General features: G+C 43.0%; 5 protein-coding genes and 1 non-coding gene across 10 annotated transcripts in view; 3 read left to right on the top strand and 3 right to left on the bottom strand.

Annotated features, from left to right (window-relative positions):
- The window catches only part of KDM3B (lysine demethylase 3B), a 61,404-nt gene extending 10,164 nt beyond the window's left edge, over nucleotides 1-51,240 (bottom strand). The window contains exons 1-15 of one of the 2 annotated variants that reach the window (XM_059061228.2): nucleotides 50,963-51,240; nucleotides 37,574-37,741; nucleotides 34,673-34,786; nucleotides 32,102-32,207; nucleotides 30,412-30,536; nucleotides 28,241-28,315; nucleotides 24,949-25,548; nucleotides 19,791-21,024; nucleotides 18,696-18,897; nucleotides 14,720-14,934; nucleotides 13,790-13,942; nucleotides 5,523-5,630; nucleotides 4,217-4,344; nucleotides 2,852-3,131; nucleotides 1,852-2,108 (exon numbers count right to left, since the gene is read on the bottom strand). In XM_059061228.2, the coding sequence (XP_058917211.1) occupies nucleotides 1,852-2,108; nucleotides 2,852-3,131; nucleotides 4,217-4,344; nucleotides 5,523-5,630; nucleotides 13,790-13,942; nucleotides 14,720-14,934; nucleotides 18,696-18,897; nucleotides 19,791-21,024; nucleotides 24,949-25,548; nucleotides 28,241-28,315; nucleotides 30,412-30,536; nucleotides 32,102-32,207; nucleotides 34,673-34,786; nucleotides 37,574-37,741; nucleotides 50,963-51,148 (3,951 nt within the window). In that variant the 5' untranslated portion in view covers nucleotides 51,149-51,240. The remainder of the gene's footprint in view (nucleotides 1-1,851; nucleotides 2,109-2,851; nucleotides 3,132-4,216; nucleotides 4,345-5,522; nucleotides 5,631-13,789; nucleotides 13,943-14,719; nucleotides 14,935-18,695; nucleotides 18,898-19,790; nucleotides 21,025-24,948; nucleotides 25,549-28,240; nucleotides 28,316-30,411; nucleotides 30,537-32,101; nucleotides 32,208-34,672; nucleotides 34,787-37,573; nucleotides 37,742-50,962) is intronic. The other variant, XM_059061230.2, reaches the window with a different exon arrangement.
- A 2,956-nt stretch (nucleotides 51,241-54,196) lies between these two features.
- FAM53C (family with sequence similarity 53 member C) lies at nucleotides 54,197-64,737 on the bottom strand. Of its 2 annotated transcripts, none has more exons than XM_067031722.1 (5): nucleotides 64,524-64,737; nucleotides 60,613-60,842; nucleotides 60,167-60,224; nucleotides 58,062-58,846; nucleotides 54,197-57,147 (listed from the first exon to the last, which is right to left on the bottom strand). In XM_067031722.1, exons 2-5 carry the CDS (start codon nucleotides 60,688-60,690, stop codon nucleotides 56,890-56,892), a joined length of 1,179 nt encoding a protein of 392 aa, XP_066887823.1. In that variant the 5' UTR covers nucleotides 60,691-60,842; nucleotides 64,524-64,737; the 3' UTR covers nucleotides 54,197-56,889. The 2 variants fall into 2 exon arrangements, with proteins under 2 accessions (XP_066887823.1, XP_058917289.1); XM_059061306.2 differs by lacking the exon at nucleotides 64,524-64,737 and adding an exon at nucleotides 64,070-64,270.
- On the bottom strand, nucleotides 64,066-69,132 carry LOC131755108 (uncharacterized). Its single transcript, XM_067033306.1, has 9 exons — nucleotides 69,058-69,132; nucleotides 68,483-68,526; nucleotides 67,556-67,651; nucleotides 67,353-67,457; nucleotides 66,583-66,726; nucleotides 66,329-66,437; nucleotides 65,368-65,479; nucleotides 64,524-64,736; nucleotides 64,066-64,169 (listed from the first exon to the last, which is right to left on the bottom strand). Exons 1-9 carry the CDS (start codon nucleotides 69,130-69,132, stop codon nucleotides 64,066-64,068), a joined length of 1,002 nt encoding a protein of 333 aa, XP_066889407.1.
- Nucleotides 69,133-69,633: 501 nt separating this feature from the next.
- CDC25C (cell division cycle 25C) lies at nucleotides 69,634-92,637 on the top strand. Its single transcript, XM_059061281.2, has 14 exons — nucleotides 69,634-69,840; nucleotides 70,550-70,644; nucleotides 71,352-71,397; nucleotides 73,163-73,196; nucleotides 73,312-73,401; nucleotides 74,354-74,422; nucleotides 76,960-77,118; nucleotides 86,801-86,953; nucleotides 88,154-88,255; nucleotides 89,259-89,321; nucleotides 90,593-90,691; nucleotides 91,228-91,361; nucleotides 91,747-91,858; nucleotides 92,059-92,637. The coding sequence occupies exons 1-14, from the start codon at nucleotides 69,644-69,646 to the stop codon at nucleotides 92,206-92,208; spliced, it is 1,503 nt and encodes a 500-aa protein (XP_058917264.1). The 5' UTR covers nucleotides 69,634-69,643; the 3' UTR covers nucleotides 92,209-92,637.
- A 5,215-nt stretch (nucleotides 92,638-97,852) lies between these two features.
- Nucleotides 97,853-115,549, top strand: GFRA3 (GDNF family receptor alpha 3). 3 transcript variants are annotated; one of them, XM_067031721.1, is made up of 8 exons: nucleotides 97,853-98,428; nucleotides 104,499-104,786; nucleotides 109,871-109,963; nucleotides 111,270-111,582; nucleotides 113,049-113,152; nucleotides 113,319-113,453; nucleotides 114,165-114,317; nucleotides 115,483-115,549. In XM_067031721.1, the coding sequence occupies exons 1-8, from the start codon at nucleotides 98,356-98,358 to the stop codon at nucleotides 115,539-115,541; spliced, it is 1,218 nt and encodes a 405-aa protein (XP_066887822.1). In that variant the 5' UTR covers nucleotides 97,853-98,355; the 3' UTR covers nucleotides 115,542-115,549. The 3 variants fall into 3 exon arrangements, with proteins under 3 accessions (XP_066887822.1, XP_058917288.1, XP_066887821.1); XM_059061305.2 differs by lacking the exon at nucleotides 115,483-115,549 and adding an exon at nucleotides 113,863-113,951 and having other exon boundaries at nucleotides 114,165-114,992; XM_067031720.1 differs by lacking the exon at nucleotides 115,483-115,549 and having other exon boundaries at nucleotides 114,165-114,992.
- Nucleotides 115,550-128,078: 12,529 nt separating this feature from the next.
- Nucleotides 128,079-128,154, top strand: TRNAC-GCA (transfer RNA cysteine (anticodon GCA)). The gene has a single exon. It is a non-coding gene; the product is annotated as a tRNA-Cys (tRNA).
- The last annotated feature ends 14,509 nt before the right edge of the window (nucleotides 128,155-142,663 follow it).

Raw genomic sequence — 142,663 nt, 5'->3', positions numbered from 1 at the left:
ACTATATACATATTTTAATATCACTGAAAGGACAATCATGAAACAATGGTCACCTACAGAAAGGGAGGCAACAGTGGGAAGGAGACTTTTCATTGTATTTTTAAAATTTAAATTTTGTATGTTTTGAATTTAGTAGTTCAGTAAATGCTTACTAAATACTTATGTATCAAACATTGTGGCACTAGGGATATAGTAGTGAATAAAACAGACAAAAATGGGAAATTCCCTGGCAGTCTAGTGGTTAGGACTCTGCTTCCACTGCTGGGGACCTGGGTTCAATCCCTGGTTGGGGAACTAAGATCCTGAAAGCTGTGCAGCACAAAAAACCCAAAAAACCAAAAAACCAAAAAACAGACAAAAATGCCTTTAAGTGGAGGTGAAGCAGAAAATAAATAAAACACAGCAAGTCAGATGGTAGTAAGTGTTATGGAAAAAGTAAGTGCAGGGCTTCCCTGGTGGCTCACCGGTTAAGAATCTGCCTGCCAATGCAGGGAACATGGGTTCAAGCCCTGGTCTGGGAAGATCCCACATGCCACGGAGCAACTAAGCCCATGTGCCATACTACTAAGCCTGCGCCCTAGAGCCCGCGAGCCACAACTACTGAAGCCCACGCACCTAGAGCCCGTGCTCCGCAACAAGAGAAGTCACTGCAATGAGAAGCCCGCGCACCGCAAGGAAGGATAGTCCCCACTCGCCGCAACTAGAGAAAGCCCGCGTGCAGCAACGAAGACCCAATGCAGCCAAAAATTAATTAATTAATTAATTTTTTAAAAAAAGTGCATAGGAAACAGATATGAGTGGAGGATGGGAGTAGAATGGACTTTTAAAAAGGGTGATCTAAGAAGGCTTACTGAAGAGGTGACATTTCAGGAGGGAGGAGAGGAAGTTGATTAAGAAGCAGGCCATGTTGTGACATGGAAAAGAGTTCTCGGTGGAGAAAAAGACAAGTGCAAAGGCTCTGAAGAGAGAGCATGCCTGGCCATGTTCAAGAAACAGCAAGAAGGTGGGTGTGGCCAGAGCAGAGTGAATGAGAGCAACAGTGGTAGTTGAAGTCAGGGAAGTGAGGTGAAGATAGGGCTGGAACGTTATAGTCCACTGAAAGGACTCTGCTTTTATTATGAAATTGGAAGCCCTTGAAAGATTTTAGGCAGAGGTGATATAATGTGACATATCTTAAAAGAACCACTCTAGCTGCTCTGTGTAGAAAGGGAAGAAATACAGAGGACCTGTAAGGAGTTTACTATAAAAATTCAGGCAAGAGAGGATGTTGACTCAGACTAGAGAGGAAGCAGTGGAGCTGATGAGAAATGGGTGAACTTGAATACATTCTGATGATCAAACTGAAAGGTTATGCTAACAGATTAGATACGAAATGTGAGAGGGGAGTCCCAAAAGACTCCAAGATTTTTCGCCAAGCAATTGGAAGCCACTGACCAAGAGAAGCAAAAAATAAAGGAGACGCAGGCTCACAGGCAGAAGAACAGGAGTGTGGTTTTAGAGGTGTTAGGTTTGAGGCGTCTATTAGATACCCAAGAGAGTACAATATGAATGTACTGCCTACATTTAAAAAAAATTTAATGTCTGTTATTGTCAAGAAAATAAAGTGATTTCTGCTGATGACTGAAAAACTTCATCTCAATTTCTACTGACTTCCTAACATGGCACAAAAGGTTTACTACTTAAAAGGATCTCAAACATTCCCAAAACTTAATATAAAGAAAGATCTTGTCAGCTGGACTGATAATGTGGAGGACACAAGTCAGTCATATACCCTCTAACCCAGTTATCAGATCTCTGATGGTTCTTTCGTGGAAAAGCAGCAAAGGCTAGAGTTGTAGAGAGGACACTTACTGCTGAGGATGTAGAGAAGACCGGGGGGAAGGGTATGCCTGTGTCCAAGGGGGTTTGAGGAAGCTTTCCGGGCCCGGAGTGGAGGAGGTCTCGAAGGCTAGAGCCTTCAGTTTTGTTGTTGGAGGCAGTGGGACCCAGTAACAGACTGTTAAAAAGCTTTGGAGTCAACGGAGAGACCTTTGCAGTAGAGTTGAATGAGTCCAGCCCAAAGGGTGAATGAGACTCTTTATTGAGCACCGACCTCAGGGACCCTGCTTCTGTAAGAACATAACCAGGAATAGCATTAGGCACAAGGAATACCCAGCAGGCAACTGACTCCTAAAAATCAGCCAAGTGGTAAAGAGGAAAGACTTTCCCCTCCCCTGCCCCCCAAACTACGTACAGTTTGTCTGGGCCAAGCCTGATGAGCTATGACTATGGCAGGTCTCATGGCCAAGGAGAAGCTCTCCTACTTCTTCCTTTCTTTTCCAGATCTGGATTTCAAACTTCCTTTTGTTCCCATCCATCTTTCGTCTCCCTCCATTTCTAAGACAGTGTTTCTTTAAGTGGGTCTCCAGAATACTAGTATTAGAATCACCTGGAGTGCTTGTTAAAAATGGAGATTCTTGGTCTTACTCCAAGAGACTTTCACTTAATAGTTCTGGTTGGGCACAGGAATCTGCATTTTTAACAATTCCCCAGGTGATTTTGTGCCCACTGAAAAACAAGTCTAGTCCTCCTGGCTAGTAATACTGGCTATCAGGGCCATTTGGGAAGCTTGTTAAAAATTTTATATCGATTCTGACTAAAGAAGTTTGGGGTAGAACCCAGGCATGTGCCTTTTTTAAAAAGCTCCACTTCTAGAAAGAAGTGGAAAGAGATTCCCTCATTTTACATGATCAGCCAGAGAAAGCAAGTGGCATGTTTCAAAAATGTGGATGGTAATGTGTGAGTTTGAAGAATCCCAGAATAACTCAAGTGTTCCACCCACAGGCAGGGCAGAGGCTTGTGTTAATCTCACCTTTTGTTTCTTCCTTAGCCTTCTGAGTTGCTAAATCCGCCAACCAGTGCAGGGCAGAGGAAGGTGGGCCTGCGTCAGGGCAAGGGGGCCTGATGGCTTTTAGCTCACTATTGCTATTTGACGCCGAACTGTCTGCTTTCAGAGGCTCGTCAGATCTGATGTCAGTACTGTCGGCTTTGGCAACATGGTCAGTCTCTGGTTGTGTTACCGATGCAGTTCCTCCTCCACCTGAGAAGGTGGTTTCATTTCCAGAAGAGGCACTAGGGTTTATGCTAGGAAGCTATAGCACAGAACGCCAACATGGTTAAAGTGTTGTCCTTGTGTAGAAAAAATACAATGCAAATAGTAATGACAGCTGACACTAAACAGGTCTGGGAAAGTAACTGTCCCATAAACTGCTATTTCACTCATTCATTAATTTAACATATATTGTTGAGTCCTACAATGTGACAGAAACTATGCTAGGTTCTGTGGAAAGAGCAGTGAACAAGACTTGAAAATAAAACAGCATTTTTGTTTGGCATGCCTGAGACTCAAATTCTGCACTGGCAAATTGGTGATTAGAACTTGACCGCATAGAGCTGTTCTGAGGATTAAATGAGATAGTAATGAGATATGCAAAGAGCTCAGCATAGTGTCTGGCACACATAAATGCTCAATAAAATGGTTATTATTCTATTATTGAATTTTCCAGATGATTTGCTCTAATATGTCAATTCTACTGAAAAGATATTTTGAGATCTCTCAGCATTAATCCCTGTACGTCTTATTGATAATGTGTAGCATTCCTGGAAAGTCCTCCGAATGTAAGAGGTGTGTGTGTGTGGTTTTTTTCTTTTTTAAAAATAGCTTCTTATTCAAAATAGTCACCATCACACCAGAATGACCTCCACCTCTGACAGAGCAATGAGAAAATTACTGCCTCTCTGTGACGGCTTAGGACTGCTTTCAGGGTAGGATGATCCCAGATCAGCAGGCTAATATTCATATTTCTTACCTCAGTACCTAACATGACAAGGCAGGGACCATGCACACAGATAGGACTGTATTCCTAGTGACCCTTTCTGTACTCTTCACCTACACAAGGAACCTGAGGTACAAATCTTGACAAGATGCAAAGAATCTCTTTGTGCTATTTATCAAACAAGCCTGAATTGGTTTTAAAGACAGATGAAGAGAAACTCATACCAGTCAGGGGGAATTTAAATCCCTTGAGTAACTTCTGGGTCTCTCTCTAGACAAGCCTCCCCATCCCAATTCCCTAGGAATCTGACAGTAGCCTGGGACAACAGAGGTGCAAATGAGGCACTTGCTGGTACAAAGAACTTGAGTTTCTCTCAGTTGTACCTATACACACCACTTTACCTGTGACATCCCATTAGTGACAGCAGGTCTCAACACAGATTTGTTCTGCCGGCTAATACAAGGGCAGTTTGCTTTAATTCCCCACTTGCCCCGGGCAGCATGTACCATGTCTCCAATATTATAAAGAGCTGGAAAAAAAATAACAATTAACCTTAGAATAATTGTATGTGCCAGGTATTGTGCTAAAGACCTTATTTACATTATCTCTCTCAAGCTTTACCACATTTCAATGACGTAGCAGCTTGTACCCTCAATTTTTGATGATGAAATTGAGACTCAGAGAAGTTAGGTTATTTGCTTAAGCACATAAAGTTGGTAAATGAAAGTACCGAGACTTTAACCCAGGTCTATCTAGCACTAAAGTTCTGTGCGCACTGAACCACTAAGCTACACTCCCTCCCTCCTCTAGTAAACGTTAACAAGGTGTTCTTTAGCAGAAACTCTAGGGGTAGATTCCCTATTGTTCAAGCGTATGTAAACATTTTGAATTGTATACTTGAGATTTACTGTAAGTTATACCTAAAAAAAAAAATAGACCAATGTAAACTTTACACAAACATTTAATCAATGCTTAGATCAGCAGGGAGCAGGCATCTGACCACAGCACTCAGGGGGCTCTTCTGCTCAGATGCACTGGGTTATAAAGATCCAGGGGGTGGCTCCCCAAAGTGGGGAAGAATATAGGCAGAGGATTCACCAACTTCAGTGTGTGTATGTTAATGGAAGTGTGGAAGCTGGAAACAGACTATCTGGAGGAATCAATGAAGTAAGCTGCCACATGACCATTCATTTCTACTGTTAAGCTGCCTTCTTCATGGATTCAAGAGCTTTGATTAGCTTCAGCTGGATTTTTATAAATCTAGAACCAAAGGTCTTTCTGGAAGCCAGGGGACTGGCTTTTTCTTTCTTTCTTTTTTTTGCTGGGCCACACGGCTTGTGAGATCTTAGTTCCCCGACCAGGGATTGAACCTGGGCCCTCGGCAGTGAGGGCACAGCGTCCTAACCACTGGCCAACCAGGGAATTCCCGGACTGACTTTTTCTATTCTGGTCCAGCCAACCATAGGAATGTAAAATGACATCTGAAAAGCAACCAACCCCTCCACCCAGAAAGGTGAGGCAAAGTGGGTGCAGTGGCTGCTTACAATCTAACATTTCTGAAGATTCAAATTCTCAGGGAAATGTAGTGAGGCTTAAAAAGAGTCAAGCTGAGATAAACCATTTTACCAAACATTATGGTGTGTAAATTATAGCTCAATTAAAAACATCTTTTTTCCCCCACCAAATCTAAAAAAGGAATTCCTTTACCTGTGCCAGGGATGATCTGTGTGGGCATGAGATTCTCTGGTTCATGGGACTGCCCCTTTGCACACTTCAACCAGGAGAAAACCTCTTCATCACCTATCTCTTCTGTCTCTGAAACAGAAATGAAATGACTTTACTTATTTTATGAGGGTCACAAGATGTATCTCTCTTAGTAAGTCAGGGTTTCAGACTTTATAGGCCAATCAATGTTTTCATGGGTCAAAGAAGATAACAGCTAACTTTTAAAAATACTGCTACACTGAGGTATAATTTACATAAAATTAATTCAACAATTTAAAGTGTACACTTCAATGAATTTAGACAAATGTATATAGTTGTAGAAACAGTACTACATTCAGGATTTAGAAATTTTCTATCCCTTCCTAAAGTTCCCTTCAGCCCTTTACAGTCAATACCCTTTCCTCAACCCCTGGCCACCAACGACCAACTTTCTAACACTAAAATTTTGTTTCTTCTAGAATTTCTTATCACTGGAAACATATAGTATGTCATTTGTCATTTGTGTTGGGCTTCTTTAATTTAGCAGTGATTTTGAGATTCATCCATATTGTTGCATTTATCAGTAATTCACATCTCTTTATGTCTGAGTGCTGTTCCATAGTATGGATGTACCTTATTGTGTTTACCCACTTATCAGCTGGTAAATAGTTGGATTGTTTCCCATTATTGGCTATTATGAATAAAGTGCTACAAACATTCAAGTACAAGCCTTTGTGTGAACATATTTTCATTTCTCTTGGAGATACCTAGAAGTGGAATGCTAGTTTATGTCTAAATTTATAAAGAAATGGCTATACTGTTTTCCAAAGTGATGGTACCAAATTGCATTACTATCAGCAATGTTTAATAAGTTTTAGTTGCTCCATATCCTTGACAGCACTTTTGTACTCTCAGTTTTAAAAATTTTAGCCATCCTAGTGGGGTTGGTGGTTTCTCATTATGGTTTTAATTTGCATTTCCCTAGTAAGTAATGATAGTTTTTTCCCATGTGTTTTTTTTCCATTGATCTATCTTCTTTGATGAAGTATCTGTTCAAATATTTTGCCCATTTAAAAACTGGGTTTTGGTGGGGAATTCCCTGGTGGCGCAGTGGTTAAGAATCCACCTGCCAACGCAGGGGACACGAGTTTGAGCCCTGGTCCGGGAAGATCCCACATGCCGCAGAGCAACTAAGCCCATGCACCACAACTACTGAGACTGCGTTCCACAGCTACTGAAGCCCATGTACCTAGAGCCTGTGCTCTAGGCAACAAGAGAAGCCACTGTAATGAGAAGCCCGCGCACCGCAATGAAGAGTAGCCCCTGCTCTCCGCAGCTAGAGAAAGCCTGAGAGCAGCAACAAAGACCCAGTGCAGCCAAAAATAAATAAATTTTAAAAGTAAAAAAAAAGAAAAAACACAACTGGGTTTTTTGTCTTCTTGTTATTGAGTTTTAAGAGGTCTTTATTATAGATGCAAGTTCTTTTTTTTTTAACATCTTTATTGGAGTATAACTGTTTTACAATAGTGTGTTAGTTTCTCCTTTACAACAAAATGAATCAGTTATACATATACACATGTTCCCAAATCTCTTTCCTCTTGCGTCACCCTCCCTCCCACCCTCCCTATCCCACCCCTCTAGGTGGTCACAAAGCACAGAGCTGATCTTCCTGTGCTATGCAGCATAGATGCAAGTTCTTTAGCAAATATGTGATCAGCAAATCTTTTCTCCCACTATGTGGCTTGCCTTTTCATTTACTTAATGTCTTTTGAAGAGCAGTTTTCAAATTTGATATTAATTTTTCTTTTGTTTTTCGTGTCTTATCTAAGAAATATTTATCTAACCCAAGGACACAAAGGTCTTCTATTTTTTTTCTAGAGGTTTTAGAGTTTTAACTTTTATATTTAGGTCTATGATTTACTAGAGTTAATTTTTTGTATATAATGTGAATAAAAACAGTTCGATTATTTGAATATGTATATACAGTTATTTCAGTACCATTTGTGAAAGGACTACCTTTTCCCATTCAATTACCTTGGCACTTTTGCAGCTAATCAGTTGAATGTATATGAGTGGGTTTACTTCTAGACTCTGTTCTGTTGTACTAACCATAGTGTCTTGATTACTGTAGCTTTATACAAAGTCTTAAAATGAAGTAGTATAAATCCTCCAACTTCATTCTTCTTTTTCAAAATTTTGGTTATTCTAGGTCATTTGTATTTCATATAAATTTTAGAAACAACTTGTCAATTTTTACAGAAAGGCCTTTTGGGATTTTCATTGGAATTGCACTTAATTATAGATCAATTTGGAAGAACTGACATCTTAATATTCAATCTTCTATCCGTGAATACAGTACATCTCTCCATTTATTTATTTAGCATTTAATTTCTCTTAGCAGTATGTTGTAGTCTTCAGTACATGTGTCTTTTACATATTTGCTGAATCTATCCCTAATTGTTCACTGACATCATACAGAAATAGAACTGAATTTTGTTATGTTGACTTTGTATCCTGCAATCTTGCTAAACTCATTTATTAGTTCTGGTAGCTTTATTGTAGATTTCTTGGATTTTCTATATAGATGATCATGTCATCTGAGAATAAAAACCCTTTTACTTCTTTCCAAGCTATGTGCCTTTTAAAAATATTATTATTGGGCTTCCCTGGTGGCGCAGTGGTTGAGAGTCCGCCTGCTGATGCAGGGGATACGGGTTCGTGCCCGGGTCCGGGAAGATCCCACATGCCGCGGAGCGGCTAGGCCCGTGAGCCATGGCCGCTGAGCCTGCGCATCCGGAGCCTGTGCTCTGCAACGGGAGAGGCCACAACAGTGAGAGGCCCGCTTACCGCAAAAAAATAAATAAATAAATAATTATTATTATACTTTTCCTTGTCTTTTATTTCTTCATGCTGACTAGTAACTCCAGTTCAATGTTGAATAGAAGTTGTGAAGAGTGGACATCCTTGCTTTGTACCTGATCTTAGGGGGAAAAATGCAGTCTTTCACATTATATAAGATGTCCTTATCTATACCTAGTTCAGTGTTTCAACTTTTCTTTATCATGCCCCCAAAACACCTTCTTAAGCTTTTTTTTGGTAATTGTGCTATCCACTCCAAGAAATCTGAATATAAGATATACTGTATATTGGTTTATTTGTACCATTTTTGGTTTCATTTTTCCTCCTTTTGAATTATTTTTTATAATATAATTTTGTTTCCATTTTTGGCTTAGTGGCTATATCTCTTAATTTTTTTGGTTTGTTTTAGAGTTTGTAGTATGTTTAACTTATCACAGTCTATCTTCAAATGCTGTAACACTTCACAGTGTTAAGACCCTTACAAAATAATACTTCCATTTTCCCCCTCCTTTCCTTTGTGCTGTTATTACATATTTTAGGTTTTTTTTTTTTAGATGTTGGGGGTAGGAGTTTATTAATTAATTAATTTATTTTTGCTGTGTTGGGTCTTCGTTTCTGTGCGAGGGCTTTCTCTAGTTGTGGCAAGCGGGGGCCACTCTTCATCGCAGTGCGTGGGCCTCTCACTATCGTGGCCTCTCTTGTTGCAGAGCACAGGCTCCAGACACGCAGGCTCAGTACTTGTGGCTCACGGGCCCAGACGCTCCGTGGCATGTGGGATCCTCCCAGACCAGGGCTCGAACCCGTGTCCCCTGCATTAGCAGGCAGATTCTCAACCACTGCGCCACCAGGGAAGCCCCCATACATATTTTAGTTTTACTTAAATTATATACCTCACAATACACTGTTACTACTTTTGCTTTAAACAATTATCTTTTTAAAAGATTAAGAATACGAAAAAGTCTTTTATATGTACCTGAATATTTACCACGTAGGATATTCTTCACTCCTTTGTGTAAATCCAAGTTTCCACATTGTATCATTTTCTTCTGCCTGAGTAACTACCTCTAACTTTGTAGCATGGATCTGCTGGAGATGAATTCTATCACTTTTTCCATGTCTGAAAAACTATTTCACTCTTGAAAGACATTTTCACTGGTATGAATTCTAGGTTAATAGGCTTGTTTTCAGCACCTTAAAATACCATTCCATTGTCTCTGACGTACAGATTTCTGACAAGTTAGCTATCATTCTTATCTTTGTTACATAATGGGCCTTTTTTAATCTGGTGCTTTTCAGCTTTTCTCTTTATCATTGTTTTTCGGTAAGTGATTATGATGTGCTTTGGTGCGGTTTTCTTTTAATTTATTTATTTTTGTCTGCGTTGGGTCTTTGTTACCATGCACAGGCTTTCTCTAGTTGTGGTGAGCGGGGGCTACTCTTCATTGCGGTGTGCAGGCTTCTCATTACGGTGGCTTTGCTTGTTGCAGAGCACGGGCTCTAGGTGCACGGGCTTCAGTAGTTGTGGCACATGCACATGGGCTTAGTAGTTGTAGCTCGCGGGCTCTAGAGCACAGGCTTGAAAGCTGTGGCGCGCGGGCATAGTTGCTCCATGGCATGTGGGATCTTCCTGGACCAGGGCTCAAACCCGTGTTCTCTGCATTGGCAGGCGGATTCTTAACCACTGCACCACCAGGGAAGCCCCTGGTGTGGTTTTCTTTTCTTTTTTTTTTTTTTTTTGAAGAAATTTATCTATCTATCTATCTGTCTGTCTGTCTATTTATTTTTGGCTGCGTTGGGTCCTTGTTGCTGCGTGGGGCTTTCTCTAGTTGTGGCAAATGGGGGCTACTCTTCGTTGTGGCGTGCGGGCTTCTCATCATGGTGGCTTCTCATTGTGGTGGCTTCTCTTGTTGTGGAGCACGGGCTCTAGGCGTGCGGGCTTCAGTAGTTGTGGCATGCGGGCTCAGTAGTTGTGGCTCGTGGGCTCTAGAGCACAGGCTCAGTAGTTGTGGTGCATGGGCTTAGTTGCTCTGTGGCATGTGGGATCTTCCCGGACCAGGGCTCAAACCCATTTCCCCTGCATTACCAGGCGATTCTTAACCACTGCGCCACCAGGGAAGCCCTGGTTTGGTTTTCTTAACGTATTTTCTGTTTGAGGGAGGATTATTGTTGGATTTGTGGTGTTATAGCTTTTTCATCAAATTTGGAAAATTTTTGTCTTTATTTGTTCAAATATTTTTTCTGTCTCTGCCCTCCTGCCTTTTCTCTTTCTGGAACTCCATTTATAAGTTTTGAAGACTGCTCAATATATCCTGTAGTTAAACAAGACACTCTTCAACTTATAAATTTCTTTCTTCTCTCTGTGCTTAGTGTTTTTTTTTTGGCGGTACGCGGGCCTCTCACTGCTGTGGCCTCTCCCGTTAAGGGGCACAGGCTCCGGAGGCGCAGGCCCAGCGGCCATGGCTCACGGGCCCAGCTGCTCCGTGGCATGTGGGATCTTCCTGGACCAAGGCACGAACCCATGTCCCCTGCAACGGCAGGCGGACTCTCAACCACTGTGCCACCAGCGAAGCCCTGTGCTTAGTTTTTATAGTTTCTATTGCTGTCTTCAAGCTCACTGTTTCTTCTACAGTATCTAATCTGCCACCTAGTGTAATTTTGGGGGGGAGATATTTTTCATCTCCAGAAGTTTCATTTAGGTCTTTTACATGTCTTCTGTTTTTCTCATTGTTTTCCTTTATGTCCCAACATATTTAAAAGTTTTATAATAGCTGTTTTAGGTCCTTGTACAATAATTCCATCACTACTGTCATTTCTGGATTTGTTCTACAGATAGTTTTCTTTTTCTTTTTTCCAGATTATTGGTCATATTATTCTGCTTTTCTGTATACCTGATCATTCTTCACTGAATGCAAAGCTTTGTGAGTTTTATGTTCAGAGTACTGGATTTTGTTGTAATCCTTTAAAGAATGTTTGGTTTTAGTGTGGCATATAACTAAGTAACTTGTAGATGAATTTGATCCTTCCAAGGCTTGCTTTACACTTCATTATGGCAGCTCCAGAGCAGCCTGTATTCTGGGACAACATTAGTCTTACTACTAAGGGTGTGACTCTTTTGAACTCTATCCAGTGTCTCTCCATTCTGGCTGGTGGGAATACACACTGTCAGTTCTGTATACTACTCAGCTGATTGCCTTGAGGAAAGTTTCATCTTATGCATGTGCAGATCACTATAAGACAAAACAAATTTAGACGATTTCTCCGCAGATCTCTGGTGTTCTCTCTGTGTAGCTGTAACCTCTTTAGCACACTACCTTACTCTTCGCAGATTCTGCTCTCTGTCTCAACTCATGAGATTGCCAAACTCTATTTTAGTTGCCTTTCCCTGTGGTACAGGATGGAAACTGCCTCCAAACAGTAAACTGGGGCAACTGTAAGATTCACTTTGTTTCTCCCCTTTTCTTAGGGAACACAGACTCAAACTGCCTATTGTCTAATATCTGAAATTGTGGTTTCATATATTTTGTCTGGTTTTCTTGTTGTTTATGGCAGGAGGGCAATTTGTGCAGAAGTTTATCTTTCATGGGCAAAAATGGAAGATCTTAGCTCCATTAACATGTAGAACCTAGTAGATGTCAGGCCCTGTGTTAACCACTTTACATACGTCATCTCATTTAATCCTCAAAACAATGCTGTGAGGGACATACTCATATTATCTTTGTTTTATAGACAAGGAAACTGAGGTTCTGAGGGGTTAAGTAGCTAGCCCAAGATACCACAGTTGGTATAATAACGTGTGCAAGTAGGATTCAGATCCCAGTAGCCTAAGCTCTAAAACCACTGTTACAATGTTTACACTGTATCTTACAAGAGGGAAGAATGAGGAAGTCAAGGGCCAAGGAGGATTCTGGGTGGGCAATAAGGTAAAGCAAAAACAAAGTGAAGCAAAGGATTTGAACAGACATTTTTCCAAAGAAGATAAACATAGGGCCAATAAGCATATGAAAAGATGCTCAACATCAGTAGTCATCTGGGAAATGCAAGTCAAAACCACACAATGAGGGACTTCCCTGGTGGTGCAGTGGTTAAGAATCCGCCTGCCAATGCAGGGGACATGGGTTCGAGCCCTGGTCCGGGAAGATCCCACATGCCATGGAGCAACTAAGCCTGTGCGCTGCAATTACTGAGCCTGTGCTCCAGAGCCCGCGAGCCATAACTACTGAAGCCCTTGCTCCACAACTACTGAAGCCTGCACACCTAGAGCCCATGCTCCGCAACAAGAGAAGCAACCACAATGAGAAGCCCGCGCACCACAACAAAGAGTAGCCCCCACTCGCCGCAACAAGAGAAAGGCCGTGTGAAGCAATGAAGACCCAATGCAGCCATAAATAAATAAATAAATAAATATATAAATACATTTATTAAAAACACACACACACAATGATATACTACTTCATAGCCACTATGATGGCTATAATTAAAGACATTTAATAACAAGTGTTGACAAGGATGTGGAAAAACTGGAATCCTCGTACATTGCTGGTGGAATTATAAAATGGTGCAGCTACTTTGGAATACAGTTTGGCAGTTTCTGAAAGGGTTAAAAATAGAACTGCCATATGCCCCATCAGTTCCACTACTAGGTATATCCTCAAAAAAAATGAAAACATGTTCACACAAAAACTTGTACACAAATGTTCCTAGTGGCATTATTCATAACAGCCCAAAGTAGAAACAACCTAAATGTCCATTGACTGATGAATGGATGAAGAAAATGCAGTATATCATACAATGGAGTATTACCTGGTAATACAAAGGAATGAATTAGGTGCTATAACATGGATGCAACTTTGAAACAGTATGCTAAGTGAAAGAGGCCAGTCACAGAAGGCCAAATATTGTATGATTCCATTTATATGACATGTACAGAATAGGCAAATCTATATAGACAGTAAGTAGATTAGTGGTTACCAAGGCCTAAGGAGGGGTAGGAATGGGGAGTGACTGCTAATGGGTGTGAAGTTTCTTTTGGAAGCAGTGAAAATGAAATTACTATATAACCTTGAGAATATACTATCCTATGGTGATGACTATATAACCTTGAGAATATACTAAAAACCTTTGAACTGTACACTTTAAAAGGGTGAATTTTACAGCATATGAATTATATCTCAAAAAAAGATGTTATTAAAAAAAACAAAACCAGGGAAGATGAAGATTTACTCTTCTTGGCTTGTTTTAACCTTCCCAGTTAGGCTGGAGTATTGGCAATTTTAAGACCTCACAATATGACAAAACATAAATGAAGCTAAACAGCTAAAGAGGAGGCGCAAACCCATTTCCGCTTCAATTTCCAAGACCACACCTCCACTGACATTTAACCTTTAGAACTACACAGGACAATATTTGCTCACCACTGCGTGGTCGGCTTTTCCTGAGCCTGTAACAGTCAAGGCAGACCCCAAATCCGCATTTGCGACAAACCCAGTGGATGTTGAAGAGAGTTGTTTCACATACATCACACATCTCCCGTACACCACGCACTGCTCGCTTCCATGCCACTTTCTCTGGTGGAAAAAGGAAGAGGAATACTGTTGGCACTGACCATCCTGAGCAACAGCAAAAGATCCCAGACCCACTGATTTCTACTCAAGTGTTTTGTCTAGCAATTAAACTCAAAGGTTCATGAAGTCTGTATTTCTATAATTGTAAGAGAAACAAAACACATGGAATTTCTAATATTTCTGAACAAGTGTCAATGAGAATGAATGCCACATGTTTTCATTTAGGATAATATAAAATTTTCAATTTGGGGAATTTTGAAACAAGAGGATCCTTCTCTTAAAGTGTAGGGCATAATTTCATAGTACAATATTCCTTGGTCTAGAAATAGGGTACAGTATCTCATAGACATGGAAATATCATAAATGTCTGAATAATGTGGGTTTCTAGGTATGAAACACAACAACCAGTAGCAATTCATCTATTCACAAACCATCAAGTATCACTTACTAACACAAATTAGTTCAAAGCAAACTAAAAATATTCAGCGTGAATCAAACCCAAACAGGGATAAAAATGCAAATTATGGCAACTGTGCTACAACAATGAAAGACAAACAGGGAAGGAATTTTTAGTTTGTTAACGGCCAAAGACTAAAAGAATGAGGACTGCTGGATACAGGTGTGGCTTCAGCTATTTAGTTTACTACAAAGAGAAGTTTTATCGGTCTTAATTCATCCATAGAAAATGCCACCTGCCACTCCTTCCACACCTCCCTTTAAGCAAAAGAAAATGAGTTTCCAACTAGAACTGACTGGAAGACAAGCAAGAAGGTGCCTTACGGTGTGGCTCCACCATCATCATGGCCTCCTTCTCAGACATCACAAGCTGGCAGAACTGGTCTCCAACGTTGGCAAGAATGTATTTTGAGGTTTCTAGGTCTATTCCTTCTGCTAGGGAGGAAGAGGGAATCCACAGGTTCATGGCATCAGGGTCACTTTGCTGGGGACTCAGAAACCCCTCCACTCGGAGTACCCCCTTTCGAGTGAAGATCAACCTGAGACAGGAAGGTACACAGTCAAATACATAGTAAATAGCAGCAACCATGCAAACCAACACATACTTAAAATCCTAGGACCTAAGAGAAATTAAATGAGACATAACAGGAATCAGACTAAGAAATTTCACTGTATTAGACCAACACAGTATGCACTAATAGGAAGGCTTGTTAACACCTAGTAGGTCCCCAGAAATGTCCACCAGTTTCTCCAACCACCTGTTCCACACCAGCACCCACACCACTGAATGTGACCAGAGAAAAATACAGAGCTATGCTCACTGTCACACTTGAAATTCATGTCTACTCATGTGAACCCTTAATATTGCCTAGTAGCCACAATACAGTTTCCTAGTGTGCTCCCTCTCCTAGATGCCTGTTTAATATCTTCTCCTTTCTTTACAAACCTCCGGTATTACTTTCCCCACAAGGACCCTGCTAAGTATTTCACTGAAAAAATTCTGTGAGGAGCCAGAAGAGAATTCCCACAAGCTTCCACCACCACACTACCACACATGGCTGTCACTGGCCCCATGTACTCCATTTCATCCTCTGCTACTATGGATGAACTAGGTACCAGTGAAGACCAACCTCTCCACCTACGTTCTACATCCTATCCTCTTGCATAGGCATCCCTCCACTAATTCTCTCTTCTACATCATCTATTTTCCTCTCTACTGAATCACTCTTGTCAGTATTTGAACATGCTATCTCAAAAATCCCCTTGATCCCACACCCACCTCCTCCATTTATCAGTTTGTAAGAGCAGTTTCTTAAAAAAGTTGTCTATACCTTTTATTTTCTCTTAATCCACGTCATTCAGGCTTTCTCCCACCAATCTACCAAAATTGGTTTGTTTTTTTTTTGCCATGCCATGCGGCATGTGGGATCTTAGTTCCCTAATCAGGGATCGAACCGGTGCCCCCTGCAGTACAAGTGTGGAGTCTTAACCACTGGACTGCCAGGGAAGTCCCCAAACTGTTTTTGACAAGGTCATTCCCCCTTGTTAAATCCAATGGTCATTTTCAGTCCTTAACTGACCCCACCCAATCACCAACATTTGCCAGAGTTCATAATTCCTTCCCAGGAACACTTTCTTCAGTTGTCTTCCAGGATACCTCACTGGCTGTTCTTTCTCAGCCTCCTTTACTAGTTCCTCCTCATCTTTCCCATCTCTAAATGCTGGAGAGCTTCAGAACTCAGTCCTTGGACTACTTCTCTTCTCTGCCTAGACTTTGACTCCTTAAGTGATCTCAGTTAGACTCATAGCTTTAAATACCCAGTGACATCCACATTTTTATCTCCAGCTTGGACTTCTTCCCTCAACTCCAGAGTTGTATATCCAGCTGCTCTTTCTTTCTTTTCTTTCTTCTTTTTTTTTGGGGGGGGGGTGCACCATGCAGCTTGTGGGATCTTATTTCCCTGACCAGGGATTGAACCCAGGCCCTTGGTAATGAGAAGGCAGAGTCCTAACCATGGGACCACCAGGGAATTCCCCAGCTGCCCTTTCAACATCTCTACTTGGAAATCGAATAGGAATCTCTAATTTAACATACCTAAATTAAAACTCCCGCACTTCCTTGGTGGCACAGTGGCTAAGAATCCTCCTGCCAATGCAGGGGACATAGGTTCGATCCCTGGTCCAGGCAGACCTCACATGCTGTGGAGCAACTAAGCCCATGAGCCACAACCACTGAGCCCACGCACCACAACTACTGAAGCTGCGTGCTGCACCTACTGAAGCCTGTGCACCTAGAGCCCATGCTCCACAACAAAAGAAGCCACCACAATGAGAAGCCCGCACACCGCAACAAAGACCCAACACAACCCAAAATAAATAAATAAAAATAAAAAATAAATTAATAAATTAACTAATTAAAACTCCCCATTTTCCCCCTCAAACCCACTTTTCCCTAAGAAATCACCTTACCAGTAAATGGCAATTCCATTCTTCCAGGTTTCAGGCCAGAAGCTGTAAAATCATCTTTGACTCCTTTCTTTCATATCCCACATGCAATCCATCAGAAAAGCATGTGGCTCTACCTTCAAAATATATCCTTAATTTAACCACTTCTCATCACCTCTATTAATACCTCCCTACACTAAACCACCGTCATTTCTCACCTGGATAATTCCAATATTCTAATTTCTCCCTGCTTTTGCGTCAATATAGTCTACTCTCAAGAAGGTAGTCACAGTGATCCTTTAAGACATTCATCAGTGTTACTCATCAGCTCAAAATCTCCAACAACTGCTTCTTCAGCATAAAAGCCAGGGCCTTTAAGAGTAGCCCTTTACAATCTGGACCTATCATTAACTCTTTGACTTCACTCTTTTACCCCCCTTGCTTACGCTCTTTTACCCACCCTAGCTCCATGAACACACTAGAAATATTCCAGCCTCAAGACAGTTGCTGTTGCTGTGCCCTCTATCTCGAATACTTGTCTCCCAGAAAAACACGTGGCTCACTCCTCTCACCTCCTTCAGGTCCTTACTCAAAACTCACTTTCTCAAGTCATCCTTTTTATTTTTTGGCCTTGCCATGTGGCATGTGGGATCTTAGTTCCCCAACCAGGGATTGAACCTGTGCTCCCTGCAGTGGAAGCGTGGAGTCCTAACCACTGGACCGCCAGGGAATTCCCCCATCACGCCATCCTATTTAACTGTAGCCTCCTCCAATAAAGATATAAAAATAAATAAATAAATAAAAATAAACTGTAGCCTCTCTAGCCTCCCCACACTTCAATCCTCTTTCCTTCCTTTTTCTTCCTCACAGTTATTACAGACTGACATAGTATATATTTAACCTTTTTTTTCTTATTTACTCTCTGCATCCCCAACAAGCCTCCTGAGGGCAGGAATTTGATGCTTTTATGTACTGTTTAATCCTCAATGCCCACAACAATGGCTGGCACACATTAAGTGCTCAATAAATATTTGCTGAATAAGTGAATCCATGCCACATAGATAAACCACCTGGATTTCTTTTTTTTTTTTTTTTTGCGGTACGTGGGCCTCTCACTGTTGTGGGCTCTTCCATTGTGGAGCACAGGCGCCGGACGCGCAGGCTCAGCGGCCATGACTCACGGGCCTAGCTGCTCCGCGGCATGTGGGATCTTCCCGGACCGGGGCACGAACCCGTGTCCCCTGCATTGGCAGGCGGACTCTCAATCACTGCGCCACCAGGGAAGCCCACCTGGATTTCTTTATTTAAAAAACTAAGGACACTTGAATGATTGCTTAGAAGAAATTCCTCTTCTAAGTTTATCAAGCAGAAGAAAAGTGACTAAATAGCTGTTGTTTGGTAAAAGCAAGGGATATTCCTAGGATTTTCAACAGTTATCTCTATTTCACATTATCTCCTAATCTTACTTCCCCTTCTCCCTAGCAGACTCAAGTTACTCTAGCACTGAAGAGGAGTAAGTGGTCAGGCAGATCTATGACACAAGATGGCATCCTTCTGCTCACACCACTAGTTTCAAATGGAACCCAAGTTAGGAATAACTCAACACAGGTCAGGGGGCAACAGGTAAGATTGTTCAATTTCAATTCTCTAAGGACAAAGTCACATATCATTTCACAATCCAAACAACTAAGTGGCCCCTAATGGAATGGCAGAACCTTAGCACAGACTCTGAGAGCAATGTAATTTAGGAAAACAATAAAAAGATGATGAGATATGTTTACCGATTCAGAGAAAGAGTGGAAATTAAGTGTCACTAACATAACAGGGAAGGAGGTGAAGAGAGGAGTCTGGGTACCTCCGGAAGTGAAAGAAGCGGCAAGCCACAGTGGAATCATCTTGCTCTTGTTCCTTAAACTTCCGATACCGCTCCAGGCGGCACTCACGACATTTGTGCAGATGAGGGGCTACATTGATGCACGACCCATCCTGCAGGAAGGGCTCTCCGGACTGCTTCAGCTTCTTCACTTTGCTCACATCTTTCAGCACTGACTGGCCAACTGTGGCACGGGAGGGGGAGAAATGGTGGGTCATGAAAGGTTTAAATGAGACTCAATAACATAATCCTCCTGGGGACAGTCACTTGTCCTGACCTGAGTCACTCGTCCTTGCACTGAATGGGCATGAGCCCATCAGGTCCATCCTTGACAGAAAAGGAGCACAGGGAACAAAGGCTTCAACTAGGAGCTAAAGACCATGGGAAATTTGTGGGAAGTACCCCATGACAACAAAACAACTCTGAGCATGAGTGAGGAAAACTCAAGACGGCAGAAGCCTCTTGCCACTAGCCCCTCAGGATATGACTGTTCTACTAATCAAGAACTCCTGGGGCTCCCATGGGATACCAAATCCTAACGAGAATGGTGATTTTTACCATCAGACTTTCTCTTAGACACTTGCCTTTATACAATTTTGGACCATAACCTCACTCCACAGGAGTTAACGGCTTTTGGAAGAGGTGTTAAAACCATATATATGTGACAGAGAGGAGCAAACTGAGGAGTGGTTCTCTTTGCTTCATCAACTCTACTAAACGCTGCCACGAGAGAATGAAGACTAGTACTGAGTAACTCGCCTAAGTAAATAAAAGAGGAAGGGCCAAAGGCAAGAGAAATACACAAGAAGAGTTCCTGAACCGAAAATAACAGACTATCAAGACTTTTTGGGATTATCATTACACAGGACAGATACCCCTCTTACAGTACTGGTACAGATCAATCCTGCCCTTAACCAGAAGGTCTGATGGGGGGCCCCTACTGCACCCTTTTGACTATGTAATTCTATGAGATTATAGAACTTTCCATCAAAGAGAGGGCCTCTGCTGCCCAAGAGCACAACAAGCATTTAAAGCTAGTGCCAGAGCCAAGCCCACGTATAAGCCCAGCAGGATCACCTTTCAAGGGGGCAGTCCGAGGCCGGCCCTTGGGGGCCTGCTTCCCTTTGCCTTTTCCCAGCAACAGCTCAGCACTGCGCTCCCCGTTGGGGCCCAGCTTCCCCATCAGGTGCTCCGGAATCCCCTTCAGGCCAGTCTTGGCTTGCAGCTGCTCCTCAGAGTCGCTCAAATCTGACAGGTCGCTATTGGTACTGGAGTCCGAGTCTTGTCTGCAAGCCAAGCTTCGCTCATCCAGTGAGAACCTTTTCACAGCTTCAAAAGGAGCTTTGTTCTCCTGTGAAAAATCTGCTGGGGAGGACAGAAAGCTGCCTGAGTGCCTGCCAAAGACGTTACTAAAGGTTTTAAGGAGAGGATTGTCCTGCTGCCCAGGCCCCACAGTTGGTCTCTCCTCTGTGGGGCTAGAGGAGAGAGTAGGCATCTCAATGGGCTGGGTGAGGCTGCTGGTGGGTGAACTGGACCGGCCATTCCCCATGGCAGAGAGGCTTGGCCCCCCAGTGGTAAGAGCTGAGCCCAGAACACCAGACACCAGTTTGGAGGAGTCAGTTGTGATGAAGAGGGTTTTCTTCTTTGCTAAAGATGCTGAATCTGTAGAGGAGTGAGACTCGGGCCAGCTGGGTGCTGCCTTGGAGGTGACGGTAGCAGAGGAAGAGCTACCTGATGCCTGAGATGCAAAGCTGCTGAAAGGGCTATGTTCAACTTTCTCCACAAATGCCAAGAAAGGGTTAGGAGGCTCTTCTCGGGACAGTTTAGGGGGCTGTAAAAATAGATTTTCATGACTGTCTGGGGTGCGGGCATTTAGGAGGCTCCGTGGGAAGGCTGGCGTGAGGGTGGGCATGGACTCTGCAGGCACTTTCCGATCCACAGAGCTTCCAGCCTTAGAGCCTGATTTAGTGTCTGCTCCAAGAGCGGATCTTCCTTTACATAGGCTCTCAAGGCTTTGTTTGAATGAGTCTCGACTGGAGGAATCATCAGCCAAACTCTCTGAAACGGTAGTGAAGTAGTTACTGGTGGGTAAAGTTTGGGACATGCACTGAAAAAACAAGTTTTTGGAGAGATCAGAGTCTTTCTGAGACTCTGGTGCAGAGCTACAGCCAAAAGAAAAGCCCAAAGGTTTGTTCTCTGTGGCTAGAACCCCATTGGACTGGCTCCTTCCACTTCCAAAAGTCAAAGCTTGTGATGAACTCGGGAGAGATGCTCCAAATCCAGAAGAGGCCAGAACAGAATTTCTTGAATTCTGAAAAGAGAGAAGATAGCCTGAGTTAGTGACGCTGGCTTCTCTTGACAACCTTACGATACCTTCTTGGACCTAGGCCAACATTTCCTGTGGGTCAATCAACTTTTTTCTCCTACAATTCCAGGAAAACTGTTCTTATACCTGTATTTCACCAGGGAAGAAAACTGCCACAGACAGCACAGAGGGGACCTTTAGCAAGGTAAGCTAGAGATGGCAGGATGAATGATATCCTGCTATTCCCTTGGTTGTTAGCCAACTGGTTGTCAGAGCACTTGGAGGCTGTGTAGGCTTCTAAGTATCTATTTAGAAATGAAGACTCCGCCAGGAACTGAAGAAAAGGGCTCCCCAATGGACATCAGTTTTTACTCTAAAATATAGTGAAATATTACTAGTGACCCTGTAATATTAATCTATCTCAAAGACCTTAGGGGCTATGGTTAAAGTTTCGGTTTATTTAAGCCATTGAAAACTGCCCACCTTACAAAAGCAACTTCAGCCCTATGACAAGCCCACTGTACATTAAGGAAAAGTATTTTCTTTATTAGTCTGAAACTTACCAAGACGGACCCTTTTGGAATTTGGGCCATTTATTTATGGGTCCAAGTCAACCTAAAAGTTGAATTATCTGTTTCAATTAAAGTTAGACCTAAAGGTGCTAAATTAAGGAAGGCACACCAGTTACTGAAACCTTCTGTTATCATTAGAACCTAACACGTCTCCAAAGTGGAAAACTGTAGACACTGATACACCCACGAAATAAAAGCATTCAGCATAACAAATTGGAGAATGAAAAAACACTTTTTTTAATACCTTAAAAATGCTAAATTCTGCATTTGAATAAAGAAGGATGTATACATAAAGAAGGGTTAGAATCACTTTCATATGGTATATTACACACCCATATATGTGCTTAATACAGAGAAATATCCATAGGTAGGTACGAGCACTTATGTAATACTTGGAAATAAAAATTATTCCGTGACTGCTTAATGGATATGGAGTTTCTTTTGGGGGAGAAGAAAATTTCTTTAACTAGATAGTGGTGATGGTTGCATAACACTGTGAATGTATAATGCCACAGTACTGTATACTTCAAATGGTGTGAGTGGTAAATTTTATGTTATGTGTTACTTTACCATAATTTTAAAAAATTTATGCCAGATAAATGAAAGGGTATTGTTAAAAAAGGGAGGGGGGGCTTCCCTGGTGGCACAGTTTAAGAATCCGCCTGCCAATGCAGGGGACATGGGTTTAAGCCCTGGTCCGGGAAGATCCCACATGCCGCAGAGCAACTAAGCCCGTGCGCCACAACTACTGAGCCTGTGCTCTGCAGCCTGTGAGCCACAACTACTGAGCCTGAATACCTAGAGCCCATGCACCGCAACCAAGAGTAGCCCCTGCTCACCACAACTGAAGAAAGCCCGCGAGCAGCAATGAAGACCCAACGCAGCCAAAAATAAAATAAAATAAATAAATTTATAAAAAAGGCGGGGGGAGTTTCAATTTATTTAAGGTTTTCTTTGCAAGAGGAGTCTACATTAGGACTTTCTTTGGGGTGGCAAGGAGGCATGAGAACCAGGCAGACCACCTGTGGCTTGCCTCCAGCTGACATCTGCTACAGAGACTGCTTCAGTGCATTTAACAGTCAAAAACTTAGTTCATTCTTCTTTTCCTTCCCACTAACCAGCAACCAGACTTAAAACTCCTCCAAATAAAAAGAAGAGAATAGACAGACACAGCACGGATGTTATGCTGTTGTTTCACTGCCAGAATTTGGCAAGGAGCCTTGACACCTGCATGACTGCAAGAAATATGCATAAGGATCTCAGGTTTCACTACTAAAGTTACTCTTTTTAAAAACATAAATAAATTTATTTATTTATTTTTGGCTGTGTTGGGTCTTCATTTCTGTGTGAGGGCTTTCTCCAGTTGCAGTGAGCAGGGGCCACTCTTCATCGCGGCGCGTGGGCCTCTCACTATCTCGGCCTCTCTTGTTGCGGAGCACAGGCTCCAGATGCGCAGGCTCAGTAGTTGTGGTTCACGGGCCCAGTTGCTCCGTGGCATGTGGGATCTTCCCAGACCACGGCTCAAACCCGTGTCCCTTGCATTGGCAGGCAGATTCTCAACCACTGTGCCACCAGGGAAGCCCTAAAGTTACTCTTTAAAAATAAATACACACATGAATGAAAAATAATTTGGATGGTCTTTCATTTTCTTCAAATGATTAAATTTCAAATCCTCTTCTTATAAGAAAGTGATGACAAACTGATTTCAACACACTTTTTAGGGCAAGAAGTTTCCTGGGGGGCTGTGTCCCTATTTCATGATGGAAACATCCATTTCTGTACTTTGAAATCATATTCCAAGAGAATACCTAGGCTAACACATTTGCAAAGTTACAGATACAGTCACAGAAATTTCTCAAACCTGTCTGGAAAACGCCCTTTGATCCACATTTCATTTATTCAGCTTTGCTACTCCAAGAACAACAGCATTCAGTGGATCTCTTCTTGCAGAGTGTAGTATTTGGTCTATTTTGTAATCCCCATTTACATCTACTCTGCCTTTGACATGGATTTGATTTTAATCAATTTGGGCAATATGATGACTTACACATACTGGAAATCCACATAAGATCCCCACCTAGCTCTCTTGGGAATGCTGGTAAACTAACAGAGAACAAACCATGAAGAGTGCGAAATTTGCATTTACAGGCCTTCTCTTCTACCTGGGCACTTCACCTCCCTGCACACTAGAGATTAACAAACTGCATTTGCTAGGGAGGGGAAGAAGTCAGATGAAATGTATATGCCATGTTTTATATGGCACTGTTATACACTGTTATAAAATGATTCCATTTTAGGATGTGAGCTCCGTCAAACAGGATTTCAATTCTTTGTTTATAATTCTTTGTTTCAATTTCTTTGTTTATAATATACAGTACTTAGCACACAGTAGTTTCCTATACATAATTTAAAAAATCATTTAGTATTTTATTTGTATTTCATATTCCAGCTTGAATTAACAGCCAGTTTGAAAAAAATATGACTAGCATCATAAATCATACTTTGGTGACCAAAATAAGAACCAAAAGACTATAAGAACTGATTTTGACACTGTTTCAAATTTGACTGGGGAGCCAACTTGATGTTAACTTGTATTTAACAAAAGTTCCTTTTCAGCAACAATACATGCATGTAAGAAAAAGAACATAGTAAACTGGATACTACTGTGATTAATTCCATCAAAATTTCCAGTTAAGGCTTACCAGATTAATTTAGGGGAAAAAAAACCCAACCTTCTATGGTCATATCAAATCATAGAAAGCAGCCCAGCCTCAAAGGAAAATATATGAAATGATGAAATAATTCCATCAAAATTTCCAGGTAAGACTTAAAAGATTAACTTAGAGGAAAGAAAAAACCAACCTTCCATGGTCATATCAAATCAAAGAAAGCAGCCCAGCCTCAAAGGAAAATATATAAAATGATGAACTGAAAACAGGGGTTGGTAATGGTAGCTTTCACATAGCCTTAATTACAGTGTTCACTGTTGCCAACACTATAATTCATTAACCTTGCCTCTCATAGGCCTGGTTGAGGCTCAACCACTACATGAACTAAATAGATAACTGAATTAAAAGGATTCCCCATTAGATCTATTTTAACAACTCATTAAATTGGGTTGTATAATCAGTTTTTGATTAGCCCAATTGTTCAGGTGACTTTTAAGAGCTGATAAAGTTTTAAAGATATATGCATTTGCCCAACGAGCAGTAAAGGACTATCCACAGAATACAATTTAAGCACATCTCAGAAATACTCCTTCCCTGTGGCATTTGAGATGCTTTTTTAATGTGTTAAGAACAAAGTAGGGTGAAAGAGTGAACCCAAATCTTGCAATTCTGCCCCTGAAACAACTCACCTCTCCTGGGGCCTGCGACCAGCTGCCTTTCTGTTTTTCCGGCCCAGTCCCTGCTGCAAGGCCAGTGTCTGAGATCCTCACCGTGGTTGGGGTGGAGCTGGCGGTAGTGACCACAGCTGCTGAAGCCACCATACCCTGGCCAACTTGTTCCAGTGTTTTTCCTGCCTCTTTATTTTCGGCTCCACCCACCTCTGGGGCCAAAGGTGTCTGACCTGTGGCTGTAGAATATGGAGTGAAAGGTACAGGTGTGTCCCCACCTATGGGCTCATCCTGCACCACCAGAGTCCTGCCGTTTTCTTTGGTGTAAGTGGCAAAGCGAATGTTGCGGTTAATCTGGGGGACAAATGTAGTCGGTGGCTGCTTGGCTCTCTGATCCAGCCCTGGCTCTCCACTGGCATTCCCTCCTTTCCAGGGCCCTCGGCTTGCCTCACCTCCATCGCTCCCATTACTGTCTACTTCACCCCTGTCTCCTTTTAATTTCTTTGATGCAGGGTCACACCCAGAGTCCGAAGCACTTTTCCTCCTCCGGCCATCTTTCCCCTCTATGCTCTCTCTCTTCTTCTTTCCTTTGGAAGATTTTACTGCTTTTAACGTACCCCCCTACAAAACAAAATTCAAAAAAGATTTATTACAAGGGACCTTCCATCCTGTGAAAACCATAAACCATTAGCTCTTTCCCATCTCTAGAAGCAGACAATCAAAGCAGGTACAGATTGCCAAATTCCAATGCCAGCTCTAAGACATCCCCTTTTGTTAAAAAGCTCCAATCTTCCTGTGATTCAATTTATGCACACATATTCAAGATAATGGTTACTAAGAAGTTAACTCACTTGGTAAACCTTCCCTTAAATAAAATGCACTACTTCCTCAACTGGACTTTTTTTAGGATTTTAAAAATTTGCAGAATTTCTTTTACAAAATAGACTGCTAGAGCTAGGCTGCTAGAGCTAGAGCTCTTTTACAAAATAGACTGCTAGAGCTAGTTATAAAATAAATGCTTTATTTTATATTTATCTCCTTGTTTGACAGAAACTGGCATTTCAAGTATTGAAAAATAAAATCTCTTCTATCCAGAAGTCACTAAAAACTGGTGACAACTTAACAACAGGAAAACCTACATTTATGAGTCTGTGACCAGAGCAAAAGTGAGCCCAACAGACACAAGTCTGAATTGCTCTTATGGACACTATAAAGACACAAACAATCTCCAGAGCTTATTTCAAAACATTAGACAGGGGAAAGCTAAAAAGGCAGGCTACCATAACCAAACAACCAAATCTCTTAGCTCTTCCAGTAATTTTAGCCTATCACATGAAATTTTATTTGTGCCTTATTTGAGAGGTCAGACAACCTTAAAAGACACAGAATTAAAAGGGGGCAATTCCTATCTCTGAATAAAAACTCTTTCCCTGAGAAGGACAAGAGGACAGGGGCTTGGGACACAGCTAACATTCTCTCAATCAACATATCTGGAACAGTCTTAGATTGGTATCCCATCATGAAGCAGGTTTTCATTTTAGCTTCATTTAGTTACTTTCAGATAGTTTTATTCAGATAACATGTTGGGGTGGCAATAAGCTAGAGTCATAGTTATTTGGCCATTATTATTTACCAACTTGATTATTCTTGTCTTACTGCCCTTGAATACTTATAGATTCTTTGTGCAGACCTATCTTTGTTGTAATCATTATTATAGCTGTTATAACTGAAATTTTTTCAAATTTTACATTTCTTCTTGCCAGCTCTAGTTTTTTTTTCTTCCTGCCTTCTTTTCTGTCTTTTCTCCCTTAATTTCCTTCTACAAATCTTAAACAAAGCTCAAGATTTATTTGTTTCTCCCATGCTTTTGGTAATATTAATATAAGTTTCTAAATCTTTCATTCAAGAACTGTTTCTGTTTGTTAAGAATTGCTTTCATTTGATCATTTTAAAATCTTTTTACCCTTTCTTCAACCTCCATCATCACCCAGTTTTCAGTGCTGTGAAGTATGGAAGTACAATAAGTGAAATCTCTCCTTTCTTTCTTGCTCACTTTTCAAGGAGATGAGGTAACCATGGATGTCTAAGAAGGGTTACTGTAAAACTTGGCAGAACTGTCAATAATTGTACTTTGCTAGCTTAGAAGATAGTCATATCATGGCAAAGCTGAAAAGGGAAGAATCAATATCTGTTGCTGAAAACCACAGATCTCACCTTTAACTCATTCGGCCAACTTACAGAGCCTGGCTCAGAGCAATCTCCCTGATCAACAATTTACATGTATGCCCTACTTACGGTGAGCTAATCACATGTGAGTAGAAAGACTAGGACACTGAGACCAGTACTCTCTAGCTATATCTGGGCAGCTAAACAGTACCTGACATATAATAGGTGCTTAAAGAATGAATGAAATAAGGAAGGAAATAAAAGAGGGACCCAACATAGCATCAAAATAACAAGTGTTTTTCAGCCACGTAAACACAGTCAAGAGACTTATCCTATTTGTAATAATATAATATGTAGTAAAGAACTATTAAATTTAACCCTGATTCTTCTTTTCCTACCCTAATATTATTTTATCAAGCCAAAAATGACTGGATAAAGATGAGGAAGAACTGTATACTCAGCAGGAGTAGCCAAGAGAGCAATACTACACAGGTGCTAAAAGACTATGAGGAATATATGGACAGATGGCTGTCCAAGTCAATGTCCTACTGAAGGAAATTCATACAGGATTCCTTGATTGGTTCAGGCACTGATAGATAATGTATCTTTTTATGGGTTATGATAATTCTGAATGAACCAAGAGTTGGCCTGATTCACAGTAATTATGGAGTAATCCACTGTGTGCTGAGCACTGAACTACACACCAGTTTGATTTGACTCTTCTTGGGATATGGAATTTCAGATTTCCTTGGAGCTCACTACCACCTAATGGAAAGAAAAAGAGGATGTAGCTTCTCCTCCATTTCTTATTACTGGGTAGGTCATGAATATTTCTACTGCTTATTACAGCTTTGTCTACTGTATCTATCAAATATACCTGTCCTGAAAAAATATAAGAAAAAAATAGGCCATGGATTTTTAAACAGCTAGGCAACATAGCCATGATGAAAAAGGTTTGCTCCGACTAGGTCTCTTTCTTGAGATTATCCTCCCTTAACTGGACAAGACCGTGGAGAGAGCAAGAAATGTACAATGGTCAGAGATGAAACCCAAAGGGCATCCATGGATAACACACACATAAGGACGTCTATGTAACAAGATAACACAAGCTCATGAGTCTGCTCAGAGACTCAGTTCATTACTGTACCTCGCTCTGAGGCGTTGAATTATCCACCAGCATCACATGGATCAGTCTGGGATCTACGGACTTGATCTCACCACTCTATAGTAGGAGCGGGACAGAAGAAAATATGAAAAAAGGAAGAAAAAGATTTAATGCCTTGTCCACCAAAGACATAATTATGTATTTTTCTAATCTATGTAATTATCTCTATTTGTTTCTATTCCCCTGCTAGAATGAAAGCTCCATGAACAGGGATCTCTACTATTTCATTCACTGCCAGAATAACAACAACTGAAACAAGGTCTAGAATATGGTAATCACTCAAATATTTGTTAAACGAATGAATGAAAAAATTGCATTCAATGCCCAAGTATCCCTTTTAGGGATATTAATTTCAAATTCTGCATCTCTAAAACCTTCCTACTCTGAAATTAAAAAAAACAAAAACCCTTCAGAACCAGTAATCATTATAAGCAGCACTCTACTATTAAAAAACAAAAGGTTTTGGGAGGGGCCAATTTGACAGACATCATCAGATTTAATGTGCATATTCTTTGACCTAGCAATTACACACTTAGGAATTTATTCCAATAAATAATGTGAAACAGTGTACAATGATATATGCCCAAGGATATTCACTGCATCATTATTCATATTAGTGAAAATAATATAAATGATTTAAATATCCATCAATTTTAAATTAAGTTAGTTATGATACATCCATTCAGTGAATAGTATGCATCTATTTTAAAAGGACAAAGTATTGATAGATTTCTATATATATTTACACACAAAGATGTTGACAATTTAAAATTAAGTAAAAAAGGTAAATCAAAGAACTATATGTATATGATCCCATTTGTTAATAAAGTATGATTTATATAGTTATTTCCTAAATAGACAATATATAAATATCATACACACACACAGAGAAGATATTTGGAAGCATACGGAACATACACCAAACTGTTAATGGTGATTACCATTGTGGGGAGTAACATTTGCCTAGGGAAAGGGATGGCTTTCAATATCTAGTTTATATATATGTGTCATTTGAAATTTATAAATGAGGATTGAATAATTTAATAAATAAAATTCAATAAAGAAATAACTAAAATCATTTATGTTTACACTACACGTGACTGCCGAGGGCAAGTCTGAAACCAATCCAAAGATATCATAAATACATACATGTTTGCCTCAAAATACTCTGCTATTGTTTTTGTTTTTGGCTGTACTGTACAGCATGTGGGATCTCAGTTCCCCAACCAGGGATCAAACCTGCACCCCCTGCAGTGGAAGCAGTCTTAACCACTGCACCATCAGGGAAGTCCCCAAATATTCTTGTTGTTTTGATAGACAATTCTCCAGGTAGCTCTAGATGCTATGTTTTTTTCTATTTATTGCTTCAGAAACAATTTATTTTTTCAGCATCTAAGGGGGAGTGGCATAAGTATTATAGAAGCAAATGTTAACTGATTAGATTTTTAAATACGAAACCTTCTGAATATGATAAAATAATGATAATATCACTTCACATTTGTATACCCTTTCATAGATTTCAAAGCACTTCCAAAGACATTATCTTAGTTCCCAAAACATATGCTGTGAGGTCAGGGGGTGGTTACCTAATTAACTCTAATTTACAAAAGAGAACACTGAGGTCAAGATCTTAAGTTGAACAGCCTTTCTCAAGGTGATAGAATCAGTAAGTGATAAAACCGGGGGACTTCCCCGGTGGCGCAGTGGTTAAGAATCCTCCTACCAATGTCTGGATTGGCACGTGCTCGATCCCTGGTCCAGGAAGATCCCACGTGCCACGGACCCAGTAAGCCCGTGTGCCACAACTACTGAGTCTGCGCTCTAGAGCCTGCGAGCCACAACTGCTGAGCCTGAGTGCCACAATACTGAAGCCTGCACGCCTACAGCCCGTGCCCCGCAACGAGAGAAGCCACGGAAATGAGAAGCTCACATACTGCAACGAAGAGTAGCCCCCGCTCACTGCAACTAGAGAAAGCCCGTGTGCAGCAACAAAGACCCAACGCAGCCAAAAATAAATTAAAAAAAAAAAAAAACAGTGACAAAGCCAGAGATGGAACCCAAGTCTTCTTACATGTAATGAAGTGCTCCCTTTTCCTACACCACCCTGGGTAAGGGGGTGGATGAACCTCAGACAAAATATCACAGAGCCTCACCTCAGTTACAGACACCTCCATAAGACGGGTGATGGAGTCTTGATGGCTTACAACACCACAGAGCCAACTTTCTTCTCCCTCTGGCTGGTATACTTTGACCCTGTGACCTTGAACACTGTAGGGACCTAAAGGAGAGATCAGTCAGAATTAAATATTTTTGGCTAAGCTGTATTTCATGATTGTTTCTAAAATCAGAAAGAAAATTATATAGTGTAAATACTTGGCCCTTTTAATCCTCTTGTATGGAGTTGAATAAATGAGCAATTTCAGATTTACCATACACAGCAATTTAAAAACAAAACATAGTTTTTCCCAGAGACTTTTGTAAATTCTGTTTATTTGGAGATTTCTTAGAATGTCCCAGGCCTCTGATTCTACCTTATCTCAATTTTCCAATTCTAGAAAGTAATACAGGGAAGAGAAAGGAAACTTACGAATCAAAAACTATAGGTAATGTGAAAATCTACTCAGATCTATCTGACATATACATTAAAAAAGTGGGAGGCGAGTAAGTTGAATGTACTATTTTGTTATGTTACCATAGGAATGATATATAACCATTTACACTTTGCTGTCTGACTTTCATTACAGTAGGTGGAGAGTTCAATTTATGAGGTCTCCAGCCTCTGCACTAATAATAGTCTGAACAAATATAGCACCTGTCTGCCTAGGAACACAGAGTTTCAAAGATATTACTTTATCAGCAGGTAATGTTACCCTGCAATTTCAGCTGGCCCTCCAAGGACAGTTTCTCTCTCCTACATATCTTATACATTTGAGACTATATAGCTAAATCACTGCTTATTTTAAATTATCTTTCAGAGCTACAATTAAGCTTAATTTTTCTGTACATACTCATAAACATCTCTACCTCTCATTCTGTCCACTTGATTTTTTTTCCCTCTGCTATTTTTCCTCACATTCTTTCCTTGATTATTAAACATCATTTTACCCTCTCTGATACTTTCCTTTCCCAAAGAGGCAAGTTTTCTTACCTTTACCTATTTAGATTTAGTTTGACAAAAGAGAACCAAGGATCCTATTTCACTGAAAAGCATGATTATCACAAGGGTCAGAAAGGACATAGAGTAGATGTACAACATAAAGGGAAGGATAAATGAGGCAACAGTCTACCTTTTGTGTAGAATCTTGGGCAAAATCTGTATGTGAACTGAAAAAGCTAATAAAAGCTAGTAATTCATTTTGTTTTCATTCTTAAAAATTTACATGCTGTTAATGTGAATGAGTCTGTAGACACCTTCCTTTATGAACATACCTTACATTCTAAGTTGTTATTTTTTTGTTGTTGTTAACAGTCTTTAGAGCATACCTTATAGACAGTATGCTCAACAAAGGCAGAGGCTTTCTACTTCATGGTTGTATCCTCAGTACCTTAACACTGTGTCTAGTACAGGTTAGTACTTAATAAATATTTAAGAAATGAAAAAAAGAAAGACAAAATTGCATATTACAAAATAATACAAAAAGGAAACAGTGGTCTGAGTGAGAGCCTATTTTTCCAATCTATTCTAGAGATCCAGCTAACTGGAGTTACTCTTGACACGACCCACAAAAAGAAGACAAGCACAAATGTTGAGAGTTGCATGGTGTCCCCCCCCCATTCTATCACTTTCAACACTGACCATACACCTGATTCAGAATTCAGGGACAGAGGACCACCTGTTCTTACCTCGGCTAAATATCTCTTGCAGCTTTTGGTCACTGATCAAAGCATTAACTGTTTCTCTCAGAGCAGCATGTTCCAAAAGAATCTGGTTTTGGCTATCTGTTCCCATCTGATAAAGATAAAAGAAGAAAAAATGGAATATTGAAGTAAGTTCCAATAATATCTAACCAGAAGAGAAAAATTATACCCTTGAGGAGCTCTACATCAGCACTTGCCAGAGAATGTTCCATAGAAACCTAGTCTCACAAGATGCTCTACAAAAGTTAAGGATGCTACGGGAATTCCCTGGTGGTCCAGTGGTTAGGACTCCAAGCTCTCACTGCCAAGGGCCCAGGTTTGATCCCCAGTTAGGAAACAAAAATCCCACAAGCCAAGTGGAGTGCCCCCCCCCCCCAAAAAAAAAAAGTTAAGGATGCTAGGATCATTTAGGTTTAGGAAATATTATACCCCCATTGAACAAGGTGGCAGGGGTTAGGGACACCAACTGCTTCCCCACCCCATGCAGTCAAAAATCTGCATATAACTTTTTTTAAAAAAAATTTTCCCGACGTTTATTGGTTCTACCAGTTTGTGGTTTGCCTTTGTGTTTTCTTTTCTTTTAAAATTTATTTATTTATTTATTTATTTTTGGTTGCATTGGGTCTTTGTTGCTGCACGCGGGCTTTCTCTAGTTGTGGCGAGCGGGGGCTACTTTTTGTTGCTGTGCATGGGCTTCTCATTGCAGTGGCTTCTCTTGTTGCAGAGCACTGGCTCAAGGCGCGCGGGCTTCAGTAGTTGTGGCTCGCAGGCTCTAGAGCGCAGGCTCAGTACTTGTGGAGCACAGGCTTAGACGCGCTGCGGCATGTGGGATCTTCCCAGATCAGGGATCGAACCCGTGTCCCCTGCACTGGCAGGTGGATTCTTAACCACTGCGCCACCAGGTAAGTCCTGTATTTATTGATACCCTAAGTTTATGATGTCTGTTTACAAGATGAATCATCTGTCAGTACACTACATCAAGACTGCCTTATATAATACAAAACACTGTTATAAGTATTAGTAACATAAGATATCAAAAATGAAAGGATAATGTGAAAAAAATTTGTATTAATTTACAGGTACTGTATTTACTGAAAAAAAATCCACATATAAGTGGACCTGTGTCGTTCAAATCCGTGTTGTTCAAGGGTCAACTGCATACTATATCTTTCTACATATGGCAGTATATTAAAGGCTCTGAGAAGACGTGTAGGAAAAAAACATGTTTAGGTCAGCGTTTCTCAAACTTATTTGACCACAAAACATTTTATTCCATGTAAATCTTTTTGTTTATTTTGATACTTATCTGACATTCACTGAGTGCCTATTCATATAAGCACTAGGATTATGAGATGAATAAAGTAAGATTGATGAGAGGGAGTGAGGCCTAATGAGGGAGGAAGACATATCAACAACAAAAAAATCATTAATATTACACAGAACACAGTTCAGGAAATACTGCTCTTGGCTGCCTCAATAAGACAGCAAAACTCTTCTAAGTCTCCTAATTTTTAACCTTCAGACAATGCTTACAAGTGAGAAATAAATATTACCCTCTATAAATTCTGAAACTCTAACTCAGACACTAGTTTGTTTAAACTACTAATTTATCCCTTTTTTTGTAACTAAAAATATACCTAAGCTCTTCAATATTTAACATTGCTTGGAACCAGCCCAAATTCCCAGCTTCCCTGCCACAGACGTAAGTATAGGACCTCTTAGACTCAAGTTATAGAAGCAGCCACCTCTGGGAAGCCACCTCTTCTGAGGAAACCCTTAGAATTGTGGTCTTAAGTCTTAAGTTGTTTTAGGGTGGGGTGGGGGTGTGTAGAGGAGGAAAGAAGCCTCAGCTACCAAATACACTTTTCAAGGGAGCAAAGAAACTTTAAAAGGTACATGGAATTACTGGGAGGAAGAACTTGATTCAATGTTAAAAGAAAAGGGAACAATATAATTAATTGACTTATACTGACACCTGTGCAGACTGATGATAGCCAGACCAATACATTTGACCTCTGAGATAATTATGGGGTGTTCTGTGGGCCCCTCAACTCAGCCTTTCCAAGATTAAACTGATGTTTTATCCTCCCTAAAATGTTGCTTTTTCTATTATTCCATCTCTCTGAAAGCATACACCATCAACTGTGGCATCCATGGAATTGTTTTACTCCATTGTTCTCATCTGGGCTGATTTTGCCCCCTCTGGAACAACTGGCAGTATTGGGAAACATTTCTGCCTATCACAACTCAGTGCTGGCATCTAGTAGGTGGAGGCCAGGGATGCTGTTAGACATCAAACAATACACAGCATAGCCCACTATGAAAAAGAATACAGACCAAAAATGTCAATATCGTTGAGGTTGAGACACCTTGGTCGAGACTGTTGAGGAATAATATTAAAATTTTAATCTAAGATTCCCACCATTCTCTGTAATTTTATAATGATATTAAAAATATTATCTGAAATAAAAAAGGGGGGAAAGCACCCTATTTATAATAAACAGAGAAATTAGCAAGGAGAGAAATAAATTTAGGACTAGATCAAGTGTTAAGTACCTGGAACAAATGCAACCCATTAGCATCTGACAGGAAACGAAGCTCTCGATCCAGAAGGTATTCAACTGGAACCACAGAACCCAAACCGAGTTTATCTACTAGGGGAGTGAAAGTCTGTGAAGTACAATGACAAGAAATTGATTAGAACTTGGAAAAGAAAATAAATAACAATTCAACTGAATATCTAACTGCAGAGAAAATATCCATTATTAATATATCTTTCACTCCAGTAAATATAGATAAGCTAAAGCATAAGTCTTCAGAGACATTCCCAACCTAGCATCTGCCCCTCAAATAATCATACGAAGCAAACCAGAGCATAAAGTCAGTTCAATACTCTTATTTACAGCTAAAAAGGACAAGAAGAACGGGAAATTCCTCATTCTCTCTAGCGATCTGACTAATCTTGTCAGGGTCCAAGAGGGCTAAATTATAGTAAGTTCCCAGAATGAAGAGTCACACCATTATCATCTCTGGAACTCCTGAAACCTTCATGAGATTTCTAAAATGATCAGTGGTATAAATATGCATGGGCAAATTCACATTACTGTTTCGTAAATAAACTGCCTACTAAAGTCAGGGACCCAGATCCATTTGAGCTTCTTCTAAAAGTTCAACTGGAAAGTGGTCTTAAAAACAAATAAAAAAAGACAGTTCAGTAAGTGATGATATGTATAATCAATAGGTTAAAAAGTTTTGTTTTAAATATTATTTAATTTGGTTAATAACAGGAGAATTAGAATTTTTAAAAAATCTAACTATTTATGCCTACAATTTGCTAAAAGAACATATAGAAACAAATGGATACTTTCAGAATTAAATTTTATAGCACTATTTTGTCTGACTTCAGAAAACAAAACTTAATAATTAAAAAAAAAAAAAAAAAAAAAAAAAAAACTTTAGGGAATTCCCTGGCCGTCCAGTGGTTAAGACTCCGTACTTTCACTGCTGTGGGCCTAGGTTCAATCCCTGGTTGGGGAACTAAGATCCCACAAGCTGTGCTACACGGCCAAACAAAGAAACTTTAAACATAACCAACAAAAGCAAAAATAAACAAGTGGGACTACATCAAACTTAAAAGTTTCTACAAGGCAAAAGAAATGATCAACAAAATTAAAATGCAACATAAGGAATGGGAGAAAATATGTGCAAATCATATATTTGATAAAAGGTTAATATTCAAAATATATTAAAAAAACTCATACAACTCAAGAGCCAAAAACCCCCACAAATATCCCCAGCTGACAGCCAGCAAGGAGACTGGAACTGAATTCTGCCATAAAAATGGGAGGTTAGAAGAGGACCACCTACTATAGATGGTGTTTTAGCAACGCAAACACCAATTTTTGCCTTGTAAGATTCTGAGATAAGAAGTAGGACACAAAGTGTCTGTACTTCTAACTTTCCCAACTAATAAATGGGTGTTAATTAAAAATGCTAAAAACAAAACAACCCCTCCCACAAATAATCTGATTTAAAAATGGGCAAATCACCTGAATAGACATTTTTCCAAAGATAGATGAATGGCCAACAGGTACATGAAAAGGGGCTCAACTGCAATAATCATCAGGGAAATGCAAATCAAAACCACGATGAGTAATCACCTCACACCTATCAGAATGGCTATCATCAAAGACAAAGATGACAAGTGCTGGCAAGGATGTAGAGAGAGGGAACTCTTGTGCACCATCAGTGGGAATGTAAATTGGTACAGCCACTATGGAAAACAGTATGGAGGTTCCCCCCAAAACTAAAAATAGAACTACCATATGATTCAACAACCCCACTTCTGGGTATCCAAAGGAAATGAAATCATATCTTGAAGAGATATCTGCAATCCCATGTTCACTGCAGCAGTATTTACAACAGCGACGACATGGCAACAACCTAAGTGTCCAGTGATGGATGAATGGATAAAGAAAATGTGGTGTATACACACACACACACACACATACACACGAATATTATACACAATGAAATATTATTGAGCCACAAAAAAGGAGGAAATCCTGCTATTTACAATAACAGCTGAATCTCCAGGGCAGTATGCTAAGTGAAATAAGTCAGAGAAAGACAAATATGGTCTGATTTCAATTACATGTGGAATCTAAAACAACTGAAATCAGACACAGAGAATATACTGGTGGTTGCCAGGGGTGGGGGAAGTGGGGGAAATGGATGAAGGTAGTCAAAGGATATAAACTGCAATAATAAGATGAATTAGCTGTGGGGAGCTAATGTACAGCACGGTGACTATAGTTAATAATGCTGTACTGTATACTTGGAAGTTGCTAAGAGAGCAAATCTTAAAAGTTCTTACCACATATGTGTTGTGAGAAGCAAATTAGATAATATGTAGGAAAGTACTCTATAAAACAGTGAGATTATTATACCTTATTGAGATTATTAAAGTGTTCTGCAAAGTTAAAAAAAAAAGTTCTTACCACATACACAAAAACCTATGTGAGACAATGGATGTGTTAATTAACTTTATTGTGACAATCATTTCACTATATATAAAAAAATCATATTGTACACAAACTTACACAATGTTATATATGTCAATTCTATCTCAAAAAAGCTGGAAAAAAATAAAATAGTTTCTATGGAAGAAAAAGACTTTAAGCATTACAAACATTGTTTCATTACATAACTATGAGAAAAGAAAGGTAAAAAATTATTTAGAAACAAAGTATCAAATATTATCTAATATAAAAAGTATGGGAACACACAGGAGAAAAGATCTCTCCCAATTTTTGCTTTGGTAACTTCAGAATCAAAGTGTGTTAAGAATAAAGCACTGGGAGTTTTGGGAATTCTAAAGAGTGCAGCTATTGGGTAAATACCATATAGAATAGGAATAAAGGGCAAATATGTTCCTAGCCAATAAAAGTCACTCACCAGGGCCGGCCATTGTGCAATTGAGACTCGAGTGCCTTGAACAAGGACTGGGTCCTTCCGGGGTGCCCATACTAGAGACCCTTCCAGCAAAAGTACAATAACTTCTTCAGCATGAACTTTAACCCAGGAGTGTTGCTTCCAGCTACAGCCATCAAATTCTACAAAGATCTGGAAAAAGAGATAAAAAGCCATCTTGAGGTCACATTTGGAAAAATCCCACACTATAATATAAAAACAAACACAAACCTCCTGTTTTGAAAAACTGACTAGGTAAAATTCTACTAACTTGTTTTTAAATTCTTTTAATGGATTTCAATAAAAACCAATCTTACTTCAGAGCCAGGAAGTTGGTCTCATCCTCACTCTGAAAAGAGCATACAGATTTAAGGGGGCGTGAGTTATCTACAGTTGGTAATTTCTAGCCGTGATCCTACTGAGATTTACAACTCTTAGTTTCCAATTCACATCTAAGCACACTAGCTGGGGGCTTACTATGTATAAGACATTATGCTAGGTTCAGGAATACAGAGGGGAATCTAGCACACTTCCTGGTCTCAAAGAGCTCACAGTCTAATAGGTAGGAAGAGAAATTTTTTATACTTCTACTGAAAATGACTGTGAACTTTAAAAATTAATTTTGAATAGGTTATATACACATGGTACAAAATTCAAAAGGATAAACAATTAAAAAAAAACCCTCCCAGTCCCAAGTGTGGATTTTTAAAGTACCACTGACTGCCAGGAGTGATCTCATATCTGCTAGCAGAGGCACACCATTGTCACAACAATGCTTTGCTTCCTCCCAGAAAAGATACTCCACCTTTTCAGATATACTTAAGTATAATCTGTAAAGAGTTTCTGAAAGCAATTCATATTAAATGAAACTATATTTTTCTAATAAAAAGTATGCTTAGGTTTAACTTTTCCATATAAATTCTGACATCAGAGCATGTTCTACACAGCAATAAAAGACATATGCATATAGGTATCAATATTTAGAACAGATATGTCTAGTGCCTAAAATATAGCTGGTTACAAAATAAAGGCTAGAGTATTTATACCCCACTTCATTTTCAAAGAATTTTAGTTGGCTTTTGGGAAACATATACAATAAGATGATAAAATATAAATTTAAAAACCAGGGCTAAGCAAACTACAACAGGAAGTCACTATCAAAGTATAAAAAGAGGGAAAACTTAAGCAGGCAATAGGGATCTATACAGCTGTATGACCGAGTGACATATGATGAATGATTGATTGAGTGATTGACTGACTTGGCTCTGAGCTTCCTAAAGGCCAATCTGAAAATGGAGAGGTCAGTGGCATATTCATCACTGACAAAAAGTAAAACACAAACCAGTTTCTCAGGGAAGCAACACTTTTCCAACTACTTGGCTCTAAAGAAATTTCTCACATGACACTTCCTAAGGCAGCAATGAGTGAGGTAGGACAACATCAGAATCCCCACAGCAGTCATTCCCAACTAGGAATCACAGAGTTACCAGGAATATCTTAAGTACTCAAGGTATTAAGCATTTCCTGTAGACTAAATACTAGAGGTCTGGTACATGTGTCACCATTATTTTTCAAATATATGTAGATCATATAAGGAATAAAGTTCAAATCCATTAAAATTGTTACTGAAGTCACAACAACTTTTGTCAGTATATTAGTTCCCATCCAGTCAAGCTAAAAATTAGAGTTACAACTATATGAAAATTTATAATACTTATACTTGAAAAGTGTGAAACCACTCAGTAGCCTAGCATTAGGCTTAATCTCTTCACAGGTAATAAATACTTGTGAGTTGAAGTGCACTGCTGGAAAAGCTATTCCAGAAATTAAATTCATTATACAAAGCTCCAGTTTTATTATTTATATTATACCAATATTTTATTATTTATAATATACCAAGTAACCTTCACTTCTACTTAAAAAAAAAATGATGGGAAAATAAGGCTCCGAAAGGGGAAGCATGATTTTACTGCAATACCTTTAACATGTGAACGGGAAAGAACATTAAACTGCAATACATTTAACGTATGAATGGGCTCACTCATATATTCACATATGTTCTAGGGGAATCAAACACAACTTTAAGTAACTTGCTGATAACTGGAAAAAGATGTATTCGAACTCACATTTAAGTGCAGACTCGGGCACCAGGAAAGGTAGTAACGGACAGAGCTTGGGGATTATGTTCCCGGAGGCTTGGATTTCAGTCTTAGCCCCACCCTCTACTAATCACAAAATTTGAGCAAATCACTCTCCCCTCCTCAAGTCTTGGTTTCCTCCCTTGTGATAAGACACACCTGTCTTACCCTCAGACTGGCTGTGAAGATCAAATAAAGTAATGGATTCAAAAGCACTTTGGTCAACTGCAAAGCACTACTTGGGCAATAACATGCCATAAGATAAACAGAAATAAAATAAAGTATAGGGGGTGTTCAGAGGCAGGAGAAATCACTTCAGGTGTGCAAAGAGACTGATACAGGCTGAGGTTAGAAAAAAAAAAAAGTCCCAGTCAAGTTCTAGGATGGCCAGGAGCTATAGCACACTGGGGAAGGAGTGGGAAATGAGACTAAAAAGACTAAGAGTCAATGTGGAAGACCCCAAATACTGGGATAAAATTTGGGTTCATCCAGCTGCCAATGGGAGATGTGCATATGTGTGTGTGGGTGTGTATATGTGCAATTGCCATTAAAAGGTTTCTGATTGAGGTCAAAATTGAACAAAACAGTTGGTTTTAGGACAACTCAGCTACTCAGTGGATGTAGATGGTTTAGATTTGGGGGTGGGGTCGAGAACAGGGGGTGTTCTTACATGACCTAGAGTGGGAGCAGTGAGACTAGGAAGGAAGTTACTAGTGCTCGTGATAATCGATGAGTCCTATCATCAAGCATGATGACTGGCTGGATATAAGGGTAAGGGAAAATTCAAAAATGACTTGGATTTTGAACCCGAGACTAGGAGAACAGTGGTCCCATTACTGTTCAGTGGTGCCATAACTGATGTCTGGAGGAGGCAATGGCTGAAGGACAGACAAGACCTTGCAAGCCATGAAAAGGAGCAGAGACTGTTGAAGCCCCAGGCAGAGTCTGACCCTGAGTGACACAGTACTCTACTGGGCATCACTTAGAAATCCGGAGGTTGAGGCTCCATGGTGCCTGACAGCTAGGTGCCATGCTATAGTTCTAATCTGCCAACCACTTTAAAAATCAACATACGAGTCACAAAATTCTAAGTCATACCAACACACAAATATAGGAACACACTAAAATAAATCACTGTACTAAAGCTGTAACGATTTTAATTCTTTGTAGACAAGAACTTGAACATTTAAAAAGTTAATATTCAGGAATCCTATCATCACACATCTGAAAACACCATGGAAAAGCTGAAGTATTTGAAAGTCATATTTCACCTAATTTAAGGGCAATTATTTCCTAACTTGCCTGGGCAAAGGAATAAAGTGTTGAACTTGACAACACAGTGCTATATATTCTAGGATCAAGCAACAACTCTAGGCTAATAATACGAATATGTTTTGAGAGCAATATGGAATACGGATATATGTAAACATGTTCTACCAGCATCAAGGCTTGTTTCTGGCCCTAGCACTGTGCTTCACCTCCTGGCTAGAGATGGAAGGAGTTAGAAACATATAAGGTGAAGAATCATTTCAGGTCAAAGCACACAGAACATGAACTCTTAAAATGGTAGTGGCCAGGTCACAGGACAGAAAGAAGGGATATAAAACTAACAAAAATCAATGGTGGTGGTTGGAGAGTTAGAGGTGGCCAAGGCAGGTTGATAATCTGGACAGAACAGAACTAAAACACTTTGAGTTGATTTTTTTTAAGTCTTTTAAAAATTTCTACTATTAGAGTAAAAGCAGCAAATAGTACTATACATTGTACAGCTAGAACCCAAGGACTAGATGTGTAAAATATTTCCTTAGTTAAGAAGAGTTAGTGGTAAAACTCCTGCTTTTATTTCAAAATCTCTTTTATGGTCTATATGTGATGTACATTAGAGTGACATTAAAATGAAATAAAAATTTTTTAAAAAATCAAATAAGTTAACCTAAGTTTGAAAAAAATCAAATGATAGTAATCTGCGTAATATAGACCTCCATGTCTATCACATAATCATGTAATAATCAGTTTGGATTCTGTTTCTCCCTAAGGCCATTCTTACTACAATTAATAAAATTATTCATTTATTCACTCACTCAACAAAAATAGACAGAACGCCTCAAAAATATATGTGTGTGCGCGCGTGTACGGCACTTGCCGGGGCTAAGAGTATCAAGGTGAATAAGGCAGCACTCGGTAGGAGGGAATCAAACCCTAGATGAGCCAACAGAGAGGTACAGAATTTATTACAGAGTTATGTAATAAGGGCAATAATAAAGACTGAACATGCTAGAGGAGGCATCCGCCATGGTAAACTAGAAAGGTTTCACAGAAGAGGTAGTAGTATACAAGCTGTATCTCAAAAGACAAACTATATTCTGGCACAGAAGGGAGAGAAAGACTTTCCAACAGGTGCAAAGGCAGAGAAACTAAGAGCAGACTGAGTGTTCTAGAGAAGGATTAGGATAGGAGAGGTAATAGTATTTTAGCCTTACCAGTATATGTTCCTTCTTTTTTCTTTTTTTTTTGGTGGTACACAGGCCTCTCCCGTTGCAGAGCACAGGCTCCGGACGCACAGGCTCAGTGGCCATGGCTCACGGGCCCAGCCGCTCCGCGGCATGTGGGATCTTCCCAGACCGGGGCTCAAACCCGTGTCCCCTGCATCGGCAGGCAGATTCTCAACCACTGTGCCAGTAGGGAAGCCCTTCTTTTTTGTTTTTAAACATATTATTTATATAATAACTTTTTTTTTAAAGGAAAGAATTAACTTTGGGATCAGGTTGGAAGGGAACTCATAGAGGCAAGAAACTGGAGGCAGGGAGACCAATTATAAAGTGATAAAAACCCAGGTAAAAGAGGTAAAAGGCCTAAACCAAAAAGACTGTATAAATGAAAAACATATTTGAGAAATTAGAGATAAAAGTAACAGGATATGGTGATGATTGTGAGAGGGTAAGGAAAATGGAAGACTAACTTCCACGGTTCCCAAATTTTCTTTTCCAGTTTTTCTAACTACATTCTAAACAAAATATGAACTCTGTTACAAATGATATTACAAAACTGGGATATCTTGACAGCCACAGTGGGGAATGATGCATGTCTAGAACACTGCTGTTTTCAAGCAAAAAATAATTTTCTCTCTATGGTTCCTTTGATCAAGAGAGAGATTTCTAGCAATTACTCCCATTTTTCCCCCTACTTTCTAACAACCTCAATAAATTAAATGTTAAGTACTTGAATACCACAGGAATAACCTGAATAAAATCTCAAGCATATAGATATATATGCTCTTAGGGGTAGAGGAATCACAAAGATCTGGATTTGCATCCCAATATCCTTTATCTGTGTAACTGGGAGCAGGTTACTTTAGCCTCTTTGAGCCTTACTTCCTTTGCCTATTAATATGGACAGTAAGTACCTCAAAGAATTATGGCAGGATTAAACAAAATAACGTAAAATGCCTAGCAGATCTTGGGCTCCTGATAAACATGCATTCCGTAAGCAAACTCATACTACTGGTCAGAATATAAACTGGTATGACTTAGAAAAAAAAAATTGTCATATATCAAGAATCTTAAATATGTGTATACTCTGTGTTTCCATAATACCACTCCTGGCAATAATCCTAGGAAATCACCCTAAAAACAGAAAAGGCTTTATTCACAAAAATGGTCATCAATGAATTATTAATAAAGCCTAAAATCTGAAACAATTTCAATATCCAATGAAAGAAGAACAGTTAAATAAATTATCCGGGTTAAATAAATTATAAGATTTTCTTAGAGGGAATTTATTGTTTCCCTTTCAGGTACGAAAGCACCTGAAGCACATGTTATCTGTGGAAAATACAGAAAAGCACAAAGAAAATTAAAATCACCTATAATACAAAAGTTTTTGGTAATACAGGAAAATAATTGCCACATTAAGTGAAAAGCAAAACTCAAAACTGAAAATACAGTATGAATTCAACTTTTAGCAATTCTAAAAAAAGATTAGAATATGTATCAAAACATAGCAGTTTTTAATGGGTTATGACACTGTAGAGGCTATTTTTTTACTTATATTTTTATTAAAATAATTTCTACATTTTGTATACTAGGTGTGTATTACTTGAGAATCAGAAAAACAAAACATCTAATGCTTCTAATCCAGCAACTCAGATGTAAATCACAAAAACCAATGGACAATGTACTTTGGATCGGGGTCCCAAATATAAATCCAAACATGTAAAGAAAAAAATTGGTAGTCAATATCAGTAAAAATATATAAAAGAAAAAACCTTAAAGATCAAGTATAAATACCTTATAACAGGGGGCCACAGAGTAGAAAATCCATAATAAATCAGAAGTGAAAGTTAACCTAATACTGGCTTCTAAATATGCTATTTCTTTTTTTTTTTTTTTTTTGCGCTATGCGGGCCTCTCACTGTTGTGGCCTCTCCCATTGCGAAGCACAGGCTTCGGACGCGCAGGCTCAGCGGCCATGGCTCACGGGCCCAGCCGCTCCGCGGCATGTGGGATCTTCCCGGACCAGGGCACGAACCTGTGTCCCCTGCATCGGCAGGTGGACTCCCAACCACTGCGCCACCAGGGAAGCCAAAAATATGCTATTTCTTAATATAAGGTGTTCAGAGAAGGATTGTAAAATAATAGTAAAAAATGCATGTGTTCCCTGTTCTTGATGAACTTAGAATCTAGTACGGGAGATAAGCTATATACCTTGTTATGTATCTATATCAAGAAAAACTGTGATAAATATTCCCAAAGAGGTATCCACGAAGTGATAAAGGAGAAAAGCAAAAAACACTCTGGGGATTTAGAAAGGCTTTATAGAGGTGAAAGAACCTAGAATGGACAGGCTTTCTTTCCTCTTTATAGGATTTCAATGGATGACAAAATCAAAAGCAAAGTGTAAAGGGGGAATAAAACAATGGAAGCCAGAAAGTACTAGGAAAGCAGAGGATCACCAAATCAGGACGGCTCGCTGTAAATATTCTTTTGGCAACACCCTACTTTCCTTGTCTGATTCTGTGCATGACAAGGATCTGTCTTATCTGTAATTTGGTCTCTTGAGGAGACCAGGAGGGGGTTCTGTGCAGATCTCTGGATAGGTTTATCTCCCACTGTAGATTAATAACCTTACATGTGGATTTACAAATCAGTCTCCAGAGTTTGGTTAATGGGAATCAGTCCCCTAGAGCCTAATTACCCGTGAAGTCACACAAAAATACCCCAGAACTCCTGCCTTTGTAAAACTGAGAGAGATAGCAGTATGAGTCACTACTAAACAGTCAGGCAGGTTTTACCCAACTACAGAACAAGGGTTAAAAGATACTTTGGCAGTAGGGATAGTGGGGTGGGGAGGGCTTAAAAACCACCAACCTGTCAAAGGCAGCAGAAAACTGAGAAGCAGCAACAGGTGTTGTGTCCCCCAGGCCTTGTGGAAGCAAAGCCTACAGGAACCCATTCCAGCTGTTGTTGAGAAAATCACTAACATAAAACACTATGTTACTTACAGGAGCAACTAAGCCCATGCGCCACAACTACTGAGCCTGCGCTCTAGAGCCTGCGCTCTAGAGCCTGCGAGCCACAACTACTGAGCCTGTGCGCTGCAACTACTGAAGCCCTTGCGCCTAGAGCCTGTGCTCCCCAACAAGAGATGCCACCGCAACGAGAAGCCCGCGCACCACAAGAAGAGTAGCCCCCGCTCGCTGCAGCCAGAGAAAGCCCGCGCGCAGCAACGAATACCCAACGCAGCCATAAATAAATAAACAAATGAATGAATAAATGAACTAGGCAAGTGATTACTAAAGGAGGGAATGAGCCCTTGGCAGGTGGGGAGTTAGTGAAGCAACTCTTAAGAAACGAATGCATAGGGCTTCCCTGGTGGCGCAGTGGTTGAGAGTCCGCCTGCCGATGCAGGGGACACGGGTTCGTGCCCCCGGGTCGGGAAGCTCCCACATGCCGCGGAGCGGCTGGGCCCATGAGCCATGGTCGCTGAGCCTGCGCGTCCGGAGCCTGTGCTCCACAAAGGGAGAGGCTACAACAGTGAGAGGCCCGCGTACCGCAAAAAAAAAAAAAAAGAAACAAATGCATAAATTAACAAGAAAAATCTGATTGTGTAATAAAGGGAGAGGCTGCTGGACAAAATGACCAGTGTACAGTGTGATCACTGGTGGACATATTGTATAGTCTTGAAACAAAGAGAATGTAAAGACAATAAACGGTATTAAAAATTACATGCACACATAAAATAAGACAAACTTTAGAAAACAACTATATGAAGCACTTGAGTGCCTAAAAACCTCAACAGTGGCTCAATGTTTCAAAAATAGACCTCCTGGCTTCCCTGGTGGCGCAGCGGTTGAGAGTCTGCCTGCCGATGCAGGGGACATGAGTTCGTGCCCCGGTCTGGGAAGATCCCACATGCCGCGGAGCGGCTGGGCCCATGAGCCATGGCTGCTAAGCCTGCACGTCCGAAGCCTGTGCTCCGCAGCGGGAGAGGCCACAGCGGTGGGAGGCCCGCGTACCGCAAAAAAAAAAAAAAAAAAAAAAAAAAAAAAAAGACCTCCTGCTATAAGAGGAGAGTGCAGGTGAAAAGTGTGAGTAGAGGGCCTCACACTTAAATGTTACATATTCTTTTGTACAATCTCATTTTTATTTAAGGTTCTCTAAACTGCACACTGATCCACAAAACGTATTCTATTGACTTTAATAAACAGCATATGATACTATATTATTCATATTTTTATTTAATTTTGGAATTATAAGCAAGAAAAGGACACTTAAGGATAATCATTAAAAGCCATAATCTCCTATTTCAATTAGGGCTTAAATTCTGTGTTTGAACACAGGTTGAGAATAAATTATATTGGATTGTACACTGGAAACCTGACTATAATTATTACATTATATAGAAACAAAGTAGAGAGGTATTTTAAAGTCCACCTAATCCGAAACAAAGAGGAAACATTGGAGGAGGGGGTTAAAAAAAAAAAAAAAAAAGGCAGGTAGGCTTCCACTCCTCTTGGAAGACTTCCAGATGGAAGAAACACGGTACTAGCCTGTATACTGCCACAATTATTACATTATCTCAAATCAAAGAAAAGGAGTATTTTAGAGACTACCTTTCCCCCAGATAAAGATAAAAGATTAAGGGATTAAAAAAAATTAAGGCAAATATGCTTTTACTCCTGTTGCAAGTTCTGGACAGCTGAGATAGGTAAGATACACATTCAAAACAAATCAGTGCTACTAAAAGCATCATTTAATTCTATCATACAGAAAGAAAAGGATGGTTTATTTAATAAAATTGGTGCTGCCCCAATTGGTTACTACTCAGTAGGAAAAGTTAGATTGTCCATCACATATGCCACTTACAAAAATATTTCAGATGGACCAAAGATCTAAAGGTAAAAATAAATGAAACATTAGAAAGAAAAGCTGAAAAATATTTATATAGGCTCAAGGTGGTGGCAGGAGGTCCTCTTCCCAAGCAATTAAACCCTTCTTAGAAGCCATTAAGAAAGGTCTAAGAGATCTGATGATACAAACATTTTATTTTTCTGTGCAGCAAAGCAACCCATAAACAGTTAAAAGACAAATGAGAGAAAATACACACTTGACAGGTAAAGGGGTTAATGTGCCAAATATGCACAGAACTTGTACAGAATAAGAAAACTTCCGTTTTTTCAAATACGCAAAAGATTGGCATAAATAACTCACAAAAAATGTAAGAGGCCAATAAACATAGAAAAAGATCAGTAGTCATGAAATGCGAGATACTATTTTTCGCCCATCAGATTGCCAAAAACAACAAAGACCAATGACACCGGTGATGGCAAGGATGAAGGGAAACAAGCATTGCCTGAATGCTGGTGGGGGTATGAAAAGCTAAAATCTCATAGGAAAACAACCTGGCATTACCTAACAAAATAAAAATATATACATGTACTCCTTAACCCAACAATCCTGGATAGCTAAACTACAGAAATAAAACCATGATTACACAAAGATATATGTACAAGTATATTAACTGCAGCATTGTTTGTAAGTGCCCCAAATTTTAAAATACCTTGAATGCCCATCGTAAAGGGTACGTCCATTCTATGGAATATAATGTAGTTATCTAAAAGGATGAGTAAGAGCTACAGGTCTTACTCTTACTGATGCCCATGGTCTAATGTTAAATGGAAAAAAGAAAAAAAGCAGGCTACATATATTGTGGAGTATGATACCATTTGCTGAAAAAAAAAGCAACCTTTTGTATAGAGATAAATGTTTTCATATTTTTTGTACCAGTATCAAGAAAGGCGCACAAGGCTTCTTTGATAAGTGGAAGCTGGTAAAGGATGGAGATTGTTGGCTTTCCCGTGTTTATGCTTGGCTGTTTGACATTCTGCAAAACGCAAGTTTTGCTTTTATAACAAACAAAGAAAAATCACTCTTTTTGGTTTGTGTGTTTATTTACCATACGTATATATGTGAAGGTCCCAAGGTCTCTGCCACTTACATGGACCAATAATGAACCAGAAACACAAGGAGGACACAGAGTTAGAAAAGAAGTTAGAGGTAAAGGCATAAAAATCCATTAAACTAATTTTGCAACTAGACTTTTTTTTTTTTTTTTTCCACATAACAGGCCTATTTTGAAATACAAATAAAGCTACTATTCCATGAGGGAGAAAAAAAGCTGTTTACCTACTTAATCTAAAAATCTCAGTAGTTATTTGTCAGCATAGCTTTGGTGAGGACGATGCCCACCTAACAAACCCTTTTCAACAAAACTCTTGGATCAACAAGACCCTGACTTATGGCTTTGGAACTGTTTTCCAAAAAGAAAGGGTTCATTAAATGGATCAGGACTACATTTTGAAAGATTTCTGGATCAAAAAGTATTTAGAAAGAGGATATTAACACAGCCTAAAATTGCAAAGTATTTTCAATCACTTTAAAAACTCATTCATTCAACCCTCAATTACTCATCCTTAACAGGGGGCGCCCTGCCATGCATTACTCAAAACTAAGCATGCCTGAAAACATCTTAAACATAACTGAATGAAAATCTGCCCAATCACAGGCCAGCTGCTTGTAAACTCCACCCTTGAGTACAGGAAGAACACTTTTGATTGGAAGACAGTTGTGTTTACTACGGGTGTGTGGTGCAAATTGGAAAGGCCCACATGCCTAGGGTCCAAAGGAAATCTCTTTAATGAAAAAGGAAAACAAACGGCCAGTTCTGATCCTATATTAATTATTGTCATTAACAGAACCTCATCATCACAACAGCAATTCTTGAGCAATTTTGCAAGATGGTAAAAAATTTTAAAGGCTCTGAGTTTTGTTGTGGCTGTTTTCTCACCTATGTCCCTTGATTATACACACAAGACAAGCGTAAGAGTATGCTTAAAACGAAAACTGCCTTTGTTTTTAATATGCATAAAGCTCTATGCAAGACCTCAACACAGTTGTAATATACACTTTGCTTTAATTTCCAAGAATCACTGCAACTTTTTACTTGGTTTGAGAAACCAATTCCAAGGGCAGTGGTAGAACTACTCAGTATTTAGCTTAGTAGGTGTCCAGCATCTCAGTGAGCTTCAAAAACCTCTGCCCTTAGGGAGCCCAGCAAACAACAAAGTGAATGGGTAGCCATTTCAGGTGCAGAGCTCATTAGCAATTCATCTGATGGAGGAAACAACTAGAACATAAAACTTTTGACTGAAACGCTAGGACAGACTAAGCTTTTGGTCAAAATATGCATATAATGGTGGATCTTATTTTTGCATTTAAGGGGGTAGAATAAATTACTGGATCTGAGAGGGACACCTCTCTCCCATTCAAGCCTAAAAAGCAATCTTCTAAAGAAAGTGCAAAGGAATTTAAATCCAAATCCCCTTTCTTAATCATCATCCTCACCCCACTATATTCCTGTTATCTCTACAAATTCGCCCCACTGAAGCCTCATAAATGTCCAAGCAGCCTTTTTCCTATAGAGCATGGAGAAAGATCAAAGTGAACGAACTCAAGTAGCAGAAGCCTAAGCCAGCCACAAACAAAACAACCCATAAAGCTTGCGCATCAGGAAGAAGAAAAAAAAAGCCTACCACCACTGATCAATAGGTAGAAAAAAGAGTATCAGAAACCTGTAATATTAATATCAAATCTTAGGAGTTCCCGTTTACAGCGAAAATATCTGCAGAAACAAGTTCATCAAGAAAATTTTCCTTCTGCCTGAACATCTATCACAATCCAAAAGAATCCCCCTATTTTTCACAGCCTTATCTGAACAGAGAAACTAGGGCCGTTATCAGAATGAGGAACTAAAGAGGTTTGCCAAAGCTCAAAGGCAGTATTTTGCCGCCACATTAACAAAAATAACACATCATGATCCCGAATGCTAGTTAAGTTCTATTACTGAACAACTGTAATCACAACATACACCAAGACAAGTATTCAAAAGCGGCCGAGCCCCAACACAAAGTTTCAAAACAAAACCTCTCCCAAGGTTTGGGGGAGTAGCCCAGCTACGAGCAAAAAAGCACCACCCAACAGCCCCATTCGGCTGCCAAGACAGATCTCAAACTTATCAAAAACAGCTACAACGGCAGCTCCTGTCACCCAGAAGCGCAGAGAGAGGAGCCTTAAGAGAATCCTGAGAGCTGGCCTTTCTGGAGACCGCCAGGCCGAGCCCGGCTCAGACAAGGAGGAAGTAACAGCCAGCTAAAACAGCCCCGAGCAGCTCCAACTGCAGCCTCTCGGTCTCCTACAAGTGCCCACATTCCCGCCCCACTCGGGGCTCCGGGAAGAAGGGAACAGGGCGCAGGTCTCCCGGGAGAGGCTGAGGACTACAGGTCCGCGTCTTCAAGGAGGCAACGGCAGCACCAGCCGAACTCTGAGGGCCCCGGGAGCCCAGGGTGCGAGAGCCTGCTGCGAAGGCGTGTTTGGCGAGGGCGAGGGGGGGGGGGGGGACGCTGAGAAAGGGGTCGCTCAGGAGGCGGGGCCTCCCAGGCGGAGGCAGTAGCTCCTAGTGCCCCGGCCGCCCCCGGGGTAAACCGGGGCGCGAACCCCGACGCGGAAGCCATGCTGGCCAGAGCTCGGGGTGCTGAGATGCCGGCGGGGGGCGCTGAGGAGATCTGGGGGCGCGGAACTGGGTCACCCCCACCCCACCGCCCCCTCACAAAGGCCCCCGGGGAGGCCGCCCGCAGGCCGTGCAACCCCGGCCTCGAGTGCCCGCCTCGGCCGCCACTCACCGCTAAGTCCTGGGGCACCGCCCCGCTCATGGCCCGCACCGTGCCGGCCCGCCAGGCCCGAGTGCGCAGCGCAGGCCCCGGATCTCCGCCCGCCGCCGCGGGGACCGAGGCCGAGGACGAGGCCGCGGTGTCCGCGAACAGAAGCAGCAGCCGCTTGCCCACCGGGGAGGCCGCCGCGTCCGCCATCGCCAGGGCCGGCCAGACCCGCGCTCCCGCCCGCCGCCTCCCACCACCTCCGCCGCCGAGCTCCCGATCCGCCCGCAAGGCCTCCCTCCGCACCACCCGCGGCCGCGGCTCCCCCCCCCCCCCAAACAGCCACCACCAACCACCGGCGCTGCGCAGCGCCCCCCGTGGCCGGGAGCGGAGCCGCAACCCGGGCCCCGCACAGCGCCCCCCGCGCTCCGGAGCGGGACGGCAGCTCCGGGCCCCTCTCAGCGCTCCGCCCCAACCTCCCCGGGGCCTGCAGTGCCCCCTGCGGCAGGGAGGGGAATTGCAGTTTCGGCCGGGGTGGGAAAGTGGGCGAGTCCTTCAGTCCCCCGTGGCACCATCCTGGTGCCATATTTCCTTCAAGGGGCCCCTTTATCTGAGAAGGCTTTGGCTTACCCTCCTCGAACACCAAAGACTTTTAGTGGGCTGGGGGCCTGAGGGGCAAATTACCTAGAGAGTTGATATTTTGAGCTAAAAAGTTAGTGCCCCAATACCCCATTGATTTCCGAACCTGAAAATAGGCACTACCCCTCCTGTCATTATCTTTTAGGAAACTTTCTTCCCATTGGTCCATGGGACACAATTATCTTTCTTCTCACTGGTCCATAACATGGTACCATCCCATTCTATATTACTAATACTTCATAGGTTCCTTTCCAATTGACCAATGTGTTACACACCCATTGTATGTAAAAATGCCACCCTTTACATTGGCTGAAGGCCAGCATGCTTCCAACATCTCAGTATTTTGACATAACCCCATGGAGCTTCTTCCCCTTCCAAATCAGCCAACGTGTTTCTCAATTCAACTTTCAGGGAAGTTATAATGAATAGAAAAAAGAGACCAGAAGTATATACATCTTACCATGGAAGTAGTGGGGCTGGGGACAAAGAAAACCTCACCACTCCTATCTGAATTCACAGGCGTGGAAGATTGATACTCCTGTTACAAAAGGGGCTGTAGAGAAGGGGAGATAACAGAGATTTTTTTGCCTAGATTTTTATTCACATTGGGCAATGAGAAACCTAAGTCATTAACGTTGGTCATGTTAGAGACTAGCACAAGTTCCATGGCCTTATGGATGCAGAGTATATGTGGAAACAGATATAAACCAGAAAAAGGTCCAGTATTAATGCATGATTACTACCGTAAAAGTGCCCATTTTTTCCACTCATCTGACCTACAGACAGTTAAGAGCAGTAGAGTTCTTTCAAGACTTATGTGCCTACCCAGAAATCTGTCCATAGCCTTCTTTACCCTTTACCTACTTGTCTTCTAGCAAAAGTTGGGGGCAATAGAGAGGTATCAATTATTGACTTCAGTCAAAGTACAACATCCAGTGAAGTCACTCTACAACTAACCCTGTGGAGCACCAAAGAAACATTTCCTTGGACTTTTTTTCTATTCATTATAACTTCCATTTCCCATAGCCAACCTGAGGCCTGACTCAATGTTTTTCTGCACCAAGAGACACCTCTTAAAGCACACAGCCCAAAAATTGTAGTTGGTAGGAGGGAAACGGGTGAACCATACATGACCTAGCTGCCTTGCAGCTTTTCCATTAAAATTCACTGCTGGGATTTTCTCCCATATGGAGCTCTAATTACTGTCCCACTGTCCAAAGCTGGCTTCTCACAGCACTGACACAGAAATGTGCCTAAGCCCAGGGATGGGAAGGCAAAGGTAAAAAAATTAATTCAACAAATATGGCAGATACTTTTCATATGCCGGTAACTTTTCAAAATGTTGGGACACAACACTGAATAAAACAAAACCTTTGCCCTCATGAAGTTTATATTCTTTCCTATACTTCAGGAATGGAAAATAAAATCACACTTGCCTTCACAGAAAATAAACAGTAGAAAAACCCAACAAAAATACTGAACAGCAAGGAAAAAAAGCAGAGGGAAGTAATTTTAGATGTTCAGGCTTTACCCCTGCTCAAACAGTAGGTGAAACAAAACAGCAGTTCTGAAGAACGAAACTATAATTCTGAGATTCTTTAATCACATGCTGTTGCCATACCCCCTCAAAGCCCTTCTTCCTTTGTTTCCAGGGCAGGTGACAACTCCCACTCTTTTTAGAGTGTTTTTTTCATCCTCTCAAAGTTCCTGCTCCAGGTAATCAAGCCAATCCTGTCCTCTTGCACACTTCATTGGTATTCACTGAAGAGTGCCACCAATTTGAAGCAGGAAACTGGGTTGGAGGCTAAGCAACTTGACTCTTCTTGCCGCTTGGCAAGTCAGCACCACAAGTGGTAAAGAAAGGCTATGCCTTAGGGACAAGAGGCTCCTGCCTGGCTCTCTAAGCAACTATATTTCACCCACACACATTGGAAGAATGCTCACGTAGGGAGAAGAAAGGGTGGAAAAGAAATGTCTAAAGAGAGAGAGAGAGAGCCATACAGCTTCTTTCAGCAAATGAACATTCCACATTGAAGCACTAGGGAAAATACCACCTTCTAGAGCAAAAGAGAAGCTCTGCTGCTTCCAAAATCAGTATTTTCAGGATGGAGAAATTGCCTAGGTCTTTGAAATCTGAATTCTGATGACTTTATCTCCATCTCTCCAGGAAAGAACATGTGAAAACTCTGAAAAGACATTCCTGGTCAAGGCTCCTATTGTGCCTTCTCCCCACTTCCCAAAGCCTACAAACCAATCTAGACAAGTTTCTAACTGCACCATCAAGCATTTCTCAGGGAGCAAGAATGTATTAATCCTTGACTTCACCCTGGAAGTGAGTGACAGGAGAGAAGAGGAGATGGGTATAAGTACCAGGGAAACAAGAGATCAAATCAGACTGCCAGAAATAACCAAGGCCTTAACAGAAGCTGGGCATAGGATATAACTACTGTGGCCGCAAAGGGCCCAGCGACCAAATACTGCCCTCGAGGGGCAAAGGCCCAGCCATGTCATAGAAGAAGGGGCTGGAACAGTTAGGCGGCCTTCTCCCCGCTTCCTCCTTGCCTTTCTTTGTGAAGAGAGGAAGAAGACACTGTAGTACACAAGGTTGCTTGGGAAAATGGATTATTCTAATAAAACTTTATTTTTTCAAACACAGCCACAGAGGCAGGACCTCATGTTTAACATACACAGACTTATGGATTTTTTTAAAATATAAAACAAAGTTTACGAAAAATTTTTTTTCCACTTTTTGTATTTGTAATCCCATTAGCACAGGGACTTTGGCAGCAGGTGGGAGTGAAGGGCAGCTGCAGCTGCCACTGGGCAGTCACCGGGCACAGGAGGAGAGCACCAGCCTGGGAGTGGCTTCACTCACACACGCAGGAATACTCACCTACTGGTCAGCCACACCACACACACGACACAGATGCAGATGTCTACCCAGGGTCAACCACAGCCTGGTAGAGGTGTGCTCCACTCTGGGTAAGCCCAATATGTGAAAATCCAAAAAGTCAAAACAGCTAAAGTAGAGGGAGGTTGCTTGCTTTACAAAAGAAGCAATCACAGGCTGTTTTTAAATGGTCAGCAGTCCAAATGCATTGGAAAACAGCATTTGGTTTACACAGAACTGTTGGAACAGATCTACTGTGTAAAGCAAAATAAACCACTTCTCGAAAAGGCTTGTCCCAGGGCCACAGTTACTGAGATTGGGAAGCAAGATGATAGCTCCAGCTAGTTTAACTTTCCAGATCTTAAAGTAATGGAATTCAAATATGGCATCTACAGACCTTCTCCCCTAAGGATGGTGCCCTAGAGCTTTGGGGAACTCAGGGTGGAGGCAGAATTATTGCCCTCACTTCTTCAGCTTTGGGCCTGCAGAGACCCCATTGGCATTACCAGTGGCCTATTGTAAGCTGGAACAGCCCATCTGTAGCAGAGAGCCCAGGGATGAGGATGTCCCAGGAGGAAAAGAAGCTGGCACCAGGGAAATTATGGCCTAAAGAGGGAGAAGAGCCAGGGGAGGGATGAAACCAAGGATGGGCAACTCCTGCACTCATGGTTTCCTTGGATTCTCCAGAAAGCCTCTCTCAAGCCCCTACAGACCTAGTAGCTCACTGGCAACATGTGGTAACTAGCAGAAGTGAAGGAGCCCTAGAAGGGTAGAACCTCTGAGGGCTGGAGGCTGAAAAAGAAACACCCACCTCCTCTGGAGTGAAGGCAAGGAGGCTAGGGCCTCATTGATGCTCCTATCCAACATGTGGCAGACCCAGAAAATGACAGGTTCAATTCCATGAGGAAGAAAACACATAGACTTTGGTTTTCTTCCCTAACATGAGCAACTGCTTCCTTCAAAACCCTGGGAAAATGCCCTTCTTCCAATAAACAGGAAGGGCAGGTCCAATTTGGTACTGCAGGGTCTAAGTAAAGCTGGACAAAGCCTCACAAGCTATTCTGGCAGCAGCTTCAGTAGGCATCTCCACTGGAGCCAGCCCTACAGGGCTTCTGCAGTCCTTAAACCCACCATCGTGGCCACTGAGACCCACTGCCCAAGCTCAAGTTGTGGGTATGAAACAAAAAAAGAAATTCAATCCAACAACAAACTCCCAGCTGCTTCTCACAGTCTTTGCTTTACACATCCTCAGCCAATCCCTCCGTGAGCCTCAACCTCCCTGAGGTGTCTTAGGGCCAATTAGAGACAAATAAACATTTCTTAGCAGGAGTGGAAGACAAGCAAACTAGTATATGCTGACATCCCCTTCCTCTTTCTCAAACAGGTCAGAAAAGAGGCTGGGCCTGGATCTTTTAACAACAGGTTTCTCTAAAGTTAGTGCTGGGGTGCCTGCTGGGGACTGAACACTACTTCTGCTGTACGTCAGTCTCAATATAGGGCCTTCCTTCCTTGTTCTTGACCCTCGAAGGGCAGAGGGTAAGGGGGAAAAGGTCCCATCAGTAGGGAGGGAAAGAAAGAGATGGAGCCCTTCAGCCCTGCCTCAGTTGCCCAAATATGCCTGCATCTACTTAGAGAGTAAGAGAGGCAGGTTGTATACAGCCTAGGCAATCTGATGAGAAAAAAGGCCAGCTCAGAATCAGTGTGGAGAGCCCTCTCCAGCCAATACTAGATCTATCTAGGGGAGGTGTGGGCCTGAGGGAAAGACCATTAGCTGAGGTCATAGCACTTAAAAGCCCCTGCTGTACCCCCAAACAGAATCCTCTGCAGAGCCACTGGTACTAATGGATTATGAGCCTGGTTCCAGAGATCCTTAGAACCTTGACTCCTTGAACAAGCCTGCTGTCCCGTAAAAACCCAAGATCCATGGTGCTCTGCTGTTAAGGAGCAACTGTCTTCCTTCCCTAAGGCTACCCAAACACACCTTTCCTCGAGCACTCTCATACACGCACACACTCTCACACAATTTCTCAGAGGAGGCTGAATGAACCCCCCACCCTGGCCAAATTCTAAGACACAAGTGCCCTTTGAAGCAAAGGGGCTAGTGAAATTCCCCGAGCTGGGGTCAGGAGACCCCTTCCTTCCCTGCCCATTGCTTTCTCGGTGGCAGGGATACTCACACTCAGGGCCGCCATGGTAAGGGCCTGCTCTGGGGCTGTCCCTCCCGCCACCAGCTCCGTTTATCTTGTCCCGGCCAGTCTCTCGGCATGGTCGAGCTTCCTGGAGTGAGAAGAATTCCGGCTGCCCTGAGTCGGAGCCCTCCACTCACCCCCATTCCCAGGCTGGGCCCCCGGCCTTGGGACCTCGACACTTGTTAGTAGCCATAAGAGAGTCAGTCTGTGTGGCCCCAGGAAGTAGCCTCTCAGTTTTAGTTCTCCTCAATCAGATTCAAGTCCAGGTCCCCAAAGTCCTGCTGGCACAATGTCCGCTTGCTGAGCGCCTGCCGGCCCCACCGCACGGACCCCTCCTCCTCCTCTTCGCTTTCACTCAGCACCTGGGAGGAATCCCCAGTGGGGCTGCAGGAAGCAGAGAGGTGTGAGGGGCTACAGGCCATGAACCACGGTGGAGAGATACTGCTGCCTTCCCGGGCTGTTTCTTGGAGACAGAGACCTCCTGAGTATGGTTTCTGTCAAACAAACAAAAAAAATTAAGGCAAAGAAAGATGCTAATTTCCCAGAGAACCCTGGCCCAAGTTGGATTTCAAAGTACCCCTCTTAGTTATCCTTAAAGGCAAGAGTCCTATCTGTTAGGGTGAGGTCGTGAACTCTGATAACATTTTGAAAATTCAGTTATGTGCACATTTCTTTGAGGAAAGTGCCCATAGTTTCTATCAGATTCAAGATTAGAAGCATGTTTATAAACTTCATGTGGACAGGAATACTGTCTGCTTGTCTCACTCCTGTATTGCCAGTGCCTAGTCAGAGCCTGGCATAGTAGGTATCCAACACTGTTTGCTGACTGGTTGAATGAATGACTCTATGAATAAATGAATAAGTCCTTGGAAAGTTTTATGACCAGTGGTCTGGAAGGAAGAATATGAAAAAAGTGGGCAACTGCCTACAACAACTGCACTCACACTGGGAAGTCAAAAAACATTTGTTGAGCAGATGAATGATGCAGCAGCCTGTTCTGCTTAAGCCCTTACAGACCCACATGAAGCAGTAAAGGGCAAGTGACAAAACCAGCCTTGCATGAGGAGGGGTGGGGCACTGATGATGGGGCTTTTGTGGCTCATGCATTCTCAGAGAGGAGGAAAAGTGCCTCTAGCAGGACAATCTGGGATCTCTGTTGGAAGGTTTAACATGGGTCTCACCCCAAGTTTCTCTGGAACCCCCAGGACTGAGAAATTTCACAGGACATGGGACTTTCAATGGTAAAACCAGAATAATCCTGGGCAAATCGGGATGGGTAAAGCTCAGACAGAAAGGAGCTCCAAGGGAGGCCCTGCCAGGAGGGCCTGGAGCTAGAGGACAACTCACAGGTGAAAATGGAACAGTGCCCCTACTCCCATCCAAGCTTCCCTAGTCCTACTGGTCCCACCTGATTCATCTTGTCAAAGTCCAAGGAAGGCCGCAGCCGCCGAGGGTCCTCCTCGTGGCGCCGCTTGACCCCAGCTTTGCGGGCATCAAGATCACAAGGCTGTGAGCGGCTTCGGGGTAGATTGCGCAGGCCTCGAGGTCGCCAGGGCAGCTCTGGGGAGGATGCGGGGGAGCTCCGGGCAGAGGGCAAGAAGCGGCTTGCCTGTGGGCCCAGGCTGGGTGACAGGGAGAAGCGACGCTGGGGTGGGCAAGGTGACAGGGACTCAGCATCACTTTCCCAGGAGCCACTCTGGGGGGAGGTGGCAGAGGGACGAGAAGAATCTTGGGCCAGGGCCAGGCTGAAGAAAGGGGGACTGTAGGGTCTGTGGGGTGGGGCACATTGAGAAGAGGCACTGGGAGCTTGGAGGAACCTGAGGCTGGAGACCCGCTTCGGGGGGCTCTGGTGAGGCACCTGCGGCCCACCCCCTCCACCACTGCCCCGGTGCTTGATGGGAGTCCACAGCTTGGAGGGGGCGGGCCGCCACACCGGCTGCCAGCGAGACAGGTCCACGGGCACTGAGAGTGAGCGGCAGTGCCTCTTAGATGGAGGGGCAGGGGGCACAGGAAGCTTTTCTGGGTCTGGGGGCTCAGGGCTTAGGACTTGGGAGAGGGGCTGCTCCTGTGGGGAACTGCCTGGGCTGGGTGGTCTCAGGTGCAGGCTCAAGCCTGAGGGGTGGTAGCTGAGATTGAGGCTGTCCTGGAACTCAGCACAGGAACAGTGGGGCAGGCCCCTCCAGGAAGCACCTTCTGGAAGGCATTCATAATAAAAATAATATTAATGATAGCTAATATATTTTTAAGAGCTTACTATGTGCCATACAATATGATGAGCACTTTATGTGAGGTTTCCCGAAAACTTCATGAGTTAGGTACTATTACTACCCCATTTCACAAATGAGAGAAGTCTAGTAACTTGCCAAAAGTCATGCAGGAATCAAATGACCAAAGCAGGGTTCAAAACCAGATTTGTCTGATGCTAAAGCTGCCTTTTAACCAGCATACTATATTAACTCCAGTATGAGGAACCCACCTGAAACTTAAAATATAGTCTCATATACGGCCTGCTGCTCCCCCTCAAAGCTGGAATGAGTCAAAAGAAGAAAACGTGTGTGCGCCATGCTCATCCCTCACTCTACTCCACTGAGCTCTACTTTGCTCCCGCACCCCTCAGCCCGGAGTTGTGAAAAGCAGGCCTATGCTCTCCGTCCTTAGCTTTTCCCTTTCCTATGTGTCAAAGCACCAAGACAGCAGGTAGGTGATCAAGCAGGTAAGAGATCATTTGTATTTCTAGGGAGGGCAAGTAGGGTGGGGAAGGCCTTTGACAATGGAACCCATGCTTGGGAAAAACCCGTGTTCTTTTGGGTCTGGCCACCCACAAGGAACATATAGGGAAAGATCTTCTAGCCATATTATGGTTACTTTAAAAAAAAAAAAATGCCAAATATACTGAATGCAACCTTTTGTGTTAAAAGCGTGGGAATAAAAAATTTACATTTATATTTGCTTCTATCTGTATAAAGCAACTCCGGTTGGATAGACAAGAAACTAATAACAGTAGTTACTTTTAGGGAGGTGATGGGAGCTGGGTGCAGAGGAGAGGAAGGGGGACTTTTTTCAGTGTAACGTTTTTGCTGTTTAAAAATTTGGGGGGCTTCCCTGGTGGCGCAGTGGTTGAGAGTCTGCCTGCCAATGCAGGGGACACAGGTTCGTGCCCCGGTCCGGGAAGATCCCACATGCCGTGGAGCGGCTGGGCCCGTGAGCCATGGCCGCTGAGCCTGAGCGTTTGGAGCCTGCGCTCCGCAAAAAAAAAAAAAATTGGAAATGTGAATGTATTGCCTATACAAAAAATTAGATTATAAAAGTTCCTACAAGACTAGAATAAGAGCAAACTAAACAGGTAACTTCCATGCTGGTGCAGTAAAATGGAGACAAGTGCCAATCTCAGAAGGTGACCCTGGCAAGAAAACTGTGGAGGAAGGCTAGCTAGTTCTGGTTACTGAAAACCGATGAAAGAAATGTGTGGATAGAGGCATGGGCATACACACAAATATACACATCATGTCTTACCAGACACAAGCTGGAAAGGATTCCCACAGTTGGAGATGTCTACATGATCAGGCAAAGGCTAAGAGACAGAGAATACCATCATGATTCAGGATCAGGACAGAGTTCCAGGAAGCCCTCTTCAGCTCACCCCTGCAATTCATGGGCTATAGGGATGTTAGGAACTCCTAAGTGTTTTCTTCTTGTCCTCTCAAAGTTAGTGAGTAAAATAATCCACATCTTCCAGTATCCCAAACCCTTTTCCACCCAAATTTTGGCATCCTTTTTCTAACAGTGAAAAAAAATCCCTGCCCCCTTCCTTTTGGGCTGGGATTTGAGACTTTAGTGGACTCTTGCAGTACAAGTACCATGACTCACACAGCACAGGACAAGGGTGAAGTAGTAACAACAAACAGCCTCCGAAAAAATGGGGAGGGGGTCGTAAAGAAGCAGGAAGACTGGTCTTTTACCAGACTGATGCTGAAGCGTGTGCATTTCAGCTCATCCAGAGTCTGCTTCTGTAGCTGCTCAGTGATCAGGGTTATCATGATTCTCCCCAGAATTTGACTTGCACACTTTGGAGCAAATGATGGATGTCTTCCCTGTTGTTCTTCCAGACCTCACTCGAGAGCCGTCTTCTGCCACTGCAGCACCATTCTAGCACCATTGGGACTTCCCTCTCCAGTCATGCCTGCTGAGTCTGCCAATTACAGAGGGACCAGCCCCAAGTGATATTAGAGATGTATCTAGTCCAGAGATGGAAAATACATGGCACACATACCACAGCACCCCTATGTCAGGCCTCTGACAGACATCATTAATTGATCACAGCTCTTTCCTGCTAAGCCTAAACGTAGCCTCAGAAACATTCTCAACCTGACACTCCGGATAACCAGTAAAATGAAATGGAGTTGGCAAGCAAGTTGAAACCTATTTGCCACTCCTAACTTGGTTCATGCTCTGCTCTGCCTACCCAGAATACTAGCACCACTTAGAAAATAGCTCAAATGAGAGAGATGCCCAAATTGTTATTTCCATCCTGATTAGTCCAATATTTTATCTTCCAGTCATAAGCAAAGAGAGGTACTTTTTTCCTAAACTACAGAAAGAGTAATAGGGAACAGAGTGGTACAGTGGTTGTAGGAATGACTTTCTGCTTCAAACCAATCAGAATAAACAAGGTATTATGTTCTCCATTAGCCTGAACAGCTGGTATTATATCATTGTTCTCCAACAGATACTGTACATATTCTCTTATAAGAGGATAAGGAAATGCTACCAAGGTAATTCCATTTACATTTCAACTCTATAGAGTTTAAAAACAACTCTGACTCCATTTGACTAAGTTTTTAGCCAGATTTGACTTAAAGACCATGAATACAATTAATCAAGACTCTTTCTCATGGTCAATTATAGTAGAAGCAAACTAATTCTATCAGAGGACAGGCTTCAAGCCCACAAAATTGCCTGAGGGGCCTCGCTCAAGGGAGGAGGGGAAGTTAACCTAACATTTCCATACTGTTCTGCCTATTCCCAGAAATGACCAGCAGGCAGACACCACACGGACAGTGGAAGTAGCATTTGCTAGCAGAGAGAATAAACTATCAAGAAATCAAATCTGGATCCGATTTGGTGTGACGGTCTTGGCAAATCATCAAACTTTTCTTTGCCTCAGTTTACCCATATGAAAAATGGGCAGAATAATCTTAATATGTCACTGGGGGCTTCCCTGGTGGCGCAGTGGTTAAGAATCTACCTGCAGGAGACACGGCTTCGAGTCCTGGTCCGGGAAGATCCCACATGCCGCGGAGCAACTAAGCCCATTGCACCACAACTACTGAGCCTGCGCTCTAGAGTCCACGAGCCACAACTACTGAAGCCCGCGCACCTAGCCAGAGCTCCGCAACAAGAGAAGCCACTGCAATGAGAAGCCTGTGCACAGCAACGAAGAGTAGCCCCCACTCGCTGCAACTAGAGAAAAGCCCGCGCACAGCAACAAAGACCCAACGCAGCCAAAAATAAATAATAAATAAATTTATTTAAAAATATATATGTCACTGGGACAATATAACACAAATATCAAAATGTAAAAAGTATACCATCTGACCTGTACAAATCAGGAGTTCACAAAGATTGCCATTTCTCACCCTTCCTATTTGTTGCTCTACAAAGCCTCAGAATGGCACAAGTGATATAAGGATGAAGGAGGCAATTGCGTTGATCTATTTGGCTGGATATCAACCTCCCTCACCTCCGTACCAAGAGAAGCCCAAAAGGCTTGACCTTGAGGGCAGATAACTTTCTACCTTGGAAAAAAAAAAAAGGGGGAATCCTCTCTACCTGATTCCCACCTCAGAGGGAGGCAGACGACAAGGAAAAGCAAAGAAATACACCTAGGCGTATTTGGAGTTTAGGGAAAAACGTTGTAGAAGTCAAATCATCACTATAGTTAAATAACATTTTCATGCATAATCATCATTACCACCTTGAACAAAGTTCCAGCTTCCTGACTGCTCCCTTCAGCTGCTTCCCCTGTTCTTGTAGGAGAAGCTAAAGCTTATATCACTTCTGCTCTTGGTTTCTTAACTCTGCCCTCAAAGATCAACCAGAGAGGGAACCTAACTGTAGGCTTTTACCCCCAGAGACCCCAGGCCTCAGGCTGACCAGCTATGAAGAGCAGGGAGTGAAGCAAACTCTTTCAAGCTTTTCATGAGGCATCTGGCCAAACAGCAAACTTCCAGCCCTCTCTGGGATCAAGTGAAGAGAGTGATTTTGTGTTTTTCTGCATTTTAATTGTTGGGATGTGGCCACACACGGCGGTAATTGGAACAATGCAGCTACCACCACGCAACTGATACTCTCAGTCTGAATTTCCTAAAACAGGCCAGGCTGAGAGGGGGAACAGAACGGAAGCCATAAGGAATCAAACCAGGACACAAAAGAAGGCAAACCAGCTCCGCGAGGGGCCTCCTCTTTCTCAAGCAGGCAGAGGAAAAAGTATAAGAAGCCCTCTCTTGCCGCCTTCCTTCCCCTTCCATTTTGTGTATCTGAGGAGCAGAGACAGCCCTGAACGTTCACTAAGCAAGTTAAAACTTCTCAGCTTAACAACTGGCACGGGGGCTCAGTCCTACACAGAGCAGCAGGCCGCTAGGCCCTCCCCCAAACCCCACCAGGCCCAACTCTCAATCCAGGTTTTCTCTCCACCATCAGCACCACCCCCCTGGCAAATAAAGGCTGGACCCCCACCCCACTGGGTGGCAGTAACCCCTGACATCACGGTTTCAGGGATGCTGAGGCTATGCTGAAACCTCCATAACCTAGGATCAAGTCAGGCCAAGGGAGAGGAGAGTCACAAACCCCTGGGGACCTTCCCCCCAGGTCCCAGTCCCACAGCTCTAAGGGAGACTGAAGGAAAACATGAGGGAGGCATGGAGGTACACGAACAGGTATGTGGGGACCTGACTGCTCTTCCTCCATATGGCACTGAGGGGATAGGGGTGACAAATGGGGAGCACCCCTCCCCCCACCCCAATGAAGAAGCAAAAGGCTAGCCCCCCCCCCCAATCTTCAACCTCTCCCTTGGTTGCCCTGCCTGTCCCCGCGGGGTGGGGCATGGGGCGTCCGCTGGCCCCTGGGGGGCGGGGGGCGCCGGGGCACGCTTGGGGGGGCTGTCGCTTGTCTCTTCCCAATCAGCTTCCATCAACTGGCCGCGAGAAGCGAACTCAGGACGCAGGGTATGGAGAGGGTCTGGGACTTAGCGCTCCGCCACCCCCTCCCCCACCAGGTCCCGTGCTCTCCCCGCGGAGGCGGCCAGCGAGGCCGTGCCTCGAGGGTGGACGGGCTGGGGGAGGGGAAAGAGGGAAGGAGGGAGGGACGGTCTAGGTGCCCGCCCCGAGGCCCCAGCGCCACCTGCCCTCCGCCACCTACCGCTGCTCCTCCAGCTCCCAGGGCCGCGGCCAGAGCAGCTCTGAGCGCTCGGTTAGCCCTACGGTGCCCTTAAAAGGCGCCGGCCCGAACCAACGGGCCCCTGAGGAGAGTGAAGAGATCAGTCCGGTTCGCAAAACGCCCCTGAACCGTCCGCGGAGGCTCGAGACCCCCGTCGTTTCTCTCGCAAAGTCTTTCTTGGAGAGCGCCGTCGGGAAGACGTCCGGCTCTTTGATTTAACGATAAGGGTGGTTTCCTCCCTAGCGAGTCACCCCCTGCAAAATATTGCAGAAGGTGGACTGGCCCAGTTGGAGGCAAATCTCAAAACCCCCGGGGGAGGCCGTGTCCGTCGAAGGTAAACAAAGACATCGCCCCTGCCCTCTGTTACTACATCGGCCCCTGTACAGCCTCCAACTCGGTTCCGGCGCGTAACAGAATTAGCCAGGATTCCTCTCACCTGCTCTCCTACCCTCTAAGGCCGCCACTCTGAAGGACTCCCCCTTCCCCCAGCAGAGGACCCGTCCTCGGCGTGAAGGTTTCTGGGAAGTGTAGTCCAAGCGCCGATTAGGGCCTGCTCTGAGTCCCGGGAGACCCTCTTCCAGCTGCCGGATGGGCTCAAACGTTATAAACCCAGGATTTACAACGGTTGCGGGGCCGTTCCCACTTGGTTCTGTAATTAGCCGTCACCCAAAACACCGTAAATCTGACGAGGGCCCAGGGCGGTTCACTCCTTCTCCTCCCTCTACGCCCCCCCACCCCAGCAGGATGAGGTAATGGGATTGTGATTATGACATCATAGGCGGTTCAGTTGCTTGCGTGGGGGAGGGGGGAGTTCGGTGGTTACAGCTGGACCACTTTCCTTAAGACAAAAAGGGAGGGAGGAAACAAGCAGCTGGGGAAAAGATGTTGATGGCGCTATACTTCCTCTTCAGGAAGAGGAAACCACCTTTTATTAAATCTCCACCACTACCACCGCCTCCCACCTCAGCCAAAGTTTAAGTCCTTTTTGAAGAGACTGAATGTAGCAGTTAGCACGTGAAGAGGTTGTGGAACAGCTAGGTGGTTTCTGGCTCATACGTAAATTTGAGTCTCAGCCAGCAAAGAAGGTTTAGAGAGAGGATAAAATACGGGAAAAGGAGAGGTTTTAAACAATGCCTTCGTGTTATGATCTCTTTGTAGGACAGACTTTTAGATCTTTTTTAATCGATTGTTAAGTAGAAGTAGTGCAAGTAATCTTCACTATTACATTCAGCAACGAGTCCCCTGAAAGACATGTTTTCCCTAAATATTTTGTGTCCCACTCAACTCTGGGACAGATAAGTAATTGTGATCAGCTAGAAGGTAGAGCCAGTGGTGGGGATCTTCCTCACAGAGCCAGGGAAGGGAGGAGGCAGGAGCCACCAAACCTGCAAACTGGAAAAGAAGAGTAGAGGGAAAGTGAGGTAGTATCAAGAAAATGGCGGGGGATGGGAGATACACTGCACATTTGTTTGCCCTGCACATTTCCCCTTGGCAAAAGAAGGGACAAGGGGCCATGAAGTGTAGGAGACATGGTTTCCAATAATTGCTGCTATGGAGCACTTATGTGCCAGGCACCATGCTGCACACTATAAATATGTATTCTCATTTTTGTTTACAATAATCAAATGAGACAAAATCTCCTTATTTGATGGATTAAACAGCAGGAGAGGTTAAGTAACTGCCCGTGTGCTGGACAAAAGCAGTATTAAAAAGCAATCTGACTCACAACATTGTTAACCAACTATACTCCAATATAAAATAAAAAGTTAAAAAAAAAGCAGTCTGGGGCTGTAAAGCCCTTGGTCTTCACCACTTGGTGATCCCCCTTTTTATTTAATAACAAAATGCCATGCTTACTAAAGTTAAGTGATTGAGAATAAGAAGTTAAGTTAGCATTGGCACATTTGGAAAACACTGAAAGAAACAGAGACACTTAAAACAACCAAACCCTGCAACTCAGGTTTCATGTCTCCTTTCAAAGGAAGATGACACCCATTTCATCATGTATAAAACAGCACCCCCAGTGCAGCCCAACCTGTCCCCCATTACTAACTATAACTAGATTTCCTTATGCCACTTTTGGTTCAAGGTTTTTTACTCACGTCCTGCATTTTTTTCCTTCTGTCCCATTTTCCTTCTTTTGTTCTTGGGCTACTACCTTGAAACCCATCATAACTGTGACCTCCTGGGCCAGATCCCATCTCTGACCCTGCTCCAGTGGGTTTTAGCAGAGGATACTACCTGGGCTCCCTTCTGTTCTCCATCCAGATTCTCTGAGGGTTCCAGGGTCTGGAGCCAGTCATCCAAAGGGGTGGAATCCATTGGCTCTAAGAGATTGTCCATTCCCCACCTAGGAAGGCAGCAGAGTCAGAGGAACATGCAGCTCATTCAGACTCTCCCTTTTCAGCCAGTGAAAGCTAAACCTCTGCAAAGTGGGGAGAGGTAGGGCTTAGTCCATCACTCAGGGAAGGAACAAGGAATAGTAGTGCACACACCCCTCAGCCTGCAGAGACTGGCTGGGGGGGTCCCAGGAATGTAGGGCTCTTCTCCACTGCCTAATCTGGGCATCCCAGGAGCGACGGCTGTACCTCCTGTTCTTGTTTGGTGTTTGAGGGTGAAGTCCTGGCTGTCGCTGTGCCCTGGTAACAATATACATGTCAGACCGAGGTCAAAGTGAAGGGGCACAGCTCACTGCTTATCATGATGAATTAGGAGACTCACTAGGGATTCTCTGATAATGAGGTAAGATCAATGCCCACAATCCAAAGAAAATCTTTAAATTAGATTAAACATCAAACTTCCCAATTCCCTAATATTCTTTCTTCTGGAAAGGGTAAATTAGATATTCCAACTCCCTCAGAAGTCAAGACAGATATAAAAGAAAATATTTGACATCTCTTTAAAATACATTCTACCTTTTCATACATTAATTTGTACGTATGTGTGTAAGCTTACATGTAATTAGGCAAGTATGTTGTAATTAGCCACGTCAGATGGAAGCATGAGGTGAAAATGGATGGAGGAAAAAAAAATTCATTAGCAAACATGGATAGAGCTTTAAAAAGTCTTATGGCCCACATGTAACTTGTTCCATTTGGAAAAAAACTTGGAAACTTATCTGGGGGGTTAGACTTCAGGATAATTTATTTTAGTAATGCTACAACTTTGTGGGAGCATTCAGATTCTAGTATCTTTCCATAATCTGACAGTGAACAAAAGCCACGTGGTTGACACTCTTGTTGTGACTACCCACAACTGCACTCACTTGGGGACCTGCTGCAGAAAGCACTGGTAACCAGGTGTGCGCTTGCCATAATCTATCTGCTTTTGCCGCCGCTGTAGGACAATTGCATCTGTCTCTACCTCCCACCTGTGAGGAAGTAGACAGTGGTCCCATGAAGCGTGATGATGGTCATCAAAGCAGAAACCAACTCTTCCCACATTCCCCAGCCTGATTGTCAAACTCACCTGGCATGGCAGGGCTCTGTACTGACTCCCACACTCACCATCTCTATCCTAGAGGATAAAGACTCTTCACGCACCTCCTTTCTGGGGAAGCAGATTCTACAGATGAAAGGGTATTAGGATAAAACCCAGCTACTCTCAGCCACTACCACTACCAAGATCCTGACACCAGATAAAGGTTGTATTTCTCACTTACTGTCTCTCAAAGATAAAGGCTGCATTTCTAATTCGTTTCTCAAAGTGTGGTCTGCAAGCCATCTGCCTGGGTATCACCTGGGGGCCTTGATAATTCTTGGGCCCTACTCTAGACCTACTGAATTATCACTTTGGGAACATGTATTTTAAAGAGCTTCCAAGGTTGTTTTAAACATTTTTATGGAAAATTTCAAATATACCAAGAGAATAGCATAATCCCCTGCAACTCAAAGAATGGTCCCAGTACCAGCTGCATTAGCATCAGCTGGGAGCTTGTTAGACGTTCAGAATCTTGGGTTCTTACCCAGATCTACTGAATCAGAATATGTATTTTAACAAGATCTGCAGGTGATTAGTATGCAGATAAAACTTTGAGAGCACTGATATCATGTACCCCCCTAGCTACCCATCACCCAATACTCACGGCCAATCTTGTTTCACCTATACTCACCACCACTCCCACAGGATTATTTAAAAGCAAATCCCCAACATTAAGAACAAATTCTTAGTATCACCTAGTCAATGTTCAAGTTTCCATAAACAACCAAAGTTTGGGATCCTTTGGACTGTGATAAGGATTACGCCAAGAGATGATTCAACTCTCCTACTTTCCTTGAAAAGGGATTCCGTTTACCGCATATAACCTAGCGTCTCAGAATCTGCGCGCTTAAAAGGGACACCAACCCAGGAAAGCTCTTGGAAGGGGCCAGTGCTACTCATCATAAATACACGCACCTGTCTCGCCGCAACATCTGCCACACGGGCAGCAAATGTTCCACCTACAGGGGAAGGCTAGCAAAACTAGGAGGGAAAGGTCCACGTAACGATACAAGAAAGAAGCAAGGGAAAAAAACAAAAACAAAAAACGTTTAAAGCACCCTCGCACCTAAATTAATTTCTCCAGGTATTATCCTAGGGAGTGGTCGTCGCTAGCAAGGTGCAATTTAAATGTCCCGGGGTTGGAGGGGCTGAAGGAAAGGAGAGCTCAGAAAGGGTGTGGTGATAGGCCAGAGGGAGAGCCAATGAGGCGCCAAACTCCCTGTGGGGCGGGGCTTAACTCGGGCCTTGCCGAAAGCTGGTGGGTCAATCGGCGGCTCTCTGGGCTGCGGGGCGGGGCAAATCTCGCTCCTTCCGGAACGGTTCACGCCCCCGGGTGCTGCATGAGGCAAACGATTGGCCGAGGTGGGGGGGGCGGGGGGGGTCCTAGGAGGGTGCGCGGAGATTGGCTGGCGCAGCTTAGAGGCGAGCGGGATAGGTTATTGAGAGGGCGGAAGGTTTGAATGGTCAAGGCGTATGGCAGTTGATCTTGCTCTGAGGCTGTAACTTCGACAGTCCGCTGAGAGAAGCGGAGAAGCCAGACTCCGGCGTATCTGGTCAAGAGGCATAGCTGTCGTCTGATTAAATCGCCTCCTTTCCCCAGATTTCCTTGAATTCTGCTAGAGTCTTCGCTTGTCTCAGACTCAAACCTGAGGTAAGCCCAGAGCTGTGTCCTCCTTGGAATCACGGGCCTCGCAAACAGAGGTTAGGGGGACAAAACAGGCATTATCGCGAGTTAGGAGACCTGAGTTCCTTCCTGTCAGGAGTCACGAGTTGTGTGGCTCGTAACAAGTCCAGGTCCTCTTCTCATTCCATCTTTAAGGTCCTGAGGTTGCCTTTCGGTAAGTTCAGGTTCCGCTGGAAAGGCCAAGCCGCTTCGGGCAAGTGCTATTTAACCTTCAAGCCAAGATGTGATTCAACGTTTAGGAATGCCCCCTCCCTCAGTATTGATCCGCTTGGTCGCTGCTGGAAAGGGTGGAGGAGGTTCTGACAGCTAGACCATCTGTGATGTACCTGTGTAGATGACGTTCTCCCTCTCTTAGCTAGGTTTTATTTTTTCTTAGTGAGAACTCGGAGACCATGTCTGCAGAATTCTTTTCATCTACAAGAGAGGAGGGAAGCCCTGGCTCAGGACCTAGTTTTAGGTCCAATCAGAGGAAGATATTAAACCTGCTCCTGGAGAGAGATACTTCCTTTTCCATCAGTTCAGATCTCCCTAGAACCCCAGTGGAGAAGAAACTTTTTGGTGATTCTGCAAATCTAAGCATTTTGTCTGGGTAAATCCACTTTTTCTTTTCACATCTTATCTCCTTTGCTCTTCTAAACAGTTTTTGGGTTTTTAAAAATTATCCTGGCTCAGAGATCAGGGTTTAAGTCTTAGCTCTGCCCTTGACTAGCCATGTGACCGTTTTGAGTCTCAGGCTTCTTTTCTGTGACATAATATCTTACTATCTTACTAGGATCTTGTGAGAATCAAATGATGTGATGTCTGGGAAAAGCCTTTGAAAACTTTATTGCATTATATGAGTTTCCATTTTATTAGTACTACTGTTAACGTTACTGTTACTGTACTTCAAATTCTGGTCATGCCATGCCTTGATGCATCAGCTAGCCAACAAAGTTGGAGAATCACAGATCAGAGAAGTACTGGAGACTCCAGAGAGAAATCAAATCTGTGTTGTTATGTTGCTCAGGGCAAAAGATGTGTGGTCAAGACCCACCTCAGCCAATTTTTAAAAATTACCTTGTCTCAATATGTTGGTGAGGATAAAATGAGGTACAGATTATTAGAGTAGAGAAAAGGTGGGAGATTTTTCTCAGCCTTATCTGAAATATTTCCAAAAAACAATTAGTTTTATTTGGACACTGCTCAGATTATGTGATAGTCATTGAGGGGTGTTTCAAATGAAGATGATAATATGATCTTTGCCTTTTAAGGATATTACAACCTAATGGGAATCTTGATGTATTATTATGTCTCAACAGAGAAACCCCAAAGCGTTGCCTTAATCTTTCGAATCTTAGCAGCGGGGAGATGTCTGCCACTCAGTTTACCACTTCTTCAGACCTTGATGAAACTGGTAGGGAAAAGGGAGGTAAAAGCCTCAAGGGAAGGAATAACTGTTAGGGGTGAGGACAGAGTAGTAGGATAGAAATGGAAGGTGGTAAAAGTAAATAGAGAACCTTGAAGATGGAATTCTTTGAGTACCTAGAGGATTTTTGAGGAGAATGATTCAGCCAATGGGAAGAGAATTGACCCCAATAGGAGTCACTTAGCATTGAGAAAGTTAGACAAGAAGGAATATTTTGTTGACTGATTGTGGGAATGAAAGTGGTAGTTAAAGATGAAAAGTTTTATGCCTTAGTCTAATCTCAGAAGAGGCAAAGAAACCAACATAAAGAAATACTTTGTAAACTAATTCTTATGTGTTTTTATAGGATGTGTACCCCAAAGGAATGTGTTTTACTAGTCAACCATTTTAGTATTTGTTCTGATTTCATTCCTGAGTGATAAGCTTTTCTTTCTACTCATGGAAAAAATCTCCATAGGTTAGCATAATGCACTGCTTCTCAGAATTTTTTCTTTCAGTGACACATGTAAATTCTTAAGTTTCCTTGAACTTGTACCTTATACCATGGTACCTTGTACCATGAAACTGGTACCTATCAAGAGCCTTTGTGTTCACAAGGCCAGCTTTTGAAATTAATATGGCTCACTGGTAATGAAGAAAATGAGAAGGAAAGACAAAATGCATGGACAAGAATAACTCTTCACATCTGATTGCAGGTCACTTGGATTCTACAGGACCTGAGGAAATACAGTTAGCTGGGATGTAAGTTCTTTTGCTAAATGAACCCCATTCTAAAGCCTTTTCAGGACTGGCCTGGGGATTTTATCCTATGCAGACTCTGTAGAGTAGAGATTGTTTCACTTTAGATGTAAGTGGGCTTGGGGGCCTAGATTCTTCCCTTGAAATGTTTTTAGGTTTCCAAGATCTAAATTGTGTTGTGAAAATGAAGGCTATTCATTTTAACCATCACATACAATCAATATTGTCTTTAGAATGGAGGAGAATGGTATACTGCACTTAGACCGAGTATATATATCTTAGTGGTTGAAACAGAGTGCAGGCTCTGGAATCAGAGTGTCTGGATTCCAGTGGCTTACTACTACTTCACCAGCTGACTCTGACAAGTTTCTTAATTTCAAGGGACCTCAGTTTCTTTATTTGTAATAAATAAAAATAATGGAGATAATAATAGCACTTTACATAAATGGCTGCTGTGAGGATTAAACGAAAATGTGTACCTAATGCATACCATACATTTTATAATGTTTATTATTACTGTTGAAGATTCTTTGTTGGAGATCTTTTTTAAAAAATTAATCTATTAATTAATTAATTTTTGGCTGCATTGGGTCTTCGTTGTTGCGTGCGGGCTTTCTCTAGTTGCGGCGAGCGGGGCTATTCTTTGTTGTGGTGCACGGGCTTCTTATTGCGGTGGCTTCTCTTGTTGTGGAGCACGGGCTCTAGGTGCATGGGCTTCAGTAGCTGTGGCACGCGGGCTCAGTAGTTGTGGCTCGTGGGCTCTAGAGCACAGGCTCAGTAGTTGTGGCGCACAGGCTTTGTTGTTCTTTGGCATGTGGGATCTTCCCAGACCAGGGATCGAACCCGTGTCCCCTGAACTGGCAGGCGGATTCTTAACCACTGAGCCACCAGGGAAGTCCCATGTTGGAGATCTTAAAATGTTCAATCAGAGAGTACGCAGAACTGAAAAGTAATTTTAATTCAACTTCTTAAATTTATCATAAATTTTCCATTTGACTGTTTTACTCTTTTTATAGTATTATTCTTTGATGTTTAGATGAATTAGGTGCCACTTTCATGCACTAGGGAAGGCTTTCCATGAGTTTTTTGTTTGTTTGTTTTGGGGTTTTTTTTTTGCGGTACACGGGCCTGTCACTGCTGTGGTCTCTCCCGCTGTGGAGCACAGGCTCTGGACGCACAGGCTCAGCGGCCATGGCTCACAGGCCCAGCCGCTCCGTGGCATGTGGGATCCTCCCGGACCGGGGCACGAACCCACGTCCCCTGCATCGGCAGGTGGACCCCCAGCCACTGCGCCACCAGGGAAGCCCCTCCATGAGTATTTTTAATCAATACATGTGAAAATTTTACTTTATATTGCCTGTATTTTCTTTGAATTGTTTATATGTCCTAACCCAAGTAAACTAGATAAAATCTGGAAAGGGAGGATAGAAATTCATAAAAAAATAAATATTAACTCCCAATAGTCAATGCTGAAAAATTAGTAAATTGTAAATTGTGTCTGCATAAGATGTAGGACAAACTCATCATCTTTGATGCATATCTATATATATGGTTATGCCAGTGAAATGAGGTCCTTATCCCCAGGATGTCACTCAATGTCTTGATATTTACCACAGAGAACACCCTACATATTGTTATTGGAAGAGACATATCAACTAGGTACAGGTCTCCTAGAATTGAAGAAAGGAAAAGTGGGATGTCCCAAGCCACTGAACAATAACCAAATCCTATTTGGGGTTTAACTGACTGGCAGTTTTTTTATCTACAGGAATTATCACCAACACCTTGTAAAATGCAGCCCAGTGAGTAACTCATCTTTCTTGGGTCTGAGTTTGTTTGTCAGATGGGAAGCAGAGGGCTTCCAGATTACCTGTGGCTTGAGGATGCTGGATGTTCTCAGAAAACAATCTCTTGTAGGCACAGCTGCTTTGTAGCACTCCGAATGCTTTGGACCATGGCCACAGGAAGAAAGATGCAATATGTAGCTCATCCGCAAATAAAGAGAATGTGAGTGTTTTAATGGAAACCCACTAGATCCATTAGCAGTTTTCTTCCTTTGAGTGAAGCAACTAACTCATCAGTATCATTATGAGACCTAGAGCTGTTTGTGCCTCAGTATGCTAGACAAGCAAATTGCATCACTATGGAAAAAAAATTCTTTATGGTTTGTTTTGTTTTTACCCTTTAAGGTTTGATCCTAGCTCCAAGTCTTCCATAGCAGGTCATCATTATTACTCACGTTCACTTGATTGCTGTGTAAGGAATTTAGGACTTTTTTTTTTAACAGATAGGGATAACTTACATAACTTGTTAACATATTCTTTGCATGGCTTCATATACAAGTCTAGGTTTCTTAATTTCTTCTTATTTCCCCCTTAGCCCAGCTTCTTAGCCCCTATTCTGAGGAAGTCATTTTCCTTTTTTGTCTGAGTCTCAGACCATCCTTCAGTTCCAAGCTGAAACTGGCCTCTCCAAAGCTACCTAATCGCTGAGATAATTCTCTAACTAATCCCTTCAACTAATCCCATTTTCTAGCTATCTTTTTTCTTTTCCCTGCTTCCCATCCTTTCCCCCAGGTCAGTATCTATAAAAGATAGCTGCTGTTCTTCTTTGCTCACATTGCCTAAGTTATGCCCATGTTTTTGGCTGTTCTAATCAGCTTTTTCTTGAATTACAGTCCTTCTAATCTCCCTTTATAATCACTTTTAAAAAATCTCATCATTCCTTCCCCTCTCAGGCTCCCTTTTTCCTCCCTTCCTTTGGCTTGTGATCATAAAATTAGTGCCCTCCAGAGCAGATCTACACACCATAACAAATCCAAAGCATAATTTGTATTTTCAGGGTACGTGGTCAACCTTGGTTACATATACTGTGTTTTGTAAGGATTATTCATGGCTTCATCAGATGAAATGTTTTTGACACTTCTCTTCCTCCAGCCAATGTAGTTTTTCTTATGCAGGAAAACAGCACTTCAAAGCCCTTGGAGTGGTGGGTACCCAGGAACCTGAGGTCCCCTCTTTTTCTACTGGTGAGTCACTGGACATCTTCCTCAAGAGTCAACCGAGGTATTGTGGGATAGAGGATGATAGATCTGGATTTATGCCCCTTTGAATTTTTCAAAGCTGACTTGGGTGAGAAAAGAGGTTGGAGAAGTAACCTTTGAGCAGGGAAAGGGAGGAGATGTCCTCTGATCTTTTTATTCATTTAAGTTTAAGGAGAAGAAAAAATTCTTAGGGCTTTAAAAAAATTTCCCCTTTATTCTTTAAGTGTTTCCGCCCCCCCTTCCCTGATTTTAAAAGTACTATGTGCCCATTGTGAAAATGGTATAAAAATAAAGTAAAATATAAAAAAGAAAATAGCTACCTCATAGAGAAAAACCACTATTAACAATTTACCTCATTTCTTTCAATCTTTTAACCATGTGTACAGTTTTACAAAGTTGAGGTCATATCATATATATAACTTCATATCCTGTTATTTTAAGTTAATATTAAAACTCTTAGTAAACATTACTTTTTAAGGGATGCTTTTATTCTAACACCTAGGTACAATACTTCCCGATTGTTGGACACTTAGGAGTATCCACATTTTGATTTTACAAATAATGCTATCATGTAAGTTCTTGAGCACAAAATTTTTGCCTGTTAAAATTTTTTAAATTTAGGATTAGTACCAAGACACATAATTACTGGATTAAAGGGTTTAAATATTTTTTAAGATTTTTGATACATATTGCCAAATTCCTTTCCAAAAAAAGTTCTAAGAATTTACATTTTGAGGAGCAATCCATGGCTCATTTGGATAATTTGTTATCACTTTAAAAAATTGCTAATTAGATGGGTAAGATGTTTTATGTTAAAAATAATTAGTAATTATTTCATGTGACTATTAGCCCTGTATATTTTCTCTAGTGAATGATTGTGTCCTTTGTCCATTTTGCTACTGGAGTGTTAAGTTACCCAGGCACTCACTTGTTGTGATTTTTTCTTTTTTTTTTAAATTGAAGTACAGTTGATTTACAAGGTTGTGTTAGTTTCAGGTGTACAGCATCACTTGTTTTTAATAGACTATGGACTTAAGATACTCCAGAGATTTGGATTCTAATCTCAACCCTCTGGGAAAGCCATTTTAACATATCCCATGCTAAGTAGATAAAGTTGATCATGTTTCAGATTTTTGATTTCTTGGAGTAGGGGAAGACTTGGAGCATGGTAAATTACTACATAATCTTCTGTATATGTGTGTGTGATTTTTTTTTAATGTAGTAAAATATACATAACATTTACCATCTAAACCATATTTTGTGTACAACCCAGTGTCATTAAGTACATTCACAATGTTGTATAACTATCAGCACTATCCATTTCAGAATTTTTTCATCCTTCAAAACAGAAGCTGTCTACCCATTAAATAATAACTGCACTTTTCTCCTCTGGTAACCTCTAGTCTCTTTTCTGTCTCTGTGAATTTGACTATTCTAGGTACTTCATGTAAGTAGAATCATATAATATTTGTCCTTTTGTTTCTGGCTTATCTCACTTAGCATAATGTCTTCAAGGTTCATCCATATTGTAGCGTGCATCAGAATTTCATTCCTTTTTATGGCTGGATAATATTCCATCGTATGAATATACTGCATTTTGTTTATCCATTAATCTGTTGATGGACATTTGAGTTGTTTACACCTTTTGGCTATTGTGAATAATGCTGCTGTGAACATTCGTATAAAAATGTCTTCAAACCCCTGCTTTCATTCTTTGGGGATATATACCAAGAAATGGAATTACTGGTCATATACGGTAATTCTGTGTTTGATTTTTTTGGGGAACCACCATACCGTTATCCATAGCGACTGCACCATTTGACATTTCCCACAGCAATGTACAAGGGTTCCAATTTCTCCATATCCTTGCCAACACTTGTTATTTTCTGGGGTTTTTTGTTTGTTTGTTTAATAGTAGCTATCCTAATGGGTACAAAGTATCTCATTGTGATTTTGATTTGCATTTCCCTAATGACTAGTTATGTTGTGTATCTTTTCATGTGCTGATTGGTCATTTGTATATCTGTGGAGAAATGTCTATTCAAGTCCTGTTTGCTTCTGTTGTTATTGTTGCTATTGTTATTTTTGCTAATGTTGTTAAGTTGTGGGAGTTCTTTATATATTCTGAGTATTAATCCCTTATCAGATATGTGATTTGCAAATGTTTTATCCTATGGGTTGCCTTTTCACTTTTTTGATAGTATTCATGTGATTTGCAAATATTTTATCCTATGGGTTGGTTGCCTTTTCACTTTTTTGATAGTATTCTTCGATGCACAAAAGTTTTTAATTTTGATGAAGTCCAGTTTATCTATTTTTTCTTTTGTTGCTTGTGGTTTTGTGTAATATCCAAGAAATCATTGCCAAATCCAAGGTTGTAAAGCTTTCCTCCTATTTTCTTCTAAGAGTTTTATAGTTTTAACTCTTACATTTAGGTCTTTGATTCATTTTGAGTTAATATCTGTATATGGTGTAAGGTAAGGGTCTTGGATAGTTTTTAATATTGTCAATATAATTCATAGGACAATGGAAACTTGGTGGAAAGTGAAATGAAACATCTGGGCAGTCCTATTACTACAGTTGCAAAATTAGATAAAAATCCAAAGCTAGGAGAAAACCAGACAGAGGAGATTTCAGATGAATTGATGGAGTTTTCTCTGGATGATCAAGAAGAGGCTAAGGTAAAGTACTCTCTGATGGTGTCTTTGCATTTTTCAAATTCCTTCATTCTTTTTAATTAATTAATTAAGTTTTTGGCTGCGTTGGGTCTTAGTTGCAACACGCAGGATCTTTCATTGTGGCGGGTGGGTTTCTTTCTAGTTATGGCACGTGGGCTTCTCTCTAGTTGTAGTGCACAGGCTCCAGACCGTGTGGGCTCTGTAGTTGCAGCGCATGGCCTTAATTGCCCTGCGGCATGTGGGATCTTAGTTCCCCGACCAGGGATCAAACCTGGGTCCTCTGCATTGGAAGGTGGATTCTTAACCATTGGACTACCAGGGAAGTCCCAAATTCTTTCATTCTTTTTTTTTTTTTTACAAATTTATTTATTTATTGGCTGTGTTGGGTCTTCGTTTCTGTGCGAGGGCTTTCTCTAGTTGTGGCAAGCGGGGGCCACTCTTCATCGCAGTGCATGGGCCTCTCACTGTCGTGGCCTCTCTTGTGGCAGAGCACAGGCTCCAGACGTGCAGGCTCAGTAGTTGTGGCTCATGGGCCCAGTTGCTCCATGGCATGTGGGATCTTCCCAGGCCAGGGCTCGAACCCATGTCCCCAGCATTGGCAGGCAGACTCTCAACCACTGAGCCACCAGGGAAGCCCCCAAATTCTTTCATTCTTGAATAAATAATATTGTGTATCTAATACGTTGCAGCCACTGTACTATGTGGTAGGTCTGCAGAGATCAAGAAGACATGGTCTCTATACTCTAAGGGCTACCTGACTGATAGGGTATCAGGTCATCATGGGACTCTTATTACTGCTGGGTGAGAAGGTTCGTTAGCAGTTTGGGTAGATCACCATCAACGTAATATTGTGTAAGTGATGCCTCCAGAATAATAGCAATAGATGGGATATACTTAGCATGATTTTTTAGGCATTTTACAATATATCTTTTGGTCTTTCATCCTCCCCATATCATTGAGAGGAATATCTGAAGCCTGTGGCTTATTGGCGATGTACTGAAATATCAAAGATAGTTTCTGAGGCAGTTAGATTTTCTGAATCAACTTCATTTCTTTGAAACAAATATGTGTAGGGGTGTTATTTGTTTTTCGTTTTGGCCTTGCCTTGCGGCATGCGGGATCTTCCCTAACCAGGGATTGAACCCGCGCCCCCTGCGTTGGAAGCATGGAGTCTTAACCACTGGACTGCCAGGGAAGTCCAGGGGGTGTGTTTTTTAAACTTATTCATTTTACAAGGTAAATATGATATAGCTGAGTTAGAACCCTTGGATTCTGGTCCTCATTCTCTTATGTAGTTATGACCATAAACAAGACACTTAACCACTCTAAGGCTCAGTTTCTCAAATATAAAATGAAGAGCATAATGATAATAAACACTTCTACAAGAGAATCATTGTTAATATGATAAAGTATTAAAAGCAGTTTGTAATAATATACCTACTTTATTATTGTTAATAAAAACTAGTATAAGCTGTTAACAACATTCAATAAGTATTTATTAGGAGGTTGGTATGCACCAGGTGCTGTGCTAGAACTAAGAACAGAGTCATGATTAAGATGGACAAGATTCCTAATTTTCATGTAGTTCCTATTTGTATTTTTTCTAGTCAAGAAGATAGATAATGCAAGTAAGTCAATAAATAAGATAATGATTGTCAAAAGTGCTATGAATGGCAGAGTGATAGGAAAAAAGGACCTAGGAGTTTGGGATGGTACTACTTTTAACTTCAATCTGAGTAACTGGAGAAATGGTGACACTGTAATGAATTTGAAAAGAAACGTGAATTCAAAGGGAATAAGATGTGTTCAGTTTTGGACATTTCAGTTAGAGGCAGTAACAGGAAGCTTAAATGGAAATACTGAATGAGGAGTTGGAACCATCAGGACTGGAAATGTATGTTTCAGAACCATGTGCATAGAGGAGAAAATGAAGGCTAGTGACTCCAAGTTTAAAAGCAGAGAGAAAGTTTGTGAAGAAGGAGTAATAGCCACTGAAGAGTCTAATGAGGTAGATACATAACAGGAATAACATCATTCAAGGATCAGAAAGGAGAGATCTAGGGCACAGAGGTGTCAATTTTATTTTCATCACCCCACACAGAAATTCTTTGTAGAGTTGTATAGTTTTAGCTCTTAAATTTGGGTCTTGTTCCATTTTGAATTAAGTTTTGCTTATGGTGTAAGGTAAGGGTCCAATTTCATTCTCTTGCATGTGAATATCCAGTTTTCCCCACCCTATTTGTTGAAAAGACTGTCTTTTCCTCATTGAAAGGTCTTGGCACCATTGTCAAAAATCATTTGACTGTGTATGTGAGGGTTTATTTCTGGACTCCCTAGTCTATTCCGTTGGTCTAGGTGTATCTTTACAGAACCATAGTTTCAATTACTGTAGCTTTGTGGTAAGTCATTTTATATATTTTTTATTTCACATAGTATATTTGAATATATTCTCCTTGAAAGAAGATTAGGGTTAATTAGCCTTGGGTATTATGTTTTTCTGACCACCATTACCAATCCTGATTGAAGGATGACTTTGAGATAATTTGGGATTAGAGGGAAAAGTCAAGAGCATGGGAGTCAATGGACCATATTGGTCTAAAAAGTATTGACTCTAGAGCCAGACTGCCTGGGTTCATAACTTGACTCTGCCACTTTTACCTGTATGGGTGAGTCATATGATCTTGCTATGCCTCAATTTCTTTTTAATTAATTAATTGATTTGTTTGTTTGTGGCTGCATTGGGTCTTCGTGCCTGTGTGTGAGCTTTCTCTAGTTGTGGCGAGCGGGGACTACTCTTCGTTGCGTGCTCGGGCTTCTCACTGGGTGGCTTCTCTTGTTGCAGAGCATGGGCTCTAGGTGTGTGGGCTTCAGCAGCTGTGGCACACAGGCTCAGTAGTTGTGGCTCGCAGGCTTGAGAGCACAGGCTCGGTAGTTGTGGCACACAGGCTTAGTTGCTCCATGGCATGTGGGATCTTCCGGACCAGGGCTCATACCAGTGTCTCCTGCATTGACAGGAATATTCTTTTTTTTTTTCTTTTTTTAAACATCTTTATTGGAGTATAATTGCTTTACAACAGTATTTTAGTTTTTGCTTTATAACAAAGTGAATCAGTTATACATATACATATGTCCCCATATCTCTTCCCTCTTGCGTCTCCCTCCCTCCCACCCTCCCTATCCCACCCCTCTAGGTGGTCACAAAGCACCAAGCTGATCTCCCTGTGCTGTGCGGCTGCTTCCCACTAGCTATCTATTTTATGTTTGGTAGTGTATATATTTCCATGTAACTCTCTCACTTTGTCCCAGCTTACCCTTCCCCCTCCCCAATCCTCAAGTCCGTTCTCTAGTAGGTCTGTGTCTTTATTCCCATCTTGCCCCTAGGTTCTTCATGACCTTTTTTTTTTTTTTAGGTTCCATATATATGTGTTAGCATACGATATTTGTTTTTCTCTTTCTGACTTACTTCACTCTGTATGACAGACTCTAGGTCCATCCACCTCACTACAAATAACTCAATTTCGTTTCTTTTTATGGCTGAGTAATATTCCATTGTATATATGTGCCACATCTTCTTTATCCATTCATCTGTTGATGGGCACTTAGGTTGCTTCCATGTCCTGGCTATTGTAAATAGAGTTTCAATGAACATGTTGGTACATGACTCTTTTTGAATTATGGTTTTCTCAGGGTATATGCCCAGCAGTGGGATTGCTGGGTCATATGGTAGTTCTATTTGTAGTTTTTTAAGGAACCTCCATACTGTTCTCCATAGTGGCTGTATCAGTTTACATTCCCACCAACAGCAACAGTGCAAGAGGGTTCCCTTTTCTCCACACCCTCTCCAGCATTTATTGTTTGTAGATTTTTTGATGATGGCCATTCTGACCAGTGTGAGATGATACCTCATTGTAGTTTTGATTTGCATTTCTCTAATGATTAATGATGTTGAGCATTCTTTTTTTTTTTTTTTTTTTTTTTTTGTGGTACACGGGCCTCTCACTGTTGTGGCCTCTCCCGTTGCAGAGCACAGGCTCCGGACGCGCAGGCTCAGCAGCCATGGCTCATGGGCCCAGCTGCTCCACAGCATGTGGGATCTTCCCGGACTGGGGCATGAACCCATGTCCTCTGCATCGGCAGGTGGACTCTCAACTACTGCGCCACCAGGGAAGCCCCTCTTCCTTCTTTTTTATTATAGATATTTACAGCTATAAATTTCATCTAAGCACTGGTTTAGCTGCATTTTTCATTTTTACATAAGTTTTTGTATGTTATATCTTCATTCTCATTCATCTCATAGTATTTTCTGATTTCCCTTGTGATCTTTTTTTTTTTTTTTTTTTTTTGCGGCACGCGGGCCTCTCACTGTTGTGGCCTCTCCCGTTGCGAAGCACAGGCTCCGGACGCGCAGGCTCAGCAGCCATGGCTCATGGGCCCAGCTGCTCCACAGCATGTGGGATCTTCCCGGACCAGGGCACGAACCCGTGTCCCCTGCATTGGCAGGCGGATTCTCAACCACTGAGCCACCAGGGAAGCCCCCTTGTGATCTTTTTTGACCCACTGATTATTTAGGAGTGTATTAATTTCTACATATTTGTGAGTTTTCTAGATTTTTTTCTATTATAAATTTCTAACTATTCCATTGTGATCAGAGAACATACTTTGTATCACTTCAATCCTTTAAAATTTATTGAGGCTTTTTTTTTGTCCCAGTATATAGTCCATCCAGGAGAATGTTCCATGTGTATTTGAGAAGAATGTATATTCTACTGTTGTTGGGTACAGTATTCTATAGACATCTGTTAGATCTAGTTGGTTTATAGTATTGCTTCAGTTTTTGAGCTTTCTAAAAATGGAACCGTACAAAATGCGGCCATTACTGGCCTTGCTATTCTCACCAGGGCATTTGTTGTTCCTTCAGCCTGAAACACTCTTCCCCTGGGCAAACATGATTTTCTCCCTCATTTCGGTCTCTTATCTCCACATATGTCACCTTAACAGAAAGGCCTTTCCTGACAAACTTCTAACCCCAATATTTTTCCTATCTTTTATCCTTCTTTATTTTTTACTTACAACACTTTTCACTACATGAAAGTACAGAGTATATTCATTTGTTTGTCTCTTCCACTCTCTGATTCACTGCTGTGTCACCTGGTATGTACTTAAAAATTGTCAAACAGGTACGTGAATGTGGGAGTCTGGAAGTAAGAGCAGAAGTCTTGAGAGAAAAATTTGAGAGTCATCAGCATAGAGGGAAAGTTTAAATTCATGGGTAGAAAAAAGTCACCTATGGCAAGAGTGAGGAGATTAAAAAAGGGCCAGCTCCTAGCCCTGAATCCAACATCTGTTAGAGGTTTGGTAGGTGAGGAAGCTTGACAAAGAAGACGAGAAGGAGCAACAGAGAGGTAGAAGCATCACATTTCTTTTAGTAAACAGTTGTCTATACTAGGACTAAACTAAGAAACTAGGCTGTGCCATTGAAGCTAAGTAAGAGATTAGCCAAGTCAGTGGAAGGCACTGTGAGATTCAGGATGATACATGGCTAAAGAAGTGACTGTCTGGGGCTTCCCTGGTGGCGCAGTGGTTGAGAGTCCGCCTGCCGATGCAGGGGACATGGGTTCATGCCCCGGTCCGGGAGGATCCCACATGTCGCAGAGTGGCTGCGCCCATGAGCCATGGCTGCTGGGCCTGCGCCTCCGGAGCCTGTGCTCCGCAACGGGAGAAGCCACAGCAGTGAGAGGCCCACGTACCGCAAAAAAAAAAAAAAAAAAAAAAAGAAGTGACTGTCTGATGTAACAACAAGAAGATTGTTGATAACCTTGACAAGAGCAATAGAGCGGTACAGACAGAAGCCAAGACTGTGTGTGCTGAAGAGCGTATAAGCCATGAGGAGATGATGATGCCTCCTCAGTTTACAAAGTAATAATTATCTAATCTAACCTTTTTATAAAATCTGCAAGTAGAATTGAACTTTTCTTTTTTCTGGCCTTTGCAATGCTTTAAAACTCCCAGATTTGGAAAGTGTTCATTGATTCCTTAAACAATAAAAGCCATTAGTTGGTAGATCTAAGACAGCTGGTCCTGGGATCTCCCCTCACCAGCTTCTGGTAACTGGGAAACTTCTACCTGGCTAGACAAATCTAAAGTATCATCATCATCATTCCTCTATGACCTAGCACTTATACTCCTTGCAATAAGTTGCCATTTGTTTTTATATAAATGTATTGGAAAGTATCTGTCAAAACAGTAGTGGCTGTTTCTGTTTTTTAAAGTAGTTTTTTGCTATCGTTTATTTCTGGCTTCTTGTCCTTGGACAATATGAAACCCAAAGAGATGTTTATCACCTTCGTTATCACCATCGCAATAGCTACCAAAAACCTAAAGCTTCAGTGCAACAGAATAGAGATTCGAGAAATAGACCCATGCATATATGGTCAATTGATAATAAACCAAGACACAAAAGCAATTAAATGGAGAGAGCATGGTCTTTTCAACAAGTTGTCCTGGAGCAATTGAAAATCCATCTGAAAAACAAAAACAAAAACTTCAATCTATACTTCACACACCATATATAGAAATTAGCACAAAATGGATCATGGGCCTAAATATAAAACCTAAAACTAAAACAACTGAAGGAAAAAACAGGAGAAAAATGTTTGTGATCTTGTGTTAGGCAAAGATTTTTTAGATGTAATACTGATAAATGGATACATTTCACTTAGTAGGTAATTAATTCAAACTCTTTAAAATGAACCCTTAGCTTAATTATTATAGTGTGTTCTAGAGAGGCTCTTTTGGTTAAAAGAAACAAAGATTGCACTAAGGCCAGCAAATTTGAAATTCTGATCTGGCTTCCTCCTGCATTCTTCTCAGGGCAAAACTGAAGTTATATGAGGGGAAGTCTGTCATGGAGGCTGGGTAGTCTGCTCCTCAGTTCTTCACCACATTTCCTCTACCACCATACCTTTAGTTCATCCATCCATTCATCATTGGCATCATGGCCTTGACTATATCTCTTGGCTTCTTCCTTTTAATAAAGCTTTGGCTTCTGCTGCTGCCTAATTATTTTGATATTTTCCAAGTTAGACTCCCAGAGAGGGAACCTGATTGGCCCAGGTTACGTTTATATATTCTTGACCACTAAATAGTAATGTTCAGTCAGCAATATGGTCCAGTCACTAGTGGCTTCGAGTAGGGTTGTAGAAGCATAGGGAGATGACTCGCAGGGGTCCAAAGGAAAAGGTAGGTATAGAATGTTGGTATATCAAATGTGAACTGTACCTTCAACTGGTACCATGAACAATGGAGTTTTCCTTAGGACCATGGGTGTGACAAACACTGTAGTGTAGATATAGTTATTATAAAGTAAAATACTGATGTTCATATTTTCTTCTCCTAGAAACCATTTATTATCAATATGTGTTCTAATTTTGGCTCTCTTATCTCTTATTTAGGAGGTATAGCACCCTCCTAAATCAATCCATGGCAATTAGTGAGGTGAGTGTATAAAGAAGGAAACAGAGGATAAGAATCTTGGATTAGGGGCTTCCCTGGTGGCGCAGTGGTTGACAGTCCACCTGCCGATACAGGGGACACGGCTTCATGCCCTGGTCCAGGGGGATCCCACATGCCGCGGAGCGGCTAGGCCCGTGAGCCATGGCCGCTGAGCCTGTGCTCTGAAACAGGAGAGGCCACAACAGTGAGAGGCCTGCGTACCACCAAAAAAAAAAAAAAAAAATCTTGGATTAGTTGAAACTTGCCATCAGAGGTCTTTTAATATATCCCCCTGCCTCTGGGTATATAACACACATATCATGCCTTTCAAAGAGACAATTAGTCCATCCTCCTGTATTTAGTCTATTCCTGGTCCAGCAACTCCCAAGACTAGTTCTTTGTGGTATTTAATCTACTTTTTTCCTGATGGGCTTCATAGTATCAATCCTATAATGGTCATCCTGATATTAGATTCTAGTGTTTTCTTTTCCCTTGCATGCTGCTTATTTTGCTATATTTCTTCCCCATTCATCCCCTTTAAGAAGGCTGAATGACATTTTTCTCTCACTCCACAGGTTGAAAATATTTAAAAAAATTTTTTTTTCCCAGAAAGTTCCAAAAAGTAAGCTTGAATTTGCCCACACAGGAAACTACTTACATAACATTTACATTGTATTAGGTATTATAGGTATTAGGTATAGGTATAGGTATTAGCTGTATTATAATCTAGAGATGATTTAAAATATACAGGAGGGACTTCCCTGGCAGTTCAGTGGTTAAGACTCCACACTTCCACTGCAGGGGGCATGGGTTCGATCCCTGGTCAGGAACTAAGATCCCACATGCCACGCAGCATGGCCAAAAAATAAATAAATAACATACAGTATACAGGAGGATGTTCATAGATTATATACAGATACTACATGGTTTTAAGTAAGGGACTTGAGCGCCCCTAGATTTTGGTATCTGTAGTAGTCCTAGAACCAGTCTTTCAGATACCAAGGGACAACTATATACTCTTGCTTCTTAGTACTTTTTCACCCAGGCTAACTTTTTTGGCTTGTCATCTTCAGTTTTGTCTGGGTTCTTAAATCTTGATTGTCAGGGTCTTGGGCTTCCTTGGTGGCGCAGTGGTTAAGAATCCGCCTGCCAATGCAGGGGACATGGGTCCGATCCCTGGTCCAGGAAGATCCCACATGCTGCAGAGCAACTAAGCCCGTGTGCCACAATTACTGATCCTGTGCTCTAAAGCACATGAGCTACAACTACTGAGCCCTCGTGCCACAACTACTGAAGCCCGCGCACCGCAAGTACTGAGTTCGCATGCCACAGCTACTGAAGCCTGCATGCTCTAGGGCCCACGTGCCACAAGTACTGAGCCCATGTGCTGCAACTACTGAAGCCCGTGCGCCTAGAGCCTGTGCTCTGCAACAAGAGAAGCCACTGCAATGAGAAGCCTGCGCACTGCAACAAAGAGTAGCGCACACTCACCGCCATTAGAGAAAGCCCGCGTGCAGCAAGAAGACCCAACACAGCTGAAAAAGAAAAATTGTTTTTTGATTGTCGGGGTCTTAGGATCCCTAAGAGAAACTATCATATGACTGGAGGAACTAAGCTTGCATTTGCTTTCTTCTATAAGAATTGTTATATATAAGATGGTCAGGTCGAGAATTTGGCTTGATTTAAAACATCTAGGAGAGGGCTTCCCTGGTGGCGCAGTGCTTGAGAGTCCACTTGCCGATGCAGGGGACACGGGTTCATGCCCCGGTCCGGGAAGATCCCACATGCCGCGGAGCGGCTAGGCCCGTGAGCCATGTCCGTTGAGCCTGCGCCTCCGGAGCCAGTGCTCCGCAGCGGGAGACGCCACAGCAGTGAGAGGCCCGCGTACCGCAACAAACAAACAAACAAACAAAAACATCTAGGAGAGATGGAACATCATGCAGTCTGAGGAGAAAGATGTTAATGAGGAGGGGAAGACAGATTGCTTACCTGGGGCATTGTTTCTCAAACTTGAGTGTTCCTAGGAATCACCTGGGCATCTTGTTAGAGAGCAAATTTTAACCTAGCAGGTCTGGGGCGAAGCCTAACATCTGGGATTCTGCATTTCTAACAAGCTCCCAGGAGATGTTCACAATGCTGGCCTGCAGACACACTTTAAGTAGTAAGAAACTTGGGGTTTCATATTTCCAAACAGGCATCTGTGAACAGGAGCTGCCTGTATCACTCCTTTTCGTTGCCAGACAGTTTGAACAGTCCAAGACTGAAGCAGATGGTAAAATTCAAGGACAACACAATACCAGATAAAGTAAAAAAGAAGTATTGTTCTAGCCACAAAGAGCTCAGGAAGGTAAGAAACTTTTTAAGAAGACAGACTCTGTAATCTTCTCTCTCGTCTTCTCCACTTTTCTGGCATGGGGATTGCTTTAGTACATCTTTTGGTCTTCTTCATTACTTTTACTTTTATCTCTTCTTTCCATCTTCCTGTTTTCTTTTCTACATCTGCATCCATATATAAAATATTTAATAATAAATATGTTATATTATATTATAATTTTGGAAATGATGTCATTGTATTGTCTTCCCAACCCTCTTTTTTAAGATCTGAGAGAGTACAAGGAAACTTTGATTAGTAAGGACATTTATTGTTGTTTTATATGCATTCTGAGAGAAATAGCATCCTAGAGCACAAAGCTATTTACATAATTTGCTTTTGTGGAAAGCAAATTCTGAAAATCTTAGCCCTCATCCCCTATCCCTCCTTTAAAAAAAATCTCAATACATTTGGCTATTTTATAAAATCAGTGTATGACGTTACAGAAAAATGGAAAATGCAGATAAGCAAAAAGAAGCAGTTGCAAAATGCCCATAATCCCACAGGCCAGAGATAATTACTGTTAATACTTGATGTATAGTCTTTCAGACATTTTTTAATGCAAATGTTTTTTCTTTTATTAAAGTGGCATTATAGGGCTTCCCTGGTGGCGCAGTGGTTGAGAGTCCGCCTGCCGATGCAGGGGACACGGGTTCGTGCCCCGGTCCGGGAAGATCCCATATGCCGCGGAGCGGCTGGGCCCGTGAGCCATGGCCGCTGAGCCTGCGCGTCCCGAGCCTGTACTCCGCGACGGGAGAGGCCACAACAGTGAGAGACCCGTGTACCGCAAAAAAAAAAAAAAAAAAAAAAAAAAAAAAAAAAAAAAGTGGCATTATAAAGTACATGTTTTCTAACCTACTTAATGATATCATGTCATATTTTCATGTCAATGAAATTTACAACATACTTTTTATTCCTTAATAGTAATCTATAGTGTGTGGATATGATTTGTTTAATCAAGATCCTGTTATTGATCATTTATTAGAAATTTTTCTCTGTTGTAAACATCCTTACAGCCAAATCTTTGCACATATCTTCATTTTCTTGGTAAAACAAGTGGAATTATTAGATCAAAGAGTATGCATATTTTTAATGTCTCCCTCCACTCCTTCCATCCCATGGTTTTTAAACCTTTAACATGAGGACTGGGGGTGGGGGGAATCTTGTTGTCTTCAGGGCTTAGGTATAAAGAAAATGGTCTCCCTCTGTGACATTAATATGACTCAGATGCTGGAGGAAGATTCTAACCAGGGGCCTCTGATTGGTGATTTCTCCAAGGTGAGTTTGGTTACACCAGTCCTATATTTCATCCTGTATTTTGCATCTGAATCTTCTCTGCTTGCAGAGGACACTAGGTGTAATTAATTATGCATCTTCACCAAGTACTCATTGATAACCTGAAAGTGCTGTAGTGGTAGATCTAGGCCCTAAGCCTTTCATGAGAAAGGATTCCTTATTCATTCTGGGAGTATCCAGAGCAGAGGGGATGATAAGAGGCTTTCTTTTTTATTTTGGCTGTACCATGCAGCATTCAGGACCTTAGTTTCCCAACCAGGGGTCGAACCTGTCCCGCCTGCAGTGGAAGCACGGAGTCTTAACCACTGGACTGCTAGGGAAATCCCAAGTATGAGGCTTTCTACTTTTTAAAAAAATATATATTTTAAAATTATGTAAATCATACTTGGTCACTACAGAAAAGATGGAAAATGAAATCTACCCCAAATCTTGTCTGTATTATTGCTTTTATTTAATATTTTTTTCGGTGTATATTCCTGCAGACTTTTTTCTATGTATTTTCACAAACACACATTCATGTACACAAATACACTTTTTTTTTCCATGTTTGTTTTGTGATCTGCTGAGGTTTTTATTCCCTCTCATTTGATGTAACAGGAACATCTTTTCATGTCAATAAACAGTTCTGCTTCATCATTTCAACACTTTTAATAGCAGCACAGTACTTCTTTCTTTCTTTTTTGGCTGCCCATAATTTCTTGATAAATCCTTTCTTGTAGGATATTTACTTCTACAATTTTTCCTTATGCACTATACCAAGGTGGACATATTTGTAGCTAAATCTAAAACTTTGTACACATCCGTAATTATTTCCTTAGGATCAGTTCTTGGAAATGAAATTGCTGCATATGCACGTTATAGAGACCATTGATTTCTGAAGGCATCTGAGGTTTTAAATGTCATTTGGAAAGGACAGTATATGGGTCATGATCTCAAATTTGGGTATAGAGAACTTGCTGTTATTTCAGCTCTTGGGTATTTCTAGGTATGTGCACTGCCGACCGTGTCAGGGAGACACCAAGATCTGAAGTACGTCAACCCAGAAACAGTAAGCAGATTTCTGGAGATGGTAACTGGTTACATAAGCTGCCATCTGGTCTGTTCTGTCCCTAAAATCCCCACTTCCATTTGTATTTATTTCTGTGTTCACTCATATAGGCTCTTTATTCAACTGAAGCTGTATTAAATGACTCTCTTTTATATGCAACTTTGTTTTTAATTAAACAAATGATATATAATTGTTATGAAAGAAAGGAAGGAAGGAGGAAGGGGAAAGGAAAAAAGTAAAAATCACCCAGTTAGGCTGAACTTACATCCTGATTTGCATGTTGCAATCCCATTTATGCCTACTAGTGTAGGGTAATTATTAATAGTGTTCTCTTTCACTCTCAAAAGTGTCCCAGTTTGTGCAGTAATTATTTGGTCACTTTACCCATAACCTCACCACCAGAAATAAGCACTAGCAATACTTTCCTTATGGCCTTACACATTTTATTCTGGCATAAGTTTTATAAAAATAGGATCATAATAAACATGTAATTTTGCAATTAGCTTAGTAAGACATTGTAAACATCTTTCTATAGCAATAAAAAGATATCTATATTATCCTTGTAATGGCTATGTAATATTCTGTTATACTGATAATGTCAGTTGAATATTTAACTAAACCCCTTTTATTGAGTATTTAAGTTATTCGTAGTATTTTGATAATATGAAACAATGGTGAGATGAATATTATTGTGCCCTATCTTTATGTACTTTTCTGTTTACTTAAGATGTTAGGAAAGAAATTGTTGAAAGTGTAGTTGCATTTATTTTATAAGTATTTACAAAGTCCCCTCCAGAAAGGTTGAACCAATTGACATAACTACACGAAGCTTAAGTTTCCTCTTCTGGATATCACCCCTTTCCTTCCATATCCCTTTTGGGAAACTTGCTTTCTAATTTTACAGCAGAGAGTGGGGAATCATTTCTCATTTCTTCTTGTAAAATCAGGAGCTCTAGCTGCTACCTGTGCCCTTACAGAAGTCCTTGGGTATCTTCTCAGAGGCTGACTGTAGCCATGCCTGCCTCCAAATAAGTAGCCTGCATGTGGTTTTCCCCAATGTCCTGGCAATACCAGCTATTTTGGTTCTCCAAAAAGGCCATTTCCTATTTTATCCTCTTATGTGGGGTGGGGCTGCATCACTGCCATATTTCAACCATAGGGGGACTTTGGAGGCTGGGCGTACAGTGGAATGCTGTGCAAATCAGGAACTGTGTGACTGGCTCTTCTCTCCCTCAGAAGAAGCAGGATATTCAATCATAGTTTCTGTGCAGGTGGCTGCCTTGCTTTTGGGGAAGTTCCAGGGTCTGATAGAGAAATTTTATATCATTGATTGCCGCTATCCGTATGAGTACCTGGGAGGACACATCCAGGTAAGGTTACATTGAGGACTTAGCAGAGAAGGGGCTGGGGGTAGCTCTTTATTGAGAAGTCTAGACAAAGGGTCCTGTGAACTCTAGAACCAGGGCAGGCATTATACATTTGGAGCACATCAAGGCTGTCAGTCCTCATTCCTTTTCTAATTCTGTGTACTTTGAGCAATTTACTTCCCCTTTCCCTCTTAGACCAATCTCCCTTTTTTCTATAGGAGCCAAGAGCTCCTACCTAGAAGTAAAAACATTCATCCAAGGACTGAGAGGCACTTTTCAAACACTTAATGCTTACAGACATTCCTCACAATGACCCCTACACTTCAGGCAGTTCCATTCTATAAACATTTATTGAGCACCTACTACATACCAAGCTCCATGCCAGGTCCTGGGGGTAGATTCAGGTAGATTGCCTCTCTGAAAGTACTTATAGTCTGGCCTTCCTGAACCAAATATTTCAAGATGGTATTCCAGTTATTTCTAAGTGTTGGCCCTGTTCACAGATCCTTAAGGAAATACTTAATAAAATTCTTTTACAGGGAGCTTTAAACTTGTACAGTCAAGAAGAACTATATAACTTCTTTCTGAAGAAACCCATTGTCCCTTTGGATACTCAGAAAAGAATAATCATTGTGTTCCACTGTGAATTCTCCTCAGAGAGGGGTCCCCGAATGTGAGTGTCTACACAGGGTAGGGTGGGTGATGGAAATGGATCTTGAGTAGGGACTTACAGCCAGGGAACCTTCCCAGATCAGTTCAGACAGAGACTGAATCAATGAATGCTTTCCACTGAAGTCTGAAGAATGTTAGGGAGGTGGAGGAAAGGAGTTTCTACAATTCAAAGGTTTGAAGCAGTGAAGGAAAAGGGATTGGGAATTAGGTACCAGTGGAGCAAAGGAGAGAGTGGTGCTACTTGGACCTTGTTTTGTAAAAATAGATCTGGAGTTCCTTTTGAGGGTTAGCAAAAGTCTATTCTTCCTCCCCTTCCCTGGTGAATAGCCCATGGAATCCTGAACTTGCTTCTTTCCACCCCACCCATCCCTGGATTTTCTCTAAAGGTACCGCTCTCTGAGACAAGAGGACAGGGCTGTGAACCAGTATCCTGCACTGTACTACCCAGAGCTGTATATCCTCAAAGGGGGCTACAGAGACTTCTTTCCAGAATATATGGTAAAGGATGGGGCACATGGGGCAACGGGGGAGCCCAAACTGGGGGAAGCCTACTTTAGCATGCAGCTCCCAGGTCCTGCAAAGCCCTCTGAGAAGAAGCTGCTGCTCCTTCTTAGCCACTACTTGCAGCATCTCTGTTATACCTAGTAGGCAGACTGCAGGCATCAAGAGGACCCCCTACTCTGTCCCCTGCCTTTCAGGAGCTGTGCGAACCACAGAGCTACTGCCCTATGCATCACCAGGACCATAAGGCTGAGCTGCTGAGGTGTCGAAACCAGAGCAAAGCATGGGAAGGGGAGCGGCAGCTGCAGGAACAGATTGCCTTACTGGTGAAGGATGTGAGCCCATGATATCAGATCACCCACTGGCTGCCTAGGACTCACCAAAAGACGCTGTAGAAACCCTAAGCAGAAAGAGGCCATCTCCTATGCAGCTAAACCCAAGATGTTAAAAGGTGTCAGCAAACCAACAGGTTGCCACCTACTGAAATCCCAGGCCTGGGGACTGGTTAGGTGTCAGTAGAGCTGCTGGCTGGTGGGAAGTCGTGGAGCTGGCTCTATAAGGCTGGAGCCTTGGGTTGCATAGAGATTTGTGTTGCTTCAGGGAGCTGTTGCATTCCTCTTCCTAACTGCTTGAGTCTCCTCAGAGGTCAGCCACATCTTTTTCCCCGTGGGCTTCTGGCTCTGCAAGAGAGAGTTGCCCATCTTCTTTCTCTATATTTTCCTTCGTTTCCCTCTCTCACCTTTTTTTTTAAATGGGAAAATAAACATTGAAGAATGAGAAATGCGATTGTGAGCCCAGTCTGTTCCTAGAAGATGTGTATAAGGAAGTAATCACCATATTAAACTCCTTTGGACAAAGATGTAGCCATCTCTATTCATAGCTGAGGCCAAGGTGCTTTTCTCCACACCATGGTTCTCAAAGTTTGGGCCCTGGTCCATCAACATCATCTGAACTTGCTTGAAATGCAAATTTTCACAGCCCACTCCACACCTACTAAATCAGAACATCTGAGGTTAGGGCCCAGAAATCTGGGTTTTAAAAATCTCCTTTTCAGGTGATTCTGATACATGAAAGGCTTGAGAACCACAGCTCTGGAATTAAGGAAAACCTTTTAAATTTCATTCTTCAGCAATGTTCCAGGCTTTCCTTTCCTAGAACATTCCATAGTATGAGTTGCCTAAAAGTGTGCCCCAGATTCAACACTCAGTGGTATCAAAGCTCAGAAAACCAAAATAATTGCCATTCTCTAAGGCCGAGGGATAGGTCTGAGTTGGCCTCAAAAGGTTCCTTATCTACAGCCTCAATGCAGTTTTGACTTTTCCCATTTTCCAAAGTTTTTTTCTCCACTCCACTTCATGTCTCACAGAGGCAAGTTTAGGATTTAGGATGGTTGGAAGTATATGAAGTTATATGAAGATAGGAATAAAAGAAAGTACCAAGCAAGATCAGTTAGACTTCAGAAAGATATTTTAAATTGCATTCTTCAGTGTTATCCCAGGCTTTCCTTTCTTAGAGCTCTTTAAGGTGAGTAGGCTTTTGTCTCTGTAGTAAGGTACAGCCCTACTTGGCCTGGGTGGCAGTGGAATTAATTGAACATTGTCTTCTCTGGCATTAACCTAGTAGTAGTGATAGCTCAGGATGAGAAAAGGACAAAGGGCTCTGAAGCCTAGACTGACATAGAATGGAGACAAAAATGATATCTTCCCAGGTTCTGGAGCAGGGAGACTTTTTAAAAGTGAGTGGGAGGGAAGGAGGGCATTAGCCATAGGGCAGCCCAACAGTGTGCCAGAGTGACTGGATTGATTTTTGCAAGGTTCGCAAGTGCTGTTCTCCCGGAATGCTGCGTGCTTGCCTCACAGCAGAGGGCACTGCTGTATTCTCTAAGCCAGCCACTGCAGCCTGTAGCCTCCACTCCTAGCTGGAGTGTGTCTGTCCAGAGGGAGGCTCCCTCTCTGACCTTCTGCCTAAGCCCTTGAGATCAGAGCTTAGAAGGGCCGGGGTTGGGGAGGGGGCGGGGGGAGGAGAGAAAAGCTTCTGCTACATCAGGTGGAAATAGCTGAGGGAAAGATGCTGCTTCCCTGTCCCACTCCACACACTTCCCCCACCAAGCAGGAACTTCTAGTTGCCTGAGTAGGAAACTGCTGGAAGCACCTCCACTTCCAAGTGTGACGAGGGATCCCTGACTCACTGCCTACCCTCGTGGGTCATTTCCTGATAATTCTCCCCAAAAAGGTATAAGCAAGTCACTACCTGGGAAGAGACCGGTGCACAAGTGTTCACATTTCAGTAATCTTAAACGGAAATTCTGAGTTTCAACACATAAAACTAGGGCTTAATCAGCTGTCTACTTTGTGGAAAATTATATTTGCCTAAAAGGCAACATTTTCCCATATAGTTTCTTGTGATATCTTCCCACTGTATAGGTACCACATCACTTAATTCATGTTATTTTCAGGAACAATAATAATAGTAGCTAACAACTTTTCAGTTGTTTACTTCATGCAAGACTTCATGAACTCACTTTATATATATAAACTCACTTTTACAACAATCCTGTGAGGCAAGTATTCACTATTATGCATATTTTACCAATAAAGAAATTGAGGAACAGAGGGATTGAGTAACTTGTTTTTAAAAAAATTTTAATTAATTAATTTATTTATTTTTGGCTGCATTGGGTCTTCGTTGCTGCACGCAGACTTTCTCTAGTTGCAGTGAGCGGGGGGGCTACTCTTCGTTGAGGTGTGCAGGCTTCTCATTGTGGTGGCTTCTCGTTGTGGAGCATGGGCTCTGGGCACGCAGGCTTCAGTAGTTGTGGCACGCGGGCTCTAGAGCACAGGCTCAGTAGTTGTGGTGCATGGACTTAGTTGCTCCGCAGCATGTGAGATCTTCCTGGATCAGAGCTCGAACCCGTGTCCCCTGCATTGGCAGGTGGATTCTTAACCACTGAGCCACCAGGGAATTGGCAGGCAGATTCTTAACCATTGAGGCACCAGGGAAGCCCAAGTAACTTGTTTAAAATCCCACAGTTAATGGATGGCAGAATTGGGATTTGAACCCAGGCCGAGATGGCTCCAGAGTCTGTACCGTTAATAGATTTTGCTGTTACCGAATCCTTATCAATGAACAATGTGTCTTTCTAAGTTGGCACTGTATTAGGTGTTACATGTGTTAAGAGCCTCAATTGTCGGTTCTTGAGAAGTCAGGGCCATAGGGTTTCTGGGGTTTGACAAATGAGGCTAAGGGCAGACACTAAGACCCCAGCTCAGGAACCTCCACACGTGGCTATATAGGGGGTTAGCTCTGCTCTGGTGTCCTTGCACTGACTGGTATTCCTTCATCATGAAGTCAATAAAGAATGGAAGCCTTTTGGTCTGAAAACTGCTTCCTGTTTGATTCTCAGCCCCAGGACCTGGCTGACCTCTGCTACAGAGAGGGAAGCATTTCCCTTTCCTTACCAGGCATATAAAGTGGGAGGCATGGACGATTTTCTTTCCCCACTCATTTCAGGCAAATGTTAGGGAAACACCAGTTTCTCTCTAGGGATGTCAATTCTAAGTACCACAGGCATTCAAATATGACACAGTTCCTGCCCTCAAGAAACTGACAAGGTAGAAAATGATTCTTTTTGTTCCCATCCCTACAAGCACTCTGGCCCACTAGTATATTCAGCAAAAGGAAGAAGAACTAGCCTTAGCTCCAAAGCAGTAGGTCCGGTGTTGGGGGTGGCTGAATTCATAGAACAATTAACTCCTGCCCGCCTCCTGGGGTGATATCATTCCATGTTCACTATGTGCCAGGCAATAAGCTAAACCCTTTACTCAGTGTATACTTGTTTAATCCTCACAATGGTTATATGAAGTGAATAATGCTATTAATTTTACAGATGAAGAAACTGAAGCACAGAAAAATTAAGTGACATGCCTGAGATTACCCAGCATGTGTTGGAAATGGCATTTGAAACCAGGTAGTCTGTAAAGCTTGTTCTCTTAACTGTTTTTCACTAAACTGCTAACACCCTGGATTAGCTAAGGATAGCAACAGAAATTAAAGCTCAACAGTGAGAGAGGGCTTGATAGAAGGCAGAAAACCGAGATTATAAATGAAAGTGGAGTTAGATACAGAGTCTTTGGACCTTTGAGCCCCAATCAGTGGTTTGCAAGGCCCTCCCAGGGCAGTTTGTGTCTTAATCATTTCTGCACCTGGCACAAAGCTGAACCCATAATCAATCTCAAAAGACATTATTGAATTGAATGATGGCTGAGTAACATCTTTGTAGAAAGGATTGGCTCATTTGTCATTACCCACAAGGTTCCCAATAACAATGCTGCTTATCTAGCAGGTGTTGGCAAGTCACAGAGGACAATGGTTGGTGGGGAGACAGTGTGCTGGAGGATCTGTCAATATTAGTCTTGGAGTCATATGTATTTGCAGAGGCTTCTGCAACACTCCACTAGCCTTAGTTACCAACCCTTATTAAAGGCCCAGTGATGTCAAGCTCTCCACCGCAGTGCCCAGACAGGAATATGCTCCAAGTATCTCATTTACTCTCAAAAAAGAGGCTGGCCTTTTACAGGTGGAATTGGGTATTGCTTTCAGCCCATTGGCTTGACCTTGTTCCTGCCTTCCTGGTCCATTTTGTGGGGAGAGCACTGAGTAGACCCACTGAGTAGGCACCCCGAGCAAATGCCTTTTCCAAAGTTACCCTCCTACCCCCAACTTGATTCGCCTTGGTTGCTGAAGGAGTGAGCAGAAGTGACACCCCTTGAACACCCCACATCTTTGTTGATTCATAGCACCCTTTCCTAGCATCCCAGCCACCTGAAATTGTTACCTTTTGCCTTGTAAATCCCATTTTGAAACTATTGCCAGAGTGAAGTGGAAAGTGGGGGCTGTCAGCTCCCCAGCCACAGGTTTTCTAATCTTACTGGAGGGAAGGACTTGGGAAAGGTACACAGAGGTAGGGTGGAACTGGGGGGAAACAGGCCCTGTACAAAAGCTGAGTAGCCAGATGTTCACTTTCACAGCTCTCCTGTAAGACTGGCAGGGCAGATATAGATTAAAATGAAGCACAAACTCCATTTAAAGTGCATTACAGCTCAGGAATCAGCTCCCCCTGGGCAGGAGAAGGGAGAAAAGGACACAAGAGGCCACATCAGTCTCCTTCCTTATCTAGGACCACATGTCTCTGTCCTAGTTTTGTGAAGGGTGATTTACACCCTGGCTGGAATGACTCTCTTTCTGGGCTGATTACATCGGCAAATGCCCCCCAGAGGCCACAGCAGGATGGCCATATTCAGAAGCAGCAGCCAATAAATCTCAGAGGTCTATATTGCACTTCTCAGTACCCTCCCTCCTGGCCCTCTGCCAGGTGGGCTGTGGAAGTAGGAGAGGGCTTGGCTGGAGGGTTAGGAGAGGAAACCCTCCAATTCCTTTCATTACCGTCTTCTCTAAGTACTGTTAGTTCTCATTCTTCCAAGTCATTCTGCCTCTGTCTTTATCCTGGGAGCACGTGGAAATCAGCTCAATAAATTAGTCTAATAAATACCCTTATCTTTATATGTAGAAGTCCTGGGATCTCCTAAGTATTTAATCTTGGTAGAGTAGCTTGGTCTCTTAACCATCACCTGAAAATGCTGAGGCTCCTAAATGGTCTCTCTAGCCACCCTTCTCAGTGATCTTTTGTCCAGGGAGATCTCTACAAGGAAGTTTGATCCTTCCATCCTCCCTCATGACACTGAAGGGGCTGAATTTTGGAAGAGTCTAGTCTAGCAAAGGTCTTGGGATCTGGCCTCAGGTTTGTTCCCAGCAAAGCCATTTCACCTGTCTGGGACCCATCTTTGCAGAATCTTGGGGTTAATAACTACAACCGAATCTCACCCTTGAAAAAATTTACGAGGTGAAATGAAATCATAGATATGCAAATTCTAAAAGAAAAAAATATACTTGGAATGCAAGTGCCCTTGTGCGTTTGTTCAAGTTTGTTATTTCATTTGGGTTGGTTGTTCCTTGGTGGTAGAGGGGATTACGGAAAGTAAGACAGGAAGCTCTTTTTTTTTTTTTTTTTTTAATTATCTGGACCCCAGAGATGGCGAGTTTCCATTGACAGCTTCCACACTGTCTTGGGTAGAAGTCCTCCTCTAAACGAAGTTGGCGGCCGACAGCACGTGGGCCGGCTGGTGTGGAGCACTCTTCAGAGCCAAAGACCGGCCGCTCCGGGGCGCGTGCCCTCGCTCGCCCTCACCCCCGCCTTGCCGGTCCAGGAGAAGAGTCAGCGTGGTGCGTCCGTCCACTTCGGAGTTGGAGGGCGGCGCCCGGGACCCTGGTGGGAGCGTGTTGGCGCCGCGCGCGCGAGGCGGAGCGGGAGGCGGTGGTGGGAGGCGCCGGCGAAGGAGCCCCGCTCGCAGAGCTCCAGCGCGAGGGGAGAGCGCACGCCGCGCCTGGTGCAGGCAGAGCGCCGTGGGACTCCGACAGTCGGCGTGCGCACCCCGCCAATGGCGCGCCCCCCGAGCCCACGACCGCTGCCGCCTGCGCTCCTGCTGCTGCTGCTGCTGCTGCTCCGAGCGGGTGAGTGTCGTCTGTGCGTCCGCGGAGTCCACTCTGCCTGGGGCGGGAGCTGAGGTGGTGGTGAGTGGTGGTGGTGACCGTGTAGGTGGGGTCCCGGCACCAGTGCCCAGAGAGGTCTCAGGCCCCACACTGCTGCCTGGTGCGGGGCGTACGTCTGTCCGATCCTGGGGAACTGAAGGAGGAAGCCCAGGGTGTCAGGAAGGGGCTGGGTTCCACGCCTGGTCCAGTGACTGAACTTGTAGGTTGAGTGCCAGCCATGATGACCAGGGCACCCAAGCATCTCTTAGCTCCTCGTTCCCCCTCTTCCCCCTTTTGAAGTGCGTCGGTACAGTCACAGAACAGCCAGCAGCCAGGCCACTACCACCACAGCATCTCTAGGGGGCGGGGAGAGTCAGGAGCAGGACTGCCTTTTGCTCCACATGGGCTTCACCTCTTCCACCCCATGTAAGGACTACAGAAGTGGATACTAGGTACAGGTGAAGCTGGAGAAGTTTTTGTTAGGACTGACTTGTCATTGGGAACTCCCTGGCCGTCCAGCGGTTAGCACTCTGTACTTTCACGGAAAAAACAAACACAACTGACGTCACAAATTAAGGTTGAAAACTGCTTCCCAGAACTTGCCAACATCATTATTTGGTTGTGTGGTTGAGAATATTCCTCACCATCAACAAACCCCCTCTTCACGATATACTTTATTATTATTTTAATTGGAGCAGAAAACTCACTAGTGGGCAAGATGGCCTTTCCGTGCAAGCTGCCCAGCACAGTGCCTTGCCCTGTTATAAATCCACAATAGGTGTTTTGTGGAATACATAGTTAAAGGCCAGGTTTTAGAACTATGCCATTCCCCCAAGGAGCATGCACATGGCCTTTGGGAGTGGGATGGGTGCATGGAATCTCATTGTGGGGCTCCTGTCCAGAGCCTGCCTGGAGGGAATCGTGAGTCAGAGACCACATATCTACACATGACCTCAGTCCTCAAAGTAGGACTGCAGAAGTGCAATCTTGGCTGAGAGACAAATATGGAAGGAAGGAAGGAAAGTACTGGTCTGTCCAGACTGACTTCATTAGTAAATCAGGGCAGCAAGACATCACAGATCTGATTGGACTGCCCAGGAAGTTTCACTAACCCTAACAGTATGGCTGTATGTCAGGATCAGGGGTAAACTTTATTTTATTTATTTATTTATTTATTTATTTTTAACATCTTTATTGGAGTATAATTGCTTTACAATGGTGTGTTAGTTTCTGCTTTACAACAAAGTGAATCAGTTCTACATATGGGGTAAACTTTAAATACCTTCCTCATGACCAATTTAGTGGAAGAAGTTACCACCTGTTAATGATGAAACTTAACATGACCCCCACTTTCTTTTGTTGAGCTGCAATGCCCTTAAATCTACTACTACTCAGACTTGGTGAACTGTCAGCTTAGAAGTGAGAGAGGTTTACTTTTGAAAATTGTTACGACTCAATATTTAGTCCAGTTAAAGCAATGAGACTTGGACCTGCTACGTTTCTTTCAGCAAGCACTTTCTGGGTACCTACCAGAAGTAACATCTTAAACATTCAGCATTTCTCAAACTGTTTAAATCTATGTCCCCTTTTTGATAAAGATAAAAATCTCATGTCTTCCTTAAACAAATTTTGAAATTTCAGAATTTTTTTAATGATACAGATGAACTTACAGAACAGAAACAGACTCATAGACTTAGAGAACAAACTTATGGTTAGCAGGTGGGAAGGGTTGGAGGGAGGAATAGTTAGGGAGTTTGGGATTGACATGTGTACACTGCTATATTTAAAACGGATAACCAACAAGGACCTACTGTGTAGCACAGGGAACTCTGCTCAATATTATTTAACAGCCTAAATAGGAAAAGATTTTGAAAAAGAATAGATATATGTATATGTATAACTGAATCACTTTGCTGTACACCTGAAACTAACACATTGTTAATCAACTATACTCCAATATAAAATAAAAAGTTTAATAAAAAAATTAGTTGAATTAAAAAGTAGTTTTTTTGTTCATCTTCCACATATGAAATTGTCAAATATGCTTTTTTATGTGATTTTTTTAAACATCTTTATTGGAGTAAAATTGCTTTACAATGGTGTGTTAGTTTCTGCTTTATAACAAAGTGAATCAGTTATACATATACATATGTTCCCATATCTCTTTCCTCTTGCATCTCCCTCCCACCCTCTCTATCCCACCCCTCTAGGTGGTCACAAAGCACTGAGCTGATCTCCCTGTGCTATGCAGCTGCTTCCCACTAGCTATTAATTTTACATTTGGTAGTGTATATATGTTCATGCCACTCTCTCACTTTGTACCAGCTTACCCTTCCCTCTCCCCGTATCCTCAAGTCCATTCTCTAGTAGGTCTGTAAATATGCTTTTTTGAACCACACATTCCCTTTGGAAATTCTGGTACACCCCCAAAAGGGGCCCATCCTCTCTCTTCCCCATCCCGTGCATTGAGAAACTCTGGTTTAATCCAACCCCCTTTTAAAAAATCAAAATTAATACCAAAAATCCATTATGAACAAAATACCAAAATTTTAAATTAAAAGAGTAATAATGCCATGCTGAGGCATGTTGGAACCTGAAGCAAAAGCAAAAATCAGTACTACTGATCCTGTCTTTTTTTACACATTTGGATATGGCACCAATTCTCAAACTTTAGGTTACATCATTCTCTCCAGTAAACTTACTAAAATTCAGATTCCCAGGCTTTATCACCAGAGGTTCTGATTTGGTAGTTCATGCTAGGGCTCAGAAATCTGCATTTTAATAAGTAATCTAATTGATTATTATGTGATTGGAAGAGAAGGTTGGACTACCTAAACTCAGAGGCCCCTCCTAATTTGGGGACTCTTTGATTATAAGTAGAGAGAGGGGCCCAGAGAAATTATCAGGGTGGCTCACAAAATGTCTTTGTTATGTGGTCATTATTTAAATATTAGCAGGAGCTTACAAAGAACAAGCCCTGTTCTGGGCACTGGCAACAGAGTAGTGATAAGATAGACATGGAAGTCTAGCTGGGGAGATAATAATAAAAGAAGTAAAAAAATATCAAGTGGTGGTAAGTGCTATGCAGAGAATTGGAACAACAGTGTGTTAGAGTAGCTGGGGGGCTCTTTTACATTGGTTGGTTGGGGATGGCCTTTGTGAGATGACACTGAATGACCGGAAGGGCCCAGCCATGTGAAGATCAGGTGGAAGAGCATTCAAAACAGAAAGAAGGCCAGTGCAGATGGAGGGAAGTGGGAGAGGAAGAGAGAGCTAGGAGGTAAGATTAGAGAGGTGGGCAGGGACCAGGTCTTTACAAGGCTTTGTAAACCAAGGCACATAAACTAGATCTCAACCTAAGTTCAGTGGAAGCTGTTGGAGGGATTTAAGCAGAGAAATGAGATCATCTGATTTACAGTTTTTAAGAGATGATCCCATATAATGCTAATCAGTATTAGAATTATGTTATATTCAGACAATTGATTGCTATACAGCAGTGAAAATAAGCTATTTACAACTATACTTATCAGTGTGAGTGAATTTTAGAAACGTAATATTGAGCAAAAGAAGCCCAAACACCAAAAGCACATGTTGTATGATTGAAGAACAGGCAAAACAAATTGCTAATGTTAGAAATCAGGATATTGTATTATATTTGCTTTGTTGGGAAGATGGTGACTGGCAGGTGGCTTCTGGGGTGCTGGGTAATGTTCTGGCTCTTTACCTGGGGATCTGGTTACACAAGTGTATATAATTTGAAATTAAACTATATTTTTGATTTATGTATTTTTCTATATGTTATACTTTAATTAATTTATTACCAAACATGATATACAAATGGCTAAGAAACACATGAAAATATGCTCAATATCATTAGTTATTAGAGAAATGCAAGTGAAACCACAGTGAGATACTACCTCACACCCACAAGGATGGCTATAAAAACAGCAAAAAACAGAAAACACGAGTTGGCAAGTATGTAGAGAAATTGGAACCACCCTCATGCATTGCTAGTAGGAATGTAAAACGGGGCAGCCACTGTGGAAGACAATTTGGTGGTTCATCAAAAAGTTAAGCATAGAATTACATATGACCCAGCAATTCCACTCCTGCGTATACACCCAAGAGAAATGAATACAGGTATTCAAGCAAATACTTGTACATGATTCTTCACTTAGCACTGTTCACAATAACTAAAAGGTGGAAACAACCCAAATGTACATCAGCTAACGTTTAGGTAAACAAAATATGGTATATCCATACAATGAAATATTATTCATAAGAAAGAATGAAATATTGATATATGCCGCAATGTGGATGAACCTTGAAAACAGCATGTTAGGTGAAAGAAGCTAGATACAAAAGAGTATATATTTTATGGTTCTGTTACATGAAATGCTAGAATAGGTAAATGTGCAGAGACAGAAAGCAGACTAGTGGTTGCCAGAGACTAGGGGAAAGGGAGAATGGAGAGTGACGGTTTAATGGGTATGCGCTTCCTATTAGGGTGATGAAAATGAATTGGAATTAGAAGTGATGGTTGTATAGCATGGTGAATGTACTAAATGCCATTTAACTGTACCCTTTAAGATAATTAATTTTATGTTGCATGAATTTTTTTCTTTCTTTTTTCAAAATAAAGTTTGTACCTTTTGACTACCTTCATCCAGTTCTCCCTCCCCACCCTCTGCCTCTGGTAACTGCAAATCTGATTTCTTTTCCTATGAGTTTGTTTTTGAAGTATAATTGACCTACAGTACTATGTTCCTGGTGTGCAACATAGTGATTTGCTATTTCTATACATTTCAGAATGATAACCAGGCATGAATTTTACCCCAATAAAAATGTTTTTCAACCTAAAAAAATTCTTAAAAAAGATGAATGCAACAACAAAAAGAAAGGTAATTATGTGAAGTGAAGGATGTGTTAATTTTAACACATCTTATTGTTAACACATCTAATCTTATTGTGGTAACATTTTACAATATATACATAAATCATCATGTTGTATACCTAAAGCTTAAACAATGTTGTATGTCAATTATATCTCCATAAAGCTGGAAAACAAAAAAAGATGGCTGAATAGTATGGTAGAATGAATTTGGAAGGTGGAATCACTGAGACCAATAAGGACTCTCAACTAGTTCAGACGAGAGTTGATGGTGGCTTGAGCGAAGGAGGTGGTGATAGATGTGGAGAGAAGTGGACAGATTCCAGATATGTCATGGAGTTGACAGGACTTATTGGATTGAACATAGAATGTGAAGGAAATAGAAAAATTCAGAATGACTCCTAGATGTTCTGCCTTGAAAAACTGGGGGATGATGGCGTGCTATTACCACTTGATAGGGACCCTAAGTCCTAGGATGCAGGGCCTTTCTCCAGAGCTGAACTATAACCAACCTTGATATTCCTGAGTGAGTGACATAATCTGTAAAAGCCCCCAACCCCAGCCCCAACCAGTTCCCACTGTAAGGTATTTTTAAGTGGCTTTTTTATTTTTTTGCCACGCTGTGCGGCTTGTAGGATTTTCATTCCCTGACCACGGATCGAACCTGGGCCCTGGCAGTGAAAGTGCCGAGTCCTAACCTCTGGACCACCAGAGAATTCCCCTTAAGTGACTTTTATTGGAAGACTCAGAGTTGTTGCTAACTGTCATTTAGCACTCCCATGCACATTCTCAACTCTCTGGTTATGATGCTAGCCCTGTCCATGGCATAGCTCTGCTCAGGGCCCTCTTCCCAGTGCCTGGCTGGGCCATCAGGCTCAGCTTCAAATAATGTCCCCCTCTCCCTCCCAGGAGGCTGAGCAGCTTGTCTTCATCAAACCCCCACCTCTTCTTGAGCCTGATCTCTTCTGTCCAGATTGTGACAGCTGCAGACCCTCTACTCCTATTGGACTTCTTTCACCCCGCTAAAGGCCTTTGTGCCACCTCAAGACTTTCCTGCTAAAGATTTCATCCAGAATCCCCCCACTCTACCTTATGACTAGGTTCTCCCAGACAGCTACTCTGACCTTATGTGAGCTTCACTTGGTCTCTCTCCCTCCATAGGGGACCACCTCCCCACAGAAGGCCGGCTCATGAACAGCTGTATCCAGGCCAGGAGGAAGTGCCAGGACGATCCCACTTGCAATGCTACCTACCACTACCTGAATTCCTGTGCCTCTAGTATAAGCACCTCATCACCTGCAGAGGAGCCTTCGGTCCCTGAGGACTGCATGGAGGCAGCACAGCAACTCAGGAATAGCTCTCTGATGAGCTGCACATGCCATCGGCGCATGAAGAACCAAGCTACCTGCCTGGACATCTACTGGACCGTTCACCCTGCCCGTAGCCTTGGTGAGGACCCCATCCTAGAGTGGGCTAAGCTAAGGAAGATGGCTCTTGGGAGTTGTTTTTTAATCCTGATGGATATGGGCCACATGGTAGATTCTGACAGGGATGATAATGAAGCTCTGCATTTGACGTCAGTAAGAAATGGAAGGAGGAATTGACAGTATGCTTTTGGGCCCCACAGTACTGCCCTCCCTTCTCACTACTTCCCCCCTTTTTTTAATCTGGAAACATGTAACTGCCTCTTGGAAGGTCTCTGAACCAGGCTAAGGCCCAACATGGGGAGCTCCTGGAACACATGGATATGGAGAGGAAATGGAGGGAAATGGTCTTAACTCATAAACAGGCTGCAAATACAACATAATCCATAGGTTCAGAGAGATTGGGAGGCAGTGTCCTGGTCCAGCCTTTAACAGAGAGGATATTCATTAACCAGACAAGAGATGGTAAAAGACGGAAGGCACTGGAAGAGCCAAAGAGAGGAGCTTCCTCTGACTCTGGAGATCCCTTTCTGTATCAGTCAGCTTTTACTAGACTATGCTGCAGTAACACAACAGGGTCTTATAAAACAAGGGTTAAATTCTTGCTCATGTTCTGTCTTGGCTGTGTCATGTGTCCTCTTCATTCTGGGATCCAGTACAGCCTCTACCTGGGATGGTCCCTTCTCATGGTAGAGGGAAATGAGCAATGGCAGAACCATTTGATGCCTTTAAAAGCTTCTGCTCAGATGTTACATAAAATACTTCTGCTCACATTCCACTGACAAAGCAAATCACATGGTCAAACCTGACATCAGTGGGAAGGGGAAGTATACTCCTCCCACAGGGCACACTGAAAATCACATGGCATTAAATGAGGATGTATAGTCTTACAGGGAGGACAAAAATAATTGTAAACAATAATGCAATCTACCATAGTCCACCAGTTGGTCAAAACATTCATTTCCCTCCCTTTCACAAGCAAAATATACCTACTCACTTTCTAAGGATTCCATCTAAGCAGGACATCAGGCTCCAAGTCTAGGATCTTGTGATAATTTCTATATCAGGTCTGGATGTGGTTTCTCTTAATCTAGAAACCTATGCACTAAAATGTCATCTACTGGGCTTCCCTGGTGGCGCAGTGGTTGAGAGTCCGCCTGCCGATGCAGGGGTCACGGGTTCGTGCCCTGGTCCGGGAAGATCCCACATGCCGCGGAGCGACTAAGCCCGTGAGCCATGGCCGCTGGGCCTGCGCGTCCGGAGCCTGTGCTCCGCAACGGGAGAGGCCACAGCAGTGAGAGGCCCGCATACCGCAAAAAAAAAAAAAAAAAAAAAAAAAGTCATCTGCTTCCCATCTATACTCAATATATAGTAATGGAATGGGGACAGGCGAAGCACAACAGACTCTCTCAGGTAGAAAGAGGAGTAATGGGAAGCACACAGCAGACGTTGATTCATAGCAGTTCTGAAGTCGTGCCACACAATTGTTGCAAGGGCCGTCTTCCCTGGGAGTAGGGATTGCTCTTTAATAAGGCCCTGCTTTTTTTTTTTTTTTTTTGCAAGAGCAACAAAAGTATAAAATCTTTATTTTTTTATTTTTTATTTTTTAACATCTTTATTTGAGTATAACTGTTTTACAATAGTGTGTTAGTTTCTCCTTTACAACAAAGTGAATCAGTTATACTTATACATATGTTCCCATATCGCTTCCCTCTTGCGTCACCCTCCCTCCCACCCTCCCTATCCCACCCCTCTAGGTGAGGCCCTGCTTTTGTTCATTGGGGAGCAAAAGCCCAGGAGTTTCCCAGCCCCCTGGGAGGTCCTTCATTTTCCATTATTTTCTTGGGCTACATATGGAAAGGGCATTGGAGACTATGACCTCCTTAGGGACTGAGTAGCATTCTCCACTTGCTTCCTACCTGAGGAATGTTGGAGCATCTTAAGTCTCAAATGGTTAGAGTCTCTTTTAATCCAGGCTGGTGGCTCTTAGCAGTACAACTCTCTCAAAACATAATTTCATTTTATGTCTGATTTCTGCCACCTCATGTGCCAGTAGCCTTTCCTATAATCCCTTTCAAGACATACATCTCTTTTGAGACCTAATTAGAGGTAACTTGCCCTTATCAAGCTTCTGTGGGAGAGCCACTATCTTAGTCTTTTTTCCCTGAGAACATTTGTCCAACAGGCAGGATTTATCGGATACTGTCTTAATCAGTGAGAGATCTCCACAAAGGGCATGATAGCCACAAACTTGAATTGGTCTTTGGCCCAAGGCTGAGTTGTAATTGACCTTATTACTCAATGCATTTTTCAATTTTACCTTTTACCATTTGAATATGAGAAGGAGTTGCATTTCTTAATTTTGCAGGTCCTAGAATTTCTGTATTCTTTCTTTTCTGTTTCCTATCTGTGTGTAAACTGGTCAGTTCTCTGAGCTTATATCTTTCTCGTAGTACCATGCCAAGTGTGGCTAATCAGCAATCAAGACATATTAGTAATCTTCAGCTTCTCAGCTTCTTCCCCTTAAAGCACAAGCTGACTCAGTACATCATCCTCCTTCCAAGTTATTGAAGGCAACTATTTTACCAAATGCTTTGCCACTGCATAATGAGGCTGCCATCTTCCCAGCCCCCAGTAACAGCTTATTCACCACCCACTACCTAGTCCCCAAACCAATACCATTTATTTTAGATATTTTTGTTACTTCAGCACTCCATTTCTAGATACCAATTACATTTTTTAACATCCTTATTGAAGTATAATTGCTTTACAATGTTATGTTAATTTCTGCTGTATAACAAAGTGAATCAGCTATATGTATACATATATCCCCATATCCCCTCCCTCTTGCGTCTCCCTCCCACCCTCCCTGTCCCAACCCTCTAGGTGGTCACAAAGCACCAAGCTGATCCCCCTGTGCTATGCAGCTGCTTCCCACTAGCTATCTATTTTACATTTGGTAGTGTATATATGTCGATGCTACTCTCTCACTGCATCACAGATTACCCTTCCTCCTCCCCGTGTCCTCAAGTCCACTCTCTATGTCTGCATCTTTATTGCTGTCCTGCCCCTAGGTGCATCAGAACCATTTTATTTTTTTAGATTCCATTATATGACCAATTACATTTTTAATAAGAATTTGCTAAATTATGCAACCAACCCCAAATCTCTGGCTTTCACCAACAAAAATATATCTTTTGTTCATGTTACACATCTGTTGTGGGCTTCCATGAGTTGGCTTTGGAGGACAATTTTGTTATTTATTTATTTATTTATGGTTGCATTGGGTCTTCGTTGCAGTGCGCGGGCTTCTCATTGCGCTGGCTTCTCTTGTTGCGGAACACGGGCTCTAGGCATGCGGGCTTCAGTGGTTGTGGCTCGCGGGCTCTAGAGCTCAGGCTCAGTAGTTGTGGCGCAGGGCTTAGTTGCTCCATGGCACATGGGACCTTCCCGGACCAGGGGTCTAACCCGTATCCCCTGCATTGGCAGGAGAATTCTTAACCATTGCACCACCAGGGAAGTCCCATGAGTTGGCTTTGGCTTTGCTCCACTTGTCTTCTTCATTTGAGGATTCAGGATGGTAGATGGAAAAGAGCCAAGCGGGACCACATGATAGTTCTTGAAACTTAGAGGTGATTGTGCCTCTTTAGCTCACAATCCACAAGCCAAAGCAAGTCACATGGCCAAGCCTTACAGTAGCGTGGGAAAGTACAGTCCTCTTATAGGGGACCTAAAAGTCACAAGGCAACAGGTGAGGTTGTATAATCCTCCCACAGCAAGCAATTGGAAACAAACTCTCCTTGTTGCCTGATTTCCACTCCTCATCCTAATCACTTCTCTTTTAGAACTTCCACTGAGACTTCTCCCTGAATCCTCTTGTCTCCCCCTCTTTTCACTTGGGAGCTCCCAGGTCTTCCCAAGCATCCAAACCATCCTTTCCTGTTTGCTTGATATCATCTATATCCCTTCCCGCCTAAAGACATATTCACAAAGGCCTATTGGGTGACATCCCTGCAAGCTCACCTCTGTCTTCAACATTTTTTTTTTTTTTTTTTTTTTTTTTTTTTTTTTTTTTTGCGGTATGCGGGCCTCTCACTGCTGTGGCCTCTCCCGTTGCGTGGCCTCTCCCGTTGCGGAGCACAGGCTCCGGACGCGCAGGCTCAGCAGCCATAGCTCACGGGCTTAGTTGCTCCGCGGCATGTGGGATCTTCCCGGACCAGGGCACGAACCCGTGTCCCCTGCATCGGCAGGCGGATTCTCAACCACTGCGCCACCAGGGAAGCCCCGTCTTCAACATTTATTGAGCACCTACCATGTGTATGAGCTATGCAGTGATCTTGTTTTTTTAATTGGAGTATAGTTGGTTAACAATGTTGTGTATGCAGTGATTTTATAAGACCTAGTGATTTTATAAGGTCTTAAGGAGTCCACAGCCCCATGGGGTGTTTGAAAGAGATGTGTTTCCTTTCAGATCATTTCTCTCCCTTCTCTGCCTTTCTCAGTCAGGTTCAGTTCCAGAACTAGTCTCATTTGCATCACCTCAGCATGCAATGCATCTCCATAGCCAAGTGGTCAGGCCTGGAACAGAGTCCACCACTGCCCCTTCTCCAATAGCAAGAGAAAACAAGACAGAGTCCCCTTGCCTGCTTATGTGCCCTCAGACGATACTTGCAGTAGTTAGGAGCAGAGACTCTGAAGTCAGGTAATCCAGGTTTCAAATCCTGGCTCCATTTACTAGCTTTTGTGAACTTGAGCAAGTGAATTAACCTCTCTTATCCTCAGTTTCCTTTTACCTACCCAAAGACTTCTATGAAGACTAAGTGAAATTGTATGTATATATATATATATATTTTTTTCCACTTGCATCATAGTGCCCAGTACACAGTGCGCTCAACAAACAGTAGCTTTATTATTCTTATCATTAAGCCCAGTTTATTTGTCAAGCCTAGCCTATACCTTTATGGCCCTGTTCTTTTTCTCTCCTCTGCCCAGTATGCAGCTATTTAGGTAGAGACTGTGCCTTTTCTTTTTCTCCAGCAGCCTCAACCCCTCCTGCTCCCACCCCCAGCCCCATCCTCAGGATTCTGGTGCTCCCCACCTTGTCTCTAGGTGACTATGAGCTGGATGCCTCTCCCTATGAAAACACAGTGACCAGAAAACCCTGGAAAATGAATCTCAGCAAACTGAACATGCTCAAACCAGGTGTGGAAGGCAAGCTGGGGCTGGCGTATGGGAGGGCCTGGACCCTGAGGGAAGGGTGGCTGGTGGGGAACACAAGCTGGGAGAATGAAGGGGGAGAGTTCTAGCCTTCCAGGTAACTAAAGTAGCACTCTCAGGGTGAGAGTCTGGGCTATGCCGCATGATCTAGTCTCACGAGTCAACACACAGCAATAGTTATTAGGGAGATATTCCAAGAGAGCCCATTAGAGCTCCCTGGTTCCAAAAGGTGGATCTCTACAAAGGGTTTGGTGGGAGTGGCAGCAGTCCCAGAAAAAAATGTGCTGAAATGGAGTATTTACCCTAATTCAAGGCAGCCAGGAAAGTAGCTTTTCGTCCCTGAAGACTAGGAAAGTGCTTGTTTTCAACCATTCTAATGGGGTGGGCGAGGTGTTGGGCAGGGAAAATGGTGAGAGAGAGCGTGACTCCTCAGGGGTGACTCAGGGTGGGGAGCCATCTGTCTGGCAAGGACTATGATGCATGTTTTTCAGGAAAGTGAAGCTGTTGTATTAATTGGAAAGGAACACACACATGCACTCTCTTTTTGAGAAAGATGTGAGCTTTGTTGTACAGTCAGTACTGTGTATTAGAATTTTGAGAGAAAAGCATAGAGATTTATGTATTACAAACTAGGTTACAGGGAATCTGGGAATAACCTACTCCAGTTACTCCATTGTTCTGACTGCTGGAATATTCTGTTAATAGAAATATCACCATAATTTCCCAAGACTCAAGAGTATGGGGGGTTTTATGTATGCATCAATCAATGAAAGATGGGCAGAATAGACAGATGCAGAACCAAAATCCTAAATAGAATTTGGTTGCATCTGCTGTGGACAATCCAGAAAGTACTTTTCTGTGCTAGGAGGATTGCAGGATCCTAGTTCCCCTACCAGGGATGCAACCCCTCAGAAGTGAAAGTGGGGAGCCCTAACCACTGGACTGCCAGGGAATTCCCCAGAAAGTACTTTAGAATGTTGTAGGGCCTCTTGGTTACAATTTCCACCATGGGATCTCACACATTGCATAGGATTGAGGAAAAGGTTTGGTTAGAGGTATATGGATTTTTTTTTTAAAACCTAGGCAAGCAGAGGAGCAGGATGGGAGAGGCTCACGAATACCTGATACTGTTTGTGGGTAGAGGGAAAGGCCTTATTCGGGGCAGTCCTCCTTGACAGGAGTGCCTTCCCACTACCGTCCTTGTGAAATCAGAGGGTTGCCGGGGTTCCTGGGGAGGCTGGGCTGCACCTCTGCAGAGAGGACTAATGACTTGGTGCCCCTCTCCCCCCAGACTCGGACCTCTGCCTCAAGTTCGCCATGCTGTGCACTCTTAATGACAAGTGTGACCGGCTGCGCAAGGCGTACGGGGAGGCGTGCTCCGGGTCCCGCTGCCAGCGCCACGCTTGCCAAAGGCAGCTGCGCTCCTTCTTCGAGAAGGCGTCGGAGCCCCACGCTCAGGGCCTGCTGCTGTGCCCGTGCGCGCCCACAGACCAGGGTTGCGGGCAGCGCCGGCGCAACACCATCGCCCCCAGCTGCTCACTGCCATCGGAGGCCCCCAACTGCCTGAAGTTGTGGCACATATGCGTGTCCGACCCGCTGTGCAGGTGCCGGGTGCTGGGTGCGGGCGGACGGGGTGGACACCACTCCTTCGGCGCCTCCTTCCTGGGCAGGGCTGGGTCTGAACCACTCTCCCCTCCCCACCCCCCCGCAAGGCACCGTGAACAGACTTTACCATGTAGCTACCCTGGATACTTTCTGAAACTCTTTTATTAAAAAAATATATAATAAAATAAAATTATATAGAGATGTAAAAACTTTAGGAAATATAAAACTGTGTTAAAATATCACTCAAAACCTGTCTCCTGGAGGTAATCTACCATAATTTGGGGAGCATTTCCTTCCAGTCTTTTTTCTCTCCAGGTAAACAAAATCAGACACCAACCTTGTTTTGCAACCTGGTTCTACCACTTACTTCTCTGTAACCTTGGGCAAGTTACGTTACCTCTCTGAGTCCCACTTCCTCTTCTGTAAGATATTACATGGAGCTCTCAAAAATCATAATACTAACACTTACTGAGTGCTTACTTACTATGGGCTAAATACTATTTTAAGTACTTAACATCTATTAATTTATCTAAGCTTCACAAGAACCCTATAAGATAGTTGCTATTATTACTATTTTTTTTATTATCCTCAGTTTACAAATGAAGAAACCACAGCAGAGAAAGGTTAAATAACTTGCTCAAATTCACCTAGGTAGTAAGTCAGGTTTGTTAATGAAGTTTGGATTTCCTTCATAGGAAGTCTAGCCTAGAGCCTGTGCTCCTAAAGGCTCTGTTATGCTGCCTGTTATTATGCTGGGAGCTATGGGTTGGCCAAAAAGTTCGTTCGGGTTTTTCCATTAAAAACCCAAACGAACTTTTTGGCCAACCTAATATTACTATTACTGTTACATAACAAGTGCTGGGCTAGATGACTAAGATACTGTCCCTTCCTTCAAGGCGTTTGCAACTGAGTGGGGATGACAGATAAGTAAACCACCAATCTAACACAAGGCAAAATGTAAGGGAAAGTGCACAAATGTACGCACAAAAATATACTCATAATTCCATACCCTGAAGATAACCAGCTTTACCTATTGTAGGATGAGTGCTAAAAATAATAATATCTAACATTTACTGAACACTCACTGTATACCAGGCACTGTGTTAAATGCTATACATGTATTCTCTTACTTCATCCTCACAAAAATCCACAAGGTAGTGTTATTTTCATCTCTACTGTCAAGGAAATTGAGGCTAAAGAAACTGCCCGAGATCTCATAATTAGGGATTGTGGAGCCCAAATTCAAAGTGATATGCTGTGGAGGCTGGGGTGATGGTGCATTTAATTGTGACAGGAGCAGGCTTCACTGAGGAGGAAGCCATGGGCCAGGCTCTGAAAAAGGCAGAGGTGGATTTGGCATGAAGATGGGCATCTCAACTAAAGGGGCAGCAAGGTGACACTGTGGCAAGGTGAAGGCTGCAGGCCAGACCATCAACTGGGACTCTTAAAATTTCTCTTCTTCCAGATCACGCCTGGCGGATTTTCAGACCCACTGCCATCCCATGGACATCCTAGGGACCTGTGTAACAGAGCAGTCCAAATGTCTGCGAGCATACATGGGGCTGATTGGTGAGGCTGGGGGGCATGTTTAGGAAGCCTACAGGTTGGCCAGCCTGGGGGGGTGAAAGTGCTCTGGGGACTGAACCCCCATGGAGTGGTCCTGAGACAGGTTGGAGAGGATGGGAGCTGAAGGTAGGGTTGGCTTAGGCACTGACAATCCTCTTTTCACCCATAGGGACTGCCATGACTCCCAACTTTGTCAGCAATGTCAATGCCAGTGTTGCCTTAAGCTGCACCTGCCGAGGCAGTGGCAACCTGCAGGAGGAGTGTGAGCGGCTGGAAGAGTCCTTCTCCCGAAACCCCTGCCTCAGTGAGTGCTCTCCACCTGCTCCCAGCCCCCATGGCTGGCTCAGCTTTACCCAGGGAGAGGGAAAGTGTCAGCTCTGTGGTCCACTGGTTCCATCCATCTCCTGCAGGCAGAGCAGCCCTCTTCTCAGCATAGGCTTACATCTCCCCAACCTGGGCCTTTCTGCCTTCTCCCATTCTATGAGTGACCCACCCCCATCCCCAGCCAAGCTGCCTCTTCACTTGCCTGGGCCCTAAGGACACTCTTCAACTCAAGGAATAGCAAGCAGAATGAGATAATATCCCATTCCCAGCTGCCATCCACCCACCCTTGTATATCCCAGGGTCCCTGAGACATTCCCTTTCCTTCTTTGGGAGCCTGAGAGATCTCCAACATCTGCCTGCTTTCAGTCTTCCTTATCTCCTCTCCTCAGTGGAGGCCATTGCAGCTAAGATGCGTTTTCACAGCCAACTCTTCTCCCAGGATTGGACAGCCTCTACCTTTTCCATGATGGAACGCCAGGTAGGGCCTCCTCTGTTACACCCCTCCTACCTTTACTGGACCAGCTGGGGGAAACCCAGACAAGGCAGGCAAGAGATTGGATGGGGGGGTGAACTCCTTGTGGTCGTGAATACTTTAGACCTCTAGCGGACACCTCAGGGGAGGAGGACAGGGCTTGACTGAGGCTAAGGTGGTGAAAAGGGTGGAGCTGATTCCATTTTATTTTTTCCACAGAACAAAAACCCTGCTCTGAGGCCACAGCCCTGGGTGCCCTCTCTTTTATCCTGTACACTTACCTTGATTCTGCTCCTGAGCCTCTGGTAGCTGGACTTCCCTGGGAGCCCTCTTCCCCTCTACCACTCCCAGCTGACCTGCAGCCTGCAAGGGGTGAGGAAAGGACAGCATCGGGAAGGAGGTTTGGTACACAACATGGCAACCCTGACGTCACCCCACACCTCCAGTCGACGCCAGATTAGGCCACAGTAGAAGCTGACTAGCCTAGTTCTCATTCCCTTCACTTCTTTTTTTGTTTTGTTTTGTTGTTGTTTTTGTTTTTGGCCATGACGCTTGGCTTTTGGGATCTTAGTTCCCCGACCAGGGACTGAACTGGGCCCTTGGCAGTGAAAGCTCAGAGTCCTAACTACTGGACCGCCAGGGTCATTCCCTTTATTTCTGACTCAGGCTGCCCCTCCTTAGGACTTTAGCCATATCTTCTGGTGATGTCCGCCTCTACCAGGCTGTCTCCTTACCCCTTTCTTCTGCCCACCAGCATCACCCAGATTCTAACAAATCAGTCTCGCTCTCTTGCATTCTCCAGGTAGGCAGGGCTGGGTGTTCTGAAGCAACCTAGAAAGACATTCCTCATGGTGAGGAAAGCTGGAGCAAGACTCTTGGCCCCTTGTCTCCTCCTCTGAATGGGAGATGGGAACCTACTGCCTGCCCAGGGATCCTATAGAACATTTGAGCATCAGGAGCTGGAGCATATGGGCCTTGCTTTCTTCCTGCTACTGTCCCAAAGTCCCCTTAACCTCTTGGATCATGATTAAACATTTTAACTTAAAACTTTGCTCTTTTCCCATTGTCTCATATTGTGAATTTATATAGAACTAGGGGTGTTAACAGACACAAGAGCACAGGCCAGGTGATCTAGGAGACACAGCAACCCTGCCACCAGATGCTATGTGACCCCCCCAGGCAAGACTCTCAGCCTCTCTGTGTACTTGACATGGAGTTGGAAGAAAAATAACTTATGTGAGGCTGTGGACTGGGTACCTGTTCCAGCTCCAGCCATTTTGGGCATGCTGCCTGGGATCTGCCACAGCAGCTGAGGGGGGAGGGTCCATAGTCAACCACAGCATTTGAGCACCTGCTTGTGTTATCGGTCTGCTCCATACCATAATGGGGGCCGGAGGAAAGGAGAGACTGGTCCTTGAACTCATGTGCAATCCAGTTGGGATAAGGAAACAACTACCCATGCAAAGTAGTTGGGAAAATATATTTATAGGGCCGTGGAAATTTGTCTGTTAATTCATTCACTCACTCTTTCCAACAGCATCTGATGAGTGCTGGCTCTCCAAGACACTGTGCTGGGTGTGGGAGATTCCAAGGTAATCCTATTTGCACATCCTATTTTCAATCCTTTTACACGTCAGAGCTGGGAAACTGACAAGACAGTCAATAAGAACAGTGCAGTGTGATGAGTACTGTACAATAATTGTAATAATAACCCTCATTTACTGAGCCCCTACTGTGTGCAAATACATTCATAATTCATTTAATTCTTCACTAGCTATGTGACCTTGGGCTTAACCTCTTTGGGGCTCACTGTCTACATCTGTAACATGAAAAGGTGTAGCACCTACCTCACAAGGAATGAGATAATCCATGTGAAAGCATTGTGCCTGATAAATAGAACTCAAAAAAGTTAGCAGTTACAGCATGTGGTTTTTGTAGAGAATTTGGACAATACAGATAGTTATAAAGAAGAAAATCAAAATCTTTAAAATCCCATTCTCAAACTTCCAAACTACTCCCTGTACATCTGTGTACATGAGAAACTATGGGTATGTATAAATTTTATATAAGTGAGGTCAGAGACTGCTTATCAAAGTGTAAGTCACAGACACTTTTCAACATACATGAGTAGAGCTCAGAATACATCGTCCTTTTTATCAGCTGCATAACATGGACTTGTATGAATGCATATTCCTATATACATAGTTTATTTAACCAGTTCTGTATTGATGGGTATTTGGTTATCTTCCTATTTTTCTCTGAGCCAAGTTTTAAGGCAGTGAGGAGGTGGCTGGGGGTAGGATGTGCCAAAGAGCTGCCCGAGTGGTGGGTGGAGTAGGGAAAGCACCCCCTAAACATTCGTGTATCCACATACCCCACCCTGCCCCAGGAAGTGCCCAGCCAACCTGCTGTCCTGCAAACTTCAGTGCGGCACTGGGTGGACCTTCCCCTTCCTCCCCTCCCAGGAAGATCTCTGAACCATCAAGGCCTATCCATTTGCTTTGGCTCCATTATCCTGGGGCTGGGGGAGTGAATGGTACAGTCATTCCAGGCTAAGTGCTTGAATTAGACTAATAGGTCATCTGTGCTTTTCTCTGAAGAAGGTACAAATTCCTGGTAAACAACCAGACCACTCTCCCAGCCTAGGGCCCAGAGCCAAGACTTGGGGTGGGGGCACACAGTGGCTGGACTGAAGCTTTTAATGGTATCCTGGCTGGACGGGATGGTTAATGCCATTAGACTAGTTTCTGGGTAATGAGGTGGGAAGGGCTGCTGGCAGCAGTGATAAGCAGAGAGCTCTGAATTACAGGTCTCTGCATGGCCGGGGTGGAGCAGACTGTCTTTTAAAAAACTATCTTCCAATTCACCCGTTCAATCATGTATTCATTCAACAAACCTTAGCAATGCTCTGTTCCAGGCTGTATTTTTCAAGGTCTGTCCCTGCACATTCATGAGCTACCATTTTGGTGAAGGGGCAGCCCAGGACTTTGGCAACTAGACCTCAGCTTTAGGCACTTGGGACTTTTCAGTTATCCTGGTTGATTTTAACACTCAGCTGTTTGACCTTGGCAAATATTCTTTATCCCTCTGAGCCACTATTCCCTCATCTCCAGTAGGGATCCCAGTAGGAGTACTTAAAGGGTTGCAGTTTTTGTTTTGCTTTTGTTTTTAATAAATACAGTATCAGCAATTTAATTTCAGTCAAAAAACAAATTAGCAATATCAACTGATGTTTATATCAATTTAAATGGTTTTGGTTGGCAATTTTTTTGGCTTCTGATTTCTATAAAAGCTTATAAGCATGAGGAATGTATGCTCATTTTGATCTCCATGTATATTTATGTTAGATAACAGTAAAAATATTTAAAACAATCAGGGTTGTTTGAAGACTGGAAATAATTACAACACTTAACATAGTGCCTGATACAGGATGAACACTCAATAAATGGCAGCTATTACTATTATTACTTCTGGGAGGGGTCTGTGGGTACTATGTATTCTGCTCCCTGCCCTGGAACAGCGGTGAGTGATGGTGCTGGCTCTGCCTCCAATTGTGGGCTGAATTCTGGGTGGGGCTGCTTCTGGGAGACTTGCTATTCGAGCTCTGAACTCCAGGATGGAAACCAGAGCTCTGGGTCTGTAGCTCAGGCTCTGAGGGACCTTGGACCAGGCATGGAATCAGAGACAGTCACTGTCTTAGTCAAGGGTCTTTTGGCTGCAAGTAACAGAAACATTGGAATTACTTAGTAAAAAGGGAATGTCATGCAACTGAATCCCAGGAAGTTCAGCTGGGCCTTGCCGGGGATAGGACTGGAAAGTCAGGAACCAGTCTTGAGCCCCGTCTGTTGAAGGCCTAGACATCTTGGGCCATCTACTTCATTCTCTCTGTAGACCTACTTCCTTTGCATGACGTTCCAGGGCCAGCATTTTCAACTAAATTTCCCATCCCAATTCCAAATTCATGGAAAATCTGATTGTCTGTGCACAGGTTCTAGATTGGCTTTCCTGGGTTAAGGGTCCATCCCAGGCTTATCAGCTGGGTAAAAGAAACATAGATCCACATGCTACTAAAGTAATTACAGGGCCCCAGGCCTGTTAGTGGAGGGCAGTTCTCAGAGAAGGCAGTGTGTCTCAGCAGGACTCCAAGAGCATAGACTCTTGGCAGGGAATTAAGGTAGATCTTAATCACCCAAGGTCCAGCTTTGCTTCTTTTGTGGCTTCCTTCCTGGTCTAGGAGTGTCTTCTCTGAGCTTCCTTCTTGGATGCCCTCAGGGATAGGAAGGTAGGAACATAGGCCCTGTTGTGGCTTCTTTGGGTCTGAGAAGCATCCTGAGAGCTAGATGGAGGTTCTTTATGGCTGCAGAAGGAAGCTTTGCTGTTGTGGAGCTTGCTAGAATTCTGTTCCCAACAGTTGAAGAGTAAGGCAAAGTGAAGGGGATCAGAATATGCCACTCCAAAATATGCCATTTTGGCATAAGGATTATTTTTACCTGAAGGCAATTAAGAACCAACAGGAAGAGTTCTGTGCCCTTGCCTTACGTGCCTGAAAGGGCATAAATGAAGATGAGGAGTCAACACCAAGATAAGTTTGCATAGACAGACCTTACTAAAATAGCCCTTATCTTCCATTTGTTTCCCCCATATATTTCCTAGTCACTTCTGCACAATTTATTGTTCCCTGGGGCCCAAACCCTCTATCCTTTGTTAAAAGGGTATATAAGGCCCCTAGTCTAACCCCAAGTCCTATACGAGTTTCACTTCTTTTCTGTAAACTCCCATGCAGGTAAATATTAATAAAAATAGTGCCTTATCTCCTGTTAATATGTTTTTTAAATTTATTTATTTATTTATTTATGGCTGTGTTGGGTCTTTGTTTCTGTGCGAGGGCTTTCTCTAGTTGTGGCAAGCGGGGGCCACTCTTCATCGCGGTGCACGGACCTCTCACTGTCACGGCCTCTCTTGTTGTGGAGCACAGGCTCCAGACGCGCAGGCTCAGTAATTGTGGCTCACGGGCCCATTTGTTCCGTGACATGTGGGATCTTCCCAGGTCAGGGCTCGAACCTGTGTCCCCTGCATTGCAAGGCAGATTCTCAACCACTGCACTACCAGGGAAGCCCTAATATGTTTTTTGTTAGCTTAATTCACAGGCCTCCAGTTACTGACCCTAAGAGGGTAGAAGAAAAGGTTTGTTCTCCCCAACAAAATCACTGCCACTTCCTTGGCTGATAACCCTCCATCTTTGCCTCTATAGCCCATCTTACCAACAGTCATAGGCTCTCACTCTCATTTCCTCTCATGGAATCTTGGGTTCTCAGAAATTCCAGTCTCTTTTCAGCATCTTTGCTTCTCTCAGGAGGATGCCTATTCACATAGGACACTTGGTCCAATAAAATTCCACCCTCAGGTGCTGAGCTGGTCAAGGGCTTATCTGACATACTGTGGGAGTTGTGGGGGTGGAGGAGACAATAATAATAACTAACATTTATTAAGAGTTTAATGTGCGCCAAGCACCAGGCTAACGGCTTAAAGAGCATTGTCTCATTTGCTTTTCAGAAGTATCCTCTTTTATTTTCCTTGTTTTATAAGGGGATATAGCAAAGCTAAGCAGCTTGTCCAAGGTTACAGGGCTAACAAGTGGCTGATGTAGGAATCAAACCTCAATCTCCCTGACTCCCAGGCGCAATCTTTGATCCACATCACATCTGTCCAGTGTTAGGGTGAGACGCCACTACCTAAATTTCAACAGAGGCCGTGATGAGGAGTGTGGGGTCAGAGAGCTCTTTTAAGCTACAAGCATGACTTCCTAGAAGAGAAGGTATTTGGACTGGACCTGGCATGAGTAGGGTTTATCAGGCAGAAATTGGGGGAAGGGCACCCCCAAAATCAGAGTGGGCAAATGCAGACTAGAAAGGGCAGGGAGTGCTGGGAGGATGACAAGTAGTCTGCTGTGACTGAAGTTCTTTGAGGGGAGGTGTTGTCAGGTCTTCCTGTCACTCAACTCCCTACCCCACTGTCCAGGGGGAGGGTTCTTCTCTGGGGACACACCCAACTGCAGAGCTACTGTTGTGAAAGCCAGGCCCTGTGGATCAGGCAGGAGTCCTGGGAAACTGGTGTGCAGAATTCTGGCTTGGCATGCTTGGTGTCCCTGGCCATGGGGAGCTCCGTGGCCTCTGGACCCCTCGGTGACGTCCCAGGGTGCAGAGATCAGCGTGTGGGTGAGAGGATGAAGTGAGTCTGTGTCTGGCCTGGAACAGTGACAAGCAGGAAGGGATAGCCTATCCCCCACAGAGGGATACCAGCAAATAGCTGCTCCCTCCCTCCCCGCCCCCATGCTGATTTACTAGTTGCTGTGGTCAACTGAAGTGTCAGGGCGTTCATTCCAAGAGTCCGGTCTTCCCAGACTTTGGTTGGCTTTGGGGTTCCTGTGGAGACTTCTTCCTGCTGTACCTACTGTGGACTGGGTATGGCAGGCAGTAGGTTGGCGTAGAAATGAAGACAAGTTTTGTGGTGGAGATAGACAAACAAATAATAGAGACATCATTTTTTGAGTACTTGATATGTGTTGAACATTGCACTGAGAGCTTTGCATGTGTATCCTTTTTAAAGCTGAGTTGCCTCATGGGCTTGTCTCCACATGGTATCATCTGGCATCCATAATATTTGAAAAAAAATTTTAAATAACTATTGCGCAGTCTTTTGAACAAAGTACACAGCAAAACTTGAAATCCTCTTTCCCCATCTGTCTCTCTGTATTGTATACACAAAGCAGCCATCTCCACAGAATCTCTTCTCTCAACATGATCCTCAGAGGAGAGATTTACACCATGAATACATATAGTTAATATTTTTTCTTTGTCTCACATGCATAAGTAATCCAATTTAAACTTCCTCACGGCCCTCTGAGGGCATACACTATTATCCCCATTTTACAGATGGAGAAACAGATGTCCAGAAATGAATTATTGCCCAAGGTCATACAGCTAATCACTGGCAGGTGTTTTTGAAGCAGGATTTGTGCTTGTTGTGAAAGTGCATGTGATTTAGGATCTGTGAGACTCCTGAGGAAGAGGCAGTTAATTCATTGTGGGGGGCTTCATGGAGGAGGCAGTGTTTGAGTAGAAACCTCAAGGGACAAAGAGAAGCTCAACAGATAGAAATGGGCTTAGAAGTGTTTCTTAGGAAGGGAGGAAAGCCTGAGATGAGCGTATCATATTGTGGGATATCAGAAGACAGGCAGTCTCATTTCTCCACGTCTCATGGCTCCCTCTCAGTGGTGGTGGGCCTGGCATTTAAGAGACTTGCCTCATTCCCCAACTTTGCCCCAGGCAGAGTCTGCCTGTGCCCTTTAAGAGCCTCCATCACAAAGCCTCCTTGTGTCTTCTGAAAGAGACCATCTAATTCAGGCTGGTTGCCTACCCTCCACTTCCCTCCCACACATAGGAGAAGAGAGGGACATGTGGTGAAGGAGCCCAGAAATGAACCCCCTCTTAGGCCAAATCAAATACACTTAATTCTTCAGGAATTACATGTCAAGAGTGTCTTAGGGAACGCAGCTCTCTAGCTGTTCAATGGAAGCATGTTGTAGTGAAAAGAGCACAATGGAAAGTGGATTCAGCCTTTGCATCTCAGCAAAACTACTTATCAGCTGGATGAATTCAAGCAAATTGCTTAATCTTGCCAAGCTTCAGTCTCTTGATCTAAAAAATCATGGGCCCTATTGCCAAAAAGCCATGTCTGGTAGGTTTGTCAGAGAGGGAGAAGAAATGGCTGTCTGGGGATATACTGATCTAATATTTACTTCAGTGTTGGGTGTCAGGGACTTGTTAAATCCAGTTTTCTCCTGCAGGAAGTGGACAGTATGAGGTCTCAGGAGCTTGAGGTGGGAAGGTGATTCCCAGCAAGTAGAAGGAAAGAAAGGAGGTGCTAGATGAAGCATGGACAGGGATGTTTCTCTTGTTGCCATGCTGGAACAATTCTGTGAACCTCTCCCAGCCTCAGTTTCCTCACTTTCAAATGCCAATTCAACTTAATGAATATTGACCAGACACTTGCGTTGCTATTTCATCTGTTTAATTTTTTTAAATTAATTTATTTATTTTTGGCTGCTTTGGGTCTTCTTTGCTGCACGTGGGCTTTCTCTAGCTGTGGCGAGCGGGAGCTACACTTTGTTGCAGTGCGTGGGCTTCTCATTGCAGTGGCCTGTCTTGTTGCGGAGCATGGGCTCTAGAGCGCAGGCTCAGCAGTTGTGGCTCATGGGCTTAGCTACTCTGCAGCATGTGGGATCTTCCTGGACCAGGGCCTGAACCCATGTCCCCTGCATTGGCAGGTGGATTCTTAACCACTGTGCCACCAGGGAAGTCCCATCTGTTTAATTTTTAAATGTATTTTTTTCATATTCTCCTTCAGCCCAGAAGAGATTTCAGGTGGCTTATAAAAATACACAATACAACAAAATGAAAATAAAGGCACAGAAACCAAGGGGAAGAGAGAACAGTGAATGACAGCCAGATCATTTCAGTAATCTGTAATGCATGTGAACAGGTCCTGCCCAGTTGAATACCATTGCCACAAAACCCCTAGTATATCATGCTTGCAGGTAGTAGGGCTTGGAAAATGTATCTTAGAGCTAAAGGTAACACTTCTGTTTTACAGATAAAACTGAAGTTAAGTCCTGCTCTGGTTCCAGCATATAATGTGCCTGTGCCTGAATGAGGGAGAGGGAGGAGAAACCCTTTGTAAATTATACAGAGTACAAAGTTTGGGTCCCCTGTGTTTGACAAGAGACCACAGGCAGCTAGCTGCCTTTGTTTCCTCTGCTGCCAGACCACTTGATTGAAATGGCCAACCAGGAGAGGGGAGGCAGAAGAGGATAGACGGAAATTAGCATTTCAATAAGTTATCCTGCCACTAAAATTGATTGAGTGCTTGTTATGTGTCAGCTAGTCTGCTCAGCACTTCGCATTTACTATATTTCATATTTAGTGTAGTCTAAATTACATGTTGGAGGGTAGGTAGCCTAGGAGTTAAGGGCACAAGCTTGGGTAGGAAGGGTGGGAGTCCTGCCTCCCTCCCTCACTTGCTACAATCCTTGGTTATCGCCTATGTTCCTTCACCTGCGAACCCCAATTTATCTGCTTCCTGGGTCGTGGTATCGAATCAGTAGGCTAAAGCATGTTAAGTGCGTGGCCCAATGTTAGCACACAGTAAACAACAACAGCACACGTTTTTGAGTGATAAGGGCGGCAGGGGCGTCCTATCCTGAAACACTATCGCCCCCACCTCCCACCCCCATTGCAGGTCTCTCCGTTTAGTTCGAGTGGTAGCCGGCGCGGGTTCTGCCCCAGCGCGGGCTGCGCGGTGGGGAAGCCGCAGGCGGCGTGCGGAGGAGGCTCGCCGCCTAATGCAGTTGTCAGTTAATTAGAGGAGAAGGTTATGTCATTAACGGCGGGATCGAAGCAAAGGGAATTAAGAGGCTCTGGCAGCGCTGTTGCCACGCTCTCTGCGCGGGCCGCAGGCCGAATTCAACAAAAATTTGATACGCATTAGCGCACTATCAGCGGCTGCCCGGGACGCGGGGCCGCCGAATGCGGGAGCTGATGCGCCTAGGTTAGGCGGCCCCGCGAGGGACGCGGTGCCTTGCTGGGAAGAGCCTACGCCGCCCGGAGCCCCTGCGGGTGGTTTGGGGGATGCCGGGCGTGGGGTGTGGGATGTGGGATGTCCTCTCAGGCGAGTTTCCTGGTCTGACCCTGGGGAGGCTGGGGGCACGGTGGCTGGCTCCTCGCCAGGCCCCCTCCCACTGACTTTAGTCACAAGGAAGCCAAGTTGACCTTCCCAGACTAGGCCAGGCCACGATGTAACCCACCCTTCCAGTACTGACTTCTTCATGGCATTTATCACAGCGTCATTTCATGGTGGTCTGTACAACTTTCTTATCATATCTTTTCCCCAACCAGACTGTAAACTGCAGGAGGGCAGGGACTGTGTGAGTCTGCCTTGTTTATCTGCACTCACAGAGCCTGGCACATGGTAGGTGCTTAGTAAATACCAATATTTGCAGACAGAATGAATCTCCTCAGCAACCCAGGAAGTTGGTAGAGTGAGGAAATTGAGGCTCAAAGAAATGAAGTGACAGGCCCAAGATCACACCAGTTTCCGCCAAAGAAACCCCAAGCTCTTTCCTTAAGCAAATCGCCTCATCTGTCTGAAACTTGTTTTCCTGTCTGGGGAAAATTAGAGCTGCCTCCAAACTATGTGCCAGGGTCTGTGCACTTCTTTTAGATTTGCTCCTTTAATTTTCACAACAACACTGTAAGACAGAAATTGTTTTATAAAGGTGGAATTTGATACTAGCAAGAACTGGGCCCATCATTTGCCGGTTTGCCCTCAGATCCATTGCTCCCCTTATGATACTCCGTGTCACAAATGGGTTCCCCTGACCCCTCTACCCCCAACCCACCTCCCAGCAGGCAACATTTCCCAGGCTTCCTTGTCGCTGAATTTTGTTTGGCCAATGGGAGCCACTAGCTCAAGATTAGGGGACTGAGGATGGGAGGAAACAGGGGACCCTCAGCCTTGGCAGCTTCTGGGCTCCATCTCCCTTACTTTGGGCTCCAGACCAGGGATGGTAGTGGTTTCCTGCTCTTGCTAATCTCTGGGTCACCTCACTTTCCCCTGTTTGGCTTCTCGGTTCTTCCATTACCTGAGTGGCCGCAGTATTAAATTCTCTGTATTAAATTCCCTCTGTTTGGATGGGGTAGGAGGGGAATATAGGAGATGTAACAGGTAATAATAAAGTTCTTTTTCTTTTTTAAATAAATAAATAAATAAATTCCCTCTGTTTGAAATACTAAGAGTGAATTCATTTTCCTGATTACTCTAAGAGCCATGATTGGAATCCAGATCTGTCTGACTACAGAAGTGCACTTAATTTTTTTTTTTTTTTTTACAGAAGATGATAGTGGGGCAAAGCAGTAAAAGTGATAATCATTTAACCACCCTGTCCAGAGAGCTCTTCCCAGGTCCCTTTTGTGAGAGAAATTAGTTTTAGAGATGATGATCTACTCATAAAGCCTATTCATAATTTATTATGTTTAAGAAATTCTGCTTTTCATAGCTAAAATATTGTTTATACCTGTAAATGAAGATATTAATAACATCTACTTACCAGAGTTGTTTTGATGATTAAATGAACTAATGTATGCCAAACCCTTGGTATGTGGTAGATGTTCAATGATAGCTTCAAAACCTGGTTAATTTTTAGTAACTTCAGTTTTCTTAGCTTGGTGATCCTGGAGTGTGGAGGACAGCTGCTCTGTCTTTCATTCCGTCGAATTCTTCTTATCACATTGTAGATTCACCTTGCCCATTGGACCAGTGAGTGAGAAGTAGTAATCAGATGGCTGGCCTGGCAGCTACAATCCACAGATGTGTGCAGTGAATGTTAGATATGAGTGAATGCTTCTAAATCAATTGGACCTCCCTAGAGACTTGGCTGGCAATGAATGAGAGTGTGAGGTGCTTTTGACACACACATGCAGCATCTGATTTGAGTGAAAATGTCTGCTCAACAGTCCCGAGGGCAGTTTTCTCCTGATTGATTTGCAACTTTCGATCTTAATGGAAAAGAAGCCAAATGTAAAGGAGGTAGTTTTCTCAGTGAACAAGAAATCTTGTTGTGCTTTCCTTTCTGAACTTGGGGGTTGGGGGAGAAGTACCATCTCCTATTACCGGCAAAGGGGCTACAGAGGCCAAACTTTGCTAGAGGAGGGTGTTTAAAGGTGGGGGTGGGAGTTGGGGAGAGGAGCTTCTTAACCCACCCAACTCCCAATGACTCGGGAGAACCAGGAGACCAGAAACTGCCCTTGATGCAGTCCAGTTGCAGACAGCAGATTAGGTCTTCAGCTACCACAGTCTAGAGCCACAGTCTAGAGCCAGTCTAGAGTCTACCTGTGCCCTTGGACATTTTCACTCAAATCAGATGCTGGATGCGTGTGTCAAAAGCACCTCACACTCTCATTCATTGCCAGCCAAGTCTCTAGGGTGGTCCAATTGATTTAGAAGCATTTGCTCAGATCTAACATTCGATGTACACATCTTCTGTGGATTGTAGCTGCAGGGTCAGCTGTCTGATTACTACTTCTCACTCACTGGTCCAATGGGCAAGGTGAATCTACAGTGTGATAAGAAGAATTCGAGGCACTTCATTTGAGCTTGCCCTGACTACTGCACAGGTTGCTAGGGACTCCTATGAGTCATTGATGTAAATGCAATATAAAGAAGTTTGTAGACCTTACAAATATATCTGAGGTTATGGTTTTAAGCTAGAACAGCAGATAAAAAACTGCCTTTTACTGTAATAGCATAAGTCTCCTACTCCTAGAAGTTAAGAGTACAGGATTTGGAGTCAAATAGACCCAGGTTCCAATCCTAGCTCACCATGATGTTACTACTTCTCACTTAATCTTTCTGAGCCTCAGATTTCTCATCTGTAAGACAGGAATGATAATGCCTATCTGGAAGGGTTGTGAAGGTTAAATAAGATACTAAGGTGAGAGCTTAAGAAATGGTAGCCATGTTAGAATTGTTCAGAAATTTATCCGCCAACTAATATTTTGGAACAAAATAGGGAGTCTGGTCAACTAGGTCATTATAGTCTTCAGAACTCTCTAGTATTCATACTTTGGTTTGTCATCTATGGTCCACTTCTCTAGGAACTGTTCCCACTCATAGTTCTTGCCAAATAGCTAGACCTGGGCAGCCATGTTTGTGCCATATGACCCTGTCCCTGTGGCCATTTGTTGGTTGGACCACGAGTGAACACTTAACCTAAGCTAGACAAATCAAATTCCTCTCTTGGGAACTGAAGCAGTCAATTGTGGGGAGTCATGTAGACTCCAGAACTAGTACAGCTGATGGATGAGCTGAGGAAACATACGGAGAAGTACAGAGAGATATACAAAGAAGAAGCCATTTAGCTTTAGTCTATGTGAAAATGAAGGAAATGGACTTGTTCCTGATGATTTTTTTCAGTTCCATTAGGCCTAGCCATGCTAATTTCCTGTCCTTGAAGTCTATGCAGTCTACACACCCAACCATTAGAACTCACCTTTTCTTACACTAGCACGTGTTCCTGTCTTTTCCTTGCAACCAAAGAGACTATTCTGGGATAAGGGCAATGTTGTCCCTTTGTAAGGTAAAACACACTTCTTTAAAAACTCGAGGGCTTCCCTGGTGGCGCAGTGGTTGGGGGTCTGCCTGCCGATGCAGGGGACGCGGGTTCGTGCCCCGGTCCAGGAGGATCCCACGTGCCGTGGAGTGGCTGGGCCCCGTGAGCCAAGGCCGATGAGCTTGCGCATCCGGAGCCTGTGCTCCGCAACGGGAGAGGCCACAACAGTGGGAGGCCCACGTACCGCAAAACAAACAAACAAACAAACAAAAAAACTCGGATGGTTTTCTTACAAATGAGCTTATATACTCAAAATACACCCATACCTCAGTTAACTAGTAAGCACAAATCAGTAAGACCAGTTATGAAGCAGAGTATCAACAAACTAGTTGAGAAACTTTTTTCCCCCATGTTTTCTTAAATATTTTGTCATTATACGGAAAGGCTCAAAATGTTTGATTTGCAACAGCATCTGGAAGTTCTCAAAAAAATTGTATTATATGATCATGTAGTTTCTAAAGGGATATTGAGGACCTAAGGACCTAAGGTGGGGTTAGAGGACTTACACTGAGCTAATTAAAGAAACAGGGAAGGCAATTCCCTGGCGGTCCAGTTGTTAGGACTTCACACTTCCACTGCTGAGGGTCTGGGTTCAATCCCTGGTCGGGGAACTAAGCCACATGGTGTGGCCAAAAAGAAAAAAGAAAGAAAATTGTAAAAAAAATAAACAGGGAAAAGCTATCTGAGAGTATATAATTATAAATGTCTATTATCCCCATCAGTAAAGTGGGGATAATAATGTACCCACTTCATATCATTGATCCAAGTATTAAATGAAGTAGTGCATGCAAATTCTTTGCCTGCTGCCTGGCATACAGATTAAAATCCATAAATGTTTTATTAGCTACAATGATTATGAAACTGTGACAAAAGTTGGGGCTGGAGCCAGATTTTAAAGGAAAATGAGAGAGGGTATAGCTCAGTGGTAGAGCATTTGACTGCAGATCAAGAGGTCCAAATCCGGTTCAAATCCGGGTGCCCGCTTGTCTACTTTTCTGGGCTTCCCTGGTGGTGCGGTGGTTAAGAATCCGCCTGCCAATGCAGGGGACGTGGGTTCGAGCGCTGGTTCAGGAAGATCCCACATGCCACGGAGCAACTAAGCCCGCGTGCCACAACTACTGAGCCCACGTGCCACAACTACTGAAGCCCACGCGCCTAGAGCCCATGCTCCGCAACAAGAGAAGCCACCGCAATGAGAAGCCTGTGCACCACAAAGAAGAGTAGCCTCCGCTCGCCACAACTATAGAAAGCCCACGCGCAGCAACAAAGATCCAAAGTAGCCATAAATAAATAAATAAAATTTATTTTTTTAAAAAGGAAAATGCTCTTAAAATTAAATTAAAATTAAAGTAAATGCTCTGATATCTACTCAGTAGCTTTGTGAGGGTAGGTACTGGGTCTTGATTGCTGTGGTTTTCGTAGAGCTTAGTGCCTATTCGATAAGTAATTTTTGAATAATTACTGAGCCCTCAGTATGGTCATCACAGACTGAAAAGGAGTTTGAAAGCTTTGGAAAGTAAAATGGTGATTTTGAAGAGGATTCTAATTCTGGGGTAGAACTATTGAAAAGTAGGTAGATGAGAAGGGTGGAGAAGAGGGGTTCATGGACTTAGAAGGTCAACATGAACACCCACAAATTCTTAAATTTTTTTCCAGAGTTTAAAGTTATGAGCTTAGTCAAGAAATTCTAACATGATATGGGTTGAATTGCGCCATCCCCCCAAATTTATATGTTGAAATCCTAACCTCCAGTACCTCAGAATGTGACCTTAGTTGGAAACAGGGCCATTTCAGATATGGTTAAGATGAGGACTACAATAGCCAAGACATGGAAGCAAACTAAATGTCCATCTACAGATGAATGGCTAAAGAAGATGTGTTTTATATATATATATATATATATATATACACACACACACACACACAGTGGATTTTTACCCAGCCATAAAAAAGAATGAAATAATGATATTTGCAGCAACGTAGATGGACCTAGAGATGATCATACTAAGTGAAGTAAGTCAGACAGAGAAAGACAAATACCATATGATCTCACTTATATGTGTAATCTAAAAAATTGATACAAGTGAACTTATTTACAAAACAGAAATAGACTCAGACACAGAAAACAAACCTATGGTTACCAAAGGGGAAAGGGGGGGCAAGGATAAATTAGGAATTTGGGATTAATAGATCTATACTACTATATATAATATAAAATAGATAAGCAACAAGGACCTACTGTAGAGCACAGGGACCTATATTCATTTTTCTCTTTTTAAAAAAAATTTTATTTATTTTTTAAATTTTTGGCCGCATTGGGTCTTGGTTGCTGCACACGGGCTTTCTCTAGTTGCAGCGAGCGGGGGCTACTCTTCATTGCCTTGCGCGGGCTTCTCATTGCGGTGGCTTCTCTTGTCGCGGAGCACGGGCTCTAGGCGTGCAGGCTTTAGTAGTTGTGGCTCGCGGGCTCCAGAGCGCAGGCTCAGTAGTTGTGGCGCACGGGCTTAGTTGCTCCATGGTATGTGGGATCCTCCCGGACCAGGGCTCGAAACCGGGTCACCTGCATTGGCAGGCAGATTCTTAACCACTGCGCCACCAGGGAAGCCCCGGGACCTACATTCAATGTCTTGTAATAACTTATGGAATCACTTTGCTGTTACAGAAACATTGTAAATCAACTACACCTCAATTAAAAAAAAAAGATGAGGTCAAACTGGAGAAGGGTGGGCTTCGAATCCAGTACCTCTAGTGTCCTTATAAAAAAAACTGGACATAGACAAGCGCACAGGGAGAATGTCATGTGAAGATGAAGGCAGAGATCAAGGTGTGATCCTATAAGCCAAGAACACCAAAGATGGCCAGCAAACCACCAGCTAGGGGAGAGGCCTGGAACAAATTCTCTCTCACAACCCTCAGAGGGAACCAACTCTGCTCAACCTTGGTTTTGGACATCCAGCCTCCAGAACTGTGATACAATGAATTTCTGTTGGTTAAGCCACCCATTTTGTGGTACTTTGTTACCACATTAGTTTGCTAGGCAGCTCTAGCAAACTAATGTATGGAGCAAACAAATCCAAAAATGCTGCCCCTCCGGCTCTCCCAGTGGCAATTTCTGGCCAAGCCCAGATAATTAGATCTATAGGCGCTTGCCTCAAACCACTTCTGTTACAACAAACAGCTCCTGCCAAGTATGTTTCCAAGTAGCAGGCAGAATGATGTGGAAAGCCCTTGACCTATTAGTCCCAAGGAGCACAGTAGTTTTAAGTCCAATCAACTACAACCATGCAGTTAAAAAAAAAAATCCTGCTTAGGTCTGAAGAACTTTAAAAAAGTTTGCAATTTAGCTATTTCATCCTAACACTCTTTTAATAAGTAATAATAATTGCTAAAAATTGATTGATTATTATGGGTTAGGGAGTTTGCTAAACATTTACAAACATCATTTCTTTAATCCTCTCAACAGCCTTAGGAGATAAGTACTATTATTTACATTTTATCAAGGAAGAAACTGAGACTCAGAGAATTAGCTTGTCTACAAATCCATAGCTAGCCAGTAATGGAGCTGACCTCAGACCCGAGGTGGACTGAGCCCAGAGTCCATGACCTTTGTTACAACTCTTCTCTGTCTCCTGAGGGTACTGGGCCTCCATGCAGAGAAAGCTTATGGAACATTAGATCCCTCCCTTTGTCTGACTTAGTCTTCTTGTAATTGACATAAAAGCTACTGCTTGTTCTGCCTGCATTTTCAAGCTCAAATTGAAAGAAAAGTGACTGGCATATAGTAAGTGCTCAGTAAGTGTTAGCTATTATTGCTATTAATATTGCATTGTATGTGTTTCTCTCTGGCAAGGGAGGTGAATCCCTAGTCTATTGCTAACAATGAGTACTTAGAAGTGTTCCTGAATGAACAGGATGAGTGGAGTAGGGGCTTGGAAAGTAAAGTTGATCTAGGAAAAAAAATGAGAAGTGAGGGTAGGAAGCTTAGGGCTGGGGGAGGGGGTGAGGGACAGAGAAAGCAGTTGGCAGAAGACCAGATACCACTTTGCCTTTGGTATGGCTGCCCCTGGGGGTTCAGAGGTGGGGGCTGTGTAGCCTTTCTGCTCCTGATTGGTCAGCTCACCTAGAGCTTTATCCTGTATTTTCTCCCCTTTATGGTGTTGGAGAGGCTGCAGCTTGTGGTTACATAAAGCTTTCTGGAATTCTTCCAGGAAGAAGAGAAGTGCCTGAGGTGCTGACAAACAAAGGTTCCGGGGGTGAAGAAGTGTGTAAGAGTGATTGTGTACCGTCCATCTGCGTCATGGTGAGGCTGGAGGGCATTGGAATCAGGCAGATTTAGGTGGAAGTCCCAGCTCTCCCGTTTTAGTAACTGTGTGACTTACCTTCCTGAGTCTGATTTTCTCTTCTATAATAAGGGGGATAATGGTACCTACTGCATAAGCATTTAAAAGCCTAGTACAATGCCTAATAAATTATAGCAATTATTATTGTTATTGTTTTAAGTGTTAGGGTTTAATATCCTCTCTGCCTGAACGTATGAATTCCCAAGTCTCCTCCTCTCCCTCCTGTTCCCTCAGTCCTGAAAATTTGAGACAAATTCCTCCAAGTGCCCCTTGATACCTCTGCTTTCCCCTGGTCCTTCCAGTGGGGCCAGGCCTTCAGGGACCCTTGGGCAGCCCTAGGACAGTGGAAAGCATCTCTCCATGACTCTGGGGTGGTCCTTTTTTCCCCACAGCCTAGGAAGGGTTGATAAAAGCCTTATCTGAGTCACATTTCATTACAGGATTAAATCAGACTTGCTCTGGGGCCTTCTGTCTGCTACCCCAGGCTTGATGCTGGCAGCTCCTTGTTATTGCCTTTGGCCCAATCTGAGGTCATCACACTTCTTTGGGCCCAAGGGACCCTCAGAGGCAGAGGCTGAGGAGAGGCTCTGGCAGCCATTTGGGATCAATTTCAAGTAGCAAGGACTGACTAAGCATGGAGCCAACAGCTAGGCACTCACTAGGCACCTTGGGTTGCAGGCTGGGAGGAAGGATGCTCACCCAGTCATCTCCAACCTGAGGCAAGAAATGATAGGCTCCATGAGGGCAGTCAACAGGGATGCAGGAGATTAGCAAATGAGAGGTAATGGGGCAAAGGTATCATCATGCATTTGTAGAGTTATGGGGCAAAGGAATAATTATGTGATTGCAGGTGAGTTGCTAAATTTCTCTGAGACTTAGTTTTTTCAACTCTGAGCTGGGAATATTAGCATTTACTGCAAAAAGTTAATTTAGATCGAAATGTATGAGTTAAAACAACTAGGTTTTAGGGATAAACCTGAGTTTGGATTCTGGCTTGGCCCCCACTGACCTTGTGCCACACTGTTAACTTCTCAGACCCTGTTTCCTGATGGGTAAAAAGGAGGAAATAACACTTCCCTCCCAGGGTTGTACAGGTTAGAGAACTTTAGGCATAGCAGTTAGCATTTACTAAGGCAAGTGCACTAGGGCAAGTGCATACCCCCGTCCCCTGGCTCCTAGTGCTGCTCAACGAGTGGGCACTCATGAGTCTTCTTCAGACGGTGTAGGTGGGAGTGGATTTAGCCTTCTTGTCTACCTTCTCAAATTAGAGAGGCAGCAGAGAAGATGCATTTCTCTTGCCCAGGTTGTGAGTGTTGGGGGGGGGGGCGTGGGGGGAAGGTGTTAGAGGATGGGATGCATGTCTCTGTGTGTCCCCTGGCAGAAAGAGCTGGGACTGAGCCAGATGCCTCCTCAGCATGAGGTCAACACCGTGGAGATATGTTTACCGGACTTGGGTCAGCTTGGGACCAGCCTCAGCTTGGAGGGCAAAGTAGGAAGGAAGGGAGAAAGGGGGATTTCATTAGCCTCCAACAACCAGGTGGGACTTGGAGTAGGCAGGTGCAAACTGTGAGCTGTCTGAGAGGCTATCCAAAGACAGGGAAGGCCTAAATGCTCAGCACCAGGCTGCCCCAGCGAGGGCTCCTTCCTGAGTCTGAGGTGCCAGCTCAGGATTCCCAGCTTGTACTTCACCCTCTCTCTGCCCAGATCTTTCATCTTCCTGGCTCCCTTCTTCTCCCTTACTTCTTGTTTTTATTTGTCACCACTCTGTAATTTTATTGTGATTGATCCTTTCCTGACCTGGACCCAGCAGGTAATCTGGCAAGTGTGAAGGGACACCGGAACCCCTGCCTGTTGGAAATGCAGCAATCTTTGTGTAACAACTGTCTGCATGGCATGATCTCATCTCATCCTCAGAACAACTTTATGAGCGAGCTTCTCTTAGTACCCTCCTATTCCAGTTGAGGAAACTCTCATTCTATGAGATAAAACAACTTGCTCATGGTTACTTGACTAGCAAGTGGCTGAAGCAGGACTTGTTCAAAGACTGAGTGACTTACTGAGTGACTTTTCTATTCCAACTCCAGATAAAGAGCGTTCTCGGGTCTGAGCTGTGCTTTCTACACTCATGGACCCTGGGGAAGTGTGAGAACGGAGCTGTTTTCTCAGGAGGGCCCGCAAACTCAGTGGAGTGGCCACTGTGCCGCCAGAAACAGTGGGCTGGTAGAGGGTCCTCTGAGGTCTTCCTCAGGGGGCAGGAACCAGGCACTGAGCTCACAGGAGGGGGTATGCTGAAAGTGAAGATTGTTCCATCCAAGTTTTAAAGGGAAGCCCAGAGGTTCCTGAAGAACATAAGTAAAATAAAACAAAAATGGGGGAGGCAGTAGGTTACTTTGAAATGATGCCAGTAGATACCCCCTGCTATAGCAGTGGTTAGGCACATGAGCCTTGGAGTCTGGCAGATCTGGGTTTGAGTGCCACATTGGCACCTGCTTCTGCGGGTGACCTTTTGCAAGGCATTTAAATTCTTGAAGCCTCAGTTTCTTCATTTGTAAAATGGAGATGACAGTGGTACTTTGTTGTGAGGATCAAATGATATCATGTTTCATAAAGCTCATAGCCTAATACTTGAACCTCAGTCAATTAAAAAAAAGGTATTGGTAATAGAACTGGATTAAGAGTAAACACCTGTCAGAAATGTTCTTTACCTTGATCTGGGTGGTGGTTTCATGAGTGTGTGCATATGTAAAAAAAAACCTTGAATTGTACACTTAAGATCAAATTACTTTTCACATGTGAAAATGGGTACTTTTCACATCTTATTGTATGTATCTTATACCTTAACAAAAAAACAAGAGGAAGAAAAACAAAAGGAAGCTCTTGTAAGTCAGGGTTGGTAAAGTGAAAGGGTTCAAATTTTTAAAAAATTGCAGGCTAAAATGTAGGAAAAATGTATTACGGAGGTATGTCAGGAAGTTAATTAATAAAAACATGTTTTCCCCCCTCGGATTTTGTAATGCTTATGGGATTTGTCAGTTTTTTTTTTTTTGGCTGCACCACGCGGCATGCGGATCTTAGTTCCCCAATCTGGGATTGAACCAGCGCCCCCTGCAATGGCAGCGTGGAGTCTTAAACCACTGGATTGCCAAGGAAATCCCTGTCATTTTTTTAAATGTGTAATTTTGTATGATTTCTTTTATTATCCTAAGTAAGTATTCACTTTTGTAGTGAAAAAAATGTGAATGACCCCCTCTTCGGTAGTGCTTCCCAGTGGGACCCTCTTGGGATAGGAGAGAAAGCAGGAGTTGCTAGGTTGGATAAGGACAGAGCCACCCCCCTCCTGCCCTCCTCCCTCAGCTGGTTGGAACCAATGAACAGCCTGGGTGTGGGGTCCTGTGGTTGTCCTGAGGGAATACTGCCTGATGGGAAGTCTGCTGTGATCAGGCTTAGCTCTTTGCCCCTGCAGAAGGAGCTCCCACTGTATCTTCCCCATCACAAAGAGAATGAGCAACACAGTGATATCAGCCCAGTCAATTCTCCCTCCTCCTAACAGTTCTCAGCATTGACCTTGGAGGTGAGGCATCCCTAGGGGGACCTTATTGAGTAATAGGGATAAAGAACACTGAGGAGGGGGGTTCCCAGGCTCTGAGCCCCCGATGAGCAGGGCTGGTAGCAAGGTGTCCCATTACATCCTGGAGCTATTACCTTGGGGAAATGGAATTGGACAAGCCTGCCTTCCCATTATGCAAAGAAAGGGCTTTTCAAGTAAATTTCCATTTAAGTATGAGCTGAGATCAGTGAAGATGGGGCCATAATAGCTTAGATGGTCATCGCAGCTATTAAAAATACATTTTTTACCACGTGCTCAGGCTGCCTTGTCATCTTCATATCATTCATCCCCAGAAGACTGTGACTCAACTTTTTGCAAGCTTCTGGGAGGCAGGTTAATGTGCATCTGTATTTTCAACTTTTCAATTCTTTGACATACACAGTGGATGAAATTTACATGCTTGACACAGCCCATGGATGTATTCAGAATGTGATAAAAAGTCGGTCCAGGATGGAGATGGAGATGGGTGGTGGGTGGTAAGTAAAGCACTTCACTCACTGGTCATTGCCTGCAATGCTGGGCTCGCCTCTCTATTTAGACCATCTCGTGCTGCCATTCCCTGTGTAGGACCTCAGACAAGCACAGTTCCATTTTTAGCTCAACGCCTTCAAATGGTGGTCTCTGCTGCCTGGATACTCTTCCCCCATGCTCTACCAGGCTGACTCCTACTTATTCTCCAGGTCTCAGCTTGAACCTGTGTCTCCAAGGAAGCCTCCCCTGACCCACTCCCCACACCCAGACCAGGTTAGGGCCTTCAACTGGATTTCTGTCTTTGAATAACAAACTGCCCTTAACCATTTGCTCATGATTCTGCAGTTTGACTGGGCTCAGTCTTGCCTGGATGACCTCTGCAGCTGCTGTCAGTTGTTGGGCTGACTGGCTGCTAGCTGTTCCTAGGTAGCCTTGCTCATTGTAAGGAGCCTCAGCCAAAATGATGGAAACAGCTGGGACAGCTAGAATGCCTGAGACGGCTAGGAGGCTAACCTGGGGCTTCCTTACATGGTGGCTTCAGGGCAGCAAGAGGGTGAGAGTAGAAGCTGTAAGGTCCCTTGATGCCTTCCTCTAACTCTCAAGCATTGGAAACTGGGCTTTCAGGGCAGGTGGCCCTCAGAGTACATCCCTTGAAGGTCCCCAGAAGCCATATAATGTCACTTCTACTGCATTTGTTTTACCAATAGGTTAAAGAAAGTCATAGGGCCAGCACAAATTCAACGGCAGAGAAATAGACTCAGTTCTTGATGAAAAGTCATCGTGCAAAAGGGCATGTATCCAGGGATAGAAGGACTCACAGCCATCTTTGGCCATAGTCTAGCACAGGTCTAGTTCCCTAAGTGTTTCCTTCACTGCTCTTATAACTGTTGTTGACTAATTCCTGGTATGATTGTTTCTTTGTCATTTTTATCTCCCACTAGACAACATGGTCCATGAATGTAGGGACTGGCTATCTTGTTCATCACTCTATTCCCAGAGTTTGGCTCATAGTGGAAACTAAGTAAGTTGTTAAATGAACAGATGGATGAATGAATGAATAAATAAGGCTTCAGGAGTCCCAAAGTTGCAGCATAAGGCTTTGGAGATAGTCCCGGGTTTGAAATCTAGTTCTATCACTTCCTAGGTGTTTGACCTTAGTCAAGTTGCTTGATCGCTGAGCCTCAGTTTCTTTATCTTTAGAGATTAAAATAAACCACACATGGGGACTTCCCTGGTGGTGCAGTGGTTGGGACTCCACACTCCCATTGTAGGGGGCCCGGTTTCGATCCCTGGTCAGGGAAATGGATCCCATGTGCATGCTGCAGCTAGGAGTTTGCATGCCACAACTAAGGAGCCCGCCTGCTGCAACTAAGACCCGGTGCAGCCAAATAAATAAATAAAATAAATATTTTTTAAAAATAGGGACTTCCCTGGTGGCACGGAGATTAAGAATCCGCCTGCCAATGCAGGGGACATGGGTTTGAGCCCTGGTCTGGGAAGATCCCACATGCCGTGGAGCAACTAAGCCTGTGCGCCACAACTACTGAGCCCACGTGCTTAGAGCCTGTGCTCCACACCAAGAGAAGCCACCGCAAGGAGAAGCCTGTGCACCACAACGAAGAGTAGCCCCTGCTCGCCGCAACTAGAGAAAGCCTGCGCGCAGCAACAAAGACCCAACGCAGCCATAAATAAATAATTAAAAACAAAAAAATAAACCACACCTCACAGTCTAATCCTAACCATGAGGGTTTCAACTCCACATTTGCTCTCTTCCCTTCTCTTTGTGACCCTCTTAGCTTTTCTTACTCAAGAGGTGAGGGCTGGGCTTCCCTGGTGGCTCAGTGGTTGAGAATCTGCCTGCCGATGCAGAGGACATGGGTTCGTGCCCTGGTCTGGGAAGATCCCACATGCCGCTGGGCCCGTGAGCCATGGCCGCTGGGCCTGCGCGTGCAGAGCCTGTGCTCCGCAACGGGAGAGGCCACAACGGTGAGAGGCTTGCCTAGCGCAAAAAAAAAAAAAAAAAAGAGGTGAGGGCTAGTTTCCTTGTTTTAAGGGCCTTCCCCCAACTCCCAAGCATTGGAAACTGGGCTGTCAGGGCAGGTGGCCCTCAGAGTACATTCCTTGAAGGTCCCCAGGAGTCTATTCTATATAGACCATTGCCCCAACACTATTAGTGGCTGCAAACCAGTGGTTCTCAACTAGGAGTGATTCTGCTCCACAGGGGACATTTGGCAATGTCTGAGACATTTTTGTTTGTCACAGGCATTTTTGGTTGGGGAGGGGAATGCTACTGGCACCTAGAGGCTAGCAGCTAGGGGTGTTAAACATCTTAAAATGCACAGGACAGCCCTCTCCCAGCCCCAACAATAAACTAAATGGCCCCAGATATCCATAGGGCTGAAACCCTGATGGGAACTGACTGTTCTTTCTGTCCTCACCAGTTTAGATGTAATAGATTCTTCCTGGTAGTAGTCAGCCCTCACCCTTCTTTAGCTCTGGTGTCTGGTGATGGCCACAGTTCTCCCATTCCTGGACCACACAGCTTTTGAGCAATAGCTTTTCTGCTTAGGCAGTTTGAAGAGAAGGGAGGGAGGAAATGGCTCTATCTGTTGGCCAGAGCTGGGATCACAGCAGAAGACAATGGAGTATTTTCTGGGAAAGGCCTCAGGTGTGTCAACCTTCACTGTATTACAAACCCCTAGGGCAGCTGGAGAATGTTAGTTGGGACAGCACATGACTGGATAAAGTTGTTACTGAAGCTGTCGTGTGTGACAAGCTTGGGGTTAGGGCCTAGAGTTGTATTCAGCAACTTCTTATTCTTTCTTCTTTTTTAGAAATTATTTAAAAAATTATCCCAGGGGTCCAGACCCAGGAATGGAGATAATCCTAGAACTTCATTTTCTCAAAGGGGGTTAGTGTCCTAGGCATAACAGCACACCAGCCAGGAAGGTGTTTGTAGCCACCTAGTGGGTGCTTGTTAAACACTTGCCAAACTGAATCCAGAGTTTAGGAGAAACTGCACAAGCACACAGCTGCTTTTAATACCCCTGTTGGGAAGAAAATTTACTCTATCAAAGAAAGAGGAAGAAAAGGAGAGAGGAAGGGAAAGTTTTAACTATTACTGGGTACTTTATGTGTCATTTCTTCTGATCCTCACAACAACCCTGTGTGGTCAATTACTGACCATTAGTATCATCACGCCCATTTTATAGATGGAGAGGTTTAGTGACTTGCATTAAGCCACTGCTGGTATATAATGGAACCACAATTTGAACCCAGGTCTCTATGACTCCAAAGGCCTATTTCCATTATACCACAGAATTCTTCCATCAGAGAAGAAATGATTTCAAAATAATAATAAAAATATAAACAACTATTTATTGACTTCCAACCATATGCCAAGGTCTGTGCTAAGGTTTCACATAGATTATCTCATTTAACCCTCACACAAACACTATCTCATTAAATTTTACCACGAACCTGTAAGGTAGGTATTGTTCTTACTATTCTCATTTTATAGATAAGGATACTGAAGTCCATAAGAATTAAGTATGTTGCTCTAGGTTTCATAGTTGTGAAATAGCAGAGTGCGGAAAGAAAAAAAAGAGGGAATTCTTTAAAAGGAGGAGAATGGAAGGAAGAACTTACGGAGGGAGGAAAGGAAAAGAGAAATAGCAAAGGGAAGGGGAGGAGGAAGGAAAGTGTCACTGCAGGGGCTTCTAAAGAACTGGTAATCTCTTTGGTCTTGGCCACGGAAGAGGTGAGGAAGGGGATGTCATCACTGGGAAAGTATCACAGTAAGGTGCACACATTGTGTCACCTCCCACCTTCAGAAGTCAACCTGTGGCAAATGTGGCTACCTGGCCAAGAGGAAGAGAAAGTATAATGGAGTGCCAAGGCTAAGACAAAATATCGCCTTGACCAGTGAATGAGGCACCTAAAAATTGTATGCTGTGGATTCAGGCATGGATTCTGTGAAGGAGCAACACCTAAACCCAAGAGGGCAGCTGTTGCATCATACAGTTCATCTTATGGGTTTCAATGGTTAGTCATGCATTAAGTGTTTTGGTTTAAAAAATTTTTTTAAAATAAATAAATAAATAAATAAAAATAAAGAACAGGTAATGTTCTTTTTTTTTTTAACATCTTTATTGGAGTATAATTGTTTTACAATAGTGTGTTAGTTTTTCCTTTACAACAAACTGAATCAGTTATACATATACATATGTTCCCATATCTCTTCCCTCTTGCATCACCCTCTCTCCCACCCTCCCTATCCCACCCCTCTAGGTGGTCACAAAGCACAGAGGTGATCTCCCTGTGCTATGCAGCAGCTTCCCACTAGCTATCTAATTTACATTTGATAGTGTGTATATGTCCCTGCCACTCTCTCACTTCGTCTCAGCCCACCCTTCCCCCTCCCCATATCCTCAAGTCCATGCTCGAGTAAAAAAATTTTTATTGGCGTATAGTTGATTTATAATGTTGTGTTTGTCTTAGGTGTACAGCAAAGTGAATCAGTTATACATACACATATATCCACTTTTTCCTATTCTTTTCCTATATAGGCCATTACAGAGTATTGAGTAGAGTTCCCTGTGCTATATGGCAGGTTCTTATTAGTAGCTATCTGTTTTATATATAGTAGTGTGTATATGTCAATCTCAATCTCCCAACTAATCCCTTCCCTCCTTATCCCCTGGTGACCATAAGTTTGTTTTCTACATTTGTGACTCTACTTCTGTTTTGTAAGTCAGTTCATTTTTGTACCATTTTTTTAGATTCCACATATAAGCGATATCATATGATATTTGTCTTTCTGTGTCTGACTTACTTCACTCAGTATGACAATCTCTAGGTCCATCCATGTTGCTGCAAATGGCATTATTTTGTTCTTTTTTATGACTAATTTATTCCATTGTATATATGTACCACATCCTCTTTATCCATTCCTCTGTCGATGGACATTTAGGTTGCTTAGGAACTGGTAATGTTCTATTCTTAATCGAAGTAGTGGGTCATGGGTGCTCTTTTAATTTCCTCCCTTCCTCCGTCCCTCCGTCCCTCCCTCCCTCCCTTTCTTCCTTCCTTCCTTCCCTTCCTTCCTTCCCTCCCTTTCTTCCTTCCTTCCTTCCCTCCCTTTCTTTTTTGGCTGCACCGGGTCTTCATTGCAGCATGCTGGATCTTTTAGTTGGGGCATGCAAACTCTCAGTTTGCATGCATGCATGTGGGACCTAGTTCCCTGACCAGGGATCGAACTCGGGTCTCTGCACTGGGAGCATAGAGTCTTACCTACTGGACCACCAGGGAAGTCCCTTAGTATTATTCTTTAAACTGTTCTTATATACTGTATGTTATATATAAGCATACTTACATACTGTATCTGATATAAATGTATCATACCTGTGAAATAGGGTTAATGATACCTGCTTTGCAGGGTTGTCATGCAAATTAGTGATCTGATATGTAAAGATCCCAGCAGAGAGTAAGTGTTCAAGAATATCTTACATGTATCCAGTGCTCATTGTGTTAAAAATTGCTCTAAATATATTACATGGATTATCTCATTCAGTTCTTATCCCAACTGAATAGCAGGAAATATTGTTATGATCCTCATTTTATCATTGAATGACCTAAAGGACATAGAATAAATGATATTCTCAAGATATTGGGAATACTGGTAATGGTGGAGTTAGGGCTTGAACCTAGGTAATATGGCTTAGGGCCCACATTCTACAGCTCTCCACTCAACTGCCTCCCAGGAAAGAACTCATTATTACCACCATTGTACTCCTGGAGAGAGAAGAAATGTAAAAGGAGGACTGATATCAGCTTGGAAATAAAACACCTTTGAACTGGGCTGAGATTGGTGGTATTGGAAAGGCAAGGAAGTAAAGATCAGGAGTTCACAAAGGTGTTGGGTGGTGGAGGCGGTCTACATCATTAAAGGTGGTGATTATGGTTTTCATTTTTAAAACATTTAACAAATAAGATAATTATTAAAATATTTTCTCCTGATAAAAGGAAACAGATTGGGTCTTGAGTGAATGAAAGAATGAATGTGAGGTGGTTCTTGGTGATCAGAGGAACATGAAACAATTTACAGTTGACATCTGAACAACATGGGATTTAGGAGTGCCAGCCCCCACCCCCCAGTCAAAAATCTGAGTATAACTTCTTTTTTGGGGGGGCTGCATTGGGTCTTCATTGCTGCCCGTGGGCTTTCTCTAGTTGCAGAGAGCAGGGGCGACTCTTCGTTGCGGTGCGCGGGCTTCTCACTGCGGTGGCTTCTCTTGTTGCGGAGCACGGGCTCTAGGCACACGGGCTTCAGTAGTTGTGGCACATGGGCTCAGTAGTTGTGGCTCACGGGCTCTAGAGCGCAGGCTTAGTAGTTGTGGCGCACGGGCTTAGTTGCTCCACAGCATGTGGGATCTTCCCAGACCAGGGAAGCCCACGTATATGTATTTATTGAAAAAATCTGCATATAAGTGGATCTGCACAGTTCTAACCCATGTTGTTCAAGGGTCAGCTGTATTACTCAGCTGAACACTGGAAGCCTCCGTGGTGGATTTGACTGTTGTAGTGTTTTATTTTAAGTTATATATACTTTAAAAATTTATCCACAATGGGCTTCCCTGGTGGCTCAGTGGTTCGGAATCCCCCTGCCAAGGCAGGGGACACGGGTTCAATCCCTGGTCTGGGAAGACAAAACATAAAAACTTTAAAGACAAAACATAAAAACTATAAAATTACAATTATAAAAATGAACAATAACATTTTAAAAGGCAAATGTAAGAATTCTAAACAAATAAAAGTTCTATCTATCTATCTATAATGCCATAAACAGTTACATTTCATTCTATGTGTCAGTATTTATTCAGTTTATATTCAGTATATATATACAAATATATATACATAGATGCACATGAGTAGATGTATGATATACTGTAATTTTTGTATTTGCTAACAAATCATTTTTTCCTAAATTATAAATTTAAAACAAATACAAAGTGTGCAACACTTATGAAACAAGAAAAAAGTAGAATTTTTTTGCCTTCATGCACTGTATAGTATG

Source organism: Kogia breviceps, chromosome 4 (genome assembly GCF_026419965.1).
Source record: "Kogia breviceps isolate mKogBre1 chromosome 4, mKogBre1 haplotype 1, whole genome shotgun sequence".
Classification (NCBI taxonomy): domain Eukaryota; kingdom Metazoa; phylum Chordata; class Mammalia; order Artiodactyla; family Physeteridae; genus Kogia; species Kogia breviceps.
The sequence above is the reverse complement of the archived record's forward strand: the minus strand, read 5'-3'. Positions and strand labels throughout refer to the sequence as shown.

Coding starts and splice junctions, on each gene's coding strand:
- LOC131755108 (XM_067033306.1), bottom strand. CDS start 69,132: ATGCCTCTTGACCAGATACGCCGGAGTCTGGCTTCTCCGCTTCTCTCA. Junction 66,727..67,352: donor TTTCTGCAGCAGGTCCCCAA/GTGAGTGCAGTT, acceptor TATTGTTACCAG/GGCACAGCGACAGCCAGGAC. Junction 64,170..64,523: donor CTTAGAGGGTAGGAGAGCAG/GTGAGAGGAATC, acceptor CACTCTCCTCAG/GGGCCCGTTGGTTCGGGCCG.
- CDC25C (XM_059061281.2), top strand. CDS start 69,644: ATGTCTGCAGAATTCTTTTCATCTACAAGAGAGGAGGGAAGCCCTGGC. Junction 73,197..73,311: donor ACCTTGTAAAATGCAGCCCA/GTGAGTAACTCA, acceptor AATCTCTTGTAG/GCACAGCTGCTTTGTAGCAC. Junction 73,402..74,353: donor CATCCGCAAATAAAGAGAAT/GTGAGTGTTTTA, acceptor TTTCTTATGCAG/GAAAACAGCACTTCAAAGCC.
- GFRA3 (XM_067031720.1), top strand. CDS start 98,356: ATGGCGCGCCCCCCGAGCCCACGACCGCTGCCGCCTGCGCTCCTGCTG. Junction 111,583..113,048: donor GTGTCCGACCCGCTGTGCAG/GTGCCGGGTGCT, acceptor CTCTTCTTCCAG/ATCACGCCTGGCGGATTTTC. Junction 113,454..114,164: donor CTCCCGAAACCCCTGCCTCA/GTGAGTGCTCTC, acceptor TTTTTTCCACAG/AACAAAAACCCTGCTCTGAG.
- FAM53C (XM_067031722.1), bottom strand. CDS start 60,690: ATGATAACCCTGATCACTGAGCAGCTACAGAAGCAGACTCTGGATGAG. Junction 60,225..60,612: donor CACGCTTCAGCATCAGTCTG/GTAAAAGACCAG, acceptor TCTGTCTCTTAG/CCTTTGCCTGATCATGTAGA. Junction 57,148..58,061: donor ACTTTGACAAGATGAATCAG/GTGGGACCAGTA, acceptor TTTGTTTGACAG/AAACCATACTCAGGAGGTCT.